Below are 144,179 nucleotides of genomic sequence, written 5' to 3' on the forward strand. Positions count from 1 at the left end.
TACTACACTCTCAGATTGTTTCCTCCATTCCCTCTATCTAGCATATTCTAATGCTGAGTATCTATTGCACCTTATACCTTCTCTATTGTATTGTATATCTTCTGCACTATACTAAGCACTTTTTCATGCACATCACTTTGCTGCTTAACTCAAGGTATATAACGGCATACTGGACTTTACAGGACTTTATGTCTGCCTAAATCCTATGCACTTTAGCTGTAAGGCTATTATTAATTAATTGATTAATTAATTAATATTTGATTTTTTTTCTCATATTAATATTATATTTCACTCTATAGTGCCTTTACTTTAATATACCATCTGTTATTTGATGAATTTTAGGTGTGCAAATTGTTTTTCTGTATAGGTTTATTAATGCCTCTAAGTTGTAGTCTCTTATCAGAGCAATATATTAGTTGAAAAAAATATTAAAACAGCAAAAACTGCCGATTATTAGTAGAAGGGAAGACTCCCCCAATGATATTGACTTATATCAGATGAATAATAGTAGCTTGCATTATATAAGGCCACCACCGGACATCCTCATTATGTGCCGGAGACATTATTCGAAAAGCTTAATTACCTGCAAAGAGCTTTTAGACAAATAACAAGGTGTCGTTGTTGTAATCCCAGTAATAAAAGTATTGATCCCCCTGACTGATCTGTCATCGTTAATATGATCTAATTGGACTGATGTTTCCGTGTTCTGTCATTATAGGAATAGTCAATTATCAGGAAATGAATGGCTGAACTAAATACATTCGATCCTCCAAAGAGCACTTCATTATCGCACAGGCTGGATGCGTTTCATGGATGGAGATTTTTTTAAATTTTATTATTATTTTCTTTCTTCTTTCAGCTTTGTTCAGTAATTACAGTAGGGACTAAATTAGTCAGTTCTCTCTCTGAACTCATTTCCTTACATGAAACCATTGTTTCCCTTTCCTTTAATTCGTTTTCTCATTTCCCTCCATTCTCTCACAAAGCTTCCACTGTAGCTGTGAATGTGGCATCTTGCAATTAATTGCAGTGTAATGGAAGAAGCTAATTATTTCTGCAGGTCTATGCTTGGCATCCATCATCCATGTGTAGTACACTTTACTAGTTACTAAGTTGTTTGGCACCATTGCTTTGCGGACCAGTATTTCCGATGATCGTATCCTGGACCTCATTCATGTATGATATTGACATGTAAGACTTGCCGTGAATTATTTCACATATTGTATAGGGCAATGGTTGGCTTTAGTATTGGAGAAGCATTACTCAATAATCATTCCTGTGACCACCACAAGTCAACAGTGACTTTTTTCTTCATTGGGAAACATTATGTGTAATAAATAGAATGTCCTTGATACAGAGACCTTTTTCTTTGTTTGGGTTCCCCAATGGCTAGTCCTTAGTACCAACATACGCCTGATGATTTTTATGACTTTGGTCTTCAGGTTAGAGCTCAATGATGACTTCTTGATGCTCACAAGTAAGTCGATGATGACTTCTCAAAGCTCAAAAGTAAGTCAATGATGACTTCTTGACGCTCAACAGTAAGTCGATGATGACTTCTCGATGCTCAACAGTAAGTTTATGATGACTTCTCGACGCTCAACAATAAGTCGATGATGACTACTTGATGCTCAACAGAAAGTCAATGATGACTTTGTGACTCTCAACAACAAGTCGATGATGACTTCTTGACGCTCAACAGCAAGTCGATGAGGACTTCTTGATGCTCAACAGTAAATCGATGATGTCTACTTGATGTTCAGCAGTAAGTCGATGATGGCCTCTTGACTCTCAACAGTAAGTTGATGATGGCCTCTTGACTCTCAACAGTAAGTCGACGATGGCCTCTTACCTCTCTACAGTAAGTCGATGATGACTTCTTGACTCTGCTCATCACATATTTAAATTGGGGGCAAAATTACTCAAAAATCATTCTTGTGATCACCACAAGTCAATTGTGACTTGGTCCTCATCAGTAAACATTGTTAGGAGTAAATTAATTATTAAAAGTGATTTTCTACTCCTGGGTTACGGCATCAACAGTCATGTGGCATATTTTGGATATCCAAAGATATTTGCCCAATGGCTAGCTGTTGCCTCTCTGTTGAATGAATGTGGACCACTTTGGGGGGGATGGGTGGAATATTCTTTGGACCATCACAATTTTTCCTTGAAGCTATAAAGGATATTATACGGATGGTCTGTTCCTGGGTTCTCCAGTATCTAAGTTTTATAATCAACAAATTATTCTTGAGTATTTTAGTTCTGTAAAGATCTATGTATCGGGCTTCAAATCAACTTCTTGGAGACTGCTGTAGCTCAAAGCGCATCATTACTCTCATCATAAGCCATTTAATGATGTTTTTAAGATCTGATTTTCAGCTTCCCTCTAGGAAGATAAAAGAACAAGTGTCTGTCTTTTTCTTCACATGTTGTGACTGGCCAAACAATGTAATGACCACCCGGGGCTCTGAAAGCGATTCCCAGTTATGGCCCCTAAGTGTATTTACACAGTCGGCTAAACCCTGATGGCTGATTGATCCCGTCTAATGTTTCACACTATCTATTTGAGAGACCAAAAGAAAATTTAGAAATGACTCTTCGCGCCGGAATAAGTAAAAAATGGAGTTTGTGATTCCATCTATCTATCTATCTATCTATCTATCTATCTATCTATCTATTATCTATCTATCTATCTATCTATCTATCTATCTATCTATTATCTATCATCTACAGTGGGGCAAAAAAGTATTTAGTCAGTCAGCAATAGTGCTAGTTCCACCACTTAAAAAGATGAGAGGCGTCTGTAATTTACATTATAGGTAGACCTCAACTATGGGAGACAAACTGAGAAAAAAAAATCCAGAAAATCACACTGTCTGTTTTTTTAACATTTTATTTGCATATTATGGTGGAAAATAAGTATTTGGTCAGAAACAAAATTTCATCTCAATACTTTGTAATATATCCTTTGTTGGCAATGACAGAGGTCAAACGTTTTCTGTAAGTCTTCACAAGGTTGCCACACACTGTTGTTGGTATGTTGGCCCATTCCTCCATGCAGATCTCTTCTAGAGCAGTGATGTTTTTGGCTTTTCGCTTGGCAACACGGACTTTCAACTCCCTCCAAAGGTTTTCTATAGGGTTGAGATCTGGAGACTGGCTAGGCCACTCCAGGACCTTGAAATGCTTCTTACGAAGCCACTCCTTCGTTGCCCTGGCGGTGTGCTTTGGATCATTGTCATGTTGAAAGACCCAGCCACGTTTCATCTTCAATGCCCTTGCTGATGGAAGGAGGTTTGCACTCAAAATCTCACGATACATGGCCCCATTCATTCTTTCATGTACCCGGATCAGTCGTCCTGGCCCCTTTGCAGAGAAACAGCCCCAAAGCATGATGTTTCCACCACCATGCTTTACAGTAGGTATGGTGTTTGATGGATGCAACTCAGTATTATTTTTCCTCCAAACACGACAAGTTGTGTTTCTACCAAACAGTTCCAGTTTGGTTTCATCAGACCATAGGACATTCTCCCAAAACTCCTCTGGATCATCCAAATGCTCTCTAGCAAACTTCAGACGGGCCCGGACATGTACTGGCTTAAGCAGTGGGACACGTCTGGCACTGCAGGATCTGAGTCCATGGTGGCGTAGTGTGTTACTTATGGTAGACCTTGTTACATTGGTCCCAGCTCTCTGCAGTTCATTCACTAGGTCCCCCCGCGTGGTTCTGGGATTTTTGCTCACCGTTCTTGTGATCATTCTGACCCCACGGGGTGGGATTTTGCGTGGAGCCCCAGATCGAGGGAGATTATCAGTGGTCTTGTATGTCTTCCATTTTCTAATTATTGCTCCCACTGTTGATTTCTTCACTCCAAGCTGGTTGGCTATTGCAGATTCAGTCTTCCCAGCCTGGTGCAGGGCTACAATTTTGTTTCTGGTGTCCTTTGACAGCTCTTTGGTCTTCACCATAGTGGAGTTTGGAGTCAGACTGTTTGAGGGTGTGCACAGGTGTCTTTTTATACTGATAACAAGTTTAAACAGGTGCCATTACTACAGGTAATGAGTGGAGGAAAGAGGAGACTCTTAAAGAAGAAGTTACAGGTCTGTGAGAGCCAGAAATCTTGATTGTTTGTTTCTGACCAAATACTTATTTTCCACCATAATATGCAAAAAAATGATAAAAAAACAGACAATGTGATTTTCTGGATTTTTTTTTCTCAGTTTGTCTCCCATAGTTGATGTCTACCTATGATGGAAATTACAGACGCCTCTCATCTTTTTAAGTGGTGGAACTTGTACTATTGCTGACTGACTAAATACTTTTTTGCCCCACTGTATCTATATATCTATTATCTATCTATCTATCTATCTATTATCTATCTATCTATCTATCTATCTATCTATCTATCTATCTATCTATCTATCTATCTATCTATCTATATATCTATTATCTATCTATCTATCTATCTATTATCTATCTATCTATCTATCTATCTATCTATTATCTATCTATCTATTTATCCATCTATTATCTATCTATCTATCTATCTATCTATCTATTTTTCATCTTTTATGTCCAGTTTCTAGGATAAATTCTTTCCCAAGAGTATAAGTGGAGCATTTCTTCATGGACACCAGATAGATTCGTCCTTTGCTCTTCGAGCCGCTGAAATCATAGTCTAGGCTGCTAGAATGCACCACACACTTTTCCTTGTAGATAGACATTTCTGAGCATTTCCTGAGCCGTCATGTACGGAGCGAGCGGTGGAGGCTCAGAGTCCTCGTCTTTGCTGATGATATTGATTTCTCTGATTTCAGAGACCTGAATGATACGAGAGCCACAAAGGCGGAATAATTGCCGTATCCAGAACATGCGTGGACACGCGATGACTATAATCACTCGCTCGACCACAGCTGCAATGTTTTTCGGTCATCCGCCTGTGTCTCCGCTGCGAGGCTCGGCAGTCTCCTCCGTCAGTAGCCTCCACTGCCCCAGGTAACGTCAGTCTTCGCTGCGGAGTAATTACATCAGATCAGACGTTTGCCAAGCTGTAATTTTCCTTCAATTTCTCTTCTGCACGACTAGAAAATGACGGTGTAATTATGTGTTTTTCCAGTTCAGCTTGGGAACACTGGGCCCTGTAATCTAAATTGGCCATTACAGATGAGGGGAGCGCGCGTCATTAAAGCATTATTGGGATAATTTGGCATTTACAACCACCTGACTGGCAGGGATGGCGCTGAGTCCGCACAATGGCGCTGCCTTCAGATCGGTTTAGTTTCTTGTTTTTTAAGTCATTTTGTTTTTTTTCTTTTCTGTTATATGATAACAAATAAGACCTGGATCGATGTCAAATGTATCTGTTCTTCCCTTTCTTCTTGGTTTCACATATCCGGAGATGAATGGAGTGAGATGTCCAACTTTAAAGAAGAAAACATGATTTTCTGATGTTCTGCAGGACGTTCTTTCAGCTATATGTGTCAATTAAGTAGCGATCCACTGTTTGCGATGTGAATCGTTACCCTTCTGCAAATTTTCTTGCACAAAATTGGCAAAGTCAAAAATTAGAGACTTGAATTTCCTGGAAAGTGCGAAGGTGAACACATCCATGCTGGCGCTAAGGGCGACAACATGGCCCGGTAGATTGTAAGCTCCTCAGTTTAGGAAGAGCCATCACCAGAATTGTAGGTTGGGCCACCAGTAACTAGTTTTGACTTTCACAGAGCAAGGTCATTATTGCAGTCAGATTTGCTTTTGGCCGTGCTGCTTTTTTTCCTGCCAAATTTACCATTTTTTAATAATCTGATGTACATACATAAACAGTGACGAGTAAAAGGGTATCTATGTTTTAAACTTTTTACTTTCAGGCTCCATATCTCACCATCCTCTACAGCTTCGGACATGAGACCACCATCATTTTATAGACAATCATCTTGGATATCTCATACATAAATGTGACTTGTGAATATTTAGCATATGATTAGTTATGCAGATTCCTATCATGTCACTGCATGGTTACTCTTTTGCTCCTAAAAAAAATGAACATTTTTATTATTTTGTAAATCCACCACGGCCTGAATCCTTTGGACTGATCTCGATCATATTCAAGCATGGCTGAACCGAAATCTGATCTCAGGCCTGAGATCTATTCTACCCATTCCCAAAGTTGGTGCACCCCGTTCACCTCACTTGCGTCTGCGTACAGCTTTTTCTTCACCTCAACCCACAAGTGTTGGATTGGGTAGAAATCTGGGGAATGTGGAGGACAATCCAGCATCTCTACTTCATTGTCCTTGAACCATTTTTTCACCAATCTTGATGCATGCTTTGTGTTGTTGTCCTGCTGGAACCCTGTCCTTTTCATACCCATAGTACTCAAGTGTATGAAGTAACTCATCTTGGAGGATACTGACATATAGCTCAGCATTGAGACCACCATCAATCCTGGGCAAGTATCCAACGCCATTGGCCGTGAAACATCCTCATATCATCAGACTTCCTCCACCAAACTTCAGAGTTTCTTCAATTTCTCGATCTGTTAGCCCCTTTTCCTCTTGTTTCTTCCAGGCACATTTGCACCCATCAGAGCCGTCTAATGACTTTTGTCTCATCGCTCCAAATCACCATTTCCAATCCAGAACTGATAGACCTTGTGAAGAGCCAACTTGTTGACTCCGATATTTTGCCCGGACGTCCACCTCTTGGCTTCTGAATGGATGGACTTCACCTCGTATTCTTCCAGCTGTCAACGCTCACTTGATGCAGTTTGGCAATTTTCATCATGGAGAGACCGCTATCGATGAGCTGGATGATGTGGATTCTCTTTTCTTGGGAAATCTTCATGGCTGCTCCTCGATTCGAACCAGTGACCTTTCACTTGGGAATCAACCTAATAACACACTAAGCTATCACTTTGCTGTTCACATGTTCAGTCTTTTCAATGTTTTATTCGCCCTATAGAATTTGAAAAACTTCTCGTAGGAGAGAAAAAGTGCAGAACTCCTAATGCAATCAATTCCAAATTAGACACTGTCGAATCAGAAATCGGCAAGAAAATAGTTTTGAGAATACATTTTCAAGAGTTTTTGAAAACTCTTCAAAACTGCTTGTTGCACACTTGTCTTGATTGGTCTGGGCTCTGCTCCCTTACCTTATGGCCCCTGCTCTAGGCGGTGCTCCACATTGGGTTTTATACATGTGACCCAGCGTGTCTCTATGACATGATCTCCCTAAGGCCGGCGTCACACTTGCGAGTTTTACGGACGTAAGAGTGCAGAAACTATGTCCGTAAAACTCGCAAAAAATACGTCCCAATTATTCTCTATGCCCCTGCTCCTATCTGCCGTATTTTACTGATCCGTATTATACGGCTTTCTACGGCCGTAGAAAATCGCAGCATGCTGCGTTTGTCACCGTATTGCGCAAATAAAACGCCAATGAAAGTCTATGGAAGCCCCAAAAATACGGATTACACACGGACCAGCAGTGTGACTTGCGAGAAATACGCAGCGGTGTTACAGAGAAAAGCCGGCAATTCAGTGCGGTGTCCAGTAAAATCACACTGACAGCTTACATTAGAATAGGTAGAATAAATGTCTACACATAGAATAGGTATATATATATATATATATATATATATATATATATATATGTCAGTAGACACATATATGTATATATATTCTTACTTCATACAGCCGCGATATAGCAAAAAGCTGGTAATTCAATTGCCGGCTTTTGCTTTCTCCTTCCTAAACCCGACATGATTTGAGACATGGTTTACATACAGTAAACCATCTCATATCCCCATTTTTTTTGCATATTCCACACTATTAATGTTAGTAGTGTGTATATGCAAAATTTGGCCGTTCTAGCTCTTAAAATAAAGGGTTAAATGGCGGAAAAAATTGGCGTGGGCTCCCGCAGAATTTTCTCCGCCAGAGTAGTAAAGCCAGTGACTGAGGGCAGATATTAATAGCCTGGAGAGGGTCCACGGTTATTGGCCCCCCCCTGGCTAAAAACACCTGCCCCCAGCCACCCCAGAAAAGGCACATCTGGAAGATGCGCCTATTCTGGCACTTGGCCACTCTCTTCCCATTCCCGTGTAGCGGTGGGATATGGGGTAATGAAGGGTTAATGCCACCTTGCTATTGTAAGGTGACATTAAGCCTAATTAATAATGGAGAGGCGTCAATTATGACACCTATCCATTATTAATCCAATTGAATGAAAGGGTTAAAAAAAACACACACACATTATTACAAATTATTTTAATAAAATAAAAACAAAGGTTGTTGTAATATTTTATTTAACACCCAATCCAATCACTGAAGACCCTCGTTCTGTAACAAAAAAAACATAATAAACCAACAATATACATACCTTCCGATGATTTGTAAGGTCCAATGATGTAAATCCTTCTGAAGGGGTTAAAACATTTTGCAGCACTACTCCTCGCTGCAAAACCCCAGGGAATGAAGGTAAAGTAGGTCAATGACCTATATTTACCTGCATTTGCGGTGAGGCGCCCTCTGCTGCCTGGGAGCTTTCAAGGAAAGTTCCCACGATCTATGAACAGCCAGCAGAGGGCGCCTCACTGCAAATGCAGGTAAATATAGGTCATTGACCTACTTTACCTTCATTCCCTGGGGTTTTGCAGTGAGGAGGAGTAGTGCTGCATTAGCATAACTCCTGGCTGCAAAATGTTTTAACCCCTTCAGAAGGATTTACATCGTTGGACCTTACAGATCATCGGAAGGTATGTATATTGTTGGATTATTATGTTTTTTTTGTTACAGAACGAGGGTCTTCAGTGATTGGATTGGGCGTTAAATAAAATATTACAACAACCTTTGTTTTTATTTCATTAAAATAATTTGTAATAATGTGTGTGTGTTTTTTTAACCCTTTCATTCAATTGGATTAATAATGGATAGGTGTCATAATTGACGCCTCTCCATTATTAATTAGGCTTAATGTCACCTTACAATAGCAAGGTGGCATTAACCCTTCATTACCCCATATCCCACCGCTACACGGGAATGGGAAGAGAGTGGCCAAGTGCCAGAATAGGCGCATCTTCCAGATGTGCCTTTTCTGGGGTGGCTGGGGGCAGGTGTTTTTAGCCAGGGGGGGGCCAATAACCATGGACCCTCTCCAGGCTATTAATATCTGCCCTCAGTCACTGGCTTTACTACTCTGGCGGAGAAAATTGCGCGGGAGCCCACGCCAATTTTTTCCGCCATTTAACCCTTTATTTTAAGAGCTAGAACGGCCAAATTTTGCATATACACACTACTAATATTAGTAGTGTGGAATATGCAAAAAAAATGGTGATATGAGATGGTTTACTGTATGTAAACCATGTCTCATATCATGTCGGGTTTAGGAAGGAGAAAGCAAAAGCCGGTAATTGAATTACCAGCTTTCTGCTATATCGCGGCTGTATGAAGTAAGAATATATATACATATATATGTCTACTGACATACATATATATATATATATATATATATATATAGACAGTATATATGTTTTTTTTTTTTAACACATGGATCCCTTGTATAGCCGTATGTTGGTTTTGCAAGCCTGCGATAAAAACACGCAGTACGGATGCCATACGGATTACATACGAAGGATGCCATGCGCAAAATACGCTGACACACCCTGCCTACGGAGGAGCTACGGACCACTATTTTCGGGACTTTTCAGCGTATTACGGCCGTAATATACGGACCGTATTTTCATACGCTGTGTGTGATGCCGGCCTAAGCCTTTTCTTCCCCGTTTGGACACAGGTGTCTGAGCGTTAATTCAGGACTCTGCCCTGCAGACATGTGTTTGTAGATTATTTCCAAGTCCTTGCTCCTGCTATCTCCTCAGACGTCTATGAACTCTGCACATTACCAGCTGGTTAACTTATCCAATTATTAGGGTCTGTTCACATTAACATGCATCTGCTTCCATTTAACCCATTGATTGCTACAAACAACATGTACCGTAATAGGAATCTGATCTCATTGAGGGAGTCTATGTTCTTGCTTCAATCCTGTGTTTTTCCACCAGCCATTCTAGTTCTTTGGCTTTTTTTCTGCAGTCCAGCATAGCCAAGTATCCGGCCTTTAGTGCAGACTCTCTATGTCCGTGTGTCCATCCTGACCTTCAGCTTTGTGAATCTGCCTCATCCACTGAACCCCACACTGCTTCAATACGCAAAAAAAAAATCCTCCAAAAAATCTCTAAGAAGGAGAATATCCTGAAGCAGTTTTCACTTAAAACTCATAATTTTTGTAACGCCTCAGTAAAATTGTATGTGCCCATTACCCAACACTTCTTTCATTTTTTCCCCCACTTTAATCATCACCCTCCTATTTCAGTGAAAATTGCAACTTTTTTTTGCAACTTTTATAAAGTTTGACTTGAACCCTATTTGCAAAACTAACCCAATTTCAAATTTTGAAATGAGGCATAAAAATCATAAGAAGCCACAAAATTTGTCCTAAAAAGTGGTTTGAGACACAATGACTCACCCCCCAAAACAATGGAAGATTCTTGATAAATTTTCACCCCGGTGGGCTTAGATTTACTATTGTGACCAAATCATGACTTTGGCGCAACTTGCCGCTTCTTATTTTAGACCTATTTATGATGCATTTAAACCAAAAGTTTGTGAGTTTCTCAAAATGAGATGTAGATTTTTAGGAATTAATAACAATTTAGCCTGAAAGGAGTGTAACTTAAAATGGAAAGCTTACTTAAAATTGGACCAATCTTTACAATTGATACAAAGTGAGGAACCAACGGGTGGTGTAAAGTTAAGCCCCCCACACATTTTAGACTAATATGTGTAAAACCTCCAGTATTGTGGGGTTCAGCCGACATGTACGGGAGCAAATGATACCGGAGAGATAAGGATCCACTCAGTGCTCCTGTGTATGGCGGAGTTAGGAGAGAGTTGTCGGCCAAACATCGTCCGATAGCTATCTATTGTGTATGGGGGCTCCGTAGACAAACGTATAGATGAAAATATTTTATGGGGTGTAGCATTAAAGAAAGTAACAGATGCCAAAAGACGGCAGATTTGATGTTTTTTCCATTTATTCCTTTTGTCCCCAAAAAATTACAAAATGAGTAAATCAGATACTTTAGATATACTATATATACAGTTACAATGTAGCTTTGAACTTGGATATATACTCGTGGAGAACAAACGTTTACCATCCATCGTCTTCATCGCTGGCGGCATTAGAAGTATGAGAAAGTGATGCACAATAAAGAAGAGGTTTTATATTTGATTCTTTGTTTCTTATTTATTGACTAAACAGTTTAGAGTATTTTAACCTTTTATCCTCGAGCGCCAGAACAAGGAGTTTTGGCACCCAAGGCAAGAGCTGTTGTGCCGCACCCATGCCGTAGGGCAAAGAGAGGAAGCTTCTGCCGAGGTCTCCATAGGCTGAGATCACAGGTTGGTAGCAGCACTCAGCTTTTTACTTTGTCAGTAACTTTTTGTGGAATTAAATCCTTTCTGACAGATCTGAAGACAGTAAAGAAGCTGTGAATGCTCCTTCTTGATGGTTGCACAAACATCATGTCTCTCTGAAGGACGATGCTAAGGAATTTATAAAGTGATGAGGAATCTGATGGTTTTATCTGAAAAACAGCAACATGGCCGTTCTGGCTTTCATACCACCAGTAGGTAGGAATACTTTTTCATCACATCCATTTCTAAACCCGATGGCAATAGCTGCCATGTTGCTCGGAACAAAGTGTAGCAAACTTAAAGGGATTTTCCACTTCAAGGCAACCCACCCTTAATCAATTCAGGACCCATAGTCAAATAAAAACAGCAGATACTCACCTCCTCCAGTGGCATGGCTCCAGAAGTGTCAGCACCACTGTTCCGGTGGGGAAGTGACATTATTGGGTCATGTGGCAGTGCAGCCTATGAGTGGCCACTTTACTATTTCATCAGAGCAGATGTTCTCCACCGATGGAATTTTTTTGACCTCCAGATTGTGGCCGCTCAATGGTTGCAGCCGGTGTGTCACACAATAATGTCAAGTCACTACCGGAAGTAGCAGCTGCAGCATCACCGGAGCAGCACAGCACAGGAGGGGAGTATACACTGTTGACATGACTAAGATGGTGTCGTTCATTAGTAGACCACCACTCCAACTTCTCCCACTCCTCATCTGTTCTCCATACTTTTATCTACCAGTAAACCAGTTGAGTAGCTCAGTGAACTACCAGATATCAGCATTCAGGATAAACTATGACAAGTTTCATCTAGTGAGTCGGCTCCTAAAAGTCCTTGGCCTACTGTAGATGAGCAGTTGTAATGCAGCATAGACAGATGAAGCTGATCAACCAAGGTGAACTAGTAAGAGCGACGTAACAGAAGAGGCTGAAAGACAGCTGGAGGGTTAGATGGTGTAGAAACAAGATGGCAGTTTAAGTAATGGAGGCTATAGAAGAATGGAGGCTGCGGAGGCTGGATGGCCACTGGAGGAACAGGTTCTGTGCACAGGCTGGAGACTCAACACAGAAAAACTAATGAGGCAGAATTTACTAAATGGCACAGAAGAGATGGTTCAGTGATAAGTAGACTCATCGAAGGGATTTATCAGAGTCCAAGCAAGGTAGAAGAGCTGGGAATGTCAGGAAAAAAACTGAAGCAATATAACAGATCCCTACAACGTAGCAGAGCTGGGTATGCCAGGAGGCACACAACTGCATTTTAGCAGAGCGAAGCGATGCAGCAGAACTTAGTATGTTAGGAGGTACACTGTGGCAGTATAACTGCTGTATTGAGATCAGTGGACTGGAGAAAGTTGACTGGTATTTGAGGAGTTAACTCCTCTCCTGTAATGTGACTACTGCGCATTATCGCCCAGCCACTCCATGGAAAAAAGCTGTACACTCTGTATGATAAAAGCTCTCACAACAGGAAATTGACACCAGATAGATAAAAAGCAAGTCAATTGCAAACTTGCTTATTTTCATGCAGTCTAACTAGCTAAAGCAATTTATTAACTGGAGAATACCCCTTTATAAAGAACCTGTCATTTGCTCAAAACATTTATTTAATTGCCTTGTAAAAATCCCAGAGCACTCCTAATTTTGCCACTATTTTCTGTTTTACACTGAATGGCACCAATGCAGACATATTAACATTCATTGCTTTTAGAGCGCAGTATGTGAAATCTCTGGATGCGTTTCAACTGACTGTTTCTTCAGAGTTTTTTATTGGGAGAGGGCGCTTTCGGCTCTTACTCCCAGATGTTTTCAATCACAGCTTGGCAGCATTTGAGACTGCTAGATGAGCTGTGAGCTGCAATTGGCACCGGGGAGGGGACTAAGTGCACATCTCCAAAAAAAGACTCTGAGAAAACACCCAGTTAAACTAAAAGCAGAGATTTCACATACTGCGCACTGAAAGCAACAAATATGAATATCTCTGCAATGGAGAAACGCAGCGCAAAACTGAAAATAGCGGCAGAATCAGGAAAGAGCAAAGATTTCTACAATGTATCATTCAAATTCTTTGAGCAAGTGACAGATCTTTTATAAGTCTAGCATTCTAGTGACTGAATCCTCACTTCTATACCTAAGTTCTCTGCACCACGTTTATGTCTTGTGGTCACCATTTCTATACCGGAGAACTTCATGTTTATGACTGAAGGTTGACAAGACAAGCAAACGCTGTAAAGATGTGTGAGAACCTCACTGGAAATTATATTATCATCCAAATGAATTGAATCACAGACTTACTTTGATGTGTACGTATTTTTGGAAACGCTTTTTAGGACCCTGGAATTAGCATTGTGTAGGGTTTACTCGCTGCCCCCGAACCCATTTTGCTTTCGACAGGAAGCTTTCAGCCATTCATAGCCATCAAAAACATCATTTACTATAGAATGTGGGTGACGCAATCCGGGCTTTTAATTCTCGCATAAGACTATAATAATACCGCGGCTCCTGAACGTTCTCAAAATTTCACAAGGATAATTGCAAAAGTGTCAGTGCCATCCTTTAGCCCCTCCATCCCACTGAGTGTCTTTATCCCTTTCTAATATTTTTGAAACTTTCTAAGATAATTATAACCTTTCCTAATTGCTCGGATTCCCGCCTGCCTGTAAAATGTCTCACGAGATAAATCAGCGGCGCTGTCATAACACAAATGTTTGCTTCAATTGATAATTAATAGCTCCAAACTCTTCACGTCTCTTTTCTGAAAAGTTTGCAAAACGACGAAGCCATTTAATGTCATTTACTCCAGAGCACCTCGTATTGAAGGGTTTGCGATTAAACCTCATGAATATGGATTTTCAGAGCGGACCGTATCATTATTCAGTGCAGCTTCTTTTTGGTAACAGGGAATTTTAATGATGTATCTGGTACGGTATAAGGTCAGACGCAACGCTATGATTCTGCATTTAAAGACCTTGCTCACTTTGCTGGGTTTATAACTTGGCAAACTCACGAAGAAACATGAATATTATACAGCTTACTGAGCAAAAAGAAAAAGATCCGTCATGACATCTTGGATTGGTGTTAATGTCATCGGGAAAAACTAATCAAGAGAAAAAAAACAGTAACGAGTGATAATATGACGATGGCGCAGAAAAACATCTCTGGGGTCAAAAATAACATTCCATAACAAGAAGTCTTCTTTTAAGCTCCTTGGTGCCATCGTAATGGATTAGGTAAGGCCTGCCGAAAAGCATGAGGAAAGAGAAGACTTGTTCACCCCCCCAGGACAGCACATTGAGGAGTTCCTCCACTGTCCCCATGTACCGGAGCAATAACTACATTACGTAGATTACCATCCATACTGCAGGCATTGTCTGCCGCGACAAGACCCCGTTTGCCCAGACAGTGTTGGCTGACCAGAAGAGCCGAACTGATAAGCTCATTACCAGGCACGCTTCTTATTCAAGAGATTATTCTTCATTACTTTGGAAAATGACTGAATTTATTTGCACGTTCCATCAATTACGCCCCATTTACCCAAGGGCACACATACCAGAAAGATAGACCTAGCGGTGGATATGGTGTCCTACAAAAGGGAAGGGACACAGCCCTGGATAGTTGTATCTAAAAATGAGTCAACCAGCTCGTAACTAAACTAATTTTTACAAATTTTCCTCCCAAGTTTTACATTCACCAGATTTGTCAGAATCCAGAAAAATGGTGGCCATCTGGTCGGCATTTTGCTGGATTCTTTTTTCGGCTAAGAACGGGTTAAAATAAATTAAGGGTTGAACTTGATGGACCAAGGTCTTTTTTTAAACCTATCTAACTATGAAATAAATAATTGTATTCACCTGTCTGACCCAGCAGCTCCCTGCTCAGTCCTTGCTCACGTCAGGTCTTTGGTTTCCTCTCTGGGATCTTTTGCTGCTGACTAGGACTCACAACATAGTTGCATGATAGGCAAAATGCGCATCAATGATGCCGTGAGGAGGGGAGCTGCAGCGGCAGGTCACGTGAGGGTCAGGCCGAGGACAGGTGAATATAATCATTATTTTCAACCACTTCTTGGACCTAAGTTTATTATACTTTTGGGTCAGGAGTGAACTCAGCGTACGACACTCGACGTAAGAACTTTTTGACCAAATTTTATTTGACCAATCTAATCTGTCGGGTGAGTTGAAGGAACCTTTCTGAATCACATTACTGGAGATTTGGAGTAACGAGAACCAGCGTTGGACTCTTTCGTGTAGTTGAACTGACTTCTAGGCAAATTGGAACATGGACAATAATTTCTACAAAGTTCATTGCATGTCTATAAAATTCATGGCATGTTTGTTCTCAGTCCCTTAAAAGGAATTGTCCAACTCATAGTTTAAGAATGTGCCCGTTGTGGTCGTAACTAAAGAAAACCTACTGGACTCTGTCACTCCTCTATACAACTGCTGGTGTCCCTTGACAGTCCCCTAGTCTCCTGGCTTCCTATTCTTGCTGGATCTGATTGGCTGCAGCTGTCTCATTCCCTCTCCTGGTTCTTTCTTCCTGTTGTGACAGATCTTGACTGCTGCAGCCAATCACTGGATGATAATTGACTGCAATGGCCAACATATGCCCTCCGAACAGAATGGAGAGTAGGGTCTGGTAGGGAGTATCTGTTCTTTTTTCTTTTTATTAACGGACCACTTTGGCTCATCCCAAAACTAAAAACAATTGTGTCCAACTGGAAAATACACCAATAATGCTGATATCCAATATACAACAGCCTTAGACATTTACTACAGCCCGAAAAAGCAAATTTGCCGATTTATGCAATAGTAACCCTCATCCTCTAACATATTGCTCCAAAAATTGGAAGACCCATTTTTGCTCATGGGTGTAGGAGATGCAGAGCTATCACTTTCCCTCCGTCATTGCTAATCCCTTTCTCTACTTTATATTGCTACATAAATTGGAACATCTTGCCATGGTCAAAGGGGGCGCAGAGTTGCACAACGTCCTGGTTTGCGAGGGTTTTTCCAAAAGGCCTTTCTACCATGACAAATGGTAGGAAACGGTCAGGTACAAGTATGGTAGTGTGAACAGGAGTTACAATTTACATCCCTACATATACCCTGTTGGGCTAGAAAGCAGAGGACGACTCGTTCACCTTGAGGTTATTTTGAGACGTCTTTGAGCTTCCATAAGTCGGTGAATTACTTCAGTTAGAAAGAGCAAAATGAAGGAGATTTGTAAGTGAAGTAAATAGGGTTGAGCAGAGTGCACAGTATCAATATTGACCCCCAAGGAGACGTAAAGGACGGCGTGACAGTTAAATATGTGGAGGCATCTCTCTCATTCCGTTCAATGAAAGGGAGCATTTTAAGGCTATCGCACAAATAGAAGCCACTGGACAATCTGGCAAGGGAATCAATACGTCCTTTATCCGCTGAGACTTTAAAGGTTCTGAACTGATTTTTTTTAATTAAAGCCATTTCATCAAAGTTCTGCAGAAAAGTCACATCCTCGCAAAACAAAGGCAAGAATCGAATTGTGAAGCTGAAGAGATCCTGACCCCTCTGACCTCCGTGACGCGGTGACATCAAGAGGTTCCTCCAATAGCAAATTTATTTATTTCTATTGTGCGATCTCTGTGACCCCAAACATGTTATATCGTTATTTACCCCCAGAATAAGTCACTGGTGTGTGAGGATCAACTATATTAATAAAAAATAAAAATTAATGGTTGATTGATAAAAAAATAGGAAAGCAAAAAAAAATACAAAATGGCATAAAGAGCATCAACAAAATGCAAATGTTAAGGCAGCCACGTTTTTGTGCACAAGATTAGGCAAAATGATCAGAATTTTAGCAACCGTTGCATGGCATGGGCAACATAAGTATTTTGTGCCCCTTAGTGCGTGAACCATTAGCGCTCCCTGAGTTTCTTCCGTCAGTCCAGTATTGAACCCCTTATACCCTAAGCCCATCTAATGTTATTTTGCTTGTGCTTTGACCTCCTATTTTTTTTTATTTTTGCTGAAATATACAACATTAAAATGAAAAGTTATACATTGCTCTATATAATATACTAGCTGAAGAGCCCGGCGTTGCCTGGGCATAGTAAATATCTGTGGTTAGTTATAGCCCCTCACGTCTCTTATTTTCCCATCATGCCTCTCATTTTCTCCCTTACACCTCTCATTTTCTCCCTTACACCTCTCATTTTCTCCCTTACACCTCTCATTTTCCCCCTCACATCTCTCATTTTCTCCCTTACACCTCTCAGTTTCCCCCTCATTCCTCTTATTTTCCCCCTCACTCCTCTCATTCCCCCCTAACACTTGTCATTTCGACCTCACATCTGTCATTTTCCGATCACTCCACTATTTTCCCTCACTCCTCTCATTTTGCACTCACACCTTTTCATTTTCACCTCACACCCCTCATTTTCACCTCAGTATATACATGCATCCAAAAATTAGAACAAGCGAAAGCTATAGCCTTAAAATAGTGAACATACTTTATTTCGAACAAAAGACGTAAAAAGACATTATCATAAAGGTAAGTAAAAAATGGATTATGCGGATACACAGTGCAAATGATATAATCGCCCCAGACTGGAGCCAGGTAGTGTTATGGGTCATAGAATACAAGGTAAGTAAAGAGCATGTAAGCGCTTCAAGAGGCTAAAAAGGTGCTAATGTGCTTTGGTGCAGCGATTTTATAATCAAGAAAAACTGATAGGCCAAGGATTGCAAGCTAGTGCAAGTGTGAATATATCCTAGTGGATAAAGTGGCCTAACTGTATAGACAGCGGTTAAATAAATGCTTACTATAGCAGACTGACGTGATGACCCAGAGTAAGTGAGGCACAGTGGCAAGGACACATTACCTGCAGCCGTGGAGCGATTCCCCGACGCGCGTTTCGCGTGTAGCTTTGACGAGGGGTAAGGTGCAAAGTGGAGTTGCCGGCTTATATCATGTGGGGACATAATGGCAGCGGCTAAGGCGGCGCTTCCGCCGGGAAAGTCCGCCGACGTCATCGGGCCTCGGCGTCATGCGTCGGCGCTCCTCCCCGCTCGACGCGTCAGAGCTGGGAGGTTGCACCGTAGCACAATAGACGCGTTGCCCCGGCAACGCCCAAGCAGGACGCCCAGCGGGAGCGCACACCGCTGCAGAGGAGAGAACAGCAAGTGCTCCAGTGTGTATGGCAAGCAGCGAACAAGGACCACGCAGGGGGACTATGTCCTATGTCTGTATAATATCTCTGTGAGAAAATGGTGCGTGTAAGAGTCCTAAGAAGCTAATAGGCAGAGAGAAAAAATAGGTGTACCAATGGGAAAGCTTTAAAAGGGGAAGATGTGCAGTGTGGGCATGGGCTGCCTCAGGGAAAAAAGGGGGAGGGGGGAAAGGGAAGGTGTGTATATAGGCAGAAGTTACATCTAAGGATTGACCTGCCAATTAAGGAAAACATAAAGTAGAAAAATATGTAAAATATGGCAGTTTATACAAAAAGGACATAGGTGCCATATAGTCTAAAAAACCCTATTATGTATAACAGTGAATCGAAAAACAGACATATGTATCAAAAAGGAGCATAAATATAATTAGCATAGTATGAAAATATCCAAGACTCCAATACGGAGAAGTGTGGTCCTCGTCTAGAATGGATTAGGCCGCTTGCACTGTGATGTAGTTTGCAGATCTGTTTTACTACGCCTCAGCAGTGTCCATCATGTCCATGGATATCAAAGAAAGAAGAGCATCATAGACGGATTGCATGGGTGAAACTGTTGTAGAAGAAAAGCATATATGTTAATATAAAAACATGATAAAAGCACTAAAAATACATAAAATAGGTTAGAGAAATGGGGCAAAACTGAGAATTTCATTTAAGCCGTATGGTTGAACTGACCCTATTCTGTGGATCCACCGGGCCTCCAGCTGGGCAAGGGATTTCCTCCAATTACCCCCTCTGGCATCTATGTAAATTTTATCTATACCAAAGGCTTTTAAAAGAGAGGCATCACAGCCGTGTGCCACTTTAAAATGCCTAGGTACCGGTTTCAGGATGGCAAGGTCTTCAATCGCCTGGGCATTGATAATATCCCGGTAGTGTTCTCTAATTCTCGTTTTGAGCGGTCTTGAAGTAAGGCCTACATAAATTTTAGAACAGGGGCAAAAAATGTAGTAAATTACCCCAATAGTATCACAAGTTATGTGTTGGGTTATTGAAAATGTCGTTTTCCCATCCCAAGATTTAAATGTGGTGGCCCGTGCCATATTAGGGCAAGCGATGCAATTGCCGCAAGGGTAGAAGCCCCATTTAGGGCCTTTGGATGTAAACGCCTTTTCCGGGGTGGCCCCTGGGTAGTAGCTCCGGACCAATTGGTCCTTGAGGTTTGGGGATTTCCTATATGTGATAGAGGGTCGATCCGGGAGATGCTTTGCGAGGGTATGATCGACCTTTAGGAGGGGCCAATATTTAGTAAGCGCTGATGACATATCCTTCCAATTTTGATTGTACGTGGTGATGAAACGAATTTTCGTATCAAAAGTAGTTTTGTTGCGAGGTTTCAGTAGGTCAGTACGGTTGGCCTTTTCGGCTCTCTTTAGTGCCCTCTTTATACTTCTCTTAGAGTATCCTCTGTCCTGGAAACGCGTAGCTAATGCGGCTGCCTGCTCGGAGAAGTGCCCGTCATCGGAGCATATGCGTCTTACCCTGAGAAATTGCCCAATCGGGATACTAGAAATAAGGGGTCGAGGGTGAGAGGAGGTGGCATGCAGGAGGGAATTCACTGCCGTTTCTTTGCGAAATATGCTGGTCTCCAAGCATCCCCCTGGGGGACCTAGTATTTGGATGTCTAGGAAATCAATAGAGGTCTGGCTGCGTTTGTGGGTCAGTCTGATGTTGTAACCATTATCATTTAATAACCCAATGAACTCCAGGAGGTCCTGCTCTGGGCCCTGCCATACCATAAAGATATCATCTATATAGCGGGCCCAGAACAGGACCCGCTCGATGTGGGCTACAGGTTTAGCGAAAAAGATGTCCCTTTCCCACTTTCCCATAAAAAGATTTGCATAGGAGGATGCAAAAGCCGCACCCATCGCGGTCCCCTGCTGTTGCTGGTAGATGCTCTGCTTAAAAATAAAAAAAAAATAAAAAAAAAAAAAAATTGTGCTCAAGAGCAAACCTAAGGAGGGTGAGGAGAAAAAGAACAAAGTCGGGTTGGTACTCCGACATTTCAAGGAATGTTTGTGTGGCCTTGATACCATGTTGGTGCCGAATAGAGGTATAAAGGGACTCAACGTCCATAGTCACCAACCACATGTCAGAATCTAAAGGAATGCCCTCTATTTTTCTGAGAACGTCACTAGTGTCCTTGACATAAGAGGGGAGATCTGCGACTAGGGGTTTGAGGTAATGATCCAGGTATTTACAAATAGTCTCCGTCAAGCTACCATTACCAGAAACGATAGGGCGTCCAGGGGGGTTAAGGGGGTTTTTGTGGATTTTGGGTATGAAGTATATACACGCCATCCTAGGGTAAAGTGGGACTAGATAGTTTTTCAAATCCGCTGTTATGAGACCCTGATCAAATGCTTTATCCAAAATATCCTGCAACTCCCCTTTAAATTTGACCGTGGGGTTAAACGTCAGTTTTTTGTAGCAGGAAATGTCCCTTAGCTGTCGAAAAGCCTCCCTCTCATACATGTATATGGGCCATACCACCACATTACCCCCCTTGTCCGCCTGTTTAATTATGACCCCTTTTACTTTCTTGAGTTCGGAAAGGGCTGCCCTTTGTGAGAAGGTAAGGTTGTGATTGGTTACAGGAGTTTTAATACGTTCAAATTCCTGGGTGACGAGTTTTACATACAATTCAATGTTGGGAAATAGGTTGAGAGGTGGAAATTTTTTGGGAACTGGAGGAATAAATTTACCTGAAGGTGTAGGGTCTGGTGGCTCGTCACTGAGTTCCTCAAGGATGGCAATGGCTCGCAGCTCGTCCTCAGACCACACATCTTCAGATCCTGGTTTATCATGAAGTTTTTTCAGCACTAGCTTACGGGCAAAAAGTTGGAGGTCTTTGATGGCTAGGAAGGGATCAAAAGCGGATGAAGGTGAGAAGGATAAGCCCAAACTGAGAACCTCAATTTGTGATGGTGATAGGGTGATATCAGAGAGGTTAATTACCTGCAGTTTGGAAGAGGATGCATTCCCTGGTCGTGCATGGGTTTTAGTAGGCGTATAACTTTTTTTACTAGTTTTGCCCTGACGTAGATTATAGGCTCGCTGCTGAGAGCTGCCACTTTCCCTTGAGGAGGTGGATGATATAGAAGACGAGCGTATAGATATCCGCTCACGTCTTTCACCAGAGGGCCATTTGTATATGGAGCCATTATTAAAGTCACTCAAGTCCCTCTGAAACTTCCTGGCCTTGGTCTCTTTCACCTCCTTTTCCCATATAACAAATTGGTTGTCAATATCCTTGTTGATTGCCTCAATTTCTACAGACGGAAGATTATCCAGCAATTTGGAACGAGTGGATTCAATATCCGTATCTAATTTCTCAAGGGTTTTTTTATTGTTCCCTATTAAGAGTTCGATCAATGACTTGGAGCAGGTGGTGCAGGATTCCTCCCACCTAGCTCTAAAAGTGGCATCCTCAATAGGAAAGGAAGGCATTATGCGCACACGTAGACCCCTGGGTATCAGTCCCTTGGCCAGGTAACTCTCTAAGGAGGCTTTGTTCCACCAGGTCCGAGTTCTTTTTTTGAGAAGATATTTCAATGTATTTCTTAACTCAGTTTTTTGCCCATTTTCAGGACCACACTTCTCCGTATTGGAGTCTTGGATATTTTCATACTATGCTAATTATATTTATGCTCCTTTTTGATACATATGTCTGTTTTTCGATTCACTGTTATACATAATAGGGTTTTTTAGACTATATGGCACCTATGTCCTTTTTGTATAAACTGCCATATTTTACATATTTTTCTACTTTATGTTTTCCTTAATTGGCAGGTCAATCCTTAGATGTAACTTCTGCCTATATACACACCTTCCCTTTCCCCCCTCCCCCTTTTTTCCCTGAGGCAGCCCATGCCCACACTGCACATCTTCCCCTTTTAAAGCTTTCCCATTGGTACACCTATTTTTTCTCTCTGCCTATTAGCTTCTTAGGACTCTTACACGCACCATTTTCTCACAGAGATATTATACAGACATAGGACATAGTCCCCCTGCGTGGTCCTTGTTCGCTGCTTGCCATACACACTGGAGCACTTGCTGTTCTCTCCTCTGCAGCGGTGTGCGCTCCCGCTGGGCGTCCTGCTTGGGCGTTGCCGGGGCAACGCGTCTATTGTGCTACGGTGCAACCTCCCAGCTCTGACGCGTCGAGCGGGGAGGAGCGCCGACGCATGACGCCGAGGCCCGATGACGTCGGCGGACTTTCCCGGCGGAAGCGCCGCCTTAGCCGCTGCCATTATGTCCCCACATGATATAAGCCGGCAACTCCACTTTGCACCTTACCCCTCGTCAAAGCTACACGCGAAACGCGCGTCGGGGAATCGCTCCACGGCTGCAGGTAATGTGTCCTTGCCACTGTGCCTCACTTACTCTGGGTCATCACGTCAGTCTGCTATAGTAAGCATTTATTTAACCGCTGTCTATACAGTTAGGCCACTTTATCCACTAGGATATATTCACACTTGCACTAGCTTGCAATCCTTGGCCTATCAGTTTTTCTTGATTATAAAATCGCTGCACCAAAGCACATTAGCACCTTTTTAGCCTCTTGAAGCGCTTACATGCTCTTTACTTACCTTGTATTCTATGACCCATAACACTACCTGGCTCCAGTCTGGGGCGATTATATCATTTGCACTGTGTATCCGCATAATCCATTTTTTACTTACCTTTATGATAATGTCTTTTTACGTCTTTTGTTCGAAATAAAGTATGTTCACTATTTTAAGGCTATAGCTTTCGCTTGTTCTAATTTTTGGATGCATTTATCGTTTGTTAAAGCTGCCTTTCCTAGGCATGTACTCTTTCTGAGGTTATTGTTACTTTCTGTACCAGTTACAGGTTTCTATCCACGTGCCAGGATGGATTACAAAGCAAGGGACAAAACCTGGCTCTCTTGTGTTGATACGGTATTTTGTGGAGACACTGTGCAATTTAGTACTACTGAAAATGGGCAAAAAACTGAGTTAAGAAATACATTGAAATATCTTCTCAAAAAAAGAACTCGGACCTGGTGGAACAAAGCCTCCTTAGAGAGTTACCTGGCCAAGGGACTGATACCCAGGGGTCTACGTGTGCGCATAATGCCTTCCTTTCCTATTGAGGATGCCACTTTTAGAGCTAGGTGGGAGGAATCCTGCACCACCTGCTCCAAGTCATTGATCGAACTCTTAATAGGGAACAATAAAAAAACCCTTGAGAAATTAGATACGGATATTGAATCCACTCGTTCCAAATTGCTGGATAATCTTCCGTCTGTAGAAATTGAGGCAATCAACAAGGATATTGACAACCAATTTGTTATATGGGAAAAGGAGGTGAAAGAGACCAAGGCCAGGAAGTTTCAGAGGGACTTGAGTGACTTTAATAATGGCTCCATATACAAATGGCCCTCTGGTGAAAGACGTGAGCGGATATCTATACGCTCGTCTTCTATATCATCCACCTCCTCAAGGGAAAGTGGCAGCTCTCAGCAGCGAGCCTATAATCTACGTCAGGGCAAAACTAGTAAAAAAAGTTATACGCCTACTAAAACCCATGCACGACCAGGGAATGCATCCTCTTCCAAACTGCAGGTAATTAACCTCTCTGATATCACCCTATCACCATCACAAATTGAGGTTCTCAGTTTGGGCTTATCCTTCTCACCTTCATCCGCTTTTGATCCCTTCCTAGCCATCAAAGACCTCCAACTTTTTGCCCGTAAGCTAGTGCTGAAAAAACTTCATGATAAACCAGGATCTGAAGATGTGTGGTCTGAGGACGAGCTGCGAGCCATTGCCATCCTTGAGGAACTCAGTGACGAGCCACCAGACCCTACACCTTCAGGTAAATTTATTCCTCCAGTTCCCAAAAAATTTCCACCTCTCAACCTATTTCCCAACATTGAATTGTATGTAAAACTCGTCACCCAGGAATTTGAACGTATTAAAACTCCTGTAACCAATCACAACCTTACCTTCTCACAAAGGGCAGCCCTTTCCGAACTCAAGAAAGTAAAAGGGGTCATAATTAAACAGGCGGACAAGGGGGGTAATGTGGTGGTATGGCCCATATACATGTATGAGAGGGAGGCTTTTCGACAGCTAAGGGACATTTCCTGCTACAAAAAACTGACGTTTAACCCCACGGTCAAATTTAAAGGGGAGTTGCAGGATATTTTGGATAAAGCATTTGATCAGGGTCTCATAACAGCGGATTTGAAAAACTATCTAGTCCCACTTTACCCTAGGATGGCGTGTATATACTTCATACCCAAAATCCACAAAAACCCCCTTAACCCCCCTGGACGCCCTATCGTTTCTGGTAATGGTAGCTTGACGGAGACTATTTGTAAATACCTGGATCATTACCTCAAACCCCTAGTCGCAGATCTCCCCTCTTATGTCAAGGACACTAGTGACGTTCTCAGAAAAATAGAGGGCATTCCTTTAGATTCTGACATGTGGTTGGTGACTATGGACGTTGAGTCCCTTTATACCTCTATTCGGCACCAACATGGTATCAAGGCCACACAAACATTCCTTGAAATGTCGGAGTACCAACCCGACTTTGTTCTTTTTCTCCTCACCCTCCTTAGGTTTGCTCTTGAGCACAATTTTTTTATTTTTAAGCAGAGCATCTACCAGCAACAGCAGGGGACCGCGATGGGTGCGGCTTTTGCATCCTCCTATGCAAATCTTTTTATGGGAAAGTGGGAAAGGGACATCTTTTTCGCTAAACCTGTAGCCCACATCGAGCGGGTCCTGTTCTGGGCCCGCTATATAGATGATATCTTTATGGTATGGCAGGGCCCAGAGCAGGACCTCCTGGAGTTCATTGGGTTATTAAATGATAATGGTTACAACATCAGACTGACCCACAAACGCAGCCAGACCTCTATTGATTTCCTAGACATCCAAATACTAGGTCCCCCAGGGGGATGCTTGGAGACCAGCATATTTCGCAAAGAAACGGCAGTGAATTCCCTCCTGCATGCCACCTCCTCTCACCCTCGACCCCTTATTTCTAGTATCCCGATTGGGCAATTTCTCAGGGTAAGACGCATATGCTCCGATGACGGGCACTTCTCCGAGCAGGCAGCCGCATTAGCTACGCGTTTCCAGGACAGAGGATACTCTAAGAGAAGTATAAAGAGGGCACTAAAGAGAGCCGAAAAGGCCAACCGTACTGACCTACTGAAACCTCGCAACAAAACTACTTTTGATACGAAAATTCGTTTCATCACCACGTACAATCAAAATTGGAAGGATATGTCATCAGCGCTTACTAAATATTGGCCCCTCCTAAAGGTCGATCATACCCTCGCAAAGCATCTCCCGGATTGACCCTCTATCACATATAGGAAATCCCCAAACCTCAAGGACCAATTGGTCCGGAGCTACTACCCAGGGGCCACCCCGGAAAAGGCGTTTACATCCAAAGGCCCTAAATGGGGCTTCTACCCTTGCGGCAATTGCATCGCTTGCCCTAATATGGCACGGGCCACCACATTTAAATCTTGGGATGGGAAAACGACATTTTCAATAACCCAACACATAACTTGTGATACTATTGGGGTAATTTACTACATTTTTTGCCCCTGTTCTAAAATTTATGTAGGCCTTACTTCAAGACCGCTCAAAACGAGAATTAGAGAACACTACCGGGATATTATCAATGCCCAGGCGATTGAAGACCTTGCCATCCTGAAACCGGTACCTAGGCATTTTAAAGTGGCACACGGCTGTGATGCCTCTCTTTTAAAAGCCTTTGGTATAGATAAAATTTACATAGATGCCAGAGGGGGTAATTGGAGGAAATCCCTTGCCCAGCTGGAGGCCCGGTGGATCCACAGAATAGGGTCAGTTCAACCATACGGCTTAAATGAAATTCTCAGTTTTGCCCCATTTCTCTAACCTATTTTATGTATTTTTAGTGCTTTTATCATGTTTTTATATTAACATATATGCTTTTCTTCTACAACAGTTTCACCCATGCAATCCGTCTATGATGCTCTTCTTTCTTTGATATCCATGGACATGATGGACACTGCTGAGGCGTAGTAAAACAGATCTGCAAACTACATCACAGTGCAAGCGGCCTAATCCATTCTAGACGAGGACCACACTTCTCCGTATTGGAGTCTTGGATATTTTCATACTATGCTAATTATATTTATGCTCCTTTTTGATACATATGTCTGTTTTTCGATTCACTGTTATACATAATAGGGTTTTTTAGACTATATGGCACCTATGTCCTTTTTGTATAAACTGCCATATTTTACATATTTTTCTACTTTATGTTTTCCTTAATTGGCAGGTCAATCCTTAGATGTAACTTCTGCCTATATACACACCTTCCCTTTCCCCCCTCCCCCTTTTTTCCCTGAGGCAGCCCATGCCCACACTGCACATCTTCCCCTTTTAAAGCTTTCCCATTGGTACACCTATTTTTTCTCTCTGCCTATTAGCTTCTTAGGACTCTTACACGCACCATTTTCTCACAGAGATATTATACAGACATAGGACATAGTCCCCCTGCGTGGTCCTTGTTCGCTGCTTGCCATACACACTGGAGCACTTGCTGTTCTCTCCTCTGCAGCGGTGTGCGCTCCCGCTGGGCGTCCTGCTTGGGCGTTGCCGGGGCAACGCGTCTATTGTGCTACGGTGCAACCTCCCAGCTCTGACGCGTCGAGCGGGGAGGAGCGCCGACGCATGACGCCGAGGCCCGATGACGTCGGCGGACTTTCCCGGCGGAAGCGCCGCCTTAGCCGCTGCCATTATGTCCCCACATGATATAAGCCGGCAACTCCACTTTGCACCTTACCCCTCGTCAAAGCTACACGCGAAACGCGCGTCGGGGAATCGCTCCACGGCTGCAGGTAATGTGTCCTTGCCACTGTGCCTCACTTACTCTGGGTCATCACGTCAGTCTGCTATAGTAAGCATTTATTTAACCGCTGTCTATACAGTTAGGCCACTTTATCCACTAGGATATATTCACACTTGCACTAGCTTGCAATCCTTGGCCTATCAGTTTTTCTTGATTATAAAATCGCTGCACCAAAGCACATTAGCACCTTTTTAGCCTCTTGAAGCGCTTACATGCTCTTTACTTACCTTGTATTCTATGACCCATAACACTACCTGGCTCCAGTCTGGGGCGATTATATCATTTGCACTGTGTATCCGCATAATCCATTTTTTACTTACCTTTATGATAATGTCTTTTTACGTCTTTTGTTCGAAATAAAGTATGTTCACTATTTTAAGGCTATAGCTTTCGCTTGTTCTAATTTTTGGATGCATTTATCGTTTGTTAAAGCTGCCTTTCCTAGGCATGTACTCTTTCTGAGGTCAGTATATACATGTTTGTCATCTCCCTTATATATAGTATACACCTGTATGTCTTCTCTTGTAGTTAGTATATACCTGTATGTCATCTCCCCTGTAAATAGTATATACCTGCTGTATGTCATCTCCTCCTGTATATTGTGTATACGCATGTGTCATCTCCTCCTGTATATATTATATACCTGTATGTCATCTCTTCTGTATATACTATATACCTGTATGTCATCTCCTCCTATATATAGTATATACCTGTATGTCATCTCCTGTATATAGTATATACCTGTATGTCATCTCCCCTGTATATAGTATATACCTTCTGTATGTCCTCTCCTCCTCTATACCTATGTGTCATCTCCTCTTTTATATAGTATATACCTGTATGTCATCTCCTCCTGTATATAGTATATACATGTGTCATCTCCTCCTGTATATATTATGTACCTGTAAGTCATCTCCTCCTGTATATAGTATATACCTGTGTATCATCTGCTCCTGTGTAAAGTATATACCTGTGTGTCATCTCCTCCAGTGTATAGTATATACCTTTATGTCATCTCCACCTGTATATAGTATATACCTGTGTGTCGTCTCCACTGTATATAGTATATACCTGTGTGTCATCGCACCTGTATATAGTATGTACCTGTATGTCATCTCCCCTGCATATAGTATATACCAGGATGTCATCTCCTCCTGTATATAGTATATACCTGTATGTCATCTCCTCCTGTATATAGTATATACCTGTGTGTCATCTCCCCTGTATATAGTATATATGTGTGTGTCATCTCCTCCTGTATATAGTATATACCTGTGTGTCATCTCCTCCTGTATATAGTATATACCTGTGTGTCATCTCCTCCTGTATATAGTATATACGTGTCATCTCCTCCTGTATATAGTATATACCTGTAAGTCATCTCCTCCAGTATATAGTATATACCGGTGTGTCATCTCCCCTGTATATAGTATATATGTGTGTGTCATCTCCTCCTGTATATAGTATATACCTGTGTGTCATCTGCTCCTGTATATAGTATATACCTGTGTGTCATCTCCTCCTGTATACAGTATATACCTGTGTGTCATCCTCCTGTATATATATACCTGTGTGTCATCTCTCCTGTATATAGTACTAAATTGGCAGCCTGATAAATCCCCAGCCAACAGGAAGCCCTCCCCCTGGCAGTATATATTAGCTCACACATACACATAATAGATAGGTCATGTGACTGACAGCTGCCGTATTTCCTATATGGTACATTTGTTGCTCTTGTAGTTTGTCTGCTTATTAATCAGATTTTTATTTTTGAAGGATAATACCAGACTTGTGTGTGTTTTAGGGCGAGTTTCATGTGTCAAGTTGTGTGTGTTGAGTTGCGTGTGGCGACATGCATGTAGCGACTTTTGTGAGATGAGTTTTGTGTGGCGACATGCGTGTAGCAACTTTTTGTGTGTCAAGTTGCATGTGACAGGTTAGTGTAGCAAGTTGTGTGCAGCAAGTTTTGCGCATGGCGAGTTTTGCGTGTGGTGAGTTTTATGTGTGGTGCGTTTTGAGTATGTGCAAGTTTTGAGTGAGGCAACTTTTGCATGTGTTGCAACTTTTGTGCATGTAGCAATTTTTCCGCGTGTGCAAGTTTTGCATGTGGCGAGTTTTCTATGAGGTGAGTTTTGCACGTGTGGCGAGTTTTGCGTGAGCCTAGTTTTGCATGTGGCGAGTTTTGAGCGGCGACTTTTGTGTTTCGACTTTTATGTGGCGAGGTTGGTGTATTTGTGGTGAAATGTGTGCTGAGGGTGGTATATGTGTTCAAGCACGTGGTAGTGTGTGGCGCATTTTGTGTGTGTGTTCATATCCCCGTGTGTGGTGAGTATCTCATGTCGGGTCCCCACCTTAGCAACTGTACGGTATATACTCTTTGGCGCCATCGCTCTCATTCTTTAAGTTGTCAATTTGCCTCCAACACTTTTCCTTTCACTTTTTCCCCATTATGTAGATAGGGGCAAAATTGTTTGGTGAATTGAAAAGAGCGGAGTTAAAATTTCGCCTCACAACATAGCCTATGACGCTCTCGGGGTCCAGACGTGTGACTGTGCAAAATTTTGTGGCTGTAGCTACGATGGTGCAGATGCCAATCCCGGACATACACACATACATACATACATACATACACACATACATACATTCAGCTTTATATATTAGATGTTTGCGTTTTATTTTTTGCTTCATTTTTTCACGATTAACATTTTAATGTTTTTAACTTTTCTTACTTTTTTATGCAAACCTCTAGCCTTTTCGCCAAACTCTACCCTTAACTCTAACCCTAACCCTGATCCAATTCCAAGCATTATCCTTAGTTAGGGTTAGAAAAAGTGTTAGCGTCTAAAGGCAGCAATTGTTGAGGAATAAAGGCACTATACAAATATCTATGGAAACAAAAAGTCGAGATTGAGACCTGCATATTTGGACATTAATGACATATCCTGTCCATATGCTTTAAAGGGGACCTGCCACTAAGTCGAAAGTGGACAATTTGCATCCATATTTTATTCCTGCTGCTCCTTTAAGTATGACATCAATTTTTTTTTTTTTATACCCGCCATGTGAATCCGATACAGATCTTTTTTTTACAGCTAATTTATGTGATCTTAACTAAGTGGGGTGGCTGACAGGATCCTCTGGGGTGTGTGTTTAGGCTGCTTTGCATAATTACCCAGTAAACAACACCCCCTTAGTAAGGAAAGTAAAATGAGCACTAAATAAAAAGGTCAATATCTTGCGAACCATATGGCAGATTTTAAGAAAAAAAGCAAAAAGATTTGAAAGGGTATTAAAGGGTAAAATCAAATCTCAGAGAGACAGAAGAGCTTGGGAATGTAAGCTGATTATGACCTTTGAGACTCTCAGTGCAGGAATGAATGTGTCGCATGGATTTATGTCTTTTTACATCGATTAAGAAATTTGCTCCTTAGACCATGTGGGGGCATCACAACAGAACCAGACCCCAATCAGAGGACAATAACACATTCACACTCCTTATCTATGAACTGTTCCAATATTTATGGACATAACTGTTTATCACTCACATAATGGTAATTCTGCTTCATGTCACCTGTCTTATCTATGGCATTATTTCTGGGCTGTATTGTGCATAAATACGTGATTATTCAGAATTTGTATTAGTCTATGCCTGATGAAGGAACCTGAGTAGTCTCGAAAGCTTGAAATTTATTACCATCTTTTCAGTTAGCCATTAAAAGGTATTAACCACTGAGGACTCTCAATTCTAAATATTTTTCAGAATGTTTCATTCACGCTTCCCACTTATGATCATGACAAGATTTTTATCAAATACTTTACAATATATTACGGGGGAATATGTAATGAAGGAAACCATCTGTTCACATGATCAATCGGGGCATATAGGGATCATAACAGGGAGCATCCAAGCTTGTTGCTCGCACTTTATGACTTACCCCAAACTTCCAGGAACCTGGAAGATGAACTTATCGGTTCTAGGCTCTGAAATTTTTGTGATTCACTTTGTGCGAATTGAGCAAAATGGGGATCAGCCAGTGGAAGTTTTACTGATTTGTAGCGGTGCAGAAAAAGGGGTGAAAAACATACCCTTGTGTCTCACTGGTTGCCCTTGGCAGATCTTACGCCCAGCAAACAAGCGACGTCCTCTTCGGCTCCTCCAGTATCTTTAGGGTAGGTGCCCATGCTTACAAGTTTTTGCAGCGGAAATTTCTGAGCCATTTCTACATCTCAAGGCAGCCAAAAAGGTTCCATGAAAAGGGTGTTTTTTCTGCGTTGTTTACTTTCCGTTGTGTTGCAGAATTATTTCCCCAGTAATTAGTACTGATAAAATCTGCAGCAAAAAACATTGAAAGCATTGATGCTGCAGATTTAAATCTGCACCAAATCTGCAAGGAAAAAAATAAACACGAGACGTCGGGATCCTCATTGACTTTGCCGCATCAGGAAACTTTTCAGGTTTTTTGACAAATCTGCACTGAAAAAAAAAGCAACAAAAACTCTATAAATCTGCAACGTGTGCACAGGCCCTTACTCCGCACCAAAAGTACCGCAAAAGAGCCAAAGAAGATGTTGCACGTATGCTGTCCAAGAAAGCTGTGAGGACCGGATGAAGACAGTAGAAAGTTGAGTATTTTTTTTTTGTTCGATGTTTATTGTGCTCTGCGGAGAGACGTCAGAGGATAATAATGAACATTTGAGTTGCATCGAATAATTTTAATAAGAATTCAAATTCCTCAGCGAATCTGCAGGAATCGGTCAGATTCGCTCATCACTAGAGACAACCCCTTTAATGTTTCTGAGCCCGGTGTAATCGATCCTCTGGAAGCTTCATTATTAGATCAATGTTTTCCAATTAATATCAAATATTTAAACATCATTGCGTCTAAAATTAATTTCAGATGTGAATGCAGCAAATTCTCACATCTCGGTTCACAGATTCCGCCGCTCAGCAGAAACGTGTCCGTCATTTCTCGTCATCAGGAGCTGACGCTCCATCTGCCGGGGAGTTCGCTTTTAACAATTACTTTTTCAGCGCTTTTTTTTTCTCGTGTGCGTGAAATAAATGATTCAATCAAACCCGCGGCTTGTTACCAAAGGTGTTACTTAGTGAAAGGTATTTACCAAACAGGTTGCAACAATGTTTATGTTTTCTTTCAGCTTCAAGATGAAGGCGGATTCCGCTGGTGGATGGTGTGAAGCTCGCGTTTCACACCTTTACTTAATGTTCTTGTCAGCCTAAATCAGGTTACACACGTCAAGGTAGGATTCAATGAGCCAAAAATGTGCTGGAAAATCATCTCTATGGAGACTAGTATGAAGTTTAGAACTTTACTTTATGGAATAAATCTGCATAGAAAGTTCAGTAAATTTGCAAACATTTTGCTACATTTAAACCTTTTAAGACCAGGCCATTTTTTTCATTTTTTTGTTCTTTGCTATTTTTGTACCCTTTTCATTCAGGACTCAGGAGACATAACTTTTTGTTTTTTCCAATATACGAGGTGTAATGTGATGCATAAGTTTTAATTTTCAATGAAATCATTCAGTTTACCATATAATATAGAAAAAAAAAACTGGAAGAAATGTTTAAAAAAGACATAATTCCATCATTGTATTTCTTTTTGTGCAGTACAAGTGACCAGGCGGCGTGATTCTCTAGGTAAGTACAATTACAGCGATACTAAACTTAAAAGGATTTTTGTTTACTTTTCAGAGGTTAAAAAAATTCAGAACCTTTAAAAAAAAAAATAATGTCGCCATCTTCTGATATCTGCACTGTGTGTATTTTTCCATCAAAGAAGCAATATCATGCATTTCATTTATTTTTCTTTACAGCACTTAACATATGATTTAAATAATGTAATATTTTCATAAATTGAATGTTACCAAATATTTTATTCTTCTCCATATTTTTAATTAATTTTTGTATTTTTGCTTAATGCTTAATTGCTTTTATCATAGACTGCAATACTATGGAATATAGATTCAAGGAAAGCGAAATAAGTGGCACATCCATCCACAATATGTAAAAATTTAGTTCATACTTTATTGAAGATTCATTAAAAACATGGAATCGTCCTATCCTATCTTATGACTAAGGGCGCTTGGACGCCAGAAACGCGTCAAGTTTTTTATATATATTTTTGGATTCCATGTTTTTAATGAATCTTCAACAAAGTACAAACTAAATTTTTGCATATTGTGGACGTATGTGCTGCTCATTTCCCTTTCCTTGAAGACCAAGATAGAGCTGTTTGGTAAAGAATATCACTTCACCATTTACAGATAACGGAATGAGGCCTACAAGGAAAAGAACACAGTACCTACAATCAAATATGGTGGAGATTCAAAGATATATTTTTTTGCTGCCTCTGACACTGGGAGCCCTGACTGTGTGCAAGGCTACATGAAATCAGAAGATTACCAAAAGATTTTAGGTCACAATGTAGTGGCTGGGATCAGGAAGCTGGCTTTGCGCCCTAGGTCACGGGTCCTCTAACCGGACAATGACCCAAACATATTTCAAGAAGTCCCAGAAATGGATGGAAACAAAGTGCTGGAGAGTTCTGAAGCGGTAGTAATGAGTCCGGATCTAAATCCAATTGATCACCAGGGATTCAAGCTTCAGAAAACCAGGGATTCAAGCTTCAGGAGGCTAATTTGCATATTCCAGGTGCCTTCTGGGAGAAGCGAAGTCTCCCTAAGCTAGAAGATCGTTGGGTACAGCCGGGACCAGCTGCTTCGAAAGCATCACCAAACCGCGCGCTTACGGCGCGCGAATTTTTGCCTGTAGGACATTATTGCAAGAGAGCTTGGCTGAGTAGATTACACAAGAAGGAAAACACACAGCAAGTCAGCAGGATCTAGGAGCAACATGGCAGATGTGACAACCTACATGGTGAGCTGCAGCATGTGCTACATGTTCACAGATCGACCAGAAGAAGAATCCAATTTCACCTGTCAGAAGTGTAGACTAGTGGCCCTTTTAGAAGAAAAGGTGCGGGGTCTGGAAGAAAGAATAGCAACTTTGAAACTCATCAAAGAGAATGAAGACTTTCTAGACAGAACAGAAGCATCTCTACTGGTCACAGAAGGTGAAAAAAGTGTCAGAGAACCTCCAAAAGCAGATGAGTGGAAGCATATGACCAAAAGAAGCAAGAAGACCATGGAGAAATCACCAACCAGACAACTGAAGAACCGATATCAAATCTTTGTAGAGGATGAAGATGGCACACCTAAGAATGAAGCAATACCAGCAAGCAAAAAAGAAAAGGGCACACAGCAACAAGTGACAGCAAAAAGTACAGCCAAGAAGCAACGAAGAGTGGTGGTGGTGGGAGACTCACTACTGAGAGGCACCGAAGCAGCCATCTGCAGACCGGACATAACTGCAAGAGAAGTATGCTGCCTTCCAGGTGCGATGATCAAGGATGTGACCGATAGGATACCAAAGCTCTTCAGCTCCAAGGACGTCCACCCATTTCTTCTGATACATGTTGGCACCAATGACACGGCAAGGAAGGACCTACCGACAATCTGCAAAGACTTTGAAGAGTTGGGGAAGAAAGTAAAGGAACTGGATGCACAGGTAGTTTTTTCTTCTATCCTTCCAGTAGACGGGCATGGCACCAGGAGATGGAACAGGATCCTTGATGCAAACAACTGGCTAAGACGATGGTGCAGACAACAAGGATTTGGATTCCTGGACCACGGTGTGAATTATTGGTATGATGGACTCCTCGCCAGAGACGGACTACACCTCAACAAACCTGGGAAACACACATTCGCCAGAAGACTAGCTACACTCATCAGGAGGGCGTTAAACTAGAAGAAGAGGGGACGGGAAGAAAAACATTAGACTCGAACAAAGACGACCCAGGAAAACATACTCTGAAGGGAGGTAAGAACATTTCTAAAACAATCCACAGTGAGGAGATTGGAACAAAACAAAATCCTCTAAACTGCATGCTCGCAAACGCCAGAAGCCTGACAAACAAGATGGAAGAACTAGAAGCAGAAATATCTACAGGTAACTTTGACATAGTGGGAATAACCGAGACATGGTTAGATGAAAGCTATGACTGGGCAGTTAACTTACAGGGTTACAGTCTGTTTAGAAAGGATCGTAAAAATCGGAGAGGAGGAGGGGTTTGTCTCTATGTAAAGTCTTGTCTAAAGTCCACTTTAAGGGAGGATATTAGCGAAGGGAATGAGGATGTCGAGTCCATATGGGTTGAAATTCATGGAGGGAAAAATGGTAACAAAATTCTCATTGGGGTCTGTTACAAACCCCCAAATATAACAGAAAGCATGGAAAGTCTACTTCTAAAGCAGATAGATGAAGCTGCAACCCATAATGAGGTCCTGGTTATGGGGGACTTTAACTACCCGGATATTAACTGGGAAACAGAAACCTGTGAAACCCATAAAGGCAACAGGTTTCTGCTAATAACCAAGAAAAATTATCTTTCACAATTGGTGCAGAATCCAACCAGGGGAGCAGCACTTTTAGACCTAATACTATCTAATAGACCTGACAGAATAACAAATCTGCAGGTGGTCGGGCATCTAGGAAATAGCGACCACAATATTGTACAGTTTCACCTGTCTTTCACTAGGGGGACTTGTCAGTGAGTCACAAAAACATTGAACTTTAGGAAGGCAAAGTTTGAACAGCTTAGAGATGCCCTTAATCTGGTAGACTGGGACAATATCCTCAGAAATGAGAATACAGATAATAAATGGGAAATGTTTAAGAACATCCTAAATAGGCAGTGTAAGCGGTTTATACCTTGTGGGAATAAAAGGACTAGAAATAGGAAAAACCCAATGTGGCTAAACAAAGAAGTAAGACAGGCAATTAACAGTAAAAAGAAAGCATTTGCACTAGTAAAGCAGGATGGCACCATTGAAGCTCTAAAAAACTATAGGGAGAAAAATACTTTATCTAAAAAACTAATTAAAGCTGCCAAAAAGGAAACAGAGAAGCACATTGCTAAGGAGAGTAAAACTAATCCCAAACTGTTCTTCAACTATATCAATAGTAAAAGAATAAAAACTGAAAATGTAGGCCCCTTAAAAAATAGTGAGGAAAGAATGGTTGTAGATGACGAGGAAAAAGCTAACATATTAAACACCTTCTTCTCCACGGTATTCACGGTGGAAAATGAAATGCTAGGTGAAATCCCAAGAAACAATGAAAACCCTATATTAAGGGTCACCAATCTAACCCAAGAAGAGGTGCGAAACCGGCTAAATAAGATTAAAATAGATAAATCTCCGGGTCCGGATGGCATACACCCACGAGTACTAAGAGAACTAAGTAATGTAATAGATAAACCATTATTTCTTATTTTTAGTGACTCTATAGCGACAGGGTCTGTTCCGCAGGACTGGCGCATAGCAAATGTGGTGCCAATATTCAAAAAGGGCTCTAAAAGTGAACCTGGAAATTATAGGCCAGTAAGTCTAACCTCTATTGTTGGTAAAATATTTGAAGGGTTTCTGAGGGATGTTATTCTGGATTATCTCAATGAGAATAACTGTTTAACTCCATATCAGCATGGGTTTATGAGAAATCGCTCCTGTCAAACCAATCTAATCAGTTTTTATGAAGAGGTAAGCTATAGGCTGGACCACGGTGAGTCATTGGACGTGGTATATCTCGATTTTTCCAAAGCGTTTGATACCGTGCCGCACAAGAGGTTGGTACACAAAATGAGAATGCTTGGTCTGGGGGAAAATGTGTGTAAATGGGTTAGTAACTGGCTTAGTGATAGAAAGCAGAGGGTGGTTATAAATGGTATAGTCTCTAACTGGGTCGCTGTGACCTGTGGGGTACCGCAGGGGTCAGTATTGGGACCTGTTCTCTTCAACATATTCATTAATGATCTGGTAGAAGGTTTACACAGTAAAATAAAAATATCGATATTTGCAGATGATACAAAACTATGTAAAGCAGTTAATACAAGAGAAGATAGTATTCTGCTACAGATGGATCTGGATAAGTTGGAAACTTGGGCTGAAAGGTGGCAGATGAGGTTTAACAATGATAAATGTAAGGTTATACACATGGGAAGAGGAAATCAATGTCACCATTACACACTGAACGGGAAACCACTGGGTAAATCTGACAGGGAGAAGGACTTGGGGATCCTAGTTAATGATAAACTTACCTGGAGCAGCCAGTGCCAGGCAGCAGCTGCCAAGGCAAACAGGATCATGGGGTGCATTAAAAGAGGTCTGGATACACATGATGAGAGCATTATACTGCCTCTGTACAAATCCCTAGTTAGACCGCACATGGAGTACTGTGTCCAGTTTTGGGCACCTGTGCTCAGGAAGGATATAATGGAACTAGAGAGAGTACAAAGGAGGGCAACAAAATTAATAAAGGGGATGGGAGAACTACAATACCCAGATAGATTAGCAAAATTAGGATTATTTAGTCTAGAAAAAAGACGAATGAGGGGCGATCTAATAACCATGTATAAGTATATAAGGGGACAATACAAATATCTCGCTGAGGATCTGTTTATACCAAGGAAGGTGACGGGCACAAGGGGGCATTCTTTGCGTCTGGAGGAGAGAAGGTTTTTCCACCAACATAGAAGAGGATTCTTTACTGTTAGGGCAGTGAGAATCTGGAATTGCTTGCCTGAGGAGGTGGTGATGGCGAACTCAGTCGAGGGGTTCAAGAGAGGCCTGGATGTCTTCCTGGAGCAGAACAATATTGTATCATACAATTATTAGGTTCTGTAGAAGGACGTAGATCTGGGGATTTATTATGATGGAATATAGGCTGAACTGGATGGACAAATGTCTTTTTTCGGCCTTACTAACTATGTTACTATGTTACCTGTGGAGAGATCTTACAATTGCTTTTGGAAGAAGGCACCTTCATATATGTGAGATCTAGAGAGGGGTCCAAAATTCTACTTGAGAGGTGTAAGAAGATTGTTGATGGTTATAGGAAGTGACTGATTGCAGTTATTTATTTTGAAGGGTGCAACCAAATATTAAGTTGAGGGTGCCAACAATTTTGTCCTGACCATTTTGGGGGTTTTATATGAAGTTACATCCAATTTGCCTTTCTTTCTCTGCTGTTTTTTGTGTTGCTTCAATACACACAAAGGAAATAAACATGTGTATCAAAAAATGTGGAATTGTGATAATATTCTGGGAGAAGTAGTTCATTTCCTGGAACAATTTCAAGGGTGCCAACACTTTCAGCCATGACTGTAACACCATAGGAGCACTAATATGGCAGTCATGGGAGCCTTCAGCAGGACTCCAGATGTTTTGTGATCGTGTCTCGGTGGAGGCGATGAGAACTGAAGCAAGAGGGCGACTGTCAGGGAATGACTGTGGCATTTAAATAGTTAAGCAGCAGTGATCAGAGCTCGCTCCAGTTGCTGCTGTTGCAGATGCTGCATGTGTAGCACAGCCAGCACCTGCTTGGTATCGAGCGGTTTCCAGTTCCTGCGCCCATTCCAGATACCCCAAACATGGCCTGTGATGAAGATGTACAGCACAGGTCAATAAGGGGTTAAAAGGATCACTTAGTTGGATTTTGCAATCCCATTCCTTCTACCTCTCCCCCCTGATGACACTATTCTATTATTCCATCTACCACTTTGCTTTTTGTTATATATTATATTGGAAGTCTGCATGAAAATAGCGCTTCTTTATTTAGTGGCGCCTTTCCATCTGAATATTCACGGGTTACTTCTCTTCAGTTAAGTCATTTGGTTTCATGGTAAAACCCAGTGGGAATAACATGACTTTGTTTATTCAAGGGGTCATCAACTCCTATTACAGTTCCTGATGATGACTGCACAGCTCCTGTAACACAGATATATTGTATAAAATTACAGTTCAGCCTCTCTGGCGGTTTACTACTGGTATCTAAGTTTATTTACTAGGATATAGAGGGGAGGATGATCACACTGTCCCTGCAGCTGAAAATGTGATCGCATGCTGATGAATCATGGGATTTATAGCAAAGAAAAGAGGAATAAAATGCAAGGTGAAGTCTGAAAATCATGTTAGATTCTAAGAAGTGAAAAAGAAGATGCTGAAGCACAACGTAGTATATATAATATTATATATCACATAATTATAATCTGTGTAACTTTTATTTAATTTTTTCCTCCATTGATTGGTGGAAAAAAAATGCAAAGTAAAAAATATACTTGAAAACTGCACCTCTTTTAAATGTGCAATAACTAATTAATAAAACGATCTCTGCTGCCCCAATAACACAATTTTGGAGTCCTCAGAGCCAAGAAAGACAAACACTAATCCATCAGCTGAAACTAGAGATGAACAAATCAAATCAATGCAAATCAAGTTCACGTCATATTTTTAGGAATTCAGCAAATGTGAACAGTTTGTGATTCGATTTGTTCAAATCGGCTAAAATGATCGTTGCAATTTTTACAGGATGCAGAAGATCAACATCAGTCAGATGAAACATCTCATGGCCACAACTGTCGCCGGGCATAATGCCTTGGCAGCTATCACATGGTTTAGCACAGCCAATACGGAAGGACTATCGGAGCCTGTTTAAAAGCAGATGCAGGGAATGCAGCAGCTAATTAGTGGTGAACCTGGATAGTGAGGACATAACAGTTCACAGCTTAACAAGAGGCAGTGAGGGAAGAAAGTGAACGGACAGTGTGTGACAGTCCAGCAGTGAAGAACGAATAGAGCTATCGCCCATTTACCCACAGCCAGATATGATGAGATCACTTTGACATTAATATAGTTATAATGTTTCTGGTATAAACGCATACAAGAAGCTAAAACGACTCTGCACCCGGAGGCCGAGCTTCTGAGAGCTAACAGGGAGCCAGCATCAATCTGGAAGCAGCTTTCAATGTAGAGGATATTAGATCACATTAACGAGCTGTATCACATGCATTCTCCATCGGCAGCCCAACAGAATATCTGTATCCTTCCAGTTCACACATTCCTAACACGGCCATAATTAGGTTATAGAGAATTTTATTTATATTTATACAGATGTAGATTGATCTAATTATCCCCCAGACCTTTTCACGGTGTTAATTACAACCAGATATTAATAGAAGTCTTAATCCAAGTAGCAATTATACTAACTAAGCAAACACTTATCGGTAATTATGGTGCTAGAACACTGGACGTATAAGATCAGCCTTTGGCTACAGAACAATTATAGGATTTGCGTTGGGTTCCTTAAAGGGAATATATCATCAGGTGCGAATGTTAAACCTATGTTCATGACTTTATTTATATAAATTTTTATTTTCCATAACGTATCATAACATATATTAGAAATAATCCTGAAATCTTGCAAAGAAAAAGTGTCGGAGATGCCAGCAGATAAGAGGTGATTGGCAGGGTTCTGGCCCGGCTGCCCCGCACTGCCAGCATCATTAGCAATTATTTTTAATCAACTCTCAATAGGATCCAGGGGATGATCACTGCTCATCGCCCTCCACAGTGACCTCTGCGCAGGTCACAAAGCATGCCCACGAATGTCTCCCACAAAAGTGATTGGTGATGTCACAGATTATCCCCGTTCTTCTCTGTATAATCAGTTGTGTACATTTCAAAGATCATGCAAGCGATAGATTTCACCACTCACCGCACCCCTTCACCTACACAATGACCTCTGCACATGTCACAGACCGTGCTCACCACACTCTCCAAAAGAAGATAATAGAAGATGTCACAGCTCACCTCCTCCCCTCCCTTTGCAATGACCTCTGCACAGATTACAGAGCATAGCACCATTTTACTCTCAGATTGAAGTGAAAGGTAATGCAGCAGATCACCTCCTATCCTACTCTGCACAATGACCTCTGCACAGGTCACAGAGCATGGCCACAGCATTCTCCTATTGAAGTGACAGGTAATGTCACAGATCTCCTCCTATCCTTCTCTGCACAATGACCTCTGCACAGCTCACGGAGCATGCTCGCTATACTTTCCTTTAAAAAAAAAAAAAATAGCCAATGGCAACAACTGATACTTTTTGCCGCTCGGCACAATGCCCACCGAGCTCTTTCATAGAACTAAAAAAATAAGCTCCAAAATACTGGTTCCTATGGTAACTGGCTGCTGTAAAGCAATCTCTGAATCACTGTGCACAGAAACAATGAGCAGAACGGTGAGATTTGCCATCATGTACGGAACATACACCGACATGACCAGGACCTACAGATGTGTCCATGTCACCTTTCCACAAAATTAATTTACTCCAATGTCCCACAGTAGAAATTCAATACATTATGGAACCCCTGGGCAAGCTGCAGTTCATGTCATGACCACCAGATGGCCTCACATAGACACATGAACCATAAACGTCTCCCGATATAGTATCGCCAAATCGTGTTTTTTATTTATTCTTTCTTGTCTCTCGTCGCTGATCTTGGGATAAGCACAGAGGCAAAAGATAAATATCTGAATACTCCAATAACTTATCCTTTAAGCTTTTATAGATACATTATCAGGTGCAGGTTACATGTTGACATGACCCATGTGTATAAACGAGGCAACCATGCTCATGTCACGGGTAAGAGGAAGAGGAGATTTAGATGGAGGCGTTTATATGCTGAAAGTCAACTCAGGTATCAATAGGTGGAAAAACCCTCAACTTGCTGATCACATCCTTCTAAATTATCCTATTATTTGTCATTTATACTATATATAGACACAAGTCAATGCTTTATATAGGGGTCCGGCAGCCAAATCTGACTGGATAAACTAAGCACATACCGTATTTTCCAGATTATAAGACACCATTTTTTCCCCCAAATTTGGGAGGAAAATGGAGGTGCGTCTTATAATTCGAAGGTAGCTAGCTTCCCTGGAGGGCGGTTGTGGTGGGATGCAGAAGGCAGAGTCACTATTTCAGGAAGCCGGTGGTGGCGGCCCTGAGCTCCCATAAAATGTCGGCGCCGGTGAGCAGAGTCCCCTTTCCCATCGGTTTCCTTGCTGTGGGCTTCAGGAAAATGGCCGCCGGAGCCAAGGCATGTGTACATCGAGATCTCGGGAGTCTTATAGTCCGCAATGCGGTAAGTACTCACTGCAGGCAAGACCGCTGTCAATTATAAGTGAGGGAGGCGGAGCAAAACCAGTGGGTGGAATGGTTCACTGAGCCTCGTAGCCACACCCACGGTGCGTTAAACAGCCTAATTAGCATATTTCAGCTTCAGTTTATGCACAATTGCGTTAGCAATTAAAGCATTAGAGGGGCGATTTCTATAGGGGCCATATCCCTTACAATCTACGTATCCTGTACGTTTGGGCTAGACGGCTATCTGGACAACGCTCTCCTCTAGCCACCGGCGGCCGCTATGGCACATCAGGCTGATACAGGTGTCATCTCCTCGCACAGCCATTACAGGTGAGCGCTACCATCACCCCAACACCCATCTTGTCCGTGCACCTTTATTTCATCCAGATCTTCACAAATCCCATAGTTCATCATCACAGTGGGATTGTAGACATTAGGGGGTTCTACGATGAGTTATTGGAGACCACCGGCTTGTGAACCAGTCTTGATCCTGTTGGCAGATATGCAACGAATGCAGACTTATTTGTGTGCTGGAGGAGTTTACACTTTTCTGACAGTAGATGGCGATGTTGTTACTGTTATAGGCTTAGTTGAATGTAATGCATATACTTGTTGTACTTTGGTTTCACTTTCTCTCTGGTAAAAGGTCCTTCACCTATTATGCTGTATTAAGAAGCTGATGCATGTGCAGATAAAAGTTGAATTACCCCATATAATCTACTCTCATAAGTTTCTTCTGCAACCAAACTATGCAACACAAGGGCCGATGGCTGGATGAAAGAATGTGACAGAGAACGACGTCGTCTGTTTAACTTCTTAGATGCTGTGGTTGGTAATGATCCTGGCATCTAAGGGGTTAAGCTGCTGAGCTTAGTGTTGACCTTGCCGAGATTACTTAGACAGATCTCCTATGGTTTCCATGGCATGCCCTGAATGGAGGATTATGATTGGCTGATATAGTTTCTCCATTAGTTAAAATAAAAAGTTTGACTTTTTGCTAAACTTTTAGATTTGGCCACGCCACAACTGTTACTGCAATTGCAAAAAATGGTGAAACGGTTGACGGTTGACTCATCTCCATCGCTGCTGTGACCCCCATTACGGCCTTGATCCCTGCAGATATCTAAAGATACAATAGACTTTATTATAGTGGATTTCCGCCTTTTGGGTTTATGACTCTTTCCCGGCGAATACGTTATTTTTCTCGCTTTTTCCCTTAATACAATCAATATTTTGGTTATTTTATCTGTTTTTTTTTCCCTTCTGGACAATAAAAATAAATTTGATAGAAGATCATTCGGCGCGGCACCGATAGCGTTGCCTAGCAACTACAGGACATTGAAGAGGGAGACGGCGGATACATTAGATACAATTGTTAATGCAGGTGTAACAATGTCTATTGTCTTTGATTGCTCGCAACATTTATCACATTTTATGTTTTTATCCGACAAAGTGTTTCCACTGCGGAGGACGGGGACTCGGAATATGTAATAATGTCTGAGAAGAGAAGAAACAATGAAGGTGAATGCAGCCCCGGAGCTAGGCTCCTGCCACTTACATATGTAGCATTCCTCCAGCATTCTGTACAACTCTCACATAATGTGTTCCCTTTGTTTTTACATGGGACTGCAGCTAAACCCAATTCAGTGAGGTTAATTGTTAAAGGGATAGTCCCTCCCCCCAAAAAAGTGATTTCCAATCAATAAGCCTTGCTGATCCATGGTGGTCTTATTACTGGGACTCCCATGATGAATGGAGCAGAGGTGCACTCCATTCCATTCATTGTCTATGGGACCGCTATTTTCGACAGTTCCCTAGTCAATGAATGGAATGGAAGCTGAGCATGTACATCTCTACTCAACATAGGGCTGCAAAACCTCTTTTTCAGCATCAGTGGGGGTCTTGAAGTTGGACAAACAAATTATTCTTCATCCCTAGGATAGTTGATATCTTATCTTTATTTATTTTTTTTTTTTGGGGGGGGGGCGATAACCCTTTAATGACAACTTCAGCTCTGCTGCATATTATTTTTGCCTCCCTGATGAAGCTGAGTTGTGTTAGTCAAATTGTACTAAGAGCAAATTTTTTTGCAGTTGTTTTATAGGCAGAACTGCATGTTTGCCAAATTGCCATTTCTAGCCATTTCTTAAAGGGAATGTCCAGGGTAATGACATTGATGATCTATGATGTCCTTAGGGTTTGGTCATCAATATCAAATCAGGGATCCGACACCCAGCACCCCGACCATTCAGATGTTTCCAGCCCCAGCTGGATAAAAAAAAAAAACAATTTGCATAGTGGCCGTTCTTAGGTACTGCAGCTCAGATCACATACACTTCAATAGGGACTGAGCTGCAGTACCAAAAACGGCCACTACACACTTAATGGACTTGTGTCGAAGCTGAAAACAGCAGAGTGGTGGGGCCCCTCAGATCTTATATTGATGACCTAATCGAAAGATCAATAATTCATATCGAAAGCCCTGCTTGAAATTTGCAGTCCCAATAGTAGCACAGTATGCAGTGAGCGCCCCCTAGTGGTGGTCAACGGCAGTCAAAACTTTATATCAGTGAACTTTTAAGGTTAAAAATTATGTATTTTGCCCATTTTTTTAGGGCATTTTACTCCAAAATAATGTCTGATCTGCTCTGTGACACATTAATGAGCCAAAATTTAGAGCTAGTTAGTTTGTAAAACTTAAGTGAACGTCGGGCTTCACTTGATGCTTGGCCAGGAATTGGATACATTGATGGATGTCATGTTTCACAATTCTTTTACATTTTTTTAAAAACTTATAGATAGACATACAATAGGTGTTTTATTGATCCTAAGCCGCTGGGCCGACCCGTGATGACATCTGTCTCAGCGCTCTGCACCAGCGTAGATACGTGCTCTATCTGTATCCATCTATTTATATGCATCTACATGTAGCTATGTTTAAACTGACAGCTGTGGCGCCAAACCTCGCAGCTCGCCTCCACTATTCCTGTAGGCGGCTGCTCATTTACTTTGCATGATTAGAAGCCATGCTATGCAAATTGCCGGGGCTGCACAACATTTATACAGTGTAGCTTCCTAGTTATTAAGATAATGCTTACAACATCTGTCTCTATCTGTAGACGTAGCAAACTTCAACCTGGCTGAAATGTCCTAAATATAATGGTCAAAGCTGTTGGCACCCTTTAAATTGTTCCAGAAAATGAAATATTTCTCCCAGAACATTATTGCGGTTACACATGTTTTGTTATACACACGTTTGTTTTTTTGTATGTATTGGAACCACACAAAAAAACATAAAGAAAAAGGCAAATTGGACATACTTTTACCCAAAACCCTAAAAATTGTTGGCACCTTCCCAAAATTGTGGGCAAAGAACTTTGTTTTAAGCATGTGATGCTTGTTCACACTCACCCGCGGCAAGTAACAGGTGTGGGCAATATGAAAATTGCACCTGAAACCAGATCAAAAGAGAAGAAGTTGACTAGTGTTGAGCATTCCGATACCGCAAGTATCGGGTATCGGCCGATACTTGCGGTATCGGAATTCCGATACCGAGATCCGATATTTTTGTGGTATCGGGTATCGGTATCGGAGGTGTAAAATAAAGAATTAAAATAAAAAATATTGTTATATTCACCTCTCCGGCGGCCCCTGGAACATCACCGCGAGTCACCGGCGTCCGGCAGGCTTCTTTGTTTAAAATGAGCGCCTTTAGGACCTGAGGAATGACGTTGCGGCTTCTGATTGGTCGCGTGGCGGTCACATGGGCGGCACGCGACCAATCAGAAGCCGCGACGTCATTCCGCAGGTCCTAAAGACGCTCATTTTTAAAAATGAGCGCATTAATAACTTTCGATGACGTCGCGGCTTGTGATTGGTCGCGGCCACGCGACCAATCACAAGCCACGACGTCATCGAAAGCTATTAACGCGCTCATTTTAAATAATGAGCGCGTTAAGGACCTTCGATGACGTCGTGGCTTCTGATTGGTCGAGTGGCGGTCACATGAGCGGCACGCGACCAATCATAAGCCGCGACGTCATTCGCAGGTCCTGAAGCCGGCCGGTTAGCCGCGTGATGTCCAGGGGCCACCGGAGAGGTGAGCATATCAATATTTTTTATTTTAATTCTTTATTTTACACCTCCCTATGGATCCCAGGGCCTGAAGGAGAGTTTCCTCTCCTTCAGACCCTGGGAACCATCAGGATACATTCCGATACTTGATGTCCCATTGACTTGTATTGGTATCGGATATCGGTATCGGCGATATCCGATATTTTTCGGGTATCGGCCGATACTATCCGATACCGATACTTTCAAGTATCGGACGGTATCGCTCATCCCTAAAGTTGACTCGATCTTTGCATTGTGTGTCTGTGTGGAACCACACAAAAAAAACATATAGGAAAAAGGCAAATTGGACATACTTTCACATGAAACCCCCGAAAAATTGTTGGCACCTTTCCAAAATTGTGGGCAAAGAACTTTGCTTCAAGCATGTGATGCTCGTTCACACTCACCCGCGGCAAGTAACAGGTGTGGGCAATATGAAAATTGCACCTGAAACCAGATCAAAAGGGAAGAAGTCGACTCAATCTTTGCATTGTGTGTCTGTGTGTGCCTCACAAAGCACGGAGGACAGAAAGAGGAGAAGAGAACGGTCTGAGGACTTAAGAATCAATATTGTTGAGAAATTTCAACAATCTCACAGATACAAGTCCATCTCCAGAGATCTTGATGTTGCTTTGTCCACGTTGAACAACATAATCAAGAAATTTACAACCCGTGGCGCTGTAGCTAATCTCCCTGGACGTGAGTGGCAGAGAAAAATGGATGAAAGGTTACAACGCAGGATATTACCCAGGAAATATATTCAAAGACGACCAAATTAAATAGTATTTTTTTTTTATTAAAAAAATCTTTTTTAGAACATGATTATACACAAGCAAATTAGACTACAACCAAACTGACATCAAAGAATCTTTATTAAAATGAAATCTAAATTTTTTTTTATTATATGGAAAATATGTGGCGGGGGACAGAATACGCCAGACAAGCCAAAAAAAGTACGGAAAACATCTTTTGCTGGTGTGGTTCATATATATGAAATCTATGGTACAACTACTCTAAATAAAAATAAAAGAATGAGAGAAATAGATGATGAATTTAAAAATATAAAATTATGAAAATAAGTATGCCCACAAATATATATATATATATATATATATATATATATATATATATGTGGTGCAACACAAAATAAATACCAAGTGGAAATAAAGTGAAATTGGCGCACCCACAATCTATCAGCAATCCATAGAATCTAATTGATATATATAATTTATAAAGAAATCCATACCAATGTCAGAGGATCACATACCAGGCACGTTTCGCTGCCGCTTCTTCAGGGAGGGAGGGGTGATTAGACAGCCTGGTATGTGATCCTCTGACATTGGTATGGACTTCTATTACTATTAGTTACTAGCGCTGGACACTTGGTTCTTTATAGTGATTCATTATAGCTACTCTGTATTTTGCACTCGCCACTTTTGGGATTTTTTATATTTATCTTTATAAATTATATACCGTATATCAATTAGGTTATCTAAATAAACAAAAAAAACAATAAAAGTACACATATCTAGTATCGCCACGTCCGTAACGACCCAACCCTATAAAACTGTCCCACTAGTTAACCCCTTCAGTGAACACCGTAAAAACAAAAAAAAAACGAGGCAAAAAAAACAACGCTTTAACATCATACTGCCGAACAGCACGCGATCAAAAAGAGGGATATAAAAAATCATGGCACCGCTGAAAATGTCATCATGTCCCGCAAAAAACGAGCCGTCATACGGCGTCATCAGCGAAAAAAATTAAAAAGTTACAGTCCTCGGAATAAAGCGATGCAAAAATAACTATTTTCTATATAAAATAATTTTTATCGTATGAAAGCACCAAAACATAAAAACATGATATAAATGAGGTGTCGCTGTAATCGTACTGACCCGAAGAATAAAACTGATTTATTCATTTTTACCAAACGCGGAACGGTATAGACAACCCCCCCCAAAAAAAAGAAATTCATGAATAGCTGGTTTTTGGTCATTCTGCCTCACAAAAATCGGAATAAAAAGCGATCAAAAAATGTTACGTGCCCGAAAATGATACCTATAAAAACGTCAACTCGTCCTGCAAAAAACGAGACCTCACATGACTCTGTGGACCAAAATATGGAAAAATTATAGCTCTCAAAATGTGGAGACGCAAAAACTATGTTTTGCAATAAAAAGCGTCTTTCAGTGTGTGACGGCTGCCAATCATAAAAATCCCCTAAAATACCCGCTATAAAAGTAAATCAAACCCCCCCTTCATCACCCCATTAGTTAGGGAAAAATAATAAAATTAAAAAATTTATTTATTTCCATTTTCCCATTAGGGTTAGGGTTGGGGCTAAAGTTAGGGTTAGGGCTAGGGTTAGGGTTAGGGCTAGGGTTAGGGTTAGGGCTAGGGTTAGGGTTAGGGATAGGGTTAGGGCTAGGGTTAGGGTTAGGGCTAGGGTTAGGGTTAGGGCTAGGGTTAGGGATAGGGTTAGGGCTAGGGTTAGGGTTAGGGTTAGGGCTAGGGTTAGGGTTAGGTCTAAATATAGGGTTAGGGTTGGGGCTAAAGTTAGGGATGGAGCTAAAGTTAGAGATGGGGCTAAAGTTAGGGCTAGGGTTTGGCTTACATTTACAGTTGGGATTAGAGTTAGGGGTGTGTTGGGATTGGGGTTTCAGTTTGAATTAGGGGTTTCAATGTTTAGGCACATCAGGGGCTCTCCAAACACGATATGGTGTCCAATCTCAATTCCAGCCAATTTTGCACTGAAAAGTCAAACGGCGCTCCTTCGCTTCCGAGCTCTGTCATGCGCCCAAACAGTGGTTTACCCCCACATGTGGGGTATCAGCGTACTCAGGACAAATTGTACAACAACTTTTGGGGTCCATTTTCTCCTGTTACCCTTGGTAAAATAAAACAAATTGGAGCTGAAGTAAATTTTTTGTGAAGAAAAGTTAAATGTTCATTTTATTTTTAAACATTCCCAAAATTCCTGTGAAACACCTGAAGGGTTAATAAAATTCTTGAATGTGGTTTTGAGCACCTTGAGGGGTGCAGTTTTTAGAATGGTGTCACACTTGGTTATTTTCTATCATATAGACCCCTCAAAATGACTTCAAATGAGATGTGGTCCCTAAAAAAAAATGATGTTGTAAAAATGAGAAATTGCTGGTCAACTTTTAACCCTTATAACTCCCTAACAAAAAAATATTTGGGTTCCAAAATTGTGCTGATGTAAAGTAGACATGTGGGAAATGTTACTTATTAAGTATTTTGTGTGACATATCTCTGTGATTTAAGGGCATAAAAATTCAAGGGTGGAAAATTGCGAAATTTTCGCCAAATTTCCGTTTTTTTCACAAATAAACGCAGGTAATATCAAAGAAATGTTACCACTATCATGAAGTACAATATGTCATGAGAAAAAGATTGCCAGCACATTCGGCCATGACTGTAAATATACAGTATATATATATGCATGTACATGTCTGCCTAAGATCAGCCTGGAGTTCGGGATTTCACACTTATGTCTTCAGAGTCTGATTTTATTTTTTTCAGGATTCTGGATACAATGAGTCACAACGGAAATGAATCACTTGATGCAAATAAGACGTCCACCGTTAACTTCTCTGCAATCAGCTTTATTATATTTACCAGCAATAACAATGACTTATGTCCATTTAAAGTCACATTACAGTAATCTGATTGGCCGTCGTCACCAGAAGCGCGAAACACACAGCCGGACTGCGATTTATGCTCTCTCTATGGTGTCTTGCGCTATCCTAGGAATATTGTAAAGATTAGACCTGAGAAAAAATTTGAATAAATTGTATTACAAAAAAAAAATTAAAAATGATGAGTAGGGGGGTTTAAACTTTTGCGCACCATGACATAATTTCACATTACGTCCTGGCAATCACGCTCTCACTTGTACATCCGTTGGGACACCGAGCCCGGCAGCGAGCCCAGATGTTAGTATTGGAAATGAACAGCATCGAGCAGCCTGCAGTGTATTGTTATACGTGCAGGCTGCAGAAACAAAATTGTTACAAACGTTCATTTTGCAAGCAATTACAGCATAGAAGGTTTCCCATGGCATTGATTATTCTAGATTTTAAGAGTGGCAGAGAAATTATTGGTTATGGGTTAGGGGAAAGGGTTCAGTTGTTCATTTTGTTACATTTTAGTTCATCTGATTAATGTCACACATCATCAAATCCAAACCTCTGATTTCCCCCCCGCGCTGCCATAGAGTTACATCTGTCCTTAAGGATCTTTGCAAATGGGATTTTCACGATAAAGACCACATCACGACTCAATCCAACACTCATCCCACCTATGCTGTATTGGTTGGATTGCAGGGTGCGGGCACTAGATGTGATGGATGGTGATTGAGGAAATGTGGAGTCAGGAAGCAATTGTCCCCCTAATATGAGGCTATTAGTGTCCCCATGGGGTTTTTGCCTCTGGAACAACATGTTAGGCTGTAGGTTTCTCAATGGACTTAAAGGGAAGGTACTGCGTGTGTAGATCATTAATAAATCAATGTAATGTAGCATAGCATGCTGTTATATACAAGTTTTGATTGCATTTGAACCATATTTTGTGTGCTATAGGAGTTTAAAGAAGGCACTGGGGGCTGACACCTTGCATTCACAGTAGCAGCATGACACTATCAGTGTCATAATACGACACCCCATGGTCATAAGAGATAACAGAAGGACTCAGACCCTACCCATTGTAGCAGAACCGTCACTTCTGTGAACTGGGCACACCTCTGTGGGCTGCACAATTCAAGGGTTAGGATCCCTTTAGGGATAGGGTTAGGGTTGGGGGGTGGCTTATCAGTGTGTATTCTTGTGTTTTTCTATTGAAACGCATGCATTTAAAAATGCAAGCAAACGCATGTGCTTAAAAATGCATGCGTTTACATAGACAGCAATACGTTTTTTTGCGGCAAAAAAACGCCTCTAGAAATTACTACATGTTGCATTTCCGCAACAAAACGCAAGCATAGAAATGACGCATGCATCGTCAAAACGTGGCAAAACGCATGCAAAAAAAAGCATGCGTTTTTAATGTTAAGTATAGAAAAAAAAATGCATGCTTTTTTTGCGCTAAAACGCAGCGGCAAAAAACGCAAATGTGAAACCAGCCTAATCTGGGTGAGAGAGACTGATGGGAGAGAGAGAAACAGTAACTGCTGGTGATATTAGATCACAGGGCAGTCACCCACTAAATGGCGCTGCCCTGTGATGCTACTCTTCATTCTGCCCCAGGGATATTAGAACACCCACAAGGGGAAGGAAATGGTGAAGTCAGCAGTTACTGCCCCAATTTTCCAGCTAACAGCTGGTAAGTCTCACTATAGCTGCTTGAGGTCTGAAACGGAAAATGCTCCCCTAGTGGTAAATATATATATTTGTAGGAAAATATATATTTTTCATATACAAATGTTTGCAAACATTGCATTAATACATTTTAATTACTATTTTAAACTTAATTTCACACACACATACACACACACACACACACACAAAAACTAAAAAAAACTGGTGGCACCTTCCCTTTAAGTCTACCTTCAACCTTAAAAAAACTATGACACTATGGCTTGGGAATAACATACATAGATTCTCCTTGGTTTCCAATCTGTTGCCCCCACCATTATATTAATAGGGGCTATGATCCTCTAATTACTAACTAATACAGTGCTAAGGTTGGTTAAACACCCAATATGATTGGGAATGTAGGATGATGAAGATACTTTCTTATTACAGAGGTCTAAATCATTTTCTTCCACTAGGGGGCGCGCGGATATACAGCTTCCATTGATTTGGACACTAATGATAATAATCTGTTGTTTGGAGCTCCCCCTAGTGTTTGCTTCAGAAAGTAAAAATTTATTTTTTAACTTTAGTCTCATTTACATTTATTAATATATATTTTATGGGGCAGGGTTTGTGGGGTAAGGGTGGGGGACAATGGAGTAATAAGTTTTGCACAATTTTTTGCACTAATAGAGAATGATAGACTTTCTGTTTTTCTCACTCGTCTACTTCATAAATCCCTTTTCTTCCCGCTCTCCTCCGCGCTGATTGATAGCCTTCCTGCTCACTGCTTCCCCATCGATCTGTGTCTGGGTGTTTTATGGCCACTGGAGTTTGAAGATCAAGTCTGTTTGACAGGAGATTGATCCCGCACATCTTTCTGAGTAATGGTTTCCTGGAGGATAAAGTTCTGGGTAAAAGCGAGGACGCCGGCGCTCGTCTGTGTGTTTTTTGTGTATTTTTCGCACCTCAGTGGATTTTTGCTTACGAGATTGTTCCACTTTTCTTCTGCCTGATTTCTCCTGCTCAGCGATCTACAAAGCACACGTCAGCACCATTATATTATGAGATTACATCGTGTCCCTGTCGGGGCGGGGAAAGTGCAAAGCGACGTAAGTGGCAAAATAACGCTCCGAGCGAACCCTGGATAATGACCCGAAAATATTCCACATTTGTCAGAAATGCAACCAAACAGGAGAGCGGTGTTATTTATAGGGATCGTACAACATTATAGAAAAAAAACGAATCGATGTGGCAGGAAAAGTTCAGCACCTCTGTAACGCACTTTGTGCTTCAGTTCTTCCCCATTTGCAAATTGTTGTTTTCTGTCAGTGAATGAAATCCCCCCGTAGCAAAACTGTACAAAGCTCATCCTGCTTATTGCTGAAAAGGCTCGAAAATCGTATCCTATGCAGACAATGCTCTGTGAGCTAAACTCCACACTGATACATTGTAGCAAGGTAAGGCTGGGCTGAGGATGAAACATTAGCAACTGCTGATGGTATTTCTGGGGGTCATATTAAAGATGCCCTTCTCTTCATCCTCTTCTTCCTCTTCTTCCTCTTCCTCCTCCTTTTCCTCCTCTTCCTCTTCTTCCTCTTCCTCCTCCTCCTTTTCCTCCTCTTCCTCTTCTTTCTCTTCCTCCTCTTCCTCCTCTTCCTCTTCTTCCTCTTCCTCCTCTTCCTCCTCCTCCTTTTCCTCCTCTTCCTCTTCTTCCTCTTCCTCTTCCTCCTCTTCTTCCTCCTCCTTTTCCTCCTCCTCCTCTTCCTCCTCGTCCTCCTCCTTTCATCAAAATGTTTATCCTCTTAATATATTGCAGTCATCATATTATACAGCACTGTGTAATTACAATTGCTCATTTTGCCTTTCTACCCAGATAATTCTCTTTTTTCATTAGGTTTATGACATGATGTGATTATAAACTGACTAGCTGAATCCTTTTAAGCTCTATGTATTAAAAGGAGGTCAATTTTCTCTGTATGAGTCATTAGTCACTGCAAAAGTCCCTGGCAGGGGGAGGAGGGAGCAGCTGGATCAGGAGGTGAACAGGGAAATGATAAATGCAGGGATACGAGATTTCCTGTTTGTACATAAAGCAGAGAAAAGGGAAGAATTAACTGGGTAGAAAGGCAAAATGAGCAATTGTAAGTGCACAGTGTTGTATGATATGATGACTGCAATACATTAAGAGGATAAAAACTTTGATGGAAGGAGGAGGAAGATGAGGAGGAAGATGAGGATTAAGAAGATGAGGGGGAGGAGAAGGAGGAAGATGAGGAGGAGGAGGGGAAGGAAGATGAGGGGGGGGAGGAGGAAGATGAGGAGGAAGAAGATGAGGGGGAGGAGGAAGATGAGGATTAAGAAGATGAGGGGGAGGAGGAAGGTGAGGGGGAAGAGAACGAGGAAGATGAGGAGGAGGGGGAAGAAGATGAGGAGGAAGAAGATGAGGAGGAGGAAGATGAGGATTAAGAAGATGAGTGGGAGGAGGAGAAAGGTGAGCCGGAAGAGGAGGAAGAAGATGAGGAGGAAGAAAATGAGGGGGAGGAGGAAGATGATGATGAGGAGGATGAGGAGGAAGATGAAGATTAAGAAGATGAGGGGGAGGAGGAGGAAGATGAGGGGGAGGAGGAAGATGAGGAAGAAGATGAGGGGGAGGAGGAAGATGAGGATTAAGAAGATGAGGGGGAGGAGAAGGAAGGTGAGGGGGAAGAGAAGGAGGAAGATGAGGAGGAGGAGGGGAAAGAAGATGAGGGGGAGGAGGAAGATGAGGATTAAGAAGATGAGGGGGAGGAGGAGGAAGGCGAGGGGGAAGAGAAGGAGGAAGATGAGGAGGAGGGGGAGGAAGATGAGGGGGAGGAGGAAGATGAGAAGGAAGAAGATGAGGGGGAGGAGGAGGAAGGTGAGGGGGATGAGAAGGAGGAAGATGAGTAGGAGGAGGGGGAAGAAGATGAGGGAGAAGTGAAGGAAGATGAGGGGGAGGAGGAGGAAGAAGGCTTATTTAAAGCTCTGCTCTAACTCACAGGGTTCCATCTGTTTCATATTGAGTACAACTAGACATAGGGGTTTGGAAATTCTACAAATTGGGCCTTTGCATTGTCCTTCATTTTGGAGGCGTCTTTCATTTTATCTGGACACAATAGTCCCATCTTTGAATATAATTAAAGGTTCCATCGGTGTCTCGGTTTCCCTGGATTCAGGAGTAATCCATGATGTGCAGTCATTCATTGCTCGAGGCATTTTTATGGCATTTATCTTTCACAGACCTCCATTGTTTAATTTCTTTTTTTTTTTTTTTTTTAAAGCTAATGTGTTAAAGGGTTAATGTGTGTTTTTGTTGGATCTTTCACATTACAACTCAACTGGAAAGAGGAACCTTGGAATTTCATGATCTATGAAACTAACAGAACAACAAAAAAGAGCGCAAGGAAACAACAATAGCGCCGTGAACGTGGAAGAAAATTACATCTGAAATGCTAAATGTGACTTTCTGGTTTGTTTTTTTGAAATGACAATTGGAGGAAATGAGAAATGTTATGTTTTTTTTATCCTCTTATGGATGCTACTTATTTATCAAAAGTGGAACTAATGGATACTTAAAAATAGCTGTTCATCAGGATGAAATTGCTTGTGAATGAAGGGGTTAACCATAGTCCTTTTTCTTCATTGGAGTGATTTGTGGTGGCGACTGATGAGAATCTTTATAAAGAGACTTATGAAAGAGAAAGTGTCCCATGCCATGTGGGCTGATAATGGCCCAGCGACCCATGAATGACCATTATCTCAGGAATCTTAAGGGCAAAACAATGATTGCTTGTTTTTTCAACATGTAGCAATTATGTAGTTTGCTGTCCTGGCCATTATTATACAAACTGTAAAGCACTGCGGAATATGTTAGCGCTATATAAAAATAAAAGATTAAAGATTATGCTATTATACCAGGCAAAGCAAAGTGATGACTTGGCCTGACCTTACACCCAGCAACCAAGACACCGGCCCCATCAGACTCTCATGTGTTTTCCTTGAGCTGATTGCTATAATATGTGTTTATCTAATGATTTGGATTTGGACATTTCTTCTTGCTTTCTCGCCTCCGCGCCGTCTTCCTTCCTTCCATCCTTTTCTGCTCAGAAGAGTCGTCCTATTTATAACAAGGTTAATATTGCATTGCATAATTTTCCATATTTCTGTAGCTTCTCCCACCACCAGACGAACCACGAAAAGCAGGAATTTATTTATTTACTTTATTTATTTATTATTCTGTAAAATAAACAATGAATAAAAAATAACAAATATGTAAAATCGTGAACTCACAAATATGCAAAAAGACAAACTCAGCTCTGCAACCAATGCAACTATTTCTGTCCACATGATGTAACCGATGCTTCATCAGACCAGGCCACCTACTTCCATGGCTTCATTGTCCAATTGCTCCAATGCTCATGTGCCCATTAGAGGGGCTTTCAGAGTTAGATTTGGTTAGCATAGACTTTACACTGCTACTGATCGGAGGTAAGATTATTACCAGCGGTCAGAGAACTGTGATTCCCATGTTATCTGATGATAGCATTAGCCAGCACCATTGATGGGCAGTAAAAAGGATATGACTAGTCACAGAGGAGTCGGCTGATGTCAGAGTACTACTCCCAACAGCCTACACCTGTTGCCTGTAATAACAGTTAGAGCAGGTGCGGCTGCTGGGAGTATTCATCAGCCAGCACCTGCACTATAAATATATATATATATTTTTTTAAGTGGTATCTGTTCTATTTTTGATAACCAGCATGGCAAAACTGACAGCTTCAGGCTGCAACCCTCAGCTGTTAGCTTTATCATGACTGGTTATCAAGAATAGAGGGTCCCCACCACATTTTAACAATTATTTAAATAAATTATGGGGTCCCCCCATTTGTGACAAACAGTCAAACAAAAGCAGACAGCTGGAGGCTGGTATTCTCAGGCTGGTAAGGGGCCATGGATATTGACCCCCCCCCCAGCCTAAAAATAGCAGCTCACAGCCACCCCAGAAAAAGTGCATCTATTAGATATGCCAATTCTGACCTGGCTCTTCCTACTTGTCCTCTAGTGGTAGCAAGAGGGATGCATATTTATGGGGTTGATGTCACCTTTGTATTTTCAGGTGACATCGAGCCCAGCAGTTAGTAATGGATAGGCATCTATTAGTTACCTATCCATTGCTAATCTCATAGTCATATTGTCAATAAAAAAACATCCAGAATAAAGTCCTTTTTTTAAATAATAATTCACACCATTTTACAAATTTATTTAAAAAGAACAAACACAGTTATACTCACCTAACACCAATTCCATTGAAGCCCTTGTCCCCTGTAAAAAAAAAGAAAATAAAAAACAAGAAAAATACCTAACACCCATTCCATTGAAGCCCTCGTCCCCTGTAACATAAACAAAAATAAGAAACAACCGTATCCCTAACCTGTCCAACATACTGTCCCTCACCATAATCCATGCCTGCGATAAGTGGGTTTCAACCTGGATGGTGCCAAGATGTGACCATACAGGCTAAAAACCATGGAAGAATGAGCTGCTGCGAGGGCAGCATCGGTGACTAGTGGTGATGTCATCGAGGTTACTGCAGGTCACTGAGGCTGCATTCCCAGCCCACTTCAGTGTGAGCCAGGACAATGAACTGTGGTGATCTCAGTGAGGTCACCACTAGCACATGTGAAACAGTACAGCATGGTGCAGCGTGATGCAGTGCTGAGCACAATGAGTTCTCCACAGTTAACTGTAAAAAATTTCTCATTGGGAACTGCAGTGAATTCACTGGTTTTCCAAACCTGAATAGTAACACAGGCTTCCTGGAGAAGTCCATATTTGCATTTCCATGCCTGAACAGTAGAACAGTAGGTGTTTGGTACGGAACCTGAACTTTTGTGTTCGGGTTCACCCATCACTAGTCTTGAACTGATCTATTGCTATCATAGCTGTGATGCTCTGCATGTTCTGATACTTTCCTATCAAAGTTGTGAAACTCTGTGTGTCCTGATCCCTTTCTATCATAGCTGTGATGCTCTGCATGTTCTGATACTTTCCTATCAAAGTTGTGAAGCTCTGTGTGTCCTGATCCCTTTCTATCATAGCTGTGATGCTCTGCATGTTCTGATACTTTCCTATCAAAGTTGTGAAGCTCTGTGTGTCCTGATCCCTTTCTATCATAGCTGTGATGCTCTGCATATTCTGATACTTTCCTATCAAACTTGTGAAGTTCTGTGTGTCCTGATCCCTTTCTATCATAGCAGTGATGCTCTGCATGTTCTGATACTTTCCTATCAAAGTTGTCAAGCTCTGTGTGTCCTGATCCCTTTCTATCATAGCAGTGATGCTCTGCATGTTCTGATACTTTCCTATCAAAGTTGTCAAGCTCTGTGTGTCCTGATCCCTCTCTATCATAGCAGTGATGCTCTGCATGTTCTAATACTTTCCTATCAAAGTTGTCAAGCTCTGTGTGTCCTGATCCCTTTCTATCATAGCTGTGATGCTCTGCATGTTCTGATACTTTCCTATCAAAGTTGTCAAGCTCTGTGTGTCCTGATCCCTTTCTATCATAGCTGTGATGCTCTGTATGTTCTGATACTTTCCTATCAAAGTTGTGAAGCTCTGTGCGTCCTGATCCCTTTCTATCATAGCTGTGATGCTCTGCATGTTCTGATACTTTCCTATCAAAGTTGTGAAGCTCTGTGCGTCCTGATCCCTTTCTATCATAGCAGTGATGCTCTGCATGTTCTGATACTTTCCTATCAAAGTTGTGAAGTTCTGTGTGTCCTGATTCCTTTCTATCATAGCTGTGATGCTCTGCATGTTCTGATACTTTCCTATCAAAGTTGTGAAGCTCTGTGTGTCCTGATCCCTTTCTATCATAGCTGTGATGCTCTGCATGTTCTGATACTTTTTTTGTCATATCTGTGATGCTCTGCATGTTTTGATACTTTACTATCATAGCTGTAATGGTCTGCATGGTTTGACAATCCAATGGCAGTACTTGGATGCCGTGCAGTATGGGGCTGATAACTAGACACTGCATGGTACGATTATTGATACATTGTACTACAAATATACCAGAAGGATTGTGCCAGTATAACACTTGACATCAATGTTTGTCAGGGTAAAAATAAGATTTCATCTGTTCATGCGAAACCCAACAATTCCCTACTGTATTTGAGGCCTGCTTGTTGCTGATGTCCATAGTGCAGTAAGTCTGCAATGGTATCATTGTTTCCATTTATGACAGATCCTGACTTTGTAGAATCTGATGGATACACCACTGTTGGGTAAGGGGATCAAGTCAAGGAGTTTGAGAAAAATCCAGACATCTAATGGGGAAGATGGAGAGTTTACATGAAGCTTGGAAGGCAAGTTGCTTTCAAGAAGAAGGCAAACAAGAAGACCATCTTCAAGTCTCCGCATTATACATCCTTGCGGAGACCGTATTACAATTTAAAATGGTTGTGAATGTCTTTGATATTGATGACCAATCCCTCAGAAAGTTCATCAATATCACACCTGCAGGAGTCCGACGCCCTCCATCTCAATCCATCAGCTGTTAACGGACCTAAGGACACCAGAAGTCCACAATATATGAAGCTGGTGCTGTGGTGACCACTCATGGATTCTGAAACTCAGCTCCCAATCACTTCAACGGGAGCTGCAGTACCGAGAATGGCTGGTGGTGTCCTCTGCCCGCGGGGCTTGCTGTTACCTGATCGGTGGGGAGTTGAGTGTTGAACCTCTACCCATCTAATACGTCTTGGACAAACCCTTTAAGCTGGATCGTCAATACCAGGGATTTTCTACAATGTGACAGTTGCTATTAACTCACCAATGTCATCGGGAAACGTTCATTTTCTGTCTCCACCAGAAAGTTTTGCAAATGAGTAATAATCGTCGTCTCGGTGTCTTGATAAAGACTTCAATGTCCCGTCAAGGCGCAGAGATGTCACTTCATAACCAGCCCGATTTAGCAGCGAGAAGAAAGGAACATTGTGGCGTTTCTGCCTCGTCTTTAGGAAGTCAAACTGTATTATTAATAACGTATTTCCCAGACTTTTCCGAGCCTTAATTTTTGCAAGAAAGTGTCAGGCGCGGAGCAGGCAGCGCTGGAAAGCCCTGAAGGATTTTGTTTACATGAGTGAGATTTATCATCATGTACGTGAATGCTAACTTTGTGCAACCTCCCGCAGAGATTGTTACCAGCCACGAGAAACAAGGCCAGAACATATTACTGGGAGATGAAAGGGAATTATTTGTCAGCTGTGACAAACTTATTAAAACAAAATGGTATTGAGCGCCTGTCACCCGTCAGTTCAAAGCCGCTCGTCGGGCTTCAGCGAGTTTTCATTTGCACCGGTGCTTACTGGGATTGTTTGCTATTTGCAAATCTTGCTTCCATTACTAGCGTTCAATTCAAGTTCCTGAAGATTTTCTGTCAAGAGCAACAAAGCTGGAGGAAAATAACACGAGAGACGACAATTAGCGTGCACTATGACCTCTTCATGCTCTATGACGGATATATACGTCATGTGGGTCAGGGAGTGTGGAGCTGAGTCCAATCAAAGCGGCGCTGCTATCAATCACTGACAGTTGCATTAAAGTCATGCCATACAGGAGGGCATCATTCATGCCCGCAGAGACCACCTACTAACACGACCAGGGTGGGAGCCTGCTGAATGCCCCCATCACTGCCATCTTGATACCCACTCTCTGCACTTCCTAGGGGACTGCGATTTGTCCTATAAGTTTCTAAAATTGTAATATTACGGGTTATAGAACAAACGATCAAACGTTCGCAGGTTCAAGACTAAAAAAAAAAAAAAACAAAGTTGAAAATAAAGTTTTATATATATATATGTAATAAAAATGTATAAAAAGTCAAATCATTTTCTAAACACCAGTGGAAAATAAAGAAGTTTAAAAATTGACCAATAAAGATATCCAGCATCCATGAAAGTCTACAATATGAAAATATAAAATTGCATGTTCGTAAAGGCAAGAAAAAAAATAGACACTAAAATTGCAACAAAAATGCAATAAAATGTGAACAAAATAAAGTATTTACCTTAAAACTTACTCAGTCCCAGCGCCAGATAAATAAAAAAAATATATGGATCGTGGAAAATGTCTACACAAGCCAAAATTATTTTAAGCCACTTAAATAATAAAAAAATAAACTATACAAATTTGCTATCGCTGTTGTAAGAGGAAGCTGTTATACCCCTGAAGAGCCCATGAGGGATATGACATTAGTGAGGAAAAGCGCCATCTGCTGGGCCAGGCGAAACCAGGTGGAACCAATTTGTACCAGAAGAATTGCAGGAAGAACCAGTTCTGGTGCTGGACCTGGTCATGTGACATAGATCCTGAATATAGAAGTCTTGTGGTTCAAACCACAGAGGGATTTGGCACCAAGAAGGAGAGCAGAGAAAACGCAGACAAATGAAGGCACAGAGGCTAGCGTGACAGACCTCAGCATTAAGCCTACACTGCTAAGAAGCTGCTCATTGCCTGATGAGGTCCAGACGACCTCCAGTGAGACCCAGAGTCCAGACATCACCAGTTAAGACCCAGATTCTCGAACTCTGCCGGTGAAGACTCAGAGTCAAGACTGTGCCGGTCAAGACCCAGAGTCCAGACTGCAGCGGTCAAGACCCAGAGTCCAGACTGCAGCGGTCAAGACCCAGAGTCCAGACTGCATCAGTCAAGACTCAGAGTCCAGACTGTGCTGGTCAAGACCCAGAGTGCAGACTGCAGCGGTCAAGACTCAGAGTCCAGACTGCAGCGGTCAAGACCCAGAGTCCAGACTGCAGCGGTCAAGACCCAGAGTCCAGACTGCAACGGTCAAGACTCAGAGTCCAGACTGTGCCGGTCAAGACCCAGAGTCCAGGCTGCATCAGTCAAGACTCAGAGTCCAGACTGTGCTGGTCAAGACCCAGAGTGCAGACTGCAGCGGTCAAGACTCAGAGTCCAGACTGTGCTGGTCAAGACCCAGAGTGCAGACTGCAGCGGTCAAGACTCAGAGTCCAGACTGTGCCGGTCAAGACCGAGAGTCCAGACTGCATCAGTCAAGACTCAGAGTCCAGACTGTGCTGGTCAAGACCCAGAGTGCAGACTGCAGCGGTCAAGACTCAGAGTCTAGACTGCAGCGGTCAAGACCCAGAGTCCAGACTGCAGCGGTCAAGACCCAGAGTCCAGACTGCACCAGTCAAGACTCAGAGTCCAGACTGTGCCGGTCAAGACCCAGAGTCCAGGCTGCAGCGGTCAAGACCCAGAGTCCAGACTGCACCGGTCAAGTCCCAGAGTCCAGACTGCATCGGTCAAGACTCAGAGTCCAGACTGTGCCGGTCAAGACCCAGAGTCCAGGCTGCAGCGGCCAAGACCCAGAGTCAAGACTGCACCGGTCAAGTCCCAGAGTCCAGACTGCATCGGTCAAGACTCAGAGTCCAGACTGTGCCGGTCAAGACCCAGAGTCCAGACTGCGTCAGTCAAGACTCAGAGTCCAGACTGTGCTGGTCAAGACCCAGAGTGCAGACTGCAGCGGTCAAGACTCAGAGTCCAGACTGCAGCGGTCAAGACCCAGAGTCCAGACTGCACCGGTCAAGACCCAGAGTACAGACTGCACCAGTCAAGACTCAGAGTCCAGACTGTGCCGGTCAAGACCCAGAGTCCAGGCTGCAGCGGTCAAGACCCAGAGTCCAGACTGCACCGGTCAAGTCCCAGAGTCCAGACTGCATCGGTCAAGACTCAGAGTCCAGACTGTGCCGGTCAAGACCCAGAGTCCAGGCTGCAGCGGTCAAGACCCAGAGTCAAGACTGCACCGGTCAAGTCCCAGAGTCCAGACTGCATCGGTCAAGACTCAGAGTCCAGACTGTGCCGGTCAAGACCCAGAGTCCAGACTGCAGCGGTCAAGACCCAGAGTCCAGACTGAGTCCAGATTCTCGAACTCTGCCGGTGAAGACTCAGAGTCAAGACTGTGCCGGTCAAGACCCAGAGTCCAGACTGCAGCAGTCAAGACCCAGAGTCCAGACTGCAGCGGTCAAGACCCAGAGTCCAGACTGCATCAGTCAAGACTCAGAGTCCAGACTGTGCTGGTCAAGACCCAGAGTGCAGACTGCAGCGGTCAAGACTCAGAGTCCAGACTGCAGCGGTCAAGACCCAGAGTCCAGACTGCAGCGGTCAAGACCCAGAGTCCAGACTGCACCAGTCAAGACTCAGAGTCCAGACTGTGCCGGTCAAGACCCAGAGTCCAGGCTGCATCAGTCAAGACTCAGAGTCCAGACTGTGCTGGTCAAGACCCAGAGTGCAGACTGCAGCGGTCAAGACTCAGAGTCCAGACTGTGCTGGTCAAGACCCAGAGTGCAGACTGCAGCGGTCAAGACTCAGAGTCCAGACTGTGGCGGTCAAGACCCAGAGTCCAGGCTGCATCAGTCAAGACTCAGAGTCCAGACTGTGCTGGTCAAGACCCAGAGTGCAGACTGCAGCGGTCAAGACTCAGAGTCCAGACTGCAGCGGTCAAGACCCAGAGTCCAGACTGCAGCGGTCAAGACCCAGAGTCCAGACTGCACCGGTCAAGACTCAGAGTCCAGACTGTGCCGGTCAAGACCCAGATTCCAGACTGCATCAGTCAAGACTCAGAGTCCAGACTGTGCTGGTCAAGACCCAGAGTGCAGACTGCAGCGGTCAAGACTCAGAGTCCAGACTGCAGCGGTCAAGACCCAGAGTCCAGACTGAGTCCAGATTCTCGAACTCTGCCGGTGAAGACTCAGAGTCAAGACTGTGCCGGTCAAGACCCAGAGTCCAGACTGCAGCGGTCAAGACCCAGAGTCCAGACTGCAGCGGTCAAGACCCAGAGTCCAGACTGCATCAGTCAAGACTCAGAGTCCAGACTGTGCTGGTCAAGACCCAGAGTGCAGACTGCAGCGGTCAAGACTCAGAGTCCAGACTGCAGCGGTCAAGACCCAGAGTCCAGACTGCAGCGGTCAAGACCCAGAATCCAGACTGCACCAGTCAAGACTCAGAGTCCAGACTGTGCCGGTCAAGACCCAGAGTCCAGGCTGCATCAGTCAAGACTCAGAGTCCAGACTGTGCTGGTCAAGACCCAGAGTGCAGACTGCAGCGGTCAAGACTCAGAGTCCAGACTGTGCTGGTCAAGACCCAGAGTGCAGACTGCAGCGGTCAAGACTCAGAGTCCAGACTGTGCCGGTCAAGACCCAGAGTCCAGGCTGCATCAGTCAAGACTCAGAGTCCAGACTGTGCTGGTCAAGACCCAGAGTGCAGACTGCAGCGGTCAAGACTCAGAGTCCAGACTGCAGCGGTCAAGACCCAGAGTCCAGACTGCAGCGGTCAAGACCCAGAGTCCAGACTGCACCGGTCAAGACTCAGAGTCCAGACTGTGCCGGTCAAGACCCAGAGTCCAGACTGCATCAGTCAAGACTCAGAGTCCAGACTGTGCTGGTCAAGACCCAGAGTGCAGACTGCAGCGGTCAAGACTCAGAGTCCAGACTGCAGCGGTCAAGACCCAGAGTCCAGACTGCAGCGGTCAAGACCCAGAGTCCAGACTGCACCAGTCAAGACTCAGAGTCCAGACTGTGCCGGTCAAGACCCAGAGTCCATGCTGCAGCAGTCAAGACCCAGAGTTCAGACTGCACCGGTCAAGTCCCAGAGTCCAGACTGCATCGGTCAAGACTCAGAGTCCAGACTGTGCCGGTCAAGACCCAGAGTCCAGGCTGCAGCGGTCAAGACCCAGAGTCAAGACTGCACCGGTCAAGTCCCAGAGTCCAGACTGCATCGGTCAAGACTCAGAGTCCAGACTGTGCCGGTCAAGACCCAGAGTCCAGACTGCAGCGGTCAAGACCCAGAGTCCAGACTGCACCGGTCAAGTCACAGAGTCCAGACTGCATCGGTCAAGACTCAGAGTCCAGACTGTGCTGGTCAAGACACGGAGTCCAGGCTGCATCAGTCAAGACTCAGAGTCCAGACTGTGCTGGTCAAGACCCAGAGTCCAGACTGCATCAGTCAAGACTCAGAGTCCAGACTGTGCTGGTCAAGACTCAGAGTCCAGACTGTGCTGGTCAAGACCCAGAGTGCAGACTGCAGCGGTCAAGACCCAGAGTCCAGACTGCAGCGGTCAAGACCCAGAGTCCAGACTGCAGCGGTCAAGACCCAGAGTCCAGACTGCACCGGTCAAGACTCAGAGTCCAGACTGTGCCGGTCAAGACCCAGAGTCCAGACTGCATCAGTCAAGACTCAGAGTCCAGACTGTGCTGGTCAAGACCCAGAGTGCAGACTGCAGCAGTCAAGACTCAGAGTCCAGACTGCAGCGGTCAAGACCCAGAGTCCAGACTGCAGCGGTCAAGACCCAGAGTCCAGACTGCAGCGGTCAAGACCCAGAGTCCAGACTGCACCAGTCAAGACTCAGAGTCCAGACTGTGCCGGTCAAGACCCAGAGTCCAGGCTGCAGCGGTCAAGACCCAGAGTCCAGACTGCATCGGTCAAGACTCAGAGTCCAGACTGTGCCGGTCAAGACCCAGAGTCCAGGCTGCAGCGGTCAAGTCCCAGAGTCCAGACTGCATCGGTCAAGACTCAGAGTCCAGACTGTGCCGGTCAAGACCCAGAGTCCAGGCTGCAGCGGTCAAGACCCAGAGTCAAGACTGCACCGGTCAAGTCCCAGAGTCCAGACTGCATCGGTCAAGACTCAGAGTCCAGACTGTGCCGGTCAAGACCCAGAGTCCAGACTGCAGCGGTCAAGACCCAGAGTCCAGACTGCACCGGTCAAGTCACAGAGTCCAGACTGCATCGGTCAAGACTCAGAGTCCAGACTGTGCTGGTCAAGACACGGAGTCCAGGCTGCATCAGTCAAGACTCAGAGTCCAGACTGTGCTGGTCAAGACCCAGAGTCCAGACTGCATCAGTCAAGACTCAGAGTCCAGACTGTGCTGGTCAAGACTCAGAGTCCAGACTGTGCTGGTCAAGACCCAGAGTGCAGACTGCAGCGGTCAAGACCCAGAATCCAGACTGCAGCGGTCAAGACCCAGAGTCCAGACTGCAGCGGTCAAGACCCAGAGTCCAGACTGCATCGGTCAAGACTCAGAGTCCAGACTGTGCCGGTCAAGACCCAGAGTCCAGACTGCATCAGTCAAGACTCAGAGTCCAGACTGTGCTGGTCAAGACCCAGAGTGCAGACTGCAGCGGTCAAGACTCAGAGTCCAGACTGCAGCGGTCAAGACCCAGAATCCAGACTGCAGCGGTCAAGACCCAGAGTCCAGACTGCAGCGGTCAAGACCCAGAGTCCAGACTGCACCAGTCAAGACTCAGAGTCCAGACTGTGCCGGTCAAGACCCAGAGTCCAGGCTGCAGCGGTCAAGACCCAGAGTCCAGACTGCATCGGTCAAGACTCAGAGTCCAGACTGTGCCGGTCAAGACCCAGAGTCCAGGCTGCAGCGGTCAAGTCCCAGAGTCCAGACTGCATCGGTCAAGACTCAGAGTCCAGACTGTGCCGGTCAAGACCCAGAGTCCAGGCTGCAGCGGTCAAGACCCAGAGTCAAGACTGCACCGGTCAAGTCCCAGAGTCCAGACTGCATCGGTCAAGACTCAGAGTCCAGACTGTGCCGGTCAAGACCCAGAGTCCAGACTGCAGCGGTCAAGACCCAGAGTCCAGACTGCACCGGTCAAGTCACAGAGTCCAGACTGCATCGGTCAAGACTCAGAGTCCAGACTGTGCTGGTCAAGACACGGAGTCCAGGCTGCATCAGTCAAGACTCAGAGTCCAGACTGTGCTGGTCAAGACCCAGAGTCCAGACTGCATCAGTCAAGACTCAGAGTCCAGACTGTGCTGGTCAAGACTCAGAGTCCAGACTGTGCTGGTCAAGACCCAGAGTGCAGACTGCAGCGGTCAAGACTCAGAGTCCAGACTGCAGCGGTCAAGACCCAGAGTCCAGACTGCAGCGGTCAAGACCCAGAGTCCAGACTGCACCAGTCAAGACCCAGAGTCCAGACTGCATCAGTCAAGACTCAGAGTCCAGACTGTGCTGGTCAAGACCCAGAGTGCAGACTGCAGCGGTCAAGACCCAGAGTCCAGACTGCAGCGGTCAAGACCCAGAGTCCAGACTGCACCAGTCAAGACTCAGAGTCCAGACTGTGCCGGTCAAGACTCAGAGTCCAGACTGCAGCGGTCAAGACCCAGAGTCCAGACTGCAGCGGTCAAGACCCAGAGTCAAGACTGCACCGGTCAAGTCCCAGAGTCCAGACTGCATCGGTCAAGACTCAGAGTCCAGACTGTGCCGGTCAAGTCACAGAGTGCAGACTGCAGCGGTCAAGACTCAGAGTCCAGACTGCAGCGGTCAAGACCCAGAGTCCAGACTGCAGCGGTCAAGTCACAGAGTCCAGACTGCATCGGTCAAGACTCAGAGTCCAGACTGTGCTGGTCAAGACCCAGAGTGCAGACTGCAGCGGTCAAGACTCAGAGTCCAGACTGCAGCAGTCAAGACCCAGAGTCCAGACTGCAGCGGTCAAGACCCAGAATCCAGACTGCACCAGTCAAGACTCAGAGTCCAGACTGTGCCGGTCAAGACCCAGAGTCCAGGCTGCATCAGTCAAGACTCAGAGTCCAGACTGTGCTGGTCAAGACCCAGAGTGCAGACTGCAGCGGTCAAGACTCAGAGTCCAGACTGTGCTGGTCAAGACCCAGAGTGCAGACTGCAGCGGTCAAGACTCAGAGTCCAGACTGTGCCGGTCAAGACCCAGAGTCCAGGCTGCATCAGTCAAGACTCAGAGTCCAGACTGTGCTGGTCAAGACCCAGAGTGCAGACTGCAGCGGTCAAGACTCAGAGTCCAGACTGCAGCGGTCAAGACCCAGAGTCCAGACTGCAGCGGTCAAGACTCAGAGTCCAGACTGCACCGGTCAAGACTCAGAGTCCAGACTGTGCCGGTCAAGACCCAGAGTCCAGACTGCATCAGTCAAGACTCAGAGTCCAGACTGTGCTGGTCAAGACCCAGAGTGCAGACTGCAGCGGTCAAGACTCAGAGTCCAGACTGCAGCGGTCAAGACCCAGAGTCCAGACTGCAGCGGTCAAGACCCAGAGTCCAGACTGCACCAGTCAAGACTCAGAGTCCAGACTGTGCCGGTCAAGACCCAGAGTCCAGGCTGCAGCAGTCAAGACCCAGAGTTCAGACTGCACCGGTCAAGTCCCAGAGTCCAGACTGCATCGGTCAAGACTCAGAGTCCAGACTGTGCCGGTCAAGACCCAGAGTCCAGGCTGCAGCGGTCAAGACCCAGAGTCAAGACTGCACCGGTCAAGTCCCAGAGTCCAGACTGCATCAGTCAAGACTCAGAGTCCAGACTGTGCCGGTCAAGACCCAGAGTCCAGACTGCAGCGGTCAAGACCCAGAGTCCAGACTGCACCGGTCAAGTCACAGAGTCCAGACTGCATCGGTCAAGACTCAGAGTCCAGACTGTGCTGGTCAAGACACGGAGTCCAGGCTGCATCAGTCAAGACTCAGAGTCCAGACTGTGCTGGTCAAGACCCAGAGTCCAGACTGCATCAGTCAAGACTCAGAGTCCAGACTGTGCTGGTCAAGACTCAGAGTCCAGACTGTGCTGGTCAAGACCCAGAGTGCAGACTGCAGCGGTCAAGACCCAGAGTCCAGACTGCAGCAGTCAAGACCCAGAGTCCAGACTGCACCGGTCAAGACTCAGAGTCCAGACTGTGCCGGTCAAGACCCAGAGTCCAGACTGCATCAGTCAAGACTCAGAGTCCAGACTGTGCTGGTCAAGACCCAGAGTGCAGACTGCAGTGGTCAAGACTCAGAGTCCAGACTGCAGCGGTCAAGACCCAGAGTCCAGACTGCAGCGGTCAAGACCCAGAGTCCAGACTGCAGCGGTCAAGACCCAGAGTCCAGACTGCACCAGTCAAGACTCAGAGTCCAGACTGTGCCGGTCAAGACCCAGAGTCCAGGCTGCAGCGGTCAAGACCCAGAGTCCAGACTGCATCGGTCATGACTCAGAGTCCAGACTGTGCCGGTCAAGACCCAGAGTCCAGGCTGCAGCGGTCAAGTCCCAGAGTCCAGACTGCATCGGTCAAGACTCAGAGTCCAGACTGTGCCGGTCAAGACCCAGAGTCCAGGCTGCAGCGGTCAAGACCCAGAGTCAAGACTGCACCGGTCAAGTCCCAGAGTCCAGACTGCATCGGTCAAGACTCAGAGTCCAGACTGTGCCGGTCAAGACCCAGAGTCCAGACTGCAGCGGTCAAGACCCAGAGTCCAGACTGCAGCGGTCAAGTCACAGAGTCCAGACTGCATCGGTCAAGACTCAGAGTCCAGACTGTGCTGGTCAAGACACGGAGTCCAGGCTGCATCAGTCAAGACTCAGAGTCCAGACTGTGCTGGTCAAGACCCAGAGTCCAGACTGCATCAGTCAAGACTCAGAGTCCAGACTGTGCTGGTCAAGACTCAGAGTCCAGACTGTGCTGGTCAAGACCCAGAGTGCAGACTGCAGCGGTCAAGACTCAGAGTCCAGACTGCAGCGGTCAAGACCCAGAGTCCAGACTGCAGCGGTCAAGACCCATAGTCCAGACTGCACCAGTCAAGAACCAGAGTCCAGACTGCATCAGTCAAGACTCAGAGTCCAGACTGTGCTGGTCAAGACCCAGAGTGCAGACTGCAGCGGTCAAGACCCAGAGTCCAGACTGCAGCGGTCAAGACCCAGAGTCCAGACTGCACCAGTCAAGACTCAGAGTCCAGACTGTGCCGGTCAAGACCCAGAGTCCAGGCTGCAGCGGTCAAGACCCAGAGTCAAGACTGCACCGGTCAAGTCCCAGAGTCCAGACTGCATCGGTCAAGACTCAGAGTCCAGACTGTGCCGGTCAAGACCCAGAGTCCAGACTGCAGCGGTCAAGACCCAGAGTCCAGACTGCAGCGGTCAAGTCACAGAGTCCAGACTGCATCGGTCAAGACTCAGAGTCCAGACTGTGCTGGTCAAGACCCAGAGTCCAGACTGCATCAGTCAAGACTCAGAGTCCAGACTGTGCTGGTCAAGACTCAGAGTCCAGACTGTGCTGGTCAAGACCCAGAGTGCAGACTGCAGCGGTCAAGACTCAGAGTCCAGACTGCAGCGGTCAAGACCCAGAGTCCAGACTGCAGCGGTCAAGACCCAGAGTCCAGACTGCACCAGTCAAGACCCAGAGTCCAGACTGCATCAGTCAAGACTCAGAGTCCAGACTGTGCTGGTCAAGACCCAGAGTGCAGACTGCAGCGGTCAAGACCCAGAGTCCAGACTGCAGCGGTCAAGACCCAGAGTCCAGACTGCACCAGTCAAGACTCAGAGTCCAGACTGTGCCGGTCAAGACCCAGAGTCCAGGCTGCAGCGGTCAAGACCCAGAGTCAAGACTGCACCGGTCAAGTCCCAGAGTCCAGACTGCATCGGTCAAGACTCAGAGTCCAGACTGTGCCGGTCAAGACCCAGAGTCTAGACTGCAGCGGTCAAGACCCAGAGTCCAGACTGCAGCGGTCAAGTCACAGAGTCCAGACTGCATCTGTCAAGACTCAGAGTCCAGACTGTGCTGGTCAAGACCCGGAGTCCAGACTGTGCCAGTCAAGACCAGGAACTGCTCCTTACGCCAGTCAAGTTACAGGGACCAGATGACGCTCGTCAAGAGTCGAGACCCAGTCCTTCCTGTCCCAGGCCCAGAACACGTCTGGCGACAGTCAAGCACTGAAGACTCGCATGGAGACGGCAACCAGAGGAGCACGCCTGTGGATGTAGAGGGACAGATGAGTAAGCAGGGCTTCCAGATATAACATACAGTATCAGGGCTGGTTTGGAGGAGGATATCAGGTGGGGAGTGGGGCTATTGCTGTGTGGGGGGCTTAATATACTTTAATAGTCTTTGTCAGAAAGACTTGCGGCCTATCGGGAAATGCCAGTGAGCCACTCTTGGACAGAATCGCAGGAAGAACTTAACTCTCGGGAACAGGCATAACCTTCTTCTTCCCTCATGTCCTCTGTGCATTGCATCCGGTCATCCGCATTACACCATCATAATACTGACCTGGACAATCGTTTTTTAAGGTGATTTTTACCGAACAATGAATGCCGTAAAAATGATATTCAGTAAACAATGAATCATATTTAGTTTTATTTTCTTAATTCCACTGTAATTTGATTTTTTTTATGTTTCCAGTACTTTGTATGGTAAAATTAATGGTGCCATTCAAATTTCCAACCCGTACAAAAAAAAACAAAAGAAAAACAAGTCTTCATACGGCAATGTGGATAGAAAAATAAAAAAGTTCCCGCTCTTGGAAGAAAGGGAGGAAAGAGTGAAAATGTAGAAATGAAAATTGTTTCCTTAAAAGGGATCTGTCAGCAGGTTTTTTCTATCTAATCTGAACGCAGCCTAAGGTCCCCAGATTCCAGTGACTAGGCTTGGTGAAATCGCAGTTGTATCACATTATTACTAAAGGATTATAGCGCTCCATAATAATTCATGATCTCTGTTTAACCCGCCATCATCACTGATTGGCCGCTTTCTGCCTAGGCCCAGTGTAAACAGAAAGCGGCCAATCAGTGGTGTGGGCGGGGTAATAGAGAGCTCAGCATTCAGAGAACTGCTAAATCTGCAACAAAAAAATTGTGATTTTATCAAAACTGCCCCCAGCAGCTCAGTAGGTGATACCTCATGGAAATCAGGAAGATATGCAGCAAAGTCTTAGATGTCGATAATTGTGCTATTATTTTGGAGAATACATAAGTATGTGCACCCCATTGAAAGCGCAAAATTGGGACTTCACGCATATCTGGACGAATGAGAAGGCCTCATTTATCTTCAAGATATTGTGTGGTCTATTGGAAACTCGTGACTCTGAAGTTTCAAAAAATTCACAATGTGAAGAGGATTGGAAGCCTAAGAAGAACCCAACAGAACGACAAAGGAGGAGGCCACGAGGACAAGGTGAGAATTTGAATTTCCTCAAATAGAATCCAAATGTTTTGATAAATTTTGAGAAGAATTCAATTTGCCTCAAAGCAATTTGTCCGTCTCAAAAGAACGCATGTATAAATAGCAAATATATCAGCTCTTTAATAAAAACATGGAGCGCCCCTTATTGGTTAACTCGCTGCCATCCATTATACATGTGTCATTATAGAAAATCCATCTGTCATATTTTTTGAGCCACACTTGGGCAATGTTTCTTCTTTGTTGCTCCCATGGACTCCACTGTCCCAGCTCTGCAAGTTCTCGCCTAACCAAAGACAAGGTGAAAACTCATTGATTGCTGTTGGTCCGACCACTGGGACCCCCAGCGATTCCAAGAAAAACATCATTATTAGCATTTCTGGGGTATTTAGGTCCAACTCTTGCCTCTCTGGGGAATGCCCGGTCACTCCTGCCATTCAGCACAGGAGTCTCGTAAATCTGAGACAGTTGGCAACTTTGGAAGAGGAATCTGAAACACCGGTTAGAATGCAGAGTCAGCCATGTATCCGCGCCACCACTAAGGGATTCTCGGAAGCTGCTGGGTTCAACGTTATTCAACACAATGAGTTTATTTGGAGAGTCCAAAAACTTGAGCTTTTAAAGGAGAAATTACTTCTGCAAATTCCCCTTTATTGGAGAATGTGAACTCGGTTTCTTAAAGACTTTGGCGGATCCATCTTTTCCCTATGATTCCGGCCATAACTATTGATTGGCTTCAAGAATGGACATGTTACTAGTTTTACCACTTCATGGTTTCCAAACTTCGAGGAGTGGTTGAAAGAAGTGACATATGGAAAATGTGCAGGCTGATGCTGTTTTTACATTGCTGTGCATGGTGTTCATCTTCTTGCAGCACCTTTTCAGGCAAGTTCCAGGCTGAAACCATGTATGTTTCTTTTCCTAAAGAATTTTATGAAGCAATCTTGAAAAATGGTGTAAGCCTTTTTGTTTCCCTGAAGTTCTCTTTGCAGTCTTTTGATTGTACAGGGCCTTGTCTGATGAGGTTTCTAACATCATCTTCAAAAAAGTGACATGCACTATTTTCCCACCAGGCGTTTTTCAAAAAAAGAAATTACAGAAAAAAGAATTTAAAAAATTGTCATCTGGAGTGCATTTTTCATATAAATGATGTACACAGTTTTCCGAGGAGTTCTTGGAGTTGAAACTCTTAATTTCTCCAAAACTTGGGAGTTTCAGTTTCTGCTCCAAAAACTCAGCAAAAAGACTCCTTGTGCATGTAGCGTTAGGGGACATTTGAGACCCCATTCTCTAATTTGGACAACCCATTTTCAGACTCCTGTACACATGTGTAGATTATAAAGGATGGGCCTTATAGGTAGATCATTATGGGGTCAACTGTGATGCTTCTCAGAATTTCAGGTCTTGTATTTCCGAGTTACCGAACAAAACTTTACCTTCCTCTTGAAAACAAAAGAAACCGAAATGAGTTTTGCAGAACAGGTTTCATTCTGGAAGGAAGAACATTGGTTTTAGGTTTTCCCATATCCATTCGGATATTGATTGCCTCCTACGGCAAATGGCGGGTCTGCAGCTGTTTCTAGGCAGCACTTGTTAGAGCTGATGCATCGCCCAGAAAGACGGGGGAGCGAGCGGCACAGCGATGTGGAGGAAGCTGAGGATTAATGTTTCCTTCTCTGGAGGAAATCCGCACAGATTTTACTCTTGCAAACAATACTTTATTTGAAAATTGTTCTCCCAGTTGTGAACATCTGAGGATGGAGTTAAGTGTGCGGCTGTTTATGGGGGGAGATTTATGGGGCCTGGATATATATTTGCATTATCCACTTTGAGTAAATACTCGAGATGTGGAGTGCATTTGATTAAAAGGTGTAGCTTCCATCTGCGCTATTATTTCCAACACCTGCCAGATCGGCAATAGAAAACATTAGTGGATCTTAATTAGACTGATGAAATGACAGCAAAACAAACATGTAAACTGCCGAGCTTCTGAATCAGCAGAGCTATACGGAGCAGCTGAGTCTGTATACCATGCAGTGCACCAAGAAGGACCGAGTCTGTATACCATGCAGTGCACCAAGAAGGACCGAGTCTGTATACCATGCAGTGCACCAAGAAGGACCGAGTCTGGATACCATGCAGTGCACCAAGAAGGACCAAGTATGGATACTATGCAGTGCATCAAGAAGTACTGAGTCTGGATACCATGCAGTGCACCAAGAAGAAATAAGTCTGAATGCCATGCAGTGCACCAAGAATGACTGAGTCTGGATACCATGCAGTGCACCAAGAAGGAATAAGTCTGGATGCCATGCAGTGCACCAAGAAGGACTGAGTCTGGATACTAGGCAGTGCACCAAGAAGGACTGAGTCTGGATACCATGCAGTGTACCAGGCAGGACTGAGTCTGGATACCATGCAGTGCACCGAGAAGGACCAAGTGTGGATACCATGCAGTGCACCAAGAAGGACTGAGTCTGGACACCATGCAGTGTGCCAGGAAGGACTGAGTCTGGATACTAGGCAGTGCACCAAGAAGGACTGAGTCTGGATACCATGCAGTGCACCAGGAAGGCCTGAGTCTGGATACCAGGCAGTGCACCAGGAAGGACTGAGTCTGGATACCATGCAGTGCACCAAGAAGGACTGAGTCTGGATACCATGCAGTGCACCAAGAAGGACTGAGTCTGGATACCATGCAGTGCACCAAGAAGGACTGAGTCTGGATACCAGGCAGTGCACAAGGAAGGACTGAGTCTGGATACCATGCAGTGCACCAGGAAGGACTGAGTCTGGATACCAGGCAGTGCACCAAGAAGGCCTGAGTATGGATACCATGCAGTGCACCAAGAAGGACTGAGTCTGGATACCAGGCAGTGCACAAGGAAGGACTGAGTCTGGATACCATGCAGTGCACCAGGAAGGACTGAGTCTGGATACTAGGCAGTGCACCAAGAAGGACTGAGTCTGGATACCATGCAGTGCACCAGGAAGGCCTGAGTCTGGATACCATGCAGTGCACCAAGAAGGACTGAGTCTGGATACCAGGCAGTGCACCAGGAAGGACTGAGTCTGGATACCATGCAGTGCACCAAGAAGGACTGAGTCTGGATACCATGCAGTGCACCAAGAAGGACTGAGTCTGGATACCATGCAGTGCACCAAGAAGGACTGAGTCTGGATACCAGGCAGTGCACAAGGAAGGACTGAGTCTGGATACCATGCAGTGCACCAGGAAGGACTGAGTCTGGATACCAGGCAGTGCACCAAGAAGGCCTGAGTATGGATACCATGCAGTGCACCAAGAAGGACTGAGTCTGGATGCCATGCTGGGCATCAAAAAGGACTGAATCTGGATGCCATGCAGTGCACCAAGAAGGCCTGGGTCTGGATACCATGCAGTGCACCAAGGAATACTGAGTCTGGATGCCATGCAGGGCACGAAGAAGGACTGAGTTTGAATACTACTCAGTGCACCAAGAAGGACCAAGTCTGGATACCATGCAGTGCACCAAGAAGGACTAAGTCTGGATACCATGCAGTGCACCAAGAAGGACTAAGTCTGGATACCATACAGTGTATCGAGAAGGACCAAGTCTGGATACCATGCAGTGCACCAAGAAGGCCTGAGTATGGATACCATGCAGTGCACCAAGAAGGCCTGAGCCTGGATACTAGGCAGTGCACCAAGAAGGCCTGAGTCTGGATACCATGCAGTGTACCAGGAAGGCCTGAGTCTGGATACCATGCAGTGCACCAAGAAGGCCTGAGTATGTATACCATGCAGTGCACCAGGAAGGCCTGAGTCTGGATACCATGCAGTGCACCAGGAAGGACTGAGTCTGGATACCATGCAGTGCACCAGGAAGGACTGAGTTTGGATACCATGCAGTGCACCAAGAAGGACTGAGTCTGGATACCATGCAGTGCACAAAGAAGGACTGAGTCTGGATACCATGCAGTGCACCAGGAAGGCCTGAGTCTGGATACCATGCAGTGCACCAAGAAGGCCTGAGTATGTATACCATGCAGTGCACAAGGAAGGACTGAGTTTGGATACCATGCAGTGCACCAAGAAGGCCTGAGTCTGGATACCATGCAGTGCACCAGGAAGGCCTGAGTCTGGATACCATGCAGTGCACCAGGAAGGCCTGAGTCTGGATACCATGCAGTGCACCAGGAAGGCCTGAGTCTGGATACCATGCAGTGCACAAAGAAGGACTGAGTCTGGATACCATGCAGTGCACCAGGAAGGCCTGAGTCTGGATACCATGCAGTGCACCAAGAAGGCCTGAGTATGTATACCATGCAGTGCACAAGGAAGGACTGAGTTTGGATACCATGCAGTGCACCAAGAAGGCCTGAGTCTGGATACCATGCAGTGCACCAAGAAGGACTGAGTCTGGATACCATGCAGTGCACCAAGAAGGACTGAGTCTGGATACCATGCAGTGCACCAAGAAGGACTGAGTCTGGATACCATGCAGTGCACCAAGAAGGACTGAGTCTGGATACCATGCAGTGCACCAAGAAGGACTGAGTCTGGATACCATGCAGTGCACAAAGAAGGACTGAGTCTGGTTACCATGCAGTGCACCTCCTAGTGGCTTCAAGTCCAGTCCCCAACACTAACCCTTCACTGTCCCTAACTATAATACAAGCAGCAGTGAATACAATGAACATATTAGCATTTAAAGGGAACATATACATTACAGTACAAATAATACATTACATCACAGACAGTACATAAAGTGCACGGGGGGGGGGGGTCAAACGGAAGGAGGAGAGGGTGCAACTGAGGCGACCTGCCACCCCCTTACATATGCACCTGTTCACATTAGCTTGGAAGTGCCAGTCAGTCTTTTGTCCTCATGATAGAATAGAGAAGGCTCAGTAGACTAATTGGATGATGTAATAAACGAGCTGCTAACAATGCAATAATGAGGATGAAATAGTAAAGATACAATGTTTCTATAAATCTGCATGAGAAATGCCATGAGTAATTGCAATCTGCTCTGGATGTTGAAAATTAGAGCCAATCAGTAAATTGATGCTTCATATTCATTTTCAGTAGCGCAAAATTGCTTCAGTTCAGCTCAGTTCAGTTCACCTGATCACCAGCAAAGCTCTGCCAGAGACGAGGGGCACAACTGGGCACTGTGTTCTCCTGTAACTAGGGCTAATATGGATGCCCCAGTTACAGTGAGAAAAACTGAGCAAGGAGAAAGGAGGACGTTACCTCCGAAACGCGTCAGATTAGGGAATTCCTTTTTAACTGCAGGGGAGCCCATAGCCGGTGACGTCACCCTAGTGGAGTGGAGTTTTTTTGCATTGTGCAATGCTTCACCCAGCATGACCGGCCGGAACACTGATTTATGAAAGCCCCACAGACCTACACAGACCTGATCAGCCTACCCAGAGGAGAGCAGGCAGCATCCTGGTTACCACTCCATACCGATTCCAAGGATATCTTCCCGCACAGAGGAGCCATACATATTGGTCTGAGCGTTACTCCTTGGATCCACACATACAGGTCTGATTGCAGCTTTTCACATTCATTCAAAATGTTATTGGAAGTGAAATACGAACAGTAAAAAATATCAAAAAAGGAAACTAAACCAAAAATTACTTTCCCTCTATACTTGCATCACAAAAAAATATATAAAATTGATTACATAGTAATTTTTATGTACTGAAATATAGGGCAAAAAGCTACATCTGTAGAAAATAAAAGACAATGAAAAAATAATAATTCCCCGGACACCGAAGAGATTCTCCAGGGTAATCAGGTGTCATGAGCAGCATATCATCAGAAAAATATCTGATGATGCCACGAGTCTGTGCGACCGCTGCTGGTGGAAATATAATGGCTTCTCTGTCAGCACAGAATACGCCTCAGGATGTGCTGGATCCCAGTGGCCGCTCGTAGACAGGTATAACTTAATTTGATATTTTTTACAACTTTTTTTTGGCCTGGACAACCCCTTTAAGACCATTTCAGGCTTAGTCATTAAAGGGATAAATAGTTTAAGATTTCTCCGATCTGGCTGTTACAGCAGGGTGTATGTAATGGAGCTAGCACTCTTTATTGTTCCCTGTGTATAATATGGCGGAGGGCAGGAGGGGTCAACTCATTAGCGCTGTATAAATTGTGCAGCTAGCTCCCCTAGTGGAAGGTACCTATAATTGCAATGAAGTGGCACAGTAAGTTGGGGAAGCAGTTCAGATCAGGGACTCTATCCAACGACTCAGCCCCATAGCTGTCTTGTTCTCTGTATTGAGAAATTTAGCTTTCCTACACTTGTGCATAGAAACAAAATATTTTCTGTTTGAGGTTCTTCTTTAACACCGGCACAATATTATTATTTTCAAGGTTGTGTGAGGACACCTCTTCTAGCCATGAAGCTACGCATCTTATAGAAGTTCATACTTGTCTCCAAGGTCAGGAAATTGGGTCAGATCCTCTTCTCCATCATGGACTGATTGACTTCTTACCTCTTTGACAAGGGTCATCCACGTTCTGAGCTGAGAAACCGGCCACAATGAAGGCAAAAATATTCACAAAGGCAGACGATTTCTTCTCCAAGGTCCAGGGGCCATGCCTGCTGCTGACTCCGCGTCTCGTTGTCTTCTCTTTCTTCCACCACCTTGTATTTTCCTCTAAGTATTCCTTCTATGGCATGACGTCAATCAAGCCTGAGCAGCACCTCAGCCCCTCCGAGCTGCCAATTTCTCATATTGTCTAGTTTGCCCGAACCAATTACGTCTCCTACAGAAGTTTGAAGAGGTTGGGATTTGTGAATTTTAATGCAGACGTATTCATATTGAAATAGTTACTTCTGCTTGTTCATGTATGTATTCCGCAGGAGGAGCGCGAAGAGCGGCTTTATCTAATTCTTCATCCCGTCTTGATTCAAAGTCGAGTACAGAGCATCATTACCTGAGGATCGGGCTGTGGGAAGAAAGGCCGAATCACGAGACATCCGCCGGGTCCAGGCAATCAATGATAGATCTCTCTGTAGCTTTCCCTTTGTATCGTATCGTCTTTTATGCGATGCCATAATCATCATCAGATTTACTGTTTCTGAAGCAGAACAAACTTTATCTGCGTTTCCTTCTTTTTTATTTTTGACATTTTATATCGTCTCGTATTGAAGACACGTTTGGAGAACACTGATTCTAATGGCGTCTTGTTTGAAAAAGATTCATATCTCGGAAAATCTTCTCCGAGTTCTCTGGTGTTAATCGAAATAATATTGTGACAGTGATATACTGAATTTGGTTTGTGATAATTTGCAGCCCTTACTAGATTCTTGGAAAAGTTAAGAGTAAACAAAAGACATCTAGAACTTGTACACCGGCCTCTACAGTGAGGTCTATAGACGTTTCCAAAAGAATTAAAAATAAAGCCTGCTCAAGAATAGTGCATTGAAAAAGTATTTATACCTGCGCAATTTTTCATGTTACATCCACATTATCTATTGGGATTTTATGTGGCACCAACACTAAGTATCAAGTATTTGTGAAGGGTAAAGGAAATGATACAGGGTTTTCTAATTTTTTTAAAATTATAAATCTGATAATCGGGAGGTGCATTTGTATACAGGCCTCTGTAGTCTGAAGTTCCTAAGTAAAATTCTGAGTGAACAATTGCCTCCAGAAATCACATAATTAGCAAACTGAGTCCACCTGGTTATAATTTTATTATTATTATTATTATTATTATTATTAATTTATATAGCACCATTAATTCCATGGTGCTGTACATGAGAAAAGGGTTACATACAGAGTTATAGATATCATTTACAGTAAACAAGTTTACAATGACAGACTGGTACAGAGGGGAGAGGACCCTGTCCTTGCGGACTTACATTCTATGGGATAGTGGGGAAGAGGCAGAAGGTAGGGGCGAGGCGGCAGCTCTGGCGATGGCAAGGCAGCAGAATGGTTATTGCAGGCTGTAGGCTTTCTTGAAGAGATGGGTTTTCAGGTTCCGTCTGAAGGATCCGAGGGTGGTGGATAGTCGGACGTGTTGGGGCAAAGAATTCCAGAGGATGGGGGATATTCGGGAGAAATCTTGAAGGCGGTTGTGTGAGGAACGAATAAGTGTGGAGGAGACTAGGAGGTCTTGGGAGGATCGGAGATTACGTGAGGGAAGATATTGGGAGATTAGTTCAGAGATATAGGGAGGGGACAGGTTGTGGATGGCTTTCTAGATCAGTGTTAGTAGTTTGAACTGGATTCGTTGGGGAATTGGGAGCCAGTGGAGGGATTTGCAGACGGGAGAAGCAGGGGAGTAGCGAGGAGAGAGGTGGATTAGCTGGGCAGCAGAGTTGAGGACAGACTGGAGTGGTGCAAGAGAGTTAGCGGGGAGATCACAGAGGAGGGTGTTGCAGTAGTCAAGGCGGAAGATGATGAGGGCATGCACAAGAGTTTTGGTAGATTGTGGGCTGAGGAAGGAACGGATTCTGGCAATATTTTTGAGTTGGAGGTGACAGGAGGTGGCAAGAGTTTGGACGTGCGGTTTGAAGGACAGGGCCGAGTCGAGAGTTACCCCGAGGCAGCGGATTTCAGGTGCGGGAGAGAGCGTGATGCCGTTTGCCATAATAGATAGGTCAGGTAGGGGGGATACGTGAGGTGGGGGAAAGATGATGAGTTCGGTTTTGTCTACATTGAGTTTTTGGAAGCGAGAGGTGAAGAAGGAAGATATGGCTGACAGACACTTCGGGATTCTGGACAGCAGAGAGGTGACATCTGGGCCAGAGAGGTAGATATGAGTGTCGTCCGCATACAGGTGGTACTGGAAGCCATGGGACTTTATGAGTTGTCCTAGGCCAAGGGTATAGATGGAAAAAAGTAGGGGCCCTAGGACAGAGCCTTGAGGGACTAAAACAGAGAGAGGGTGGGATGAGGAGGTAGTGTGGGAGTGGGAAATGCTAAATGTGCAGTCGGAAAGGTATGAGGCAATCCAGGACAGGGCAAGGTGTTTGATGCCAAGGGAAGAAAGAATCTGTAGCAGTAGGCAGTGATCGACTGTGTCGAAAGCAGAGGACAGGTCAAGAAGGAGGAGGATGGAGAACTGTCTGTTAGCTTTGGCTGTGAGTAAGTCATTAGTAATTTTGGTCAGGGCAGTTTCGGTGGAGTGGTGGGGGCGGAAGCCTGATTGGAGGTTGTCAGGGAGAGAGTTAGATGAGAGGTGGGAGGACATTTGAGCATGGACATGCTGCTCAAGGAGTTTTGAAGCAAACGGGAGCAATGATATGGGGCGGTAGCTGGGGATAGCAGTTGGGTCAAGGTTAGTTTTTTTGAGGATGGGTGTGATGGTAGCATGCTTGAAGGCAGAGAGGAAGGTACCAGAAGATAGCAATAACTTGAAGAGATGGGTTAGGCCTGGAATGAGCATGTTAGTGAGGTTGGGGAGCAGGTGGGAGGGGATGGGGTCAAGTGCACAGGTGGTGAGGTGCGATTTGGAAAAGAGGTGAATAAGCTCCCCTTCAGTGTTGTTGGAGAGTGAGGTTATTAGGGAAGGGCAGAGGTCTGGTATATGGAGTGGTTGGGGTCCTGGAACAGTTAGGGTTTGCCTTGTTTGGTCTATCTTGCTTTTGAAGTAGGTGGCAAAGTCCTCGGAAGAAATGAGGAGAGTTGGAGGTGGCAGTGGTGGGCGGAGGAAGGAGTTAAATGTGCTGAATAGTTGTTTTGGGTTGTAGGATAGTGAAGATACAAGGTTAGTGAAATAGGTCTGTTTAGCGGAGGTGAGGGCTAATTTGAAGTCAAATGTAGCTTGTTTGAAAGCAGTGAAGTCTAGGGTTGAGCGACTTTTACTTTTATAGGATCGGGTCGGGTTTCACGAAACCCGACTTTTTTAAAAGTCGGGTCGAGTGAAATCGGCCGATCCTATAAAAAAGTCGGGGTCGGAGTCGGCCGAAACACGAAACCCAATGCAGTGCATTGGGTTTCCAATGGTTCCCAGGGTCTGAAGGAGAGGAAACTCTCCTTCAGGCCCTGCGATCCATATTTAAGTGTAAAATGAAGAATTAAAATAAAAAATATTGCTATACTCACCCTCTGACGCGCCCTGGTACTAACCGGCAGCCTTCCTTCCTTAGAATCAGCGCGTGAAGGGTCTTAGATGACGTCGCGGCTTGTGATTGGTCGCGCGACCGCCCATGGGACCGCTCGCGCGACCAATCACAAGCCGCGACGTCACCGAAGGGCGCGTCCGAGGGTGAGTATATTCCTATTAGGTATATACTCACCCTCGGACGCGCCCTGCTTCTGTCCGGCAGCCTTCCTTCCTAAGAATCAGCGCTTGAAGGACCTTCGGTGACATCGCGGCTTGTGATTGGTCGTGCGAGCGGTCACATGGGCGGTCGCGCGACCAATCACAAGCCGCGACGTCATCTAAGGCCCTTCACGCGCTGATTCTAAGGAAGGAAGGCTGCCGGTTAGTACCAGGGCGCGTCAGAGGGTGAGTATAGCAATATTTTTTATTTTAATTCTTTATTTTACACTTAAATATGGATTCCGATACTGATTTCTGATATTGCAAACATATCGGAACTCGGTATCGGAATTCCGATACCAGATTCAGAAGAGTGAACAGGTGCTGAACCCAGAGTCGCCAACTCGTATATAGTTAAGTAAATAGGGCAGCACACTGCAGCGCCAAAACATGCAAACTTGAAAACACGAAATTTAAACTGCATTACTGCACTAGAAATATGAAAAATGAGAGCTTTTAGCGCATAAAAATGGCCAATTTTATGTGTACCTGGTAGCCACTTTACGGCATCTCTCTTATACGAGGTCCTACGCTTGACCTACCTCGCTGAGAATAAACGTCTCCATCTGAATGGGTACATGTGAAACCTCTTCTTGGACTCAAATTCTCTCTCTCTGTGGAGGGGTATTGGACCTGCTGTAATTAAAACACCTGAAGCTAGGAGGCGGAGTGCACGATCAGAAGGCTAGAGAATACATTTCAAAAACCTGACCTGCACATCCAAATATAGACTGAGTGTGAACAGGTGCTGAACCCAGAGTCGCCAACTCGTATATAGTTAAGTAAATAGGGCAGCACACTGCAGCGCCAAAACATGCAAACTTGAAAACACGAAATTTGAACTGCATTACTGCACTAGAAATATGAAAAATGAGAGCTTTTAGCGCATAAAAATGGCCAATTTTATGTGTACCTCGTAGCCACTTTACGGCATCTCTCTTATACGAGGTCCTACGCTTGACCTACCTCGCTGAGAATAAACGTCTCCATCTGAATGGGTACATGTGAAACCTCTTCTTGGACTCAAATTCTCTCTCTCTGTGGAGGGGTATTGGACCTACTATAATTAAAACACCTGAAGCTAGGAGGCGGGGAGTGCACGATCAGAAGGCTAGAGAATACATTTCAAAAAACCTAACCTGCACATCCAAACATAGACTAAGTGTGAACAGGTGCTTTCAAGTTTGCATGTTTTGGCGCTGCAGTGTGCTGCCCTATTTACTTAACTATATACGAGTTGGCGACTCTGGGTTCAGCACCTGTTCACACTTAGTCTATGTTTGGATGTGCAGGTCAGGTTTTTGAAATGTATTCTCTAGCCTTCTGATCGTGCACTCCCCGTCTCCTAGCTTCAGGTGTTTTAATTATAGTAGGTCCAATACCCCTCCACAGAGAGAGAGAATTTGAGTCCAAGAAGAGGTTTCTACATGTACCCATTCAGATGGAGACGTTTATTCTCAGCGAGGTAGGTCAAGCGTAGGACCTCGTATAAGAGAGATGCCGTAAAGTGGCTACGAGGTACACATAAAATTGGCCATTTTTATGCGCTAAAAGCTCTCATTTTTCATATTTCTAGTGCAGTAATGCAGTTCAAATTTCGTGTTTTCAAGTTTGCATGTTTTGGCGCTGCAGTGTGCTGCCCTATTTACTTAACTATATACGAGTTGGCGACTCTGGGTTCAGCACCTGTTCACACTGAGTCTATGTTTGGATGTGCAGGTCAGGTTTTTGAAATGTATTCTCTAGCCTTCTGATCGTGCACTCCCCGCCTCCTAGCTTCAGGTGTTTTAATTACAGCAGGTCCAATACCCCTCCACAGAGAGAGAGAATTTGAGTCCAAGAAGAGGTTTCACATGTACCCATTCAGATGGAGACGTTTATTCTCAGCGAGGTAGGTCAAGCGTAGGACCTCGTATAAGAGAGATGCCGTAAAGTGGCTACGAGGTACACATAAAATTGGCCATTTTTATGCGCTAAAAGCTCTCATTTTTCATATTTCTAGTGCAGTAATGCAGTTCAAATTTCGTGTTTTCAAGTTTGCATGTTTTGGCGCTGCAGTGTGCTGCCCTATTTACTTAACCAGATTCAGAAGATTGCCGACCTCATGGCCAACCCCACACAGGGGTCGGGTCGGGTTTCATGAAACCCGACTTTGCCAAAAGTCGGCGACTTCTGAAAATGGCCGACCCGTTTCGCTCAACCCTAGTGAAGTCATCTATCAGGCGTGTTTTCTTTCAATGCCGCTCTGCAACCCTGCATGCTTGTCGAAGTTTTTTTGTGAGATTGTTATGCCAAGGTTGCCTATTGGTTCGTCGCACTGTGCCATGCATGAGAGGGGCGACTGAGTCTATGGCTGATGTGAGGGTGGAGTTATAGAAAGCGGTGGCGCTGTCCGTGTCGTGGAGTGAAGATATGGAGGACAGGGGTAGAAGAGAGTCTGAGAGTCTGTGAATGTCTAGATGTGCTAGGTTTCTGCGAGGATGTGGTAATGGCTGGACATGCGGGGCAGGTGAGGATGAGAAGGTGAGTAGATGGTGGTCAGATAGGGGGAAGGGAGAGGTTGTGAGATTAGATAAGGAACAGAGGCGGGTAAAGATGAGGTCTAGTGTATGTCCGTCTGTGTGGGTAGCTGTGGAGGACCACTGAGTGAGTCCAAAGGATGAAGTAAGGGCCAGTAGCTTGGAGGCTGCTGGCTGGCGGGTGTCAGTAGGGATATTAAAGTCACCCATGATGATGGTGGGAATGTCAGCAGAGAGAAAGTGAAGGAGCCAGGTGGAGACTTGGTCGATGAAGGCAGTGGCTGAGCCCGGTGGTCGGTATATGACAGCCATTTGGAGATTAGAGGGAGCGTAGATACGGACAGAGTGAACCTCAAAAGAAGGAAGGATAAGGGAGGGTGGGTGTCGGTTGGATAGGGTTGAAGGAATAGTTTTTAGAAAGAAGGATACCCCCTCCTCCACCATGTCTGTTGCCAGAGCGAGGAGTGTGGGTAAATTGGAGGTCACCATAGCTTAGTGCTTCAGGCGAGGCCATGTCAGGGGGCGTCAGCCAGGTCTCAATGAGGGCCAGGAAGGAAAGGTTGCCGGAAGTAAAGAGATCGTGGATCACGTGGAGCTTGTTGCATATAGAGCGGGCATTCCAAAGTGCCCCAGAGAGAGGAAGCAGGGGGGTGGGGGTCAGTGGCACAGATTTTAAGTGTGAAGGGTTGAGATAGTTTCTCATAGTGTGAGAAGGATAGGGGTGAGGATTAGAGATGAATGAGGTGGGGGGGCAGGATTGGGGGATGTGTCACCAGCAGTGAGAATAAGCAGAGAAAGAAGCAGGTGGGTGAAGGAGAGTGATTGGCTTATATTATATTTTGGTGGTAGAGGTCTGAGGTTAGAGAGCAGGTCTGCAGATGAAGCGAGGTGGGGGGGTAAGAGAGGGGGAGATAGTTATGTGGTTTGAGGGTGCAAGGGTATGGTATGGGGTTAGTGGAGGAGAGTGAGGATTAGTGGAGCAAAAACGGTGGGGGAAATTTGAACATGGTTAAAGAGCAGGGGAGCAAAAGAAAGGCAAGTAAATTTAGAAGACAGTGATTAGTCTTACCTACTGGCTGATTTCTGGACTATTTCTGGTACATTTCAGATGATACACTTAAAATATGTCACTTGAAATTATGTCACATCTGACTAAAGTAAGATCTGTTATGATAAGGTAATTCAGTACCACAATGGACATAGAGGTCAGAGCACATACAGTGACCTGACAATAACCCAAAAACATAGAACGAGCTCTGAGACGTGGGAACTCTGCTGATCGCAATCCCTAATCCTCTCCAACCACACTAGAGGCAGCCGTGGATTGCGCCTAACGCTCCCTATGCAACTCAGCACAGCCTGAGAAACTAGCTAGCCTGAAGATAGAAAATAAGCCTACCTTGCCTCAGAGAAATACCCCAAAGGAAAAGGCAGCCCCCACATATAATGACTGTGAGTTAAGATGAAAAGACAAACGTAGAGATGAAATAGATTTAGCAAAGTGAGGCCCGACTTTCTGAACAGAGCGAGGATAGGAAAGGTAACTTTGCGGTCAACACAAAACCCTACAAAAACCACGCAAAGGGGGCAAAAAGACCCTCCGTACCGAACTAACGGCACGGAGGTACACCCTCTGCGTCCCAGAGCTTCCAGCATGCAGGAAAAAACAAATAGACAAGCTGGACAGAAAAAACAGCAAACAAAATAGCAAAGCGGAACTTAGCTATGCAGAGCAGCAGGCCACAGGAACGATCCAGGAGGAAACAGGTCCAATACTAGAACATTGACTGGAGGCCAGGATCAAAGCACTAGGTGGAGTTAAATAGAGCAGCACCTAACGACTTCACCATATCACCTGAGGAAGGAAACTCAGAAGCCGCAGTACCACTTTCCTCCACCAACGGAAGCTCACAGAGAGAATCAGCCGAAGTACCACTTGTGACCACAGGAGGGAGCTCTGCCACAGAATTCACAACAGTACCCCCCCTTGAGGAGGGGTCACCGAACCCTCACCAGAGCCCCCAGGACGACCAGGATGAGCCATATGAAAGGCACGAACAAGATCGGGAGCATGGACATCAGAGGCAAAGACCCAGGAATTATCTTCCTGAGCATAACCCTTCCACTTAACCAGATACTGGAGTTTCCGTCTTGAAACACGAGAATCCAAAATCTTCTCCACAATATACTCCAACTCCCCCTCCACCAAAACCGGGGCAGGAGGATCAACAGATGGAACCATAGGTGCCACGTATCTCCGCAACAATGACCTATGGAATACGTTATGTATGGAAAAAGAATCTGGAAGGGTCAGACGAAAAGACACAGGATTAAGAACCTCAGAAATCCTATACGGACCAATGAAACGAGGTTTAAACTTAGGAGAGGAAACCTTCATAGGAATATGACGAGAAGATAACCAAACCAAATCCCCAACACGAAGTCGGGGACCCACACAGCGTCTGCGATTAGCGAAACGTTGAGCCTTCTCCTGGGACAAGGTCAAATTGTCCACTACATGAGTCCAAATCTGCTGCAACCTGTCCACCACAGTATCCACACCAGGACAGTCCGAAGACTCAACCTGCCCTGAAGAGAAACGAGGATGGAACCCAGAGTTGCAGAAAAACGGCGAAACCAAGGTAGCCGAGCTGGCCCGATTATTAAGGGCGAACTCAGCCAAAGGCAAAAAGGACACCCAGTCATCCTGATCAGCAGAAACAAAGCATCTCAGATATGTTTCCAAGGTCTGATTGGTTCGTTCGGTCTGGCCATTAGTCTGAGGATGGAAAGCCGAGGAAAAAGACAAGTCAATGCCCATCCTACCACAAAAGGCTCGCCAAAACCTCGAAACAAACTGGGAACCTCTGTCAGAAACGATATTCTCTGGAATGCCATCTAAACGAACCACATGCTGGAAGAACAATGGCACCAAATCAGAGGAGGAAGGTCATTTAGACAAGGGTACCAAATGGACCATCTTAGAGAAGCGATCACAGACCACCCAAATGACTGACATCTTTTGAGAGACGGGAAGATCTGAAATAAAATCCATAGAGATATGTGTCCAAGGCCTCTTCGGGACCGGCAAGGGCAAAAGCAACCCACTGGCACGAGAACAGCAGGGCTTAGCCCGAGCACAAATCCCACAGGACTGCACAAAAGTACGCACATCCCGCGACAGAGATGGCCACCAAAAGGATCTAGCCACTAACTCTCTGGTACCAAAGATTCCAGGATGACCAGCCAACACCGAACAATGAACCTCAGAGATAACTTTATTCGTCCACCTATCAGGGACAAACAGTTTCTCCGCTGGGCAACGATCACGTTTATTAGCCTGAAATTTTTGCAGCACCCGCCGCAAATCAGGGGAGATGGCAGACACAATTACTCCCTCTTTGAGAATACCCGCCGGCTCAGATAAACCCGGAGAGTCGGGCACAAAACTCCTAGACAGAGCATCCGCCTTCACATTTTTAGAGCCCGGAAGGTACGAAATCACAAAGTCAAAACGGGCAAAAAACAGCGACCAACGAGCCTGTCTATGATTCAACCGCTTGGCAGACTCGAGATAAGTCAAGTTCTTATGATCAGTCAAGACCACCACGCGATGCTTAGCTCCTTCAAACCAATGACGCCACTCCTCGAATGCCCACTTCATGGCCAGCAACTCTCGATTGCCCACATCATAATTTCGCTCAGCAGGCGAAAACTTCCTGGAAAAGAAGGCGCATGGTTTCATCACCGAGCAATCAGAACTTCTCTGCGACAAAACAGCCCCTGCTCCAATCTCAGAAGCATCAACCTCGACCTGGAACGGAAGCGAAACATCTGGTTGACACAACACAGGGGCAGAAGAAAAACGACGCTTCAACTCTTGAAAAGCTTCCACAGCAGCAGAAGACCAATTGACCACATCAGCACCCTTCTTGGTCAAATCGGTCAATGGTTTAGCAATACTAGAAAAATTGCAGATGAAGCGACGATAAAAATTAGCAAAGCCCAGGAACTTTTGCAGACTTTTCAGAGATGTCGGCTGAGTCCAATCATGGATGGCTTGGACCTTAACAGGGTCCATCTCGATAGTAGAAGGGGAAAAGATGAACCCCAAAAATGAAACCTTCTGAACACCAAAGAGACACTTTGATCCCTTCACAAACAAAGAATTAGCACGCAGGACCTGAAACACCGTTCTGACCTGCTTCACATGAGACTCCCAATCATCCGAGAAGATCAAAATGTCATCCAAGTACACAATCAGGAATTTATCCAGGTACTCTCGGAAGATGTCATGCATAAAGGACTGAAACACTGATGGAGCATTGGCAAGTCCGAATGGCATTACTAGATACTCAAAATGGCCCTCGGGCGTATTAAATGCAGTTTTCCATTCATTGCCTCGCTTAATTCGCACAAGATTATACGCACCACGAAGATCTATCTTGGTGAACCAACTAGCCCCCTTAATCCGAGAAAACAAATCAGATAACAACGGCAAGGGGTACTGAAATTTAACCGTGATCTTATTTAGAAGGCGGTAATCTATACAAGGTCTCAGTGAACCATCCTTCTTGGCTAGAAAAAAGAACCCTGCTCCTAATGGCGACGATGACGGGCGAATATGCCCCTTCCCCAAGGACTCCTTCACATAACTCCGCATAGCGGCGTGCTCAGGCACAGATAAATTAAACAGTCGACCTTTTGGGAATTTACTACCAGGAATCAAATCGATAGCACAATCAAAATCCCTATGTGGAGGTAGGGTATCGGACTTGGGCTCATCAAATACATCCCGGTAATCAGACAAGAACTCTGGAACCTCAGAAGGGGTGGATGACGAAATAGTCAGAAATGGGACATCACCGTGTACCCCCTGACAACCCCAGCTGGACACAGACATGGATTTCCAATCTAATACTGGATTATGGACTTGTAGCCATGGCAACCCCAACACGACCACATCATGCAGATTATGCAACACCAGAAAGCGAATAACCTCCTGATGTGCAGGAGCCATGCACATGGTCAGCTGGGTCCAGTACTGAGGCTTATTCTTGGCCAAAGGCGTAGCATCAATTCCTCCCAATGGCATAGGACACTGCAAGGGCTCCAAGAAAAACCCACAACGCCTAGCATACTCCAAGTCCATCAAATTCAGGGCAGCGCCTGAATCCACAAATGCCATGACAGAATACGATGACAAAGAGCAGATCAAGGTAACGGACAGAAGAAATTTTGACTGTACCGTACCAATGGTGGCAGACCTAGCGAACCGCTTAGTGCGCTTAGGACAATCAGAGATAGCATGAGTGGAATCACCACAGTAGAAACACAGCCCATTCAGACGTCTGTGTTCTTGCCGTTCAACTCTGGTCAAAGTCCTATCGCACTGCATAGGCTCAGGTTTAAGCTCAGGTAATACCGCCAAATGGTGCACAGATTTACGCTCACGCAAGCGTCGACCGATCTGAATGGCCAAAGACATAGACTCATTCAGACCAGCAGGCATAGGAAATCCCACCATGACCATAAGGGCTTCAGAGAGACCTTTTCTGAAAATAGCTCCGAGCGCACCTTCATTCCATTGAGTGAGTACGGACCACTTTCTAAATTTCTGACAATATACCTCTATCTCATCCTGACCCTGACACAGAGCCAGCAAATTTTTCTCTGCCTGATCCACTGAATTAGGTTCATCGTACAGCAATCCGAGCGCCAGGAAAAACGCATCGATATTACTTAATGCAGGATCTCCTGACGCAAGAAAAATGCCCAGTCCTGAGGGTCGCCACGTAAAAAAGAAATAATGATCCTAACTTGCTGAACTGGGTCACCAGAGGAGCGGGGTTTCAAAGCCAGAAATAGTTTACAATTATTTTTGAAACTCAGAAATTTAGTTCTATCTCCAAAAAACAAATCAGGAATAGGAATTCTCGGTTCTAACATAGAATTCTGAACCACAAAGTCTTGAATATTTTGTACTCTTGCCGTGAGCTGATCCACACATGAAGACAGACCTTTAATATCCATCGCTACACATGTGTCCTGAACCACCCAAATGTCTAGGGGAAAAAAAGGCAAAACACAGTGCAGAGGAAAAAAAATGGTCTCAGAACTTCTTTTTTCCCTCTATTGAGAATCATTAGTACTTTGGGCCTCCAGTACTGTTATGATAAGGTAATTCAGTACCACAATGGACATAGAGGTCAGAGCACATACAGTGACCTGACAATAACCTAAAAACATAGAATGAGCTCTGAGACGTGGGAACTCTGCTGACCGCAATCCCTAATCCTCTCCAACCACACTAGAGGCAGCCGTGGATTGCGCCTAACGCTCCCTATGCAACTCGGCACAGCCTGAGAAACTAGCTAGCCTGAAGATAGAAAATAAGCCTACCTTGCCTCAGAGAAATACCCCAAAGGAAAAGGCAGCCCCCACATATAATGACTGTGAGTTAAGATGAAAAGACAAACGTAGAGATGAAATAGATTTAGCAAAGTGAGGCCCGACTTTCTGAACAGAGCGAGGATAGGAAAGGTAACTTTGCGGTCAACACAAAACCCTACAAAAACCACGCAAAGGGGGCAAAAAGACCCTCCGTACCGAACTAACGGCACGGAGGTACACCCTCTGCGTCCCAGAGCTTCCAGCAAGCAGGAAAAAACAAATAGACAAGCTGGACAGAAAAAACAGCAAACAAAATAGCAAAGCGGAACTTAGCTATGCAGAGCAGCAGGCCACAGGAACGATCCAGGAGGAAACAGGTCCAATAATAGAACATTGACTGGAGGCCAAGATCAAAGCACTAGGTGGAGTTAAATAGAGCAGCACCTAACGACTTCACCACATCACCTGAGGAAGGAAACTCAGAAGCCGCAGTACCACTTTCCTCCACCAACGGAAGCTCACAGAGAGAATCAGCCGAAGTACCACTTGTGACCACAGGAGGGAGCTCTGCCACAGAATTCACAACACAGATCTGACCCGCTGCATGCAACATATACCATTCAAATGTCCAAGAAATTACGCCAGGTGAGAGAGGGAGGGGAAGAAGGAGGTGGAGGAGGACAGTCCACAGCAGGGGACAATTAGCAGATTGCAGTTAATACAACATTTGACTACCAAAAATGATTTCTTCTTAGTATAACTTCAGCTGTTCTGTGAAGATCTCAGAGATTTGAGAACTTTAGGAATCAAACAGCATTATGAAAACCAAGGAGCCCACCAGACAGGTCAGGGATAAAGTTGTGGAAAAGGGTAAAGCAGGGTTAAGTTATAAAAAAACAATGGACCAAGCATCTCACGGAGCTCTGTTCAATCCATCATCCAAAAATGGAAGGAATAAACCACAACTGCAAAATTACTAAGACATGCATGGCCGTCCACCTAACCTGACATCCCAAGCAAGGAGAGCATTAATTAGAAAAGCAGCCAAGAGACCCATGGTCACTCTAGAGGAGCTGCAGAGATCCACAGCTCAGGTGGGAAAATCTGTCCACAGGACAAGTATTATTCATATAGTTCACTTATCTGATCTGTATGGAAGAATGGCAAGAAGAAAGCCTTTTTTGAAAGTAAACCATAAAAAGTCTCGTTTGCAAAAAGCTTATGCAGAGGACACAGCATTTGGAGGAAGGTGCTTTGGTCAGATGAGACCAAAGTAGATCTTTTTGGGCTAAATGCAAAATGCTATCTGTGGTGGTAAACTAACACTGCACATCATCCTGAAAACACCTTCCCCACTGTCACACATGGTGGTGGCAATTTCCTGCTGTGGGGAGGCTTTTCTTCAGCAGGGACATGGAAGCTGGTCAGCATTAATGGGATGATGAATTGAGCTAAATAAAGGGCAATCCTAGAAGAAAACCTGTTTAAGGCTGCAAAAGACTTGAGATTGGGGTGTAGGTTCAGCTTCCAGCAGGACCATGACCCTAAACATCCTGCCAGAGCTACAATGAAGGCTTTAAATCTAAGCATATTCATGTGTGTGAACGACCCAGTCACAGTCCAGACCGAAATCTCAGGGAATCAGTGGAAATCGCTGATCACAGAAGTCTCCATGCAATCTCACTGAGCGAGAGCGAGGGGCAAAGAGAGGGCAAAATGTCACCTCTAGATGTGAAAAGCTGGAGAGACAGACCCCAAAAAACTGAAAAGTGGTCCTGCAAAGTATTGACTCAGTAAGGATGAATACAAATGCATGTTAATTTTTAGATAAATTTTTTACACTTCACAAATACTTTCTACTTTGTGTTGGTATTACATAAAATCCTAATAAAAACAGTTAAGCTTGTGGGTGCAATGTGAAAAAAATGTGGAAAAGTTCACAAATTATAGTAGTTTTTCAAGTGGTAGGGGCTGAAATGGTCTTCCAAAATTTTTTTCTGTACTAAAAACCCTCCATACCCTTTTGTAAAGCAGGAGAAAAAGACATTTTTTCTCTGTAAAAAGACAAAAAGACAGTGAGTGATTATTAACAGATTTCATGCTACTGAGACCCCCGTAAACAGCCAATTTTACAAAGGGATGATATGTCCAGCTGCTGTTCTTGAGAAAAAGATGAATGGCATCCAGCATAATACACAAAAAGCTCAACGATCTGTTGCTCTCTACATTGGTACATTCTGTAGCACTACAATATTGGGGAAGATTTGATAATGGAAATTTTGGTAAAATTCGGTCTTTTAAGCCACATGCAAAACTGGATAATTGCACATGTTTCAGGTTGATGTTAGACCCCGATCTCACCAGGTCTTGACATCGTGGAGGCGGCAGGTATCTGGGTGGCATGGCACCGCTGTAGGCAGATGTGTAGTGTATATATTTCTTGCTGTCATTACTGGTTAGAGCCATCTCTCCCTACGGACAGAGCAAGGACAACGTTTGACTTGGGGACTTAAACTTTGAAGACAGAAATAAAATCTTGCATAACTCCGTCATCTGCTTCAAAGCAAAGTTCACTTCACAAACCTCGTGTGCGTTCAGTATAAAGATAGAGCAGAGCGTGACATTTGCAGTTGTAAATGTTGTGTTACTCGGGTCAGTTGCTGAAAGTTTGGGGGCTTGGAAGAAAACGAGTAACCCTTCGATATGCTGAGTATATGAGAACGTCTAACCAAACCCACTGGATACAAAATGTGTAACTATGTGGAATATAACCCTCAACCTCCCATGTGGGGTATATTTAGTACCCCACTTAATATTTCTTGACATTTTCCTACCAATACTGAAACTATATACCGTATTTGTTGTTCACTGTAACTGAATTTTACAACATAGGGCAGACATTGTTCAAAAAACAAGTTAAAAATCCTACAGCCCTGAAGATTTCCCAGCCAAGTTTATCATTGGGTGCTAGAAATACCCCAATTGGGACTTCGTATTATGAATCAGTATTTTGAGTCAAAAGTTATTTTTCATTATTGTAGGTAAATTTTGCTAAGTAGCAAATATCTTTTTAGTGGGCGAACCATATTTCTTCTGTAACCATCAGCTTTAGAGCGCTTTTTCTTGTTTTTTGCATATGACACAGTTTAGAACTTTACAGCATTCAAGAAAGGAAGGCTAGTGAAATAAGGCTGTTGTCTGACTTAGCACGGCTGGATGACGTCATCATTCAGCGCGGCTGTTTCAGACAGAAAGTTACCGGGATGTGCTATGGCTGCTGGGAACATGCGGAGAGGTGAGTGGGTGCTGTGTGTGTGTGAGTGTGCCTGCATGTGTGTGGCTGTGGGTGTGCCTGCGTGTGTGCGGCTGTGTGTGTGTCAGTGTGTGCGTCACTGCCTCCATGTGTGCAGCTGTGTGTGTGGGGGGGAGGCAATGATGATGGTGCTGGAGGCAATGATGATGATGGTGCTGGGGGCAATGATGATGGTGGTGGGGGCAATGATGATGGTGCTGGAGGCAATGATGATGGTGGTGGGGGCAATGATGATGGTGCTGGAGGCCAAGATGATGTGGTGGAGCAATGATGATGGTACTGGAGGCAATGATGATGGTGGTGGGGGCAATGATGATGGTGCTGGAGGCAATGATGATGGTAGTGGGGCAATGATGATGGTGGTAGGGGCAATGATGATGATGGTGGTGGGGGAAGCAATGATGATGGTGGTGGGGCAATGATGATGATGATGGTGGTGGGGAGGCAATGATGATGTTGGGAAAGAAAGCAATGATGGTTGTGGTGTAAAGGACAAAGATGGTAGTGGTGGAAAGGACAATGGTGGTGGGGGAGGAGGCAATGATGGAGGTGGTAATGAGTACAATGGTGGAGGGGGAGAACAATTATGATGGTGGAGGGTGCTGCATTATACCCTTTCAGGGGGCTGCATTATACCCTATGAGGGGGCTACATTATAATTCTGTGGGGGCTGCATTATTCTCTGAGGGGGCTACATCATACTATATGAGGGGAGCTGCATTATGCCCTATGAAGGGCTACCTTACGAGGGGTAGGCATCATACTCTGAGGGGGCTACATTATATTCTGTGGAGGGGCTGCATTATATAATATGTGGGGGCCGCATTATTCTCTCAGGTGGCTACATCATACTATATGAGGGGAGCTGCATTATGCCCTATGAGGGGGCTACAGTATATTCTCTGGGGGGTTGCATTATACTCTGAGGGGCTACATTATATTCTGTGGAGGGGCTGCATTATGCCATATGAGGGAGCTACATTATATTCTATGGGGGGGCTGCATTATACCTTATATTATATTTTGTGGGGTGCTGTATTAAACCATATGAGGGGGACGGCATTATATTCCATGAGGAAGGCTACATTATATTCTATGAGGGTCTGCATTACATTCTATGGGGGGCTGCATTATATTCTGTGGGAGGCTACATTGTATTCTATGAGGGGGGCTACTTTATATTCTATGAGGGGGCTACCCCAACCCTTGGTACATAATTAAGACATGTACTACCTTGTATTATGCCCTGATATTAGCATGTTTCACTGCACAATTGATGGTCTTGAATGTATTTCTATGTAGCTACATAGTGGGCCCCAAGAATTATTTTCTCTGGTGGGCCCAAGGTCTTCCAGTCTGACGCTGTCCATGGCCCCTTACCAACCTGAGAATACCAGCCCCGCGCTGTCTGCTTTAGCTTGACTGGTTGTAAAAAAATGGGGAGGATCCCATGCCACTTTTTAAAATTATTTATTTAAATTATTTTATTTAAAAACGGCGTGGGAACCCCTCTATTCTTAATAAACAACCTTTCTAAAGCCTGCAACTATCAGAATAAAAATAGATAAACACGGCACTCTGTGAGGATATGCCTGGCTGGTTATTAAAAATACAGGGGAACTCACACCGCTTAAAAAAAAATTATTAATTTAGAGTGCGGTCCCCAGCTGATGAATGCTCCGATCAGCCGCCGCCTGCTCTCACTGTTAGGCCGGCATCACACTAGCAAGTTTTATGAATGTATGAGAGGTGCAGAAAATACGGATTGCACACGGTACAATGCATCTCTATGCCCCAGCTCCTATCAGCCGTATTTTACTGATCCGTATTATACGGTCTTCTACAGCCGTAGAAAATCGCAGCATGCTGCATTTGTCAGTGTATTGTGCAAAAAATCGCCAATGAAAGTCTATGGGGGCGAGAAAAATACGGATTACACACGGACCAGCAGTGTGACTTGTGAGAAATACACAGCGGTGTTCTATAGAAAAGCCGGTAATTCAGTGCGGTGTACAGTAACATCACACTGACAGGTTACAGTAGAATAGCTAAAACAAATGTCTACACATAGTATAGATATAGATATATATATGTCAGTGAGACACATATATATATATATATATATATATATATATTAATATTTCATACAGCGCTAGATAGCAGAAAAGCCGGTAATTCAATTGCCGGCTTTTCCTATCTCCTTCTCAAACCCGACATGATATGGACATGGTTTACATACAGAAAACCATCTCATATCCCTTATTTTATTACATATTCCTCTTTAGTAATGTAAGAAGCGTCTTGGTGTAAAATTTGGGGTCTCTAGCTATTAAATTAAAGGGTTAAATCGTGGAAAAAATTGGCGTGGGCTCCCGCGCAATTTTCTCCGCCAGAGTAGTAAAGCCAGTGACTGAGGGCAGATATTAATAGCCTGGAGAGGGTCCATGGTTATTGCCCCCCCCCTCGGCTAAAAACATCTGCCCCCAGCCACCCCAGAAAAGGCACATCTGGAAGATGCGCCTATTCTGGCACTTGGCCTCTCTCTTCCCATTCCCGTGTAGCGGTGGGATATGGGGTAATGAAGGGTTAATGTCACCTTGCTATTGTAAGGCTACATTAAGCCAGATTAATAATGGAGAGGCGTCAATTATGACACCTATCTATTATTAATCCAATAGTATGAAATGGTTAAAAAACACACACATTATTACAAAGTATTTTAATGAAATAAAGACACAGGGTGTTTTAATATTTTATTATACTCTTAATCCACATAGGGGCAGTATTATTACATATATTTTAGTGGTCCATTTTTTTTACCTTTGCTGTTTCAAGAAGATACAGATGAGGTATGGGACAAGGGTATGTGATCAGATGTGTTATGTTTGCTAATGACAGGTGTTATGAAGGCAATCCAGAAACACAGTGTGCTTAGCGATCAGAGCGCACACAGTGATCTGACAAATACCCAAAAATACAAGAACGAGCTCTGAGACGTGGAAACTCTGTAGACTGCACACCTGATCCTATCCTAAACACAACTAAAAGCGGCTGTGGATTGTGCCTAACAACTACCTAGGCAACTCGGCACAGCCTAAGAAACTAGCTAGCCTGAAGATAGAAAAATAGGCCTGACTTGCCCCAGAGAAATTCCCCAAAGGAAAAGGCAGCCCCCCACATATAATGACTGTGAGTAAGATGAAAAGACAAAACGTAGGGATGAAATAGATTCAGCAAAGTGGGGCCCGATATTCTAGGACAGAGCGAGGATAGTAAAGCAAACTTTGCAGTCTACAAAAAACCCTAAAGCAAAACCACGCAAAGGGGGCAAAAAAAACCCACCGTGCCGAACTAACGGCACGGCGGTACACCCTTTGCGTCTCAGAGCTTCCAGCAAAACAAAAGACAAGCTGGACAGAAAAAAAGCAACAAAAAAGCAAAAAGCACTTAGCTATACAGAGCAGCAGGTCACAGGAACAATCAGGAGAAGCTCAGATCCAACACTGAAACATTGACAAGGAGCAAGGATAGCAGCATCAGGCGGAGTTAAGTAATGAAGCAGTTAACGAGCTCACCAGAACACCTGAGGGAGGAAGCTCAGAAGCTGCAGTACCACTTGTGACCACAGGAGTGAATTCAGCCACAGAATTCACAACAGTACCCCCCCCTTGAGGAGGGGTCACCGAACCCTCACCAGAGCCCCCAGGCCGACCAGGATGAGCCGCATGAAAGGCACGAACAAGATCGGAAGCATGAACATCAGAGGCAAAAACCCAGGAATTATCTTCCTGAGCATAACCCTTCCATTTAACCAGATACTGGAGTTTCCGTCTAGAAACATGAGAATCCAAAATCTTCTCCACAATATACTCCAATTCCCCCTCCACCAAAACCGGGGCAGGAGGCTCAAAAGATGGAACCATAGGTGCCACGTATCTCCGCAACAACGACCTATGGAATACATTATGTATGGAAAAGGAGTCTGGGAGGGTCAAACGAAAAGACACAGGATTGAGAACCTCAGAAATCCTATATGGACCAATAAAACAAGGTTTAAATTTAGGAGAGGAAACCTTCATAGGAATATGACGAGAAGATAACCAAACCAGATCCCCAACACGAAGTCGGGGACCCACACGGCGTCTGCGATTAGCGAAAAGTTGAGCTTTCTCCTGGGACAAGATCAAATTGTCCACTACCTGAGTCCAGATCTGCTGCAACCTATCCACCACAGAATCCACACCAGGACAGTCCGAAGACTCAACCTGTCCTGAAGAGAAACGAGGATGGAACCCAGAATTGCAAAAAAATGGAGAAACCAAGGTAGCCGAGCTGGCCCGATTATTAAGGGCGAACTCAGCCAACGGCAAAAAGGACACCCAATCATCCTGGTCTGCAGAAACAAAACATCTCAGATATGTTTCCAAGGTCTGATTGGTTCGTTCGGTCTGGCCATTAGTCTGAGGATGGAAAGCCGAGGAAAAGGATAGGTCAATGCCCATCCTACCACAAAAGGCTCGCCAGAACCTTGAAACAAACTGGGAACCTCTGTCAGAAACAATATTCTCAGGAATGCCATGCAACCGAACCACATGCTGAAAGAACAAAGGTACCAAATCAGAGGAGGAAGGCAATTTAGCCAAGGGCACCAGATGGACCATTATAGAAAAGCGATCACAGACCACCCAAATGACTGACATCTTTTGAGAAACGGGAAGGTCAGAAATGAAATCCATCGAAATATGTGTCCAAGGCCTCTTTGGGACCGGCAAGGGCAAAAGCAACCCACTGGCACGAGAACAGCAGGGCTTAGCCCTAGCACAAATCCCACAGGACTGCACAAAAGTACGTACATCCCGTGACAGAGATGGCCACCAGAAGGATCTAGCCACTAACTCTCTGGTACCAAAGATTCCAGGATGACCAGCCAACACCGAACAATGAAGTTCAGAGATAAGTTTATTAGTCCACCTATCAGGGACGAACAGTTTCTCTGCTGGACAACGATCAGGTTTATTCGCCTGAATTTTTTGCAGCACCTGCCGCAAATCAGGGGAGATGGCAGACACAATGACTCCTTCCTTGAGGATACCCGCTGGCTCAGATAAACCCGGAGAGTCGGGCACAAAACTCCTAGACAGAGCATCCGCCTTCACATTTTTAGAGCCCGGAAGGTACGAAATCACAAAGTCGAAGCGGGCAAAAAATAACGACCAACGGGCCTGTCTAGGATTCAAGCGCTTGGCAGACTCGAGATAAGTCAAGTTCTTATGATCAGTCAATACCACCACGCGATGCTTAGCTCCTTCAAGCCAATGACGCCACTCCTCGAATGCCCACTTCATGGCCAGCAACTCTCGATTGCCCACATCATAATTACGCTCAGCGGGCGAAAACTTCCTGGAAAAGAAAGCACATGGTTTCATCACTGAGCAATCAGAACCTCTCTGTGACAAAACCGCCCCTGCTCCAATCTCAGAAGCATCAACCTCGACCTGGAACGGAAGAGAAACATCTGGCTGACACAACACAGGGGCAGAACAAAAACGACGCTTCAACTCCTGAAAAGCTTCCACAGCAGCAGAAGACCAATTTACCAAATCAGCACCCTTCTTGGTCAAATCGGTCAATGGTTTGGCAATGCTAGAAAAATTACAGATGAAGCGACGATAAAAATTAGCAAAGCCCAGGAACTTTTGCAGACTTTTCAGAGATGTCGGCTGAATCCAATCCTGGATGGCTTGGACCTTAACTGGATCCATCTCGATAGTAGAAGGGGTAAAGATGAACCCCAAAAATGAAACTTTCTGCACACCGAAGAGACACTTTGATCCCTTCACAAACAAAGAGTTAGCACGCAGGACCTGAAAAACCATTCTGACCTGCTTCACATGAGACTCCCAATCATCTGAGAAGATCAAAATGTCATCCAAGTAAACAATCAGGAATTTATCCAGATACTCACGGAAGATGTCATGCATAAAAGACTGAAACACAGATGGAGCATTGGCAAGTCCGAACGGCATCACTAGATACTCAAAATGACCCTCGGGCGTATTGAATGCAGTTTTCCATTCATCTCCTTGCCTGATTCTCACCAGATTATACGCACCACAAAGATCTATCTTAGTGAACCAACTAGCCCCCTTAATCCGAGCAAACAAGTCAGATAACAATGGCAAGGGATACTGAAATTTAACAGTGATCTTATTAAGAAGGCGGTAATCAATACACGGTCTCAGCGAACCATCCTTCTTGGCTACAAAGAAGAACCCTGCTCCCAGTGGTGATGATGACGGGCGAATATGCCCCTTCTCCAGGGATTCCTTCACATAACTGCGCATAGCGGCGTGTTCGGGCACGGATAAATTAAATAATCGACCTTTAGGGAATTTACTACCAGGAATCAAATTGATAGCACAATCACAATCCCTATGCGGAGGTAGAGCATCGGACTTGGGCTCTTCAAATACATCCTGATAATCAGACAAGAACTCTGGGACCTCAGAAGGGGTGGATGACGAAATCGACAAAAATGGAACATCACCATGTACCCCCTGACAACCCCAGCTGGATACCGACATGGAATTCCAATCCAATACTGGATTATGGGTTTGTAGCCATGGCAACCCCAACACGACCACATCATGCAGATTATGCAACACCAGAAAGCGAATAACTTCCTGATGTGCAGGAGCCATGCACATGGTCAGCTGGGCCCAGTATTGAGGTTTATTCTTGGCCAAAGGTGTAGCATCAATTCCTCTCAATGGAATAGGACACCGCAAAGGCTCCAAGAAAAACCCACAACGTTTAGCATAATCCAAATCCATCAGATTCAGGGCAGCGCCCGAATCCACAAACGCCATGACAGAAAACGACGACAAAGAGCATATCAAGGTAATGGACAGAAGGAATTTGGACTGTACAGTACCAATGACGGCAGACCTAGCGGACCGCTTAGTGCGCTTAGGACAATCAGAAATAGCATGAGTGGAATCACCACAATAGAAACACAGACCATTCAGACGTCTGTATTCCTGCCGTTCAACTCTAGTCATAGTCCTATCGCACTGCATAGGCTCAGGTTTAACCTCAGGCAGTACCGCCAAATGGTGCACAGATTTACGCTCGCGCAAGCGTCGACCGATCTGAATGGCCAAAGACAAAGACTCATTCAAACCAGCAGGCATAGGAAATCCCACCATGACATCCTTAAGAGCCTCAGAGAGACCCTTTCTGAACAAAGCTGCCAGCGCAGATTCATTCCACAGAGTACTGACCATTTCCTAAATTTCTGACAATATACTTCTATATCATCCTGACCCTGGCACAAAGCCAGCAAATTTTTCTCAGCCTGATCCACTGAATTAGGCTCATCGTACAGCAATCCGAGCGCCAGGAAAAATGCATCGACACTACTCAATGCAGGGTCTCCTGGCGCAAGAGAAAATGCCCAGTCTTGAGGGTCGCCGCGCAAAAAAGAAATAATAATCAAAACCTGTTGAATAGGATTACCAGAAGAATGAGGTTTCAAGGCCAGAAATAGCTTACAATTATTTTTGAAACTTAGAAACTCAGTTCTATCTCCAAAAAACAAATCAGGAATAGGAATTCTTGGTTCTAACATAGATTTCTGATCAATAGTATCTTGAATTTTTTGTACATTTATAACGAGATTATCCATTGAAGAGCACAGACCCTGAATATCCATGTCCACACCTGTGTCCAGAATCACCCAAATGTCTAGGGGAAAAAAAAAAAAGTGAACACAGAGCAGAAAAAAAATAAAAATGATGTCAGAACTTTTTCTTTCCCTCTATTGAGAATCATTAGTTTGGCTCCTTGTACTGTTATGTTTGCTAATGACAGGTGTTATGAAGGCAATCCAGAAACACAGTGTGCTTAGCGATCAGAGCGCACACAGTGATCTGACAAATACCCAAAAATACAAGAACGAGCTCTGAGACGTGGAAACTCTGTAGACTGCACACCTGATCCTATCCTAAACACAACTAAAAGCGGCTGTGGATTGCGCCTAACAACTACCTAGGCAACTCGGCACAGCCTAAGAAACTAGCTAGCCTGAAGATAGAAAAATAGGCCTGACTTGCCCCAGAGAAATTCCCCAAAGGAAAAGGCAGCCCCCCACATATAATGACTGTGAGTAAGATGAAAAGACAAAACGTAGGGATGAAATAGATTCAGCAAAGTGGGGCCCGATATTCTAGGACAGAGCGAGGATAGTAAAGCGAACTTTGCAGTCTACAAAAAACCCTAAAGCAAAACCACGCAAAGGGGGCAAAAAAAACCCACCGTGCCGAACTAACGGCACGGCGGTACACCCTTTGCGTCTCAGAGCTTCCAGCAAAACAAAAGACAAGCTGGACAGAAAAAAAGCAACAAAAAAGCAAAAAGCACTTAGCTATACAGAGCAGCAGGTCACAGGAACAATCAGGAGAAGCTCAGATCCAACACTGAAACATTGACAAGGAGCAAGGATAGCAGCATCAGGCGGAGTTAAGTAATGAAGCAGTTAACGAGCTCACCAGAACACCTGAGGGAGGAAGCTCAGAAGCTGCAGTACCACTTGTGACCACAGGAGTGAATTCAGCCACAGAATTCACAACACAGATGAGACCAAAATAGAACTTTTTGGTATCAACTCCACTCACCGTGTTTGGAAGAAGAAGAAGTACAACCCCAAGAACACCATCCCTACCGTTAAGCATGGTGGAGGAAACATCATACTTTGGGGTGATTTCCTGAAAAGGGGGCAAGATAAAGACACCTCATTGAAGGGAGGTTAGATGGGGTCATGTGTCGAGAGATATTGGCCACCAACCTCCTCCCCTCAGTAAGAGCATTGAAGATGGATTGCAGTTGGGTCTTCCAGCATGACAATGAGATAACACCTAGCCAGGGCAACTAAGGAGTGGCTCCTTAAGAAGTATTTGTGGTAAGTCGACTCACTCTGCTTCTTAAAGAGGAAGAAGCAGGAACCATTTCTATATAAAGTTCAGCAGGTTTATTGCAGTCCTCATAAGCCATGTCACCAGAAAACGTAAATACAGCCTTTCTCCGGCTTGAGGTAAAACGAAAAGTACCAAGTCCATACAATAATGCTGGTTAGCCCACCTGGCTTAGAGTCCAGCTTCTTAGTCCTTTTAGCAAAGGGGCTTAATCCGTGAGATCTGCAACCTCCACTCACACAGGCCTATCAGAGACATAACAGCTCTCAATTTTACAAAGTGAACCATTCCCAGTGGTCGAGACATGGTGAGTAGTAGACTCTCCCAACTCATCAGCTGCTCACAATCAATCTGTCATCATGGCCCATTAACCACTCTCAGCACTTAGTATGCTGGAGCATTTTCCTGCATGTACTAAAGCATTTCTTCAAGTTTATCTCCCAACCACTAGGTGTCCGATAGCCACCTCACGCATTTTAAGGTCCCGGAGTGGACTAGCCACCAGTCTCTAGACCTGAACCCAATAGAATGGGAGCTGAAACTCAATTTTGCCCAGCGAAAGCCCAGAAACCTTACAAAATGGGCAGAGTATCAAATACTTATTTTCCCCACTGTACTTGTTCATAGGGAAAATAATATTAAAGGTAGGAAACAAAAATACAGCAGCATTATGATAATGAATGTGTTGCACATAAGTTTCATTATTATTGTGGAAACTATATCTTCCTTTTCATTGTTTTTTTCTCTATTTCATGTCTGTACAGATCATCCATAAAATATCTTTTTGTCTCAACAATCAGCGCAGATGCTAGTAGCAGTAATAATAAGTTATACAGGCAGTTTGGCTTTGAGTTGATAGAGATCATGTTGAGGTTTTTTCAATGTGTCTTGAACCAGTTGGAGTCAATTGTATCATCCTCCACCTCTCGTAATTCTTTAACTTCTAGGTCATGAACCTTTAACACAACCACCTGGAAGAAAGAAAAACTAATGGAAGATCTAGAGAGTGATCTGAGGCTGAAAGACCGTGATTCATCATTCCCCGGAAGAAAATGGAAAAAGATCTAACGACAATGGACAATTCTAAGTGATGGTCAGATTAGAGGAATGGTCCATGTGGACTCACTGAGATCTCCGACAAGAAGGCTAATTCTTATCCTTAAAGCCTAGGAGAAAATCTGATCATGGTGGAGTAGTGCAATTAGTGTCATGATACCCCCCTTGCTTTTATTTTACGCAGCTCCACATGGTAATTACTTTCTCCTATTGGGGAAATATATTAAACTTTATTGACCAATATTTGGAATGGCATTTGTGCCGTCAAGTGAGATAGAAACTAGGGATGAACTAATTTAGCTTCCATTAATATGCCATTATCAGAGAGATTTCAAAGCCATTATATCAGCCAATAATGACGTGCTCATCGATGCAAGAAAACGAGCCCCTGGTAAAGATTGCTGTCAATGTATTCATGAAATGTGGGGCTTTCCAATTATGTCTTCCATGGCTTTAATAATCATTTTACTTCTACTAATGGCGTTAATGTAATTTTCTTCCATAAATTCAGCTGCCTATAAAAGAAGATACTGTATTTCTTTGTATGTGTTCCAGCTTTAATTTCCCATCAATCACTTTCTAAAGGGCTCTGGATCTCATAGTGGGTTTCATTTCTTCAAAAGGTTGGCGTATGATGTATTGTCGTGGGTTTACCGCGACAGAGAGAAGCCAGAAGGCCGCAGTGTCTGATTTCTCCTATTCCTGCACTGATTAGAAGCACTTTACCTTCATATTAAATGGTGCAGGTTTCTTTTAGCAGTGCAGGGGTTAATTTGCTCAGTTGAGAGCTCCTGGAAGCTTTCCTGCATTAAGGCTTTCAGCTGTGCACTGATAGCCAATCCCATCTCCTATATTATCTGGGCCCTGGCTAGCACTCATTGTCAGAGATAGCTAATGCTGCATGGCTAGTGGTTGTTATTGGAGAAGGTGTATGGTGGATTTATCTGTGACTGTTGCTAGGTTTTGAGTGTGTGATAATTCCCTTTCTTCTCCTACTTTGGTTTTACCCTATTCTTCACTCCCTGGTGCTTCCCTCTGTGTATATTTGTTTGATTTATATTTTCCTTTATCCCTGTTTGTATTACCTTATTATTCTGGTTCGTGTATTATGGTGCACTACTACTCCTCTCTTCCCTGGAAGGGTAAGGGTACAGACTGAGAGCGGATTCAGGAGCTAAGGTAATGTGGCCCTGGTATCTTCACAATCAGAAGTAATCTGGGAAACAGGGCGAGCTAAGGTGCCCATAGTGTTAGGGACAGGGAAGAAGCCACTGGTCCTAAGACAGATGACAACAGACTCGTGACATGTAAGATGCGCCCAACATGAGCTTTAAGCAGGATTTCTAAGACTATACATAGAATTGGCCATCAATTACATATTTATAGGGGGTCTGACACTCATCACCCCAAATAATTACCTTACTGAATGGCTGCAGCGCTGCGTTCCCTTCATGGTTTGCCAGGCACATGGCCATAAATTTGGCACTGCCACTACTATCCCAGTAAAGTGAATGTGGCTGAGCATCAATATTATAATAGTCCACTACTATATGTATGGTGATGTGTTGTGAATTCTGCTCTTGGGCTCCCTCCGGTGGTTATGAGTGGTAATGTTGCTGTCTTTGGATCGCAGCATTTATCAGGTGTGTCCACTTATTGCAATTTGGACTGGGCTATTTAAGTCTTGCTTGATCCTTTAGTCAGTGCCAGTTGTCCATTGTTTTTGGAGTATTCACATCCCTGACTGGTCTCTCCTGTTTTGCTGTTCTTTTCAACAAAGATAAGTTCTGCTTGCTTGGTTTTTGCTGTCCACATGCTGTGGGCCTTATAGTTCTGTGCATTTTCATGTTTTGTCTTGTCCAGCTTTGTCTGTGTAAGGATTTTTTGCAGCCAAGCTGTATCTCTGGAGGTGCAGATATACCCTCCATGTCTTTAGTCAGATGTGGAGATTTGTATTTTCTGTGGTGGATATTTTCTAGTGTTTTAATACTGACCACAAAGTACTCTGTTCTATTCTTTCTTTTTACCTAGAAAGGCCTCCTTTGCTAAATCCTGATTTTAGTCTGCGTATGTCATTTCCCTCTCCTCTCACAGTCAATATTTGTGGGGGGCTGTCTGTCCTTTGGGGATTTTCTTTGAGGCAAGATAGTTTTCCCGTTTCTATCTTTAGCCTTGTTGTTCCCGTGCTAGTGGGTTGCTTCTGCCTTTGCCGGTCCCTGAGAGGGCTTGGACGCATATTTCTATGGATTTTATTTCAGATCTTCCGGTTTCCCAGAGGATGTCGGTTATCTGGGTGGTTTGTGATCGGTTTTCTAAGATGGTTCATTTGGTACCTTTGCCTAAATTGCCTTCCTCTTCTGATTTGGTTCCGTTGTTTTTTCAGCATGTGGTTCGTTTGCATGGCATTCCGGAGAATATTGTGTCCGATAGAGGTTCCCAGTTTGTTTCTAGGTTTTGGCGGGCCTTTTGTGCTAGGCTGGGCATTGATTTGTCTTTTTCTTCCGCATTTCATCCTCAGACAAATGGCCAAACCGAGCGAACTAATCAGACTTTGGAAACTTATTTGAGATGCTTTGTGTCTGCTGATCAGGATGATTGGGTGGCTTTCTTGCCATTGGCCGAGTTTGCCCTTAATAATCGGGCTAGTTTTGCTACCTTGGTTTCGCCTTTTTTTGTAATTTTGGTTTTCATCCTCGTTTTTCTTCAGGGCAGGTTGAGCCTTCTGATTGTCCTGGTGTGGATTCTGTGGTTGACAGGCTGCAGCAAATTTGGGCTCATGTGGTGGACAATTTGGTGTTGTCTCAGGAGGAGGCTCAGCGTTTTGCTAACTGTCGTCGGTGTGTTGGTTCCCGGCTTTGGGTTGGGGATTTGGTCTGGTTGTCTTCCCGTCATGTTCCTATGAAGGTTTCTTCCCCTAAGTTCAAGCCTCGGTTTATTGGTCCTTATAGGATTTCTGAGATTATCAATCCAGTGTCTTTTCGTTTGGCCCTTCCAGCCTCTTTTTCCATCCATAATGTTTTCCATAGATCTTTGTTGCAGAAGTATGTGGTGCCCGTTGTTCCCTCTGTTGATCCTCCGGCTCCGGTGTTGATTGATACGGAGTTGGAGTATGTGGTTGAGAAGATTTTGGATTCTCGTTTTTCGAGGCGAAAGCTTCAGTATCTTGTCAAATGGAAGGGTTATGGCCAGGAGGATAATTCTTGGGTTGTTGCCTCTGATGTTCATGCTGACTATTTGGTTCGTGCCTTTCATTTGGCTCGTCCTGATCGGCCTGGGGGCTCTGGTGAGGGTTCGGTGACCCCTCCTCAAGGGGGGGGTACTGTTGTGAATTCTGCTCTTGGGCTCCCTCCGGTGGTTATGAGTGGTAGTGCTGCTGTCTTTGGATCGCAGCATTTATCAGGTGTGTCCACTTACTGCAATTTGGACTGGGCTATTTAAGTCTTGCTTGATCCTTTAGTCAGTGCCAGTTCTCCATTGTTTTTGGAGGATTCACATCCCTGACTGGTCTCTCCTGTTTTGCTATTCTTTTCAACAAAGATAAGTTCTGCTTGGTTTTTGCTGTCCACATGCTGTGGGCCTTATAGTTCTGTGCATTTTCATGTTTTGTCGTGTCCAGCTTTGTCTGTGTGAGGATATTTTGCAGCCAAGCTGTATCTCTGGGGATGCAGATATACCCTCCATGTCTTTAGTCAGATGTGGAGATTTGTATTTTCTGTGGTGGATATTTTCTAGTGTTTTAATACTGACCGCATAGTACTCTGTCCTATTCTTTCTTGTTAGCTAGAAATCCCTCCTTTGCTTAATCCTGATTTCAGTCTGCGTATGTCATTTCCCTCTCCTCTCAGAGTCAATATTTGTGGGGGGCTGTCTATCCTTTGGGGATTTTCTCTGAGGCAAGATAGTTTTCCCGTTTCTATCTTTAGGGGAAGTTAGTCCTTAGGCTGTGTCGAGGTGTCTAGGGAGTGTTAGGTACATCCCACGGCTACTTCTAGTTGCGGTGCTAAGTTCAGGGTCTGCGGTCAGTACAGGTACCACCTTCTCCAGAGTATGTCACATGCTGCTCCTAGGCCACCTGATCATAACAGTGATGTGTCTGTGAAACTGTGACGGGAAGTGCCACGGCCCTTCACTTAGCTTATCAACATGGCGTAGCAAGAGGTGGACCTATACTAATCTGTTAGTATTGCCCTTTAAAAGAGCCTTGACCAGAATGAAAGCTGCACTCATTTTTTTCCAGGTACTAATAAAAGATATATCAAGGTACAGCCCTACAAGGACCTTCTTCCTCCATGACATTACTTAAAAGTACATTTCTCAAACTTTATTCGTTAATAGTGTTGAGCATTCCGATACCGCAAGTATCTTGCGGTATCGGAATTCCGATACCGAGTTCCGATACTTTTGTGGTATCGGGAATCGGTATCGGATCCATATTAATGTGTAAAATAAAGAATTAAAATAAAAAATATTGATATGCTCACCTCTCCGGAGGCCCCTGGACATCACCGCTGGTAACCGTCAGCCTTCTTTGTTTAAAATGAGCGCGTTTAGGGACTTACATGACGTCACGGCGTCTGATTGGTTGCGTGCTGCTCATGTGACCGCCACGCGACCAATCAGAAGCCGCGACGTCATTCTCAGGTCCTAAACTCCTCATTCTAGGAATTTAGGACCTGAGAATGACGTCGCGGCTTATGATTGGTCACGTGGCGGTCACATGACCGGCACGTGACCAATCAGAAGCCGCGACGTCATTCTCAGGTCCTAAACGCGCTCATTTTAAGCAAAGAAGGCTGACGGTTACCAGCGGTGATGTCCAGGGGCCTCCGGAGAGGTGAGCATATCAATATTTTTTATTTTAATTCTTTATTTTACACATTAATATGGATCCCAGGGCCTGAAGGAGAGTTTCCTCTCCTTCAGACCCTGGGAACCATCAGGATACCTTCCGATACTTGGTGTCCCATTGACTTGTATTGGTATCGGGTATCGGTATCAGCGATATCCGATACTTTTCGGTATTGGCCGATACTATCCGATACCGATACTTTCAAGTATCGGACGGTATCGCTCAACACTATTCGTTAACATTTCTGGCCATTCATGCACATTGTAAACTCTGCTGTTTGTACTTTATTTGAGTATTAACATGAACAAATCTCTTTTCTTAATAGGATAGCACTGAATGACAAATGAAAGAGATGGAGTGATGAAAGCCAAGGCGACATTCTGGTGCGATCATCCAGAATTATTGGCTGCGAAGATCGTTGCTGCAAGAGATAAGAGACATGCGGCCTCCTTATGCAATAAACTCAATATGAGGTGGAGATAAAAGTGGATTAGTGGGGGGATGCGCTGAGAACTATTATTACAGCACTGGAAGATTGGATCCACACATGCAGATTTTAAGCTAATCGTAGGACTAGTCCTTAAACTTCAAAGTGGCTGACAGTGGTTCTCACATATAAAGCCAATGCAAATAATGGACGCATTTAAATTAATATTCACTAATTTCTGCACATTTTTCATTAAAAGTAGATGTGTATACCACTCTGAGGATTGTATCCAACATCTTTCAATCTTTCAATAGCTTTACTAATAATATGGATGTTAACTCTGTAGTAACTAACGCCATATTTAATTAAACAGCGTACTTTCAAACTTTTCATGCTTTTTTAAAAATTAACAGATGGTCAAAAACTTATCCCTGTTACGCAATTCAGCTCAGTCCAACTGTTCTGTGCAGAATACTCAAACTGACAGTGTCGCTGTCAGAGGTAACATCGTGCTGCTGTTGTGAATAAGATGAGTGAGGTGAAATCTCACGTTCTGTGGTTCTGCAAATGCAGGTAGAACTCTGATAAAGGCTTGTAGACTTTTCGTTTGTCAGCTGCTGCTCCTTTCCTGAGAGATGATGATATTGGGCCTGGTGAAGACACCAATTTGGTGTTTTAACGCTCAGCCTGAATATCTTAAAAAGGAATTTTAGTTACATCCTCTCTTCCTTGGATGGTCATTATCAGCAGCGCTCATGTCCTACATTATATTTTATATTGTTATAGCTGTGAAAATGATTTGGAGACAAAAAATATGTCAAGAATGATTTCAAGTAAATCAATTTTGACAGGTCCAGGAAAAATTGGATACACTATCATTCAATTTTGGATTACAAGAGGATGAATCTGTCATCAGGCTGTCAGCAACCCGAACAATTGTGAACCCTGATTAGACCCCGTGCAAATGTGCAATACATTTATAAGACTCACCTTAACACGCACCCTGCGTCTACACTTTGCGAATTGGCTAGTGAAGTACAAAAGTTTAATAATTTTGCCATGTAAATAGTCAAATAAAGTTATTTGTAAACTAAACTTTACCCCAAATAAAAATCTTTCTGATGAGTTTAATATCTCGGGAATTCAGAGTCTAAGAATTATGTAAAAAATTATGTTCTTGGAGAAATTACCTTCACCGGTCGGCCTCGGCTCTGGCTTCTGTATAAATTAGTTTAATAACACGCATAATTGGCTCCATTAAAGCACAAAAGGCTGAAGTTTTAAGCAGCATAAAAGCTGCCGGTTTATACTCCCAGCAAAAAAAATAGCTAATGGGATGGAGGGTGAATATATAAAGTGGAGACCTTGCCTGAAAATGGTGAAAATTTTTTTTTTCAGATTTACAGGAATCAGTTCTCCCTTCCAGGGTTGCAGAGCAAATAAAATGCTGAATAGTCACAAGAACTCGCTCATATGATGATTACAGCATCGGAAAGTTAGATCCACGCATGGCTGATCACAGGACTGACTCCCTGACTTCAAAGTAGCTAAAAGTAATTCTGACACATAAGACCAGAAGACATGATTAATTCTTTTGAAGTTCAAATTTTCCAGTTTCGGCAAATTTTTTTAAAAATTGGGAATTGCAGGTTCTCCAATTTACCTCTGGGGTCTCCAAAGGGTGTATGTAGGCATATATTGGCAATGCAATGTGATGTGATGTATGCAAGGCATTATGAGGAAACTGGGGTGGTTCCATCTGAGGTCATGTTTGAATTCACTTGCAAATTTCATAAAAAGTTTCTCAAATCGATTTAATCAGCTGTAAAAACCAGTATCATAGGTTGCATACGGTGAGTGGAGGCAACTGTAAATTGTGTGTGTCATACTGATCAAGGCTTGCTGCATTCATTGTAATCAGATACCTAGCAAATGATGAAAATCTATGACTTTTGTGTGGTACAGAGCTGTAATATTTTACTAAGAGAAGTCTATGGGTGAATTTACAAAGTCTTTTGCAACAGTTTTGTTTCTTCAAAAAAGTCTCATAATTTGGCTCACACTATTTTTGGGCAGAGATGTGTAACCTTTAGATTTTTGTACGCCATATTTGACACTTACAAAAAGTGATTTGGAAATTGAGCATGGTTATCGATGAGTCTGGCTTACAGTTCATTTATATGGCTAACCAAGCTCACGTGACAGCCACTTTCCCAACGTGGAGGGAGTGATGCAAAATAGCAAATAGTTGCAAATTTATGTGTTAACTGCAGGAAAAACCTTACAGCGGTTGCTCTCTACTAGAACGACACCTTCTCATTCCTCATGTTTGACCCTGTTAAAATAAAACTATCTATAGTCACCTCTGGTACCGACACCGTTCCAGTGGTGTCGACAGTTGCATTTCCGGAGCTCACGTGAGGTTGTTACATCACACGAGCCCTGCGTACATTCAGTGCTAACGTCATCTCCTTCAGATGTATTGAACATCAACTGGAAGCCTGGGCTGTGACTGCTCTCTAACATCCACATGACGTTCGATTTGTCTGAAGGCAAGGACAGTGATGCCAGCGCTAATTTGATGCAGGGCTCATGTGATGTAAGAACCTCTCGTGAGCCCCCGGGAATGCAAGTGCAGATACTGACGGAACGGCGCCAGCACCAGAGTTGAAAATAAGTAGTTTTATTTTAATGGGGCCAAACATGAGGAATTAGAAGTGTTTGTTCAAGTAGTGGGCAAATCTCATAATACATTTTCTCATATATGTCTCTAATATTATACTTATATTTACTACAGGGATTGTCTCTTAAATAACATATATCACCTATCGATGGTGTCATATGGGGAACTACATGGTTGCCTTTAGAATTGGTGTACATGCTTGCCTTTTGTATGAGACTTCCAACCTGACATTCAAGACAGACGAGAAACTTGTGCTGCTTGGTTGATACATTGTATCTCACTCTAGACTCCAACAGACAATGCAGCTAAGGTGGAGTCGCTAAGTCCTAATGGAAAAAAATAAAGTCGAACAAAAATGGAAGGAAAAAATTACTCAAAGATACTGACTAGAAGGAAGCAAATCAAATTGAGGCAAAACAAATTCACCTGAAATTTGCCAAAAATTTTGGAGTCACTAAAATCTGAATTTTTGCTGTTTCCTTAGGTCGAATACGGCAAAAATTACAGCCTGAGATACAGAAAACATACCAGGAAGTATCCGAAGATCTGTAACGGAAATAAAACTAATTGAATTTTATTTTAATTTTGGGCAAATTTTCCTAAATTAAATTCTCGCAGATTTGCTTATTGCTAGTACAGACCTTTACAGACTATAAAAGACACCAACTGGAGATTCCCTTGAATATCGAAGAGCATCTAACACAATAATTAACACATTGTGCCATCTAGACACCATATTACAGCTGCACTCTCCTCATGACGTCATTAGAGATTTCACATTTGTGGCGACATCTCTTGGATAATCTTATCCTCCGCTCTGTACTTGTAGAGAAGAAACGTTGTGTCTCATAGAACTCGTCTCTCGGAGAACACAGCAATGAGGAAACTCATGACAGAACGTGATAAAGAAGGGTTTGGAGCCTCAGATATGTTCCGTCACATCATTGACATCCTCTGAAAGAACAACTTGACAACCTGCTAAAATAATTTGATATGGTTTACATTCGGCAGGAAATCATACCGTCTTCTTTGACATGTCTTTGAAACCGCTACTTACATTTGCTGTTGTTTTTTAGGCTAGACAGATACAGAGACTACGTTCACCGGCTGCTCTCGGCTGGGAAAAAGTAACGTCAGCACTTTGGAGGAATATTTATTTTTTTTATTTGATGAGAAACATGAGCTGTATCCTCCTCAAATCAGCAATTTCTTAACAGCTCGAAGACAAATGGAAACTCTTGTTAGGTGAAGAACAGCGGGGGGGAGCAGCGCTGGCTGGAGAGCCACGATCCACAGAGCAGCCCCCATACTGTCTCAAGATAAAGTTTGTGTCTTCTCAGGGCCGAAAAGACAAATTGTTTCCAAAATAAACCTAAAAAGTGTTTTCTGGGATTATATTATTGATATCCTAGCTTTTTTCATGGGAACTGAGCTTCTGTGAACGAACGTGCCATAGACAGCCATAGCTAAATGTAGTGATCAGTTACCATTTTTTAGAGGGGATGACGTCAAGGATTGTAATCCACATAAAAAAAATTCTTCTCTCTTAAAATCAATTGTGGATCTATTTGCATTCCTGCCATTTAGCTTCCTATATTTAGGGCCAGTCCTCTTTTTGTTAGAAAGGACCATCTAAAAAGTGTCTTATCACAGGGTGTCTCACTGCAGAGACCATCTTCAGGAGATTTCAGCTTAACCTTTGGCATTGGAAAGGAAACAGCAGTGCAGCATTTTTGTAGGAACATGGTAACAACGCAGCGAAAAGAATGATTGATGATTATTTTGGCTGATGAGGTTGACCACCATGTTTTATTAAAATCAAGTACCACAAAGTAATCCCACTGATGGAATCAATCACCTGTGACTGTGTGGAAAGTGGAACCTAGTAGCAATTGTTCAATTGTCCTACAACGACAGAACATGGAAAATAAAATTTGACCTAGGTACTGCATGTACTGGGCACAAGCTAAATGATGAACGCTTCCTATCAGCCTGGTAGAGTAATGGGGGAATGTTTTCTTGGTGTCTTCGATACTTGTGGATGGATGATCCCTTCCTGTAAGGCTGGTGAAGTAATGGTGGAATGTTTTCTTGGCTCCTCAGTAACCTTTGGATAAATGGTCCCTTCCTGTAAGACTGGTGGAGTAATGGGGGGAATGTTTTCTTGGCTTTTCGGTAACCTTTGGATGGATGGTACCTTCCTGTAAGGCTGGTGGACTAATGGGGGAATGTTTTCTTGGCTCCTCGGTAACCTATGGATGGATGGTCCCTTCCTGTAAGGCTCAAGGAGTAATGAGGGGAATGTTTTCTTGGCTCCTCGGTAACCTTTCGATGGATGGTCCCTTTCTGTAAGGCTGGTGGAGTAATGGGGGAATGTTTTCATGGCCCCTCAGTAACCTTTGGATAGATAGTCCCATCCTGTAAGGCTCTAGGAGTAATGAGGGGAATGTTTTATTGGCTCCTTGGTGACCTTTGGATGGATGGTCCCTTCCTGTAAGACTGGTGGGGTAATGGGGGGAATGTTTTCTTGGCTTCTCGGTAACCTTTGGATGGATGGTACCTTCCTGTAAGGCTGGTGGAGTAATGGGGGGAATGTTTTCTTGGCTCCTCTGTAAACTTTGGATAGACTGTCTCTTTCTGTAAGGCTGGTGGAGTAATGAGGGGAATGTTTTCTTGGCTCCTCGGTAACCATTGGATGGATGTCCCTTTCTGTAAGGCTGGTGGAATAATGATGGGGAGTGTTTTTTGGGCTCCTCTAATACCTTTGGATGGATAGTCCATTCTTGTCAGGCTGGTGGAGATGATAAAATGGTGGGGGAAGGTTTTTCTTTAACATCCGGGCTCCTCTGATCCCTATGGAAGGAAATTTTGGACAATAAGACTTAAGTAAATATTATAACTGATCCTGAACATCCATTCATGTCAGCTGTTTCTGCTATGGCAGGAGGACAATGCCCTATGCCATAAATGTTAGGTGTTGAGTTCCTGTCTCTGCACAGGGGGAATCTCGAACCATCTCCGCTGCGGTCTCCCATTCTTCTCCAGCCACAGTGGAGCCTGCTCAGCGGAGACGTCGGTCCCAGCGTCTGGCTCAGCCTGATATGGTGCGGATGGTTACTGCTGCCTTTCCAGGCTCAGCCAATGTAGCCAGTACTGGTCAGCGGCAAGCAGACGTCTCTGGGACTAAGTCCTGCTTTTCCCCTTCAGAGCATGCCCAGGGTAAGTCCTCTCATTGGAGGTCGGGGGTCACATGCTCAGGTACTACAGCAGATCCCATTGGTCCTCAAGGAAGGTCCTGAAGTGGCTTAGGTACTGTAGCAGCTCCCATTGGTCCTCTAGGAAGGTCCTGTAGTTGCTGCAGCTATAAATGGCCATGCATTAGAATCAACTAAGTTGTGTGTTCTGCGCCAGTGTGGTCATGTGTATGTGGTTTCAGGGTTCAGTTGAAATAAGCCTCTAGAATACTGGCACCTCTGGTGAGGAGTTTTGCGTGTGCTATTCTGACTGCATGACCACTGTTTGCTCTATTTGGTAGCTGTGCTCCTCTGTGAGGTTAACAGGGCACAGCGTTTTCTTGTCTTAAGTGACTCTGTGAAGTAACAGAGTTCAGCTATACCGCCATATAGTACCGTCAGTTACTAGCAGCGGGTTTTACTCCTGCACGGTGGACCCCGGGTTGCGAAAGCACCTATTACTCTTTAAATATATATTTGGTGCGCTCCGTCAAACCCTAACAATAAGGGTCATATAATCATCAGCAATTCGTGAATTTGACAACATTCTAATTTGGCTGTATATTTGAATTTGGAAAAGAATTTTGATTTGTATTGAAGTTATTAAGTAATTGTGCAGATCCAAGAGCATAATAAACATAGGGTGTAAAATAAATGTCCCACCACTGTCTCTGTCTACTGTGTCCACTCTGCTTAACCTCTTCTTTTTCCCTCCGTCGTGTAACCTTCTCTAGACTATCATCTGATCCTTGGTTTCTGGGACCAAGTATGCCCCCAAAGTCTCAAAGCACATGGTGTTAACCGAGGTCTATTCTCTGCCCTTTGCATCATATCATCCATCACGATGCGCATTATGACCTCAGAGGTCTACTCAGTAATGTAAGTAGAGGTGGCCAAAGAGGATGATGCGAAACAAAGGGTTAAAAAAGAGGATGGACAGACTGGAGGACAAATTTTATTTGGACCAAATCAAATCTGCACCAATTTGTTTTTGGAATATTCAATTATCTCTAATCAATGCCTTGACTTTTTGCTTCTTTAGAAGGAATCTTATGAAGAGGAATTAGAAGACTAGAGACTCAGGCGAGTGATACAATCTTCTACATTACTTATAATGAAATCTGTATAATGAAATATGAATTCTCAGGGACGACATTAATATACATGAGCCTAGGAGAGTCCACATCACTGTCTCTAATGTTCAGCTGCCCAAAGACCCTACACGCCCCCGCTAAAAAACAGTCCCATGTAGTTCTCCTCACCCTTCTACACCTGACGCGATTCTACGCGGCTTTGATAAATTGTCTCATTACTGTTACAAAGGAAAAATGAAAACTGAGTAAGAGAAACCCATTAGCTCACCTGCCCCATGAATAGCAAAGGTGCATTCTCTGTCTCTTTCCCTCTCGTTCAGTATCAATCTCCAACTAAATATCAAATTTGTTCTTGTGACTTGACAGCGCTAAGTGATATAAGCTGCAATTGAATCAGAGTCAGTGGATAAAGAGCGAGAGGACGCCGAGCGGTGCCAGGCCGAGCGCAGCTTTGTCATAGGCAGCATCTAACCTTGTCCTAGAATTTAGATTTCAAGACTGAATTTCATGGATTTTGACACTTTTGTTCCATAACCGCTCAGTCAAAAGAGGCGACTAGGAAATTCATCGTAGTAAATCAACAAGCTCCAGAAATTATTCTATGAAAATGCAGAGGATTTCACTTTCCATCGGACTGTATCCAAGTCATAATTCTGCTCGTACGGCGAGACATTTTTATGGTCGTTCTTTGGGTTCTGACAAGTAATACCTTGCCCTACAAAGTCACACGGGAACAAAGGAAAGAAAATGAACACATTATACAAATGAACAATCGATAAATAAAATGAATATTGAAATATCAATTATAGCAAAAAAAACAAAAACGTCTGTGCTAAAAAAAAAAATACAAAAAGCTTGGCAGCGTTACCCGGACACTGTGCTCCTTGTGGAGAGCCAGGTAGTCGGGCAATGGTCTATGGGAAAAATATGCAAAGTAGGAGAAGGGAGAAAACAGTCTGTCTTGTGTCATCTTTAGGCAGCCGCCATATAGGTCAGCACAGCCGATTGGACACTTTTCAGTTCTGATGGAAAACCCAAGAAATGAGCCGCAGTACAAGTTGGTATATGCGCAACGTGTAAGAGCGCGTTCACACTGTGGCTATTTCACAAATAAAACTCAAGATGAAAAACAAAATGAGCATGTACCCTGTAGTAAGTAACATAGTTAACAAGTAAATAATAAATGTAAATATTATAGGATACTTAGTTATCATTATTTTGATCGAAAAATCATTACAGTCATCCTACTGCTACAAGGTGTACCCAGTCGGGAGGGTACTATCCTGTCTCTAGTATTAGACCAGACCCTCACCTTGTGTTGGACTACCTCAATGTTAATAAGGACAGAGCAGGACAGGGGCCCGAACAGTCTGTCCTGTTCTGCCCTCATCTACATTGAGGTTGGCCGACACAAGATGAGGTTCTAATACTAGAGACAGGATAGGACCATCCCGATTGGGTACACCTTGTCGTGGTAGGATGGCTTTTATATCTTTTTGATCAAAATAAAGTTATCAAAGTTCCCTATGTTATTTACATGAACTATTTGTATTTATTTACTTTTCATAGGGTGTATAGTCATGTTTTTTTTCTTGGGTTTTGTCAGTATTAATGGGCCCATAAGAATTCTCCTTATAGATGAATGTCCCTGGCTTATTTGCTAAACCAAACTTTCTTTCAGTGATGTTGAATTAGGGGGTGAATTATAGGATAGTCACTCGTCATCTGTAGGTGGCTTTAGGAAAGGTATCATATCCTTCTGAATGAGACACCACCTGGATATTATTACCGGCTCCTTCTTTAATCCTCATAAACTGTTTCTCTTTGTTGAAGTCTTTGGGAATAATGGCTGGTGTGAATCTGAGAGTTGGCTCTCGAGACTTAACATAGGCGATGATCTTAGAGATGAAGACCATGGTCTACTCATGGCCTATCGTGTTGAAGAGAAAATGGAAATAGGTCTTCAAATGAGTTTTCTCACTAACAACTTGGATCACCTGCAGATATTTCCTTCCTTAACTATTCTCTCGTCTCTACATTTTCCAAGAACATTTCAAGAACAGCTTTTAGGATAGATGCCAGTTTTTGCATTACTCTGTTGGTACATATTTACTCTATAGGTGCCCATATAAGACCACTCACTGGTTGTGTTGTGAATTGAAGCCAGTTACCTGTCACTAGTGTTGAGCGATACCGTCCGATACTTGAAAGTATCGGTATCGGATAGTATCGGCCGATACCCGAAAAATATCAGATATCGCCGATACCGATATCCGATACCAATACAAGTCAATGGGACACCAAGTATCGGAAGGTATTCTCATGGTTCCCAGGGTCTGAAGGAGAGGAAACTCCTTCAGGCCCTGGGATCCATAGGGATGTGTAAAATAAAGAATTAAAATAAAAAATATTGATATATTTACCTCTCCGGCGGCCCCTGAACTCAGCGCGGGTAACCGGCAGGCTTCGTTGTTCAAAATCAGCGCTTTTAGGACCTGAGAATCACGTCCCGGCTTCTGATTGGTCGCGGGCCGCCCATGTGACCGCCACGCGACCAATCACAAGCCGCGACGTCACCGCAAGCTATTAACGCGCTCATTTTTAAAAATGAGCGCGTTAATGACTTTCAAAGACGTAGCGGCTTGTGATTGGTCGTGTGGCCGCAACCAATCACAAGCCGCTACGTCTTTGAAAGCCATTAATGCGCTCATTTTTAAAAATGAGCGCGTTAATAGCTTGCGGTGACGTCGCGGCTTGTGATTGGTCGCGTGGCCGCGACCAATCACAAGCCGCTACGTCTTTGAAAGTCATTACCGCGCTCATTTTTAAAAATGAGCGCGTTAATAGCTTGCGGTGACGTCGCGGCTTGTGATTGGTCGCGTGGCCGCGACCAATCACAAGCCGCTACGTCTTTGAAAGCCATTAACGCGCTCATTTTTAAAAATGAGCGCGTTAATAGCTTGCGGTGACGTCGCGGCTTGTGATTGGTCGCATGGCGGTCACATGGGCGGCCCGCGACCAATCAGAAGCCGGGACGTGATTCTCAGGTCCTAAAAGCGCTGATTTTGAACAACGAAGCCTGCCGGTTACCCGCGCTGAGTCCAGGGGCCGCCGGAGAGGTAAATATATCAATATTTTTTATTTTAATTCTTTATTTTACACATCTCTATGTATCCGATACCGATACCCGATACCACAAAAGTATCGGATCTCGGTATCGGAATTCCGATACCGCAAGTATCGGCCGATACCCGATACTTGCGGTATCGGAATGCTCAACACTACCTGTCACCTAAATTTTGCTGCCAAATTGTGGGCAGTGTGAATCAGATCCTGGCGGCATGACTGCAGGCAGGAATATTGTACTATGAAATGCTCTGAGAAAATATACTTTAAAGAAGCCCTCCTCCTCCTCCTCCTCTTCCTCCACCTTCTTCTCCTCCCATCAAATATTTTATCCTCTTAGTATACTTCAGTCATCATATTATACAGCACTGTCTACTGACAACTGCTCATTTTGCCTTTCTACCCAGATAATTGTTCTCTTTTTCATTAGTTCTATGACATCATGTGATTAATAACTGATTAGGTGAATCTTTCTAAGCTTTATGTAGAAACAGGAGGTCAACTCTCCCTGTATGAGTCACTGCAAAAGTCCTTGGCAAGGGGAGGTGGGAGCAACAGGAGCTTGTAAGCACTGCACAAGTTCTGCTGTCTTCTGTCTTGCAGGGGTGGTCGGTCTCCAAGACAATGAGATGTAAAAGTGTTAATCTCTGAAAAATGGGTGAGAATTTGAATTTTATTTATTAACATTTAGAATATCTTGTCTTAATGGAGATTTAAATCCTTAGGAGGTCTAATGTCTCATTCAAGTATTGAGAAGGCTTCCCTATTAATTCCTTTTTTATGCTAATCTCCTCACTTGTCTTCTTTTTTTAACTTTCACAACCACTAATAACTCAAAGTCTCTATCAATTCCCTCCATGTTGATACATAAAGTGTTGGCATACAGCACATACATTATGATCACTGGATTAATTTAAAACTAACATTAAAAATTACTGAAAATTCATACAGAAAAGTATCCACAAAGTAGAAATCTGCTAAATTCTCGATGTAACATGATGGAGGTTCTCTATGCGGAGTGTTGTCCTCTCCTTTCATGTTTATTGTAAAGCTGATGTGAACGTCAGAACCAGAACGAGTTTCACCTCCGTATTTACAATTTAAATAACATCTCTGTAAGAAATTCAGCAGTGACATGTACTTTATTCCCGGATAGAAGATAACAAGGAGCCATATGTTCAAGAGAGACAGAATCTGTAGCTCGTAAAGAAGAAAGAAAAAACCTGCTGTTTTGTCTTCATTTTTGAAACTGACTAATTGTTATATCGTATTCATTGAATATTCACCAAGAATTTTTGAACTTTACAATTAAATTAATGAAAAAGCTTTATAATTATTCTCTCAACAATATAGCCATTGTAGAACTACAGATATGTGCAAGAATATAACTACTATAATACTGCCCCTATGTACAAGAATATAACTACTATAATACTGCTCCTATATACAAGAATATAACTACTATAATACTGCCCCTATGTACAAGAATATAACTACTATAATACTGCCCCTATGTACAAGAATGTAACTACTATAATACTGCCCCTATGTACAAGAATATAACTACTATAATACTGCCCCTATGTACAAGAATATAACTACTATAATACTGCCCCTATGTACAAGAATATAACTACTATAATACTGCTCCTATGTACAAGAATATAACTACTATAATACTGCCCCTATGTACAAGAATATAACTACTATAATACTGCTCCTATGAACAGGAATATAACTGCTATAATACTGCCACTATGTACAAGAATATAACTACTATAATACTGCCCCTATATACAAGAATATAACTACTATAATACTGCTCCTATCTACAAGAATATAACTACTATAATACTGCCTCTATGTAGAAGAATATAACTAGTATAATACTGCTCCCTATGTACAAGAATATAACTACTATAATACTGCTCCTATGTACAAGAATATAACTACTATAATACTGCCTCTATGTACAAGAATATAACTACTATAATACTGCCCCCTATGTATAAGAATATAACTACTATAATACTGCCCCTATGTACAAGAATATAACTACTATAATACTGCTCCTATGTACAAGAATATAACTACTATAATACTGCCTCTATGTACAAGAATATAACTACCATAATACTGCTCCTATGTATAAGAATATAACTACTATAATACTGCCCCTATGTACAAGAATATAACTACTATAATACTGCCCCTATGTACAAGAATATAACTACTATAATACTGCCCCTATGTACAGGAATATAGCTACTATAATACTGCCCCTATATACAAGAATATAACTACTATAATACTGCTCCTATGTACAAGAATATAACTACTATAATACTGCTCCTATGTACAAGAATATAACTACTATAATACTGCCTCTATGTACAAGAATATAACTACTATAATACTGCCCCCTATGTATAAGAATATAACTACTATAATACTGCTCCTATGTACAAGAATATAACTACTATAATACTGCTCCTATGTACAAGAATATAACTACTATAATACTGCCCCTATGTACAAGAATATAACTATTATAATACTGCTCCTATGTACAAGAATATAACTACTATAATACTGCTCCTATGTACAAGAATATAACTACTATAATACTGCCCCTATGTACAAGAATATAACTACTATAATACTGCTCCTATGTATAAGAATATAACTACTATAATACTGCTCCTATGTACAAGAATATAACTGCTATATTACTTATTTTAATGGGTCAGAGCACTAAAATTCAGGAATCTTACTAAATAGAAAGGAGCTATATGTGACTTCTGCACTCTGGGTAACAATGGTAATACGATTTTCATGGAGCTAATAGTAGAATATCACTTGTATATGTGACTTTTCTTATTTATAGCGCCCGGTATACACTGGTTTTTATTCAGCGCACAGCCATACATCATCCATTCACTGCATTCATTACTCCTGACAGCTATAAAATTACATTGTAATAAGCAGGTAAATCATGAGAAAAGAAACTAATGAAACATACATCATACAAGAAAGAAAAAAATATTGCCAATGTTGTGTGTCGATATTACAAATTTGCGCTGTATACTTTGAAATGTGTTCCTTTTGTGATACTCGGGGTGGAATCATCACTTGGTATCTTTTAGGACTACAGATCAGTTTCGACACTTATATTAATGTGAATACTTTTCTGCCCAATGATGACAGAAGTATTCTAGGAGTGATACCTTTATTGGCTAACAAGAAAATAATATGTTTGCAGCTTTCAGAGCACAGAGGCTCCTTCTTCAGGCAGGATTACAAGGAAGAAGGAGCCACTGTGCTCTGAAAGCTGCAAACATATTATTTTCTGGTTAGGCAATAAAGGTATCACTCCTAGAATACTTCTGTCATCATTGGGCAGAAAAGTATTCACATCGATTTTTCTGGCTAACACGATACCATGATACAATTTGTTATTGTACATCATGACACTTATATTAAGAAGAATTAAATTTTTATGGGAATTGTTAAAGGGTTATTCCCAAAATACGACATTGTCAGCTTTCCATAGAAGAGGGAACAAATAAATTATAATTGAGAGTCTGATTTCTGGGACACACGGCATTCCTAGGTATGGGGCCCTGAAGAGCTCCATCTGCAATGAAGCAAAACTGCGCATGCTCCACATCTGCTCCATTTATTTCTATGGGAAGGCAGGAGAATTTTGAGCATGCGCATCACAGCTCCACAGAAGACGGGGCTCCGCAGATCTGAGCTCTTGGATTCTAGAGAACCATTCTTGGGTGTTCCAATTGTCAGACCCCGAGAGATCAGATTATTATCCCCTACACAGTGAATAACGGATAAGTTCTCATTTAATAAACAACCTTTTTAAGAATTAAACTACTTTTCTTTAAAAACAGTGCCCCACGTGGCCATGGGTGTTATTCTATCTCTCTCCCAATCAAATCAATGGAGTTGGAGAGAAAACCCATGATAACAATGTGTCGCATACTTTGTAGAATCCCAACTATTAGGTAAATTGGGGCCCGTGACACCTGTCGTCATAAATAAGATATACTGTATCTCAGGCAGAGTAATTTCATATTATGTCTCCCATGATGGTGGAAGACGCTCTACAATCTGTCTTTACCTGGATCTTTCAGCCATCCACTAAGTTCCTGATTTATAGACAATTCTTGGTGTACTATAGTTGGGAAATAAATAGGGCTCTTGTATCATATTTCTGAAGTCAACTTTAAATATCAAGATTCACGATAAAAATATGAAAAACTCTGAATATTTATGACAACATTAAAGAAAAAGATTAACCAGGGAAAGTTTTTGTAAAGGTCAAGAAATGCCAAGTTGTTTCCTCTTCCCGGGGGATTTGTTTTGTCTTCTATAAATATTCTTAATAGAAACGTATTTCATTGTGTTATGAAACAGGAAATTGAGTAAAAGAAAAGACAAGATGATGTTATTGTACAATGTGGAGGGAGAGCAAAGCTACAGGTGGCTTTTACAATATCGGTTTCCAGGAACGGACACAGACAGATTAGAACTCGGTGTAAAGGTACCGTTACACTAAACGACTTACCAACGATCACGACCAGCGATACGACCTGGCCGTGATCGTTGGTAAGTCGTTGTGTGGTTGCTGGAGAGCTGTCACACAGACGGCTCTCTCCAGCGACCAACGATCAGGGAAAAGACTTCCGCATCATTGAAACTGTCTTCAACGATGCCGAAGTCCCCCGGTAACCAGGGTAAACATGGAGTTACTAAGTGCAGGGCCGCGCTTAGTAACCCGATATTTATCCTGGTTACTATTGTAAAAGTAAAAAAAAAACAAAAACAGTACATACTCACATTCCGATGTCTGTCACGTCCCCCGCCGTCAGCTTCCCTGCACTGACTGTCAGCGCCGGCCGTAAAGCAGTGCACAGCGGTAACGTCACCGCTGTGCTCTGCTTTACCACCGGCGCTGACAGTCAGTGCAGGGAAGCTGACGGCGGGGGACGTGACAGACATCGGAATGTGAGTATGTAGTGTTTTTTTTTTTTACTTTTACAATGGTAAACAGGGTAAATATCGGGTTACTAAGCGCGGCCCTGCACTTAGTAACCCGATATTTACCCTGGTTACAAGTGAACACATCGCTGGATCGGTGTCACACACGCCGATCCAGCGATGACAGCGGGTGATCAGCGACCAAAAAAAGGTCCTGATCATTACCCAACGACCAACGATCTCCCAGCAGGGGCCTGATCGTTGGTCGCTGTCACACATAACGAGATCGTTAGCGGGATCGCTGCTACGTCACAAAAAGCGTGACGTTGCAACGATATCGTTAACAAAATCATTATGTGTGAAGGTACCTTAAGAACAATATATGAGCCCTTTACAGCCCTACGGCTCCTCATAATCCTGTTATCTCTTGGGTCCCTGTGGGGCTGCTCAGGTTGCACCAATGATATGTCCGCCACTTCTGGACTCCTTCAGTGTCAGACTGGGGACACGGGTGTAAACACTATCTGTGTTCCCCTTAATGTGACTGTGAAGACATGAGGGTCAGTGGGTGCTCTCGTACGCTGGTCTGGCTATCATTAGATGGCCCGCATGGACCAGGGCTCATTCCAATGAACGCTAGCACTCCTTCCCCATGGAAGACAACACAGAGTGAGGGTAACACACACAGTGGGGTGGCACTTTATTCGATTATCAATAGTCAATAACATATAGTACAGTCCAAGCAAGTACTTAAGATGGTGCAAATGACAGCATTACCATTCCGCTGGCTCATTGGGAATTAGAACATCTGCAACTTCGGGGCTTCAAGGGGCCAACTGTCTCAGCCAGTGACACTCACCTTTTCGTGGGCACCCACAGAGAGGAGGTAGCGGCAAGCTTAGGAATCTGACAGGGTCCATTGAGGCATGTTGGCAGGTGATCGGATTGTCCCAACCTGGGTTCTTAAAATGTCTCCGTGGGTTTAGTGATGGACAGTGGATCAAATCTGTACTCCTCCAGTTGTAGCCATGGTGCCTCGGCTGCTGTTCTCCAGAGTCTCTCTGTAGAAAGATAGAGGTCCATTTTTATACCCCAGCTGTCCTTCAGGCCATTGTCCACAGGTTGGGGGGAGGTGGTAGGAGGTCATATCTCATTGTTTGAGTGTTCTATTAACCTTCATATTTTGGTGCTTCAATGTTTGCAGGACAAACTGCATGGACTGATACAATAGGTAGTCAGCAGGTATTCACCAAATTAACAAAAATCGATTGTTCAATTAACCTATGCCTTTGTCCCTCAAGGACAGCAGAACAATAAGCCAAAAGGACTGATACAATGGGTAGTCAGCAACTATTCAACAAATCAACAAACATTAATTCAACCTACCACAAGAATCAAATTTCAGACTCATATGAACAATGACTCATGTCCCTGAACCTACTGCATAATATGTCTGACATAATTAAGAATACACACAATGTTGTCACAGTGACTATTTAAGTATTTCCACCTTAAAAGTTTCTTGGTCAAAATGGGAATTCAACATGTTTAGTGGGGCAAAAAAGTATTTAGTCAGTCAGCAATAGTGCAAGTTCCACCACTTAAAAAGATGAGAGGCGTCTGTAATTTACATCATAGGTAGACCTCAACTATGGGAGACAAACTGAGAAAAAAAATCCAGAAAATCACATTGTCTGTTTTTTTTTAACATTTTATTTGCATATTATGGTGGAAAATAAGTATTTGGTCACAAACAAACAATCAAGATTTCTGGCTCTCACAGACCTGTAACTTCTTCTTTAAGAGTCTCCTCTTTCCTCCACTCATTACCTGTAGTAATGGCACCTGTTTAAACTTGTTATCACTATAAAACGACACCTGTGCACACCCTCAAACAGTCTGACTCCAAACTCCACTATGGTGAAGACCAAAGGGCTGTCAAAGGACACCAGAAACAAAATTGTAGCCCTGCACCAGGCTGGGAAGACTGAATCTGCAATAGCCAACCAGCTTGGAGTGAAAAAATCAACAGTGGGAGCAATAATTAGAAAATGGAAGACATACAAGACCACTGATAATCTCCCTCGATCTGGGGCTCCACGCAAAATCCCACCCCGTGGGGTCAGAATGATCACAAGAACGGTGAGCAAAAATCCCAGAACCACGCGGGGGGACCTAGTGAATGAACTGCAGAGAGCTGGGACCAATGTAACAAGGCCTACCATAAGTAACACACTACGCCACCATGGACCCAGATCCTGCAGTGCCAGACGTGTCCCACTGCTTAAGCCAGTACATGCCCGGGCCCGTCTGAAGTTTGCTAAAGAGAATTTGGATGATCCAGAGGAGTTTTGCGAGAATGTCCTATGGTCTGATGAAACCAAACTGGAACTGTTTGGTAGAAACACAACTTGTCGTGTTTGGAGGAAAAAGAATACTGAGTTGCATCCATCAAACACCATACCTACTGTAAAGCATGGTGGTGGAAACATCATGCTTTGGGGCTGTTTCTCTTCAAAGGGGCCAGGACGACTGATCCGGGTACATGAAAGAATGAATGGGGCCATGTATCGTGAGATTTTGAGTGCAAACCTCCTTCCATCAGCAAGGGCATTGAAGATGAAACGTGGCTGGGTCTTTCAACATGACAATGATCCAAAGCACACCACCAGGGCAACGAAGGAGTGGCTTCGTAAGAAGCATTTCAAGGTCCTGGAGTGGCCTAGCCAGTCTCCAGATCTCAACCCTATAGAAAACCTTTGGAGGGAGTTGAAAGTCCGTGTTGCCAAGCGAAAAGCCAAAAACATCACTGCTCTAGAGGAGATCTGCATGGACGAATGGGCCAACATACCAACAACAGTGTGTGGCAACCTTGTGAAGACTTACAGAAAACGTTTGACCTCTGTCATTGCCAACAAAGGATATATTACAAAGTATTGAGATGAAATTTTGTTTCTGACCAAATACTTATTTTCCACCATAATATGCAAATAAAATGTTAAAAAAACAGACAATGTGATTTTCTGGATTTTTTTTTCTCAGTTTGTCTCCCATAGTTGAGGTCTACCTATGATGTAATTTACAGACGCCTCTCATCTTTTTAAGTGGTGGAACTTGCACTATTGCTGACTGACTAAATACTTTTTTGCCCCACTGTATATGGCTGGCCTAACATTCATAAGACTTTGTTTGGAATGACAAAATAGATATAAAATGATCAAATACAGCACTTGTGGGGAATCATTTTTTTGTGGTGAAAAGTTTTGTAAAGAACTTGCAGCAGTAAGTAATTCCAAACACAGATGTATATTACATTGCTGGTTGCCTCACAGTGGGAAACTCATCGCTAGTTACATAGAATCCAAGCAGTGGTAAGAGTTTTTTGAGGGTTTGGATAAGTTTATGTACAGAAAGTGCCTACAACTATAAACATTTGGTAAGTGACATTGCAGGTCATAAACAGCCCATAGGCTGGAGGTTCCATACCCCTACAATACAGTAGCCATTCATTTAAATGGGGATAGAAATGCCAAATAATGTCTCTTGTTTTCCCAATTTCCAGCAGCACTCTGGTTCTTTTTTTTGTGCTGGATCAAAAAAACATAGTTTGCTCAACATTAAAGTAAAAAAAGTATTGTTTGGTGGAGAAGTTGGCAGCGTCACAGTGAGTGATCCAGTCCCCATTGCAATACCCCCCAGGAGTGAAATGCTAATCTGGTGTCGGGCAGCAATAGGCCTCAGAGGTAAAGACTACCAGGCCCTGGTAGAACCTGTGTATTCAGATAATAGGCCCGCAATCCTGACACCCAGAGGGGTGGTTGATTTCTGCAAGGGGAGGGTACCAGTACATGTCCTTAACTGTGGAGAGAAAGAGGTCCACTTACCCAGATATGCCACACTTGCTAAACTGTTCACTGTTAATAATAATGCAATGCAGGCAACAGATCCCTTGGTCCCGTCCAACCAGGCAGATGACAATGGCTCTGCAGGACATTTGGAGGATTGGTGTCAGAAATTACATGAGGGCACTGATTCTACCCCTTCACACCAAAAACACAGGGCTTACCGGGTGGTCCATGAGTATGAGCGGGTATTCAGCAAGCACCCACTAGATTTTGGGCAGGTAAAAGGGGTTCAACATCATATCCCCACTAGAGATCATCCGCCCATTAAAGAGAGGTACCAGCCTGTATCTCCAGCTCACTACCAATGTGCCAAGAGTATGTTACGAGAGATGAAGGAGGCTGGGGTAATCAGAGACAGTTGTAGCCCCTGGGCAGCTCCATTAGTCCTCATTAGGAAAAAGGATGGTACAATGAGGATGAGTGCTGATTACAGGCAGATAAACACAAGGATGCCTACCAGTTGCCCAGAATCAAAGAGTCACAAGAATTTGAAACCATCCTGTTGTACCTGGATGATGTCATTGTCTTCTCTAAGACTTACGAAGACCACCTGAAGCATCTGGCTGAGGTGTTTGAAGCTTTGTTAAATTCCAAAGTGCAGTACCTGGGCCATGTGGTAAGCACTGAAGATCCACGCAGTCCAGCAGTTCCTTAGGTTGGTAGGCTACTGCCGGAGGTTCATTAGGACTTCACTAAGATAGCTGCACCCCTGCAAGACCTGTTAGTAGGCCAATCCAAGAATACCAAGAATAAGGGTCCTCCGTTTGAATGGAACGACAGGCTGGAAGGATCCTTCACTCGGTTGAAGTTGGCTCTCATGGGAGATGAGGTACTGGCCAACCCTGACTATGACCAACCATTTGTGCTTCACACGGACACCAGCAATGTGGGATTGGGAGCAGTGCTGTCCCAGGTGCAGAAAGGCAAAGAAAGAGTAATTGCCTATGCCAGGCGGAAGCTTCGTCCCACTGAAAGGAACCCCGAAAACTACAGCTTCTTCAAGCTGGAGTTCCTCTCCATTGTCTGGGTGGTAACAGAGCAGTTCAAGCACTACCTGGCCTCAGCAAGATTCACCGTTTTCATGGACAACAACCCACTGACCCGCCTGAAAATGGCAAAACTAGGTGCATTGGAGCAGCGATGGATGGCCCGGTTGTCCAAGTACGAATTCACCATCAAGTACCGTGCAGGGCACAAGAACGCAAATGCTGATGCACTGTCCAGGATGCCTCATTTACAAGAAGTGGGAGAAGAGTCGGAAGCACTTGAAGAGATTGAATTAACAGCTTTCCATTGCCCTGGGGCGACTCAGTACTCCAATTATGTGAAGAACGAATGCAAAGATAGGTGAGAAGCCACGTTGAACCCATTCCCCTACCATGGATGGGCAGAGATGCATGATAGTGACCCCGCAGTCCATGTGGTCAAATAGCTGCTGACACAAGCAGATTCACACCTTGGTCCAGATGCTCCACAAGAGACTCAGCAGTTGTGGAAGGAGAAGGGCAAATTGTTAATCAACGATGGTAAGCTGTGCAGCAGGAATATCGATCCATGTACTCACGAGCTGATCTGGCAGGTAGTAGTCCCGAGAACACTTGTGCCAATGGTTCTGGAAGCGTACCACGATGGAGCAGGACATTTCAGATGGAAGAAATTAGAGATCCTACTTTGTGGGAGGTTCTACTGGATTGGCATGAGAAGAGCCATTGAAAAGTGGTGCCGAGAGTGTGGCCCATGCATCCAGAGCAGAAAGGACCGTGACAGCCAAGAGGCACCCCTACAGCCCATAGTCACCAAACAGCCACTTGAATTGGTCACTCTGGATCATGTGAAGCTAACCCCAGGCCGGTCAGGCTACGTCTATGCTGTGACCATAGTGGACCATTATTCCAGATTCCTGGTAGTCGTACCTGTTAAGAATCAGACAGCGAAAACGGCAGCCAAAGCCTTCCAACAACACTTTTGTCGACCACACGGATACCCTGAAAAGGTACTCACCGACCAAGGCCCAGCCTTGAAGCGGAAGTGTTCCAGGAGTTCTGCAACCTGTACAGATGCAAGAAGATAAGAACAACGCTGTACCATTCACAGACAAATGGTATGTGTGAGAAAATGAATCAGGTAGTAATCGACTTGCTGAAGACCTTGCCTTTGGGGGAGAGAAACTTGTGGCCAGAGAAGTTGCTGGATCTGGTAGATCTGCATAATCACATCCCGGTGAATTCCACCAACTGCACCCCAGCACACTTAATGAGAGGAAGACCTAGCAAATTACCTGTTGACCTTGGTTCTGGGAGTCCTAACACCAGAAACAACATCGACAGATGCAGATTGGGATACTGAGCGACAACAAAAATACCATCAAGCACAGGAGTGGTCTGGATACACATGATGAGAGCATTATATTGCCTCTGTACAAATCCCTAGTTAGACCACACATGGAGTACTGTGTCCAGTTTTGGGGACCGGTGCTCAGGAAGGATATAATGGAACTAGAGAGAGTACAAAGGAGGGCAACAAAATTAATAAAGGGGATGGGAGAACTACAATACCCAGATAGATTAGCGAAATTAGGATTATTTAGTCTAGAAAAAAGACGACTGAGGGGCGATCTAATAACCATGTATAAGTATATAAGGGGACAATACAAATATCTCGCTGAGGATCTGTTTATACCAAGGAAGGTGACGGGCACAAGGGGGCATTCTTTGCGTCTGGAGGAGAGAAGGTTTTTCCACCAACATAGAAGAGGATTCTTTACTGTTAGGGCAGTGAGAATCTGGAATTGCTTGCCTGAGGAGGTGGTGATGGCGAACTCAGTCGAGGGGTTCAAGAGAGGCCTGGATGTCCTCCTGGAGGGTAACAATATTGTATGTTACAGTTATTAGGTTCTGTAGAAGGACGTAGATCTGGGGATTTATTATGATGGAATATAGGCTGAACTGGATGGACAAATGTCTTTTTTCGGCCTTACTAACTATGTTACTATGTTACTATGTAAGTGTGTGGAAAGAAACTTGTCCCAGGCAAGACAAAGACAAGAAAAGAACTACAGTCAACGTGCCCCTGCAATTCCCTTGTCACCAGGTGAACAAGTGCTAAAGCGGAAAAGAAGACTGCATAAACTTGATGACCAGTGGGAAGCAGAACATATAACATCTTACCATCAAACTTTGATAATACTAAAGTCTGTCTCATAAGCAAAGATGGAGGAGAAACCTTGATTGCGGTATCAATGGATCATCTGAAAGTATGCCCTGACAAACTGAGAGACAAGGAGGAAGACTCAGGTACTCCTCAACCCATGGATGAAAAAGAAAAGAGAATCCATACCGTTCTTGGAGACTTTCCCCAGTCATGGACTCAAGTACATCAAGCTATAGTGGTGCCTGTTTTGACTTTTCCCCAGTTGGAAATACCAGAACAAGATGTTACTCAAAATCATCCTGAAACAGAAGAGACTTTACACCAGCAGGCACCACAGTTGGCATCACAAACTTTCATTATTTCCACAACCCCTTTAAAGACCGTCCCTTTTACTTGGGTGCCCAGGCCTACAGACCGGGTCGTTGCCACCGTGACCACCCCTTTAATTGCGACCGGACCAGGCACGGAGTACCCTACTGCCTTGGCGGGCGACTCATAGATTTCCAGCGGTCCACACCATGGAAGCATTGAGCATTTCGCGATGCTTACGAGAACATATGATGACTTGCTAATGGTAAATTTGCTCCGGTTAAACTTCACTTCTTAGAGACATTTGTTACACCAAGTGTAGTTTGCAGAACTGTAGACATCAATGGCGTCTCCAACAGAAAGATTTATAGATTCTTTGTAAGTCTCTCCATAACTTCATGTCCCAGAAAAGCGATTCAGAAAGCAAAGTGCTCTCTCTTCCCAGTGATAAATAGATGCTTAGCCGTTTTAGCGAATATTCCACGAGGTGCAGCCGTGAACACAGACATTTCCACAAAAGCCTCTGATGACGTTTGATGAATTATTGAAAAGGGAAGTAAATGGGAAGGTTTATGAGTTGTCAAAAACAAGAGGAAGAATCAAGAGACAGATGATTAGAGAAAACGTCCGCATCTGACTGCGCTGACTGTGACCTGACGCCTCGCTCTGATGAAACCATTGGGGGAAACGCTTGTGTAAAATGGATCCAAACAAATCAGAGAGATGCAGAGCTAAAATGTAAATGAAGCGTCGGATTCTATGGTAGAAGCTCGGGTTCAGGACTAACGATGGAGATACATGTGTACAGACACTGTGATGTTATATCACTGGCTTAGGTATTGACGCGGCTGCTTTTGGGCTGTGGGACAACTCAGAATACCAGGTCCCGATGCTCGATACATATACTCAGCTCTTCTCTCGATATTATAATACTGGGTATTACCATTACCAGAACTTGCACCGCAGTATTCATACTCACTGTTACCATTCTCATGGGCTCCACACGTCCCAACACATAAGGACCAAATAGTAGAACATTCTACAGCACCAACATCTTCCGAAGCACAAATTCAGTGCCGAAAAACAAAATGAGACATTACAGAATAAGTCATAATTCAACAATTGCCAGGAAGAGTGAAGGTCCGGCTTGCAAGCTTACAATCTATAATTAAAGAGGGGGACACAAATGGTAAAAATAAAGTGCGGTCCTGTAAGATCAAGCTATCAATATAATAAAAAGGGTATTCACATAACTCTACATGAACCGGTCACCAGCCAGTATGTGTACAGTACAGGTACATGGAGGGTGTAAACAGACGCTGAGGGGAACATGATTTGGAAAAAATTTTATAAGGGCAAAACATGAATAGTTACGTAAGCGAGGTGAGGCGAAAGGCCAGACTAGAGAAGTGCGTTTTTAAGCAAGGTTTCAAACTGTGGGCGTTTGGAATTAATCAAATTGTCCTGGGTAGTGCATTCCAGAAAATTGGCACAGCTTGCAAAACGTCTGGGAGTGGAAGATGTGGATTATTGAGGATTTTAGTCTTAGATCATTAGTGGAACAGAGAGCATGGGTATGGTAATTGACAGAGATGAGGGAGGAGATGTAGGGCGGTGCTGAAACGTGGCACACTTTATGGGTGAGAGTTATACATTTATATTGAATTCTGGAGTGGATGGGTTACCAGTGCAATGACTGGCACAGGGTTAAGGCATCGGTGTAACAGTTGGTGAGGAATATGATCCAGGCTGCTGCATTCAGGATGGATTGGAGAGGGGAGAGTTTAATTAAAGTAAGACTGATTAGTGATTAGAGAGTTGCAATATAGTCCAGACAAGAATAAGTTAGAGCCACAGTTGTTGCAGAGACGAAAGAGACGAAAGTAAGAAAAGGTTGAATTCTAGAGATGTTTCTGCGGTGTAGATGACATTAGCCGGTGAATGTTCAGATGTGGGGAGTGAAGGAAAGATCTGAATCAAGTATGACGACAAGACAGCGGGCATGGTGCTGGGGAGTAATGGTACCACACATGGAAGTAGCAATATTGGATATAGGCAGGATAGTGGAGGGAGAAAACAGAAGGAGATCAGTTTTTTGACTAATTTAGTTTTACATACAGTGATGAAATGATATTATAAGTATAAGATTCACCGCACACTCTGCGTTTTTTAAGCAAAATTTGATGTGAATTTATTAAACATAATCTGGGAGCGTAACAGAATATACAACTTATGCGATCTTTTATACATCGTTTCGGGTCAACCATAGCCTTTGTCATGTGATCGCTTATTCCAGATTAGATAGTGATAAGTAGAAGGGAAGTGTCTCAGTAGTCACAGACTTACACTATTATGGTATTAATGTCTGAATGATGCTGCCCAATAATATGGATCTGTGATGTCCTTTGTTATAAGCGGCGCTCCCGCGCCTTGCTCAGACCAGCGAGCTACTAACAGCTAAATCGAATGGTCCCTGCTCCTGGCTGATTCTCCTGGATTTCTCTGCATCATCTGACACTGTGGTTCCCCAGCTCCTCCTCACTATGCTCCACTCCATCGGCATCAACGACATCGTTCTCTCCTGGTTCTCCTCCTACTTCTCTGACCACTCCTTCACTGTGTCTTTTGCTGGCTCCTTTTCATCTCCTCTTCCCCTTACTGTGGTGGGTTCCTCATGGTTTAGTCCTATTTCCCCTCCTCTTCTTCTTATACACCGCTCTTATTGGACAAACAATCTGAAGATTTGGTTTCCAGCACCATCTCTCTGCTGATGACACCCAATTAAACACATCGTCTCCCTCCATCACCCCTGTGATGGAAATATATGTATCATGTAGATCTCACTTGCATGTATACTCCTCTATAATCATATATATTCATATATCCACAGCTAATATATACTCAGCTAGTTTATAATCAATTGCTCGACTTGACCACATGAGCTAGGCCAGATGGTTCCTCGGTGTTTTGCAGGCACCCGAAAAGCGGAACAAAGCCTTGCTGAAGCATAGGCTTATAGTTCTATGTTGGTGTGAATGTAGGCAGCTCTAACCGGTGCTGAAGTTGCACATTATCAACAGATGATGATGATGTCAGTCCTCCCCCCTTTGCACTCAGGGCTGAGCTGTCTGCTGCCTGATGTGTCTGGGGGCTGCCTACTGCATTGTGTGTAGGAGGAGTTTCACCTTCTTTCCCCGATATCACAACTGGCAATGGCTGGACTGTGCCAGGGACATAGGCGGGGGGAAAAGAAACAGAGGGAGGAGAAGATGGGAGTTGTGGAGGAGAGAGAAGAGGAGGAGAAGAGAGGCGTGGAGATGGGTGTGGAGAAGTAAGAGCAGGAGGAGATAGGTGTGGTGGGGGATTGAAGAAGGAGGAGAGAAGGAGGAGAGAGGGTGAGTGCAAAAGGAAAGAGGTGTGGAGAAGAAGGAGAAGGAGGAGCATGTTATGGCTGGCAATCAGGCAACACAGCGTGCAGTAATCAGCGCACATACAGAGATCTGGCAATAACCAAAAACAATAGGACGAGCTCTGAGACGTGGAATCTCTGTAGACTGCAGTACCTGATCTATCCTCACACAACTATAAGCAGCAGTGGATTGCGCCTATAACTACCTATGCAACTCGGCACTGCCTGAGGAGCTGACTAGCCTGAAGATAGAAATACAAGCCTGACTTACCTCAGAGAAATACCCCAAAGGAATAGGCAGCCCCCCACATATAATGACTGTTAGCAAGATGAAAAGACAAACGTAGGAATGAAATAGATTCAGCAAAGTGAGGCCCGATATTCTAGACAGAGCGAGGATAGCAAAGATAACTATGCAGTCTACAAAAAACCCTAAAACGAAAACCACGCAAAGGGGCAAAAAGACCCACCGTGCCGAACTAACAGCACGGCGGTGCACCCCTCTGCTTCTCAGAGCTTCCAGCAAAAGACAATAGCAAGCTGGACAGAAAAAAACAGAAAACAAACTAGAAGCACTTATCTAGCAGAGCAGCAGGCCCAAGGAAAGATGCAGTAGCTCAGATCCAACACTGGAACATTGACAAGGAGCAAGGAAGACAGACTCAGGTGGAGCTAAATAGCAAGGCAGCCAACGAGCTCACCAAAACACCTGAGGGAGGAAGCCCAGAGACTGCAATACCACTTGTGACCACAGAAGTGAACTCAGCCACAGAATTCACAACAGTACCCCCCCCTTGAGGAGGGGTCACCGAACCCTCACCAGAACCCCCAGGCCGACCAGGATGAGCCACATGAAAGGCACGAACAAGATCTGGGGCATGGACATCAGAGGCAAAAACCCAGGAATTATCTTCCTGAGCATAACCCTTCCATTTGACCAGATACTGGAGTTTCCGTCTAGAGACACGAGAATCCAAAATCTTCTCCACAATATACTCCAATTCCCCCTCCACCAAAACAGGGGCAGGAGGCTCCACAGATGGAACCATAGGTGCCACGTATCTCCTCAACAACGACCTATGGAATACATTATGTATGGAAAAGGAGTCTGGGAGGGTCAGACGAAAAGACACCGGATTGAGAATCTCAGAAATCCTATACGGACCAATAAAACGAGGTTTAAATTTAGGAGAGGAAACCTTCATAGGAATATGACGAGAAGATAACCAAACCAAATCCCCAACACGAAGTCGGGGTCCCACACGGCGTCTGCGATTAGCGAAAAGCTGAGCCTTCTCCTGGGACAAGGTCAAATTGTCCACTACCTGAGTCCAGATCTGCTGCAACCTGTCCACCACAGAATCCACACCAGGACAGTCCGAAGACTCAACCTGTCCTGAAGAGAAACGAGGATGGAACCCAGAATTGCAGAAAAATGGAGAGACCAAGGTAGCCGAGCTGGCCCGATTATTAAGGGCGAACTCAGCCAACGGCAAAAATGACACCCAATCATCCTGGTCAGCGGAAACAAAACATCTCAGATATGTTTCCAAGGTCTGATTGGTTCGTTCGGTCTGGCCATTAGTCTGAGGATGGAAGGCCGAGGAGAAAGATAGGTCAATGCCCATCCTACCACAAAAGGCTCGCCAGAACCTCGAGACAAACTGGGAACCTCTGTCAGAAACAATATTCTCAGGAATGCCATGTAAACGAACCACATGCTGGAAGAACAAAGGCACCAAATCAGAGGAGGAAGGCAATTTAACCAAGGGCACCAGATGGACCATTTTAGAAAAGCGATCACAGACCACCCAAATGACCGACATTTTTTGAGAAACGGGAAGGTCAGAAATGAAATCCATCGAAATATGTGTCCAAGGCCTCTTCGGGACCGGCAAGGGCAAAAGCAACCCACTGGCACGTGAACAGCAGGGCTTAGCCCTAGCACAAATTCCACAGGACTGCACAAAAGCACGCACATCCCGTGACAGAGATGGCCACCAGAAGGATCTAGCAACCAACTCCCTGGTACCAAAGATTCCTGGATGACCGGCCAGCACCGAACAATGAAGTTCAGAGATAACTTTACTAGTCCACCTATCAGGGACGAACAGTTTCTCGGCCGGACAACGATCAGGTTTATTAGCCTGAAATTTCTGCAACACTCTCCGCAAATCAGGGGAGATGGCAGACACAATGACTCCTTCCTTGAGGATACTCGCCGGCTCAGATAACCCCGGAGAGTCGGGCACAAAACTCCTAGACAGAGCATCCGCCTTCACATTTTTAGAGCCCGGAAGGTATGAAATCACAAAATCAAAACGAGCAAAAAATAACGACCAACGGGCCTGTCTAGGATTCAAGCGCTTGGCAGACTCGAGATAAGTCAAGTTCTTATGATCAGTCAATACCACCACGCGATGCTTAGCACCCTCAAGCCAATGACGCCACTCCTCGAATGCCCACTTCATGGCCAGCAACTCTCTTTTGCCCACATCATAATTACGCTCAGCAGCAGAAAATTTCCTGGAAAAGAAAGCACATGGTTTGAACACTGAGCAACCAGAACCTCTCTGTGACAAAACCGCCCCTGCACCAATCTCAGAAGCATCAACCTCGACCTGGAACGGAAGAGAAACATCAGGTTGACACAACACAGGGGCACAGCAAAAACGATGCTTCAACTCCTGAAAAGCTTCCACGGCAGCAGAAGACCAATTAACCAAATCAGCACCCTTCTTGGTCAAATCGGTCAATGGTCTGGCAATGCTAGAAAAATTACAGATGAAGCGACGATAAAAATTAGCAAAGCCCAGGAATTTCTGCAGACTTTTTAGAGATGTCGGCTGAGTCCAATCCTGGATGGCCTGAACCTTAACCGGATCCATCTCGATAGTAGAAGGGGAAAAGATGAACCCCAAAAATGAAACTTTCTGCACACCGAAGAGACACTTTGATCCCTTCACGAACAAGGAATTAGCACGCAGTACCTGGAAAACCATTCTGACTTGCTTCACATGAGACTCCCAATCATCTGAGAAGATCAAAATGTCATCCAAGTAAACAATCAAGAATTTATCCAGATACTCACGGAAAATGTCATGCATAAAAGACTGAAAAACAGATGGAGCATTGGCAAGTCCGAACGGCATCACCAGATACTCAAAATGACCCTCGGGCGTATTAAATGCCGTTTTCCATTCATCTCCCTGCCTGATTCTCACCAGATTATACGCACCACGAAGATCAATCTTAGTAAACCAACTAGCCCCCTTAATCCGAGCAAACAAGTCAGAAATCAATGGCAAGGGATACTGGAACTTAACAGTGATCTTATTAAGAAGGCGGTAATCAATACACGGTCTTAGCGAACCATCCTTCTTGGCTACAAAAAAGAACCCTGCTCCCAATGGTGACGACGATGGGCGAATATGTCCCTTCTCCAGGGACTCCTTCACATAACTGCGCATAGCGGTGTGTTCAGGTACGGACAAATTAAATAAACGACCCTTAGGGAATTTACTACCAGGAATCAAATCGATAGCACAATCACAATTCCTATGCGGAGGTAGGGCATCAGACTTGGACTCTTCAAATACATCCTGAAAGTCCGACAAGAACTCTGGGATGTCAGAAGGAATGGATGACGAAATAGACAAAAATGGAACATCACCATGTACTCCCTGACAACCCCAGCTGGTTACCGACATAGAGTTCCAATCCAATACTGGATTATGGGTTTGTAGCCATGGCAACCCCAACACGACCACATCATGCAAATTATGCAGTACCAGAAAGCGAATAACTTCCTGATGTGCAGGAGCCATGCACATGGTCAGCTGGGCCCAGTACTGAGGCTTATTCTTGGCCAAAGGTGTAGCATCAATTCCTCTCAACGGAATAGGACACCGCAAAGGCTCCAAGAAAAATCCACAACGTTTAGCATAATCCAAATCCATCAGATTCAGGGCAGCGCCTGAATCCACAAACGCCATGACAGAATACGATGACAAAGAACACATTAAGGTAATGGACAAAAGGAATTTGGACTGTACAGTACCAATAACGGCAGAGCTATCGAACCGCCTAGTGCGTTTAGGACAATTAGAAATAGCATAAGTAGAATCACCACAATAAAAACACAGTCTGTTCAGACGTCTGTGTTCTTGCCGTTCTACTTTAGTCATAGTCCTGTCGTACTGCATAGGCTCAGGTTTACTCTCAGGCAGTACCGCCAGATGGTGCACAGATTTACGCTCGCGCAAGCGACGACCGATCTGAATGGCCAAGGACATAGACTCATTCAAACCAGCAGGCATAGGAAATCCCACCATTACATCCTTAAGAGCTTCAGAGAGACCCTTTCTGAACAAAGCCGCTAGTGCAGATTCATTCCACAGAGTGAGTACTGACCATTTCCTAAATTTCTGACAATATACTTCTACATCATCCTGACCCTGGCATAAAGCCAGCAGATTTTTCTCAGCCTGATCCACTGAATTAGGCTCATCGTAAAGCAATCCGAGCGCCAGGAAAAATGCATCAACATTACTCAATGCAGAATCTCCTGGTGCAAGAGAAAACGCCCAGTCCTGTGGGTCGCCGCGCAAAAAAGAAATAATAATCAAAACCTGTTGAATAGGATTACCAGAAGAATGAGGTTTCAAGGCCAAAAATAGCTTACAATTATTTCTGAAGCTCAGGAACTTAGTTCTGTCACCAAAAAACAAATCAGGAATCGGAATTCTTGGTTCTAGCATCGATTTCTGATCAATAGTATCTTGAATCTTTTGTACATTTACAACGAGATTATCCATTGAAGAGCACAGAGCCTGAATATCCATGTCCACAGCTGTGTCCTGAAGCACTCTAATGTCTAGGGGAAAAAAAAGACTGAAGACAGAGCTAAGAAAAAAAAATGATGTCAGGATTTCTTTTTTCCCTCTATTGGGAATCATTGGTGAGGCTCCTTGTACTGTTATGGCTGGCAATCAGGCAACACAGCGTGCAGTAATCAGCGCACATACAGAGATCTGGCAATAACCAAAAACAATAGGACGAGCTCTGAGACGTGGAATCTCTGTAGACTGCAGTACCTGATCTATCCTCACACAACTATAAGCAGCAGTGGATTGCGCCTAACAACTACCTATGCAACTCGGCACTGCCTGAGGAGCTGACTAGCCTGAAGATAGAAATACAAGCCTGACTTACCTCAGAGAAATACCCCAAAGGAATAGGCAGCCCCCCACATATAATGACTGTTAGCATGATGAAAAGACAAACGTAGGAATGAAATAGATTCAGCAAAGTGAGGCCCGATATTCTAGACAGAGCGAGGATAGCAAAGATAACTATGCAGTCTACAAAAAACCCTAAAACGAAAACCACGCAAAGGGGCAAAAAGACCCACCGTGCCGAACTAACAGCACGGCGGTGCACCCCTCTGCTTCTCAGAGCTTCCAGCAAAAGACAATAGCAAGCTGGACAGAAAAAAACAGAAAACAAACTAGAAGCACTTATCTAGCAGAGCAGCAGGCCCAAGGAAAGATGCAGTAGCTCAGATCCAACACTGGAACATTGACAAGGAGCAAGGAAGACAGACTCAGGTGGAGCTAAATAGCAAGGCAGCCAACGAGCTCACCAAAACACCTGAGGGAGGAAGCCCAGAGACTGCAATACCACTTGTGACCACAGAAGTGAACTCAGCCACAGAATTCACAACAGGAGCAGAAGTGTAGAGGAGAGAGATAAAGAGAGGGAGAGAGCGAGAGAGAGAGAGCGAGAGAGAGAGAGAAAAGTGTGGAGAAAGAGGATAGGAAAGGAGAGTGAGAGAGAAGGAGGAGAGAAAGAGTGACAGAGAAAAAGGAGGATAGAGAAGAGAATTCTCTATACCATGGATACCAGCAAAAACTCCCTATACCATGGATTCTGCTGAGAGCAGACTGCACAGATCCAATATCTCTGGTCTTATACACATAAAATTCACTTCCTGGTTTGCTCACATATCTTTCTGTACCACCTAAGCGATGTAAGCTCTGCTGCTACTTTATACCATGTATTAGTATTCAGCAATTTAACATCAGCCAACTTCCCTTATTTTCCTTTCTGCATTATGCCATTCCGCAGCATGAAGTCTGCCATTCTGATGAATTTCACATACTTTATACCTTCTAAAATTCTTCACGTACTTAACACCTTTGTGTTCTGCCACTATCTGGGGGGCCGTTTTCTCATCAGGAAGTAAAAGATCCTCCTGTTGCATGGCCACCTTATTCCCCATGGCAAAAACAAAAATGAAAAACAAACAAAAAGGAAAAAAGAAAACAACAACAACTTTAAAAAAATGGTATATAAAAAGACACAAACAGCAAAAAGAAAAGAAAACCTTCAAAACGTTGGTACAAGAAGTTGAAACCAAAAGAAAAGAAAACCATCAAAAAACTTGATATACAACCAAAAACTTAAAATTTTGATACAGAAGGAAAAACTTTAAAAAAAGTAAAGAGATAGAAAGGAAAACTTTTGAAAACTTAAAAAAACTTAAAAAAAACTTTCAAATGAAAAAAGACAGAAGGAAAACCTTCAAAAGAGTAAAAAGTTAAAACGTTTTTTTCTTTTTTCCCCTCTGTGCTCAAACACGGTCAGACACACACTTCCGCTTTTCTTATGCTGCTATCTCCAATGTCACTAAAATCACGTATCTGAAAATAAGTATGTCACAGCAAAAATGATAGATACCATTTAGTTTCACTTCTCCAAAAATAGCTACACCATAGCCAGCACTGCAGAAACAGGAAACTTAGCAAAAAAAAAAAAAAACAGATGTGACTGTGTGCTTTACAATGCATATATCTCTGTTAGCAGCATGGAGAAGGGGAAAAGAAAAACAACTTCTCTATACCATTCTATGCTCTTAAAGCAGCAATACGTGACACGAACAGAACAGATACAGACGTCCAGGAGATGCCCTTTTTTATTATTCTGTGACACGTGCAAGTTGCTCTGGGAACAGACTACTGCCAATCGCACTGGACACACCTGTGCCTGGGCCGCCTGAGTGAAAAACACAAGCGGGAAATCTACCACCCCGATCCGGTCGTCCTAACTGGCTCACCGGCACTACGGGAATCTGCAGTAGCCCTCTAAGTTATCACTACCCGAGCCTGGAACATGGGACTACCTGCCCCAGGACTACCTGTCCCTCCTATGCACGGGAATCCTGCAATAACTTATCGAGCGATTTGACCTCCTGCGGTCTGTTACCCAGCAACCACAAGCAAAACAGTCACTGTTCCAACTGTCTCCCAGATCTTACACAAACATGGAACACATACATAGCAGACACCTTGACTTATATCCCAGGGTTTGGATATGGCTTGGACTTTTTACACTACCTGGGAATGCGGTGGTGACCACACCTGACCGGCAAGAGGTATAGACCCGGACTGGGCACAGGGGACTTTCAGGTAAGATTATAACATTTTCTTACCTTACTTATGGAGCTGCGCGGTCTCCATCCCGTGAACCAAGGCTGTGGCCAACACCTCCGTCTCTCCAGTCAGCAGGGTCCCCTGTGTGTTTCGTCCACGCCCCACATTGGCGCCAGTTGTTATGGAAATTTGGTTTGGATAAATCTATCCCTGTGTGTGCTGCAGCAGTTCCCAATAAGACTGAGTATTTTGAGCGTTCAAGAATGAGACTGCACAACATTGTGACAATAACATTCCATCAATACTGATGATTTATTATACATACATAGTTTTATAATTGCATATAGAAAGGAGTGGTTAGGGGTGGTTAGTTAATTACCATATTGTCTAGCTCTTCTGTTATTGGTTATCTAAATATATATGGAATATTGTGACTAATGCACATATGAATGCTGATTAAGCAACTAAAATGTAGTTCTCTGCATCTAGGACAAAGTTGAGACATCCGATCAGCACTTAATACATCTGGCTTTGTTCTGCTTTTCGGGCGCCTGGAGAACACCCAGGAACCATCTGGCCTAGCTCATGTGGTCAAGTCGAGCAATTGATTATAAACTAGCTGAGTATATATTAGCTGTGGATATATGAGTATATATGATTATAGAGGAGTATACATGCAAGTGAGATCTACATGATATATATATTTCCATCATAGGGGTGATGGAGGGAGACGATGTGTTTAATTGGGTGTCATCAGCAGAGAGATGGTGCTGGAAACCAAATCTTCTAATTGTTTGTCCAGTAAGAGCAGTGTATAAGAAGAAGAGGAGGGGAAATAGGACTAAACCATGAGGAACCCACCACAGTAAGGGGAAGAGGAGATGAAAAGGAGCCAGCAAAAGACACAGTGAAGGAGCGGTCGGAGAAGTAGGAGGAGAACCAGGAGAGAACGGTGTCGTTGATGCCCATGGAGTG

This window comes from Ranitomeya imitator, chromosome 2, assembly GCF_032444005.1.
Source record: "Ranitomeya imitator isolate aRanImi1 chromosome 2, aRanImi1.pri, whole genome shotgun sequence".
Taxonomy (NCBI): Eukaryota; Metazoa; Chordata; class Amphibia; order Anura; family Dendrobatidae; genus Ranitomeya; species Ranitomeya imitator.